Below are 132,236 nucleotides of genomic sequence, written 5' to 3' on the forward strand. Positions count from 1 at the left end.
CCTGCACAGCTGTCAATAGGAATTCTGCAGGTGTCAAAAATATTTCAGGCGTGGAAGTGACTGTCTGAACATCCTTCTACATCGCTCCCCCTGCCAAATTGGCATAAATTGCTTTGGGGCCTGTGGCTTACACTCCCCGCGAACGAGTCTGTGTGTGAGAAATTAATTTTCATTATTGGATTTTGCGACTTAGACATCATTATCGTGTTCTTATCGATACACATGCCAGCAGAATTTTCCTCCCCTCGATGTGGCGCCTAATCGCTCAGAAAGCGTTGAAATTTCCACTGAAAAATGACAAAATGGCAATCGATTTTTGCCCTATGCTTCAGGCATTTGTCAATTCTGCTTTGGATTCGCAATTCCAACTGACGGGCATTCGCCTGAACACCGCACATAAGTCAAGGATTTCTCATATGGATATTAGCGAATTATTGGGAACTGCACGTAAGCCGGATTAAAGATTGCCTTTATTCACAATGACAGTTTTAAATGTGATCTCTGGTAAGTGATTATAAGTATAGTCAGGTAACCAAAGGCCAGAAATATATTTTGAATACTTAGGTACCCAATAAAGGTGTTCGACTATACCTGTTTTTCCATGAACCAACTCTTGCCGAATTTAAAAAGTAAAAACATTGTAGAACTAGTCGTATATTTGCTTATTTTTCCAATTATGTTCTCCAAATAAACACTTCTGGTGTGCAGTCATTCCATACCCCAGCTCTCTTGTGCTGGGAAACTAATGCCTATTGTTATCCCGGGCTGGTGAGTGTGCTATCACACATTTCAATTACGAGTCGACTCAAAGAGTTTTCCGAATATGGCAGAGCAGGTCCAGTTTTCCGGGCATTGTGCTCGCAAGATAATGAAGAAGAAGCCCCATCTGCTGGCTCTTCTGTGTGCTGGCAAACAATTTTGTGGAAGCCACAGAACTAACCAAGCAAATAATTTGCGAAAATTCAATTTTCCCCTGAATATGAATATGAAAATGAATCTGCAGATATGAGGGGGGTCTCAATCGACCCTGGCCGAACTAAACAAATTACAAATAATTTGCTGAAATTTAATATGATTTTCAGTTTGCGTTGTCGATTCCGTTTTCCGGTTTGCCGTTTGCGCTTCATTGCCAGCTTAATTGCAAAGTTTCTCCGCTCCAAAGTCGGGTTCTCCTGTGGGCGGGGCACCCAGGCAACCAAAACGAATCCAAATCGAATCACGTCCACTTCAACGAAAAATGTCAGCTCGAGAGCATTCATATCTTTGGAGCACTTCGACCCTCGAGGTGGGCCGCAGAAACTTTTCAAAATCAACGCCGCTCACCTTTCGCAAAACGTGGGCCGACTTGGAAATAAGTGGGGCGGTGGGCGTGGTCGGTCCGGGGGAGCGGTACCTGGAAATCGAAAGCAACGGCAGCCGGAGCTCAAAGCCAGCAAACATTCCGTTTAATGAGACCAATAAAAGGTTTGGTCCTTTGACTCGACCTGCTTGCCAGCGAAATCAAAAGTTTTTGCAAATTGCATTTCGTAATGGCAGCGAGGCCTAAATCTTTTATGAGCCTCCCCCTTTTTGGTCCTGAGTGGGGACTCGGCCGACACGAATAAAATAGAGCCAAATGAAAGCGAAATTGAAAACTTACGCACGTGTCGCAGGACGTCGAGCCCTTCTGGGCACTAATTGTTCACATGGGAGGACTTCAAGAATGCGAAAAGGGTTCCGTCTCAAACGGAATGGCCAAGCGATTGCAGATGGTGGTGAAATCGAAGGATAGGGTCAGGGACCTAATTGGAATTTCCTATATGAGGAAGCATTCGCTGGGTACTTAGGATGTTTATAAATGCTTTTAGGCTGGCATATTTTACTCATTCCAGCAGTTGAGAATACATTTTTATTGAAATGTATAAATCTAAGGGTTCCTAGATCCCATAATAATCGTACTTTTAATAAAGTCAAAGAAATTCTTCAGATTTTATTGTACTTCGGCAGCAATAATGATATTCTAGGGCCTTGGTAAATTTTAAAGTCCTAAAAGACTGTATACAAAATAGTTAAGCTTAAGATTATGATTGTGTATATCGCTGTGGTGATTAAAGTAAGTTAGTCAAATATTTGAATTATCTGAACCAAAATACTTTACGTACTAGTAGGCAATGGAATTAAATCTACTGATGGTATATTAACATTATTGCTATATGCTTTTTAATGATGTGACTTTATAATTATGCAAAGCCTTGAAATCTTCGCATGCTTAAAACAAGTTTCCTACCAACAAAATGCAATTTGCTTAAGCCGTGGTCATAGTTTCACCTTAGTAATAACGTCCCACAATTTAATTAATTTCTGTGTTTAAAGACATTTCCCTGCTGACCTTAATCGTGAACCCCAATTAATTATCTTGCAATCATTCAAAATTTAACCCATTAGCAAACTGCGACCATTAGCACAAATGCTAAGCACGAGTTGGAATTTTTTACAGCCAGCGAATCTCAGCTGAATTTATGACCAACACTCGCCACCGTAAAATGCAAATGAAAATGAAAATTAATTGCTTAGCGAGCGTCTCCTCCAGACAATTAATGAGTCATCAGCTGAAGGACGAAGATATGGAGTCAGAATCGAAGGCAGGATGGGCAATCGGGTCTCCTTGGCCAACATGCAACAGTGGAAAGTAATCCACTTAAACTCGAATTTGTCAAAAGCATAAAGTTACAATGGGAGCTACAAGAAAAGCGCAAGGAGAACAAAAAAATGGGGAAAGGCAAAGGAAAAAGTGTATTGACAAACGACAAACAAGCAAATACAACTAGCAAAAGGGGGAAATACAAATGATCGCTCATAAAAAGTGACACTTTTTGGCGCTCCGCAGACCGAACAGGCGGAAAATTGGGTGGAAAACTCCGCCTGCTCGCCACTTTCCACTTTCCACTTGCCACTCCACTTTCATCGCATCCGTCACTGCGATTCCGTCCTTCCGCGTTCGCTTAGATTGGAAATTTTTACAATCAAAGAGGAGCCGCGGGCCGTGTCCGCGTGTATATATAGCCACCGATATAGATGTGCCATATCAAATCACTCAAAGTGCTGCAGAGACAGCGCCAGACACATTCGAGTTTATTGCCAAATGGTTATCATATTGTTTATAGATTTCGCCCACCCCTCGCTTTTTTCTCCCCCTCGCCAGGTGACAGTGATTGATCAATATGAGCCGCAGTTACCTAACCCAACTTGGATTGTCAACTCTTGCCGGGCTGTCCGGTACTCCGGCGAAGGAGAACCATCTGTTGGGGGAGTTTCCGCTCCTGCGATTAATCATTTGGGGTGCGAAAAACTTCGCCCCTGCCCCGGGAAAATTAAAAACTTGAGCTTCATGTATTTGCCATTTAACTGCTGCACACAGTCGGCAGACGAGGCACACAAATTAAAATACATTTAGGCAGCTGTGGCCATCGCCAGTCCGCCCTCAGTTTACGCAGTGCAAACTTATATTTTATGACTTTGATTTGCGTGCCCCAAAAAGTAGGCAACGCAGAAATGTAAATATCCAGACGTTTGGCAGTGCTGCCAACTTTCATCTAAAATATATCAGAATATGTCAAAGAAAATAAATCTAACCAAAACACTACTCTATATTTGTAGTTTTTATTTTTTAACATTTTAATATTTGCAAGAAATTTTATAATTATTTAACTGACTTAGGAAGCAAAATACAATGTATTTGATTTTAGAAGATTGCATGTTATGTCTTACACTTTTCAACGGAAAGCAGCTTATATCCGATAACATTTTGGCAACACTGGTTAGGGGTGTAAAACTTTTTCCGGTTGGAAAAAACAGAAAACTGAAACATTGAGTTCTGTGCGCAATTCACAATTTGGCAACGTGTTGAATTTGTGTGGAGAATGTATTCTGGAAATTTCCCTCTTTTTGGCATTCCATATAGAAAACATGTGCCACATTCAAGTTTTCATATCTCAAATGTCAATTGTATTTTAATAACATACAAATACACGCATAAGTCACACACATGCACACATGCAAATCAGTCACGCATTGAATTGTCAAACACGAAGTTGAAATTTTTCACAGATGTTCCAAATTAGAATTTTATTTTTTATGTATTACTATGAAATGGAAACTTTTTTGAAGGTTTTAAAACTTTAAGTAGTATAAGCTTATGCTAAAAACAATTTTTTAAAAATAGGGAAGCTGTATTTAAAATATTTTCGCTTGTTTCGATATAAAGTTTTAGCAACACTCATCCAGTCATAAAAAGTGTCAGATTAAACTGAGTTATACACATTCAACATAGCACGGGTTGAAAATTATTCGCTCGAAGCTGTCAAATGGAAATATTAGAGGAAGGTTACAAAGAGAGCAATTACCAGGACTTAGAACGCCTCTAAAATATTTTTTCAATGTAACATATTTTTATCATTTTCTACACATTTCCTTTGGAGCCTGGATCCCCATTTTTTGTGCGACGGAGGACAGCCCCAAACAATTTGGTGTAATTTAATTAAATGGGCACAGGAGCAGGCCAAAAAGCAGCGGGACAGGCAGGACCTCTCAAGTCGGTCTAGACTCCGGATCCTGGACTGAGGACTGTGGACTATGGACTATGGACTCATTCCTGATGGCTTGAACATTGGACTACAGGGGCCTATGTATCTAGATGAAATGCCACGTTTATGGCGGGGGAATTTCATGAATTCATTTCTAACCCATAGAGATGTTATCAATAAATATCCTATTTTTGTATACGACAATTGTATTTAATGAAGATTAATTTATAATTTAAATTAACTACGTACTGCACAAGTAACCGTTAAGATGTTTTCAGCAGTCTAGTAAGTTGTTCAGAATACGATACGCGCATAAACCCCTTGGAGGTCGAGCAGCCCAGGCAATTCACAGTGCATTGTTCGCCGGCTGATGGAGAATAAAGGGGAGAATTGGGAGGATGCTCCGAATGACAAAAGCTAATGCCTAGCAACCTTTCAACAAAGGCAACATCGGCAGCAACAGCAACAGCCACTATTAGTAGGCAGTCAGGCTCGAACGAAAATAATAAAAAGCTATGACGATGCTGACGACAATGACGATGCCGTTGATAGGCGACCGCAGGTGCTGCAGGTGGGGAATAAGTGAAAGAGAAAGCCATAGAGGACACCTGCTGATTAAGATCACAAATTGAAAATCATGCCCAGGCCGAGTCTGGACCTGCACTCTGGCATTTTAGCATTTCAGCATTTCCCCCTGGCCACACGGCAGGCGGGGAAATGGACTAGAAGTTTCTGACATTTTCATTAGTTGCTCGAAGGCAATTTCCATCAATTGCACAATTGCGGTAAGGCAGGGAGTTAAGCGAATGGCCGAAGAATACGAGTAAAAAAAATTAAGATTTAATAGTCATTTTCCTATTGAGGAAAATAGTAGGTAAATATATAAAATTATGTTTTGCAGTTCCAATAAAAAGTTAAAAACATTCCTTAAAAATGTTGAAATGGTTTTCGGTAAAAAGATAACCTTTGGCCTTCTTAACAGTTTTAAAGATTTTCGAGTCCCATGATATTTCATTGTAAAATGTTGAAAGCAACAATCGATAAGTGTTTTTAATATGTTGGAAAACACCAGGGTGTTCAAAAGAACCAGGACGTGTGTTTTTCCTTTCGCCACCATCCGTCAATCCTCGGGCTTTGTGAAGTCAGACAAAGACAGAAATTGGCAACAGCTGTCAGCCAAACAAACAGGCAGTTTGTCGAGGAAGGGGAGAGGTTTGTCCAGGCGTTAATGAAATTGAAATCAGTCGAAGGACCAGAAGTCAACGGCAGAGTGACCACAGCAACCAGCTTCTGCCCCCAATCACCGACTCTAATGCCCTCAAAATTCGTTGGAAATTTGCAGTTTACTTCAAAGCCGCAAATTGAGTTTCCTCGAAAAACAAATTGAGTTTTTAACTAAGAAATATTTTCGTTAAATGTTCTTCGGCAAAGTTTCTGTCACTCGGCAAAGGCGGAAACTGGAGAGGACCCTGGCTTTTCACATATGTCAGCAAGTTTGTGTGGCTGGCAAACTTTGCAGCTGACAACTTTCCTAATTGTCTGATTGAATTGATGATTTAATAACTAAAATTTAATTTCAGCGAACGGAAGGGAAGCGCAACGAAACGATGACAAGTTGCCAGGAAAGTTTTCGGGCTTTGGTTTTCATTTACTGCGGATTTGTGTTGAGTTGTGCGATTCCGGCAGGACTTTTTCGAGGAGGCGCCTTCAGCTGTCGGAAATCGCAAAACAAAAGTAAAAATCAATTGGGGCTCCCCCTTCCGCCTCCTTGCCCTTTGCAGGCCATTAAGCCTGGGAAAACCCGAACCGGTAACAAAAATAAAGGGCGACAACATCGATGTGGACAATGCCACAATGCGATTGCGGTCAGGGCTCAGCTGTGGCCCTGTCTTTCTCCGCTTTCCCCGCTTTCACCGCTTTCCCGCTCCACCAGCGGGTTTTCCGCCTTTTCCGACTTTCCTCTTTGGCCGTCCACAGGGCCGCAATCGTGTCCGGCTTGCAGTGGAAACTAAAACACAAAAGCTCCGGCCGGCTCAGGTCCTGCACTTAACAGGCAAAAACCGAGCCGAAAATCCCAAAGAAAAACAGTAACAAGTGAAAGGGATAAGCCAGGGAGGGAGTCGAACAGGTGCTACCCTGTTAATTGCATTACACTCCAAAAATAAGTTCGGAAATTGTTTGGGGAATGCAACCTTTATTATACCCTTAGAAAGGGTAGCTATTGGGATGAAACTTTTCCAACAGTCTTATTTCTATTGCAGGTAGGATCGGACAACTAAATCCTATAGCTGCCATAGGAATGAACAAAAAACAATTTTTTTTTAAATTTAAAACATTATAACTTTGGAGTTTTTTGACATATTGAAATCGGTCGACTTTATTATCTAACTGCCATAGGAAAGATGGGATAATTAATGGCAAAATAATACAAAGACTTTTATATTTGTTTTCGGTAAGCACATACGGTAGTAAATTGAAATGGTACATTATCGTAAGATTTATATAATTGGTTTTTAGATTTCTAAGAAATCGAAAGCTCTGTACATACCGCGAGAACAGCATGTAAGGGTATAGAAAATTCGGCTTGTCGAATCTAGCTTCCTTTCTTGTTTTATATAAATCCTTCAGCTTAAAAATAATCATTAAATATTAAAATTTACAATATGATAACAGGTTTTATTAAATTGGTATAATATAATTGTTTAAACTGATTATTTAAACTCTTGTTCCTTAATATTAATCAAATCGAGTTCAAGAAACAGTGGACTCTATTGTAGTTTTGACTAAGTCCAATATAAGCAATAGAATCTGTTAAGTGAACCAAATTAACAATGAGCCGAAGAAGACATTAGTAAAATGATATTTAGACTGCTGGAATATATTTCCGACTCTCGTCCTGTCCAACTCACCCTAGGACCTATAAAAAATCATTGATGGCCATGCAACTACAGGACAAGTTCCTTGTGGCCAGGTCGAGGTGGGTTTTTGGCTGGCCCTGCCAGCTCGCCTCAGTGCAGAAATCTCAAAAGAAATCAGATTGTGGCCAGAAACTTCAAAACGAAGTTTAGGCAGCTAATTAATTAAGTTCCTGCACTTGGGAGTTCCGACGTGCGACGAGCCACAGAAATAAATCCACCCGCAGACCGAGTTCGATTTTAAAGTGCAATTTCAGTGGGGAAATTGGGGGAAATTGCTTTAACCCCGACGCGTCGGCGGCTGATTAACACGGCATAGCCAATGTTAACAAATTGCATTATTCGAGGAACAATCGAGACATTCCGCACAGCCCCCACTGCCGGCACTTTTTTCTGAGTGTTTTAAACGATACGGAAAGTCGCCGTGCAGACAGGGTAAATATGTGCACAGTGGGTGGAATAAGTGCTCGGCCAGCGATGCCGCTATCGACAACATGCAAACATATATGTGCACATGCATGTGTTTATATGGACGCATGTGTGACTCCGCACGCTTCAGGTGTTAATGATATAATTTTATTTCGTGTACAAGTAAATTTCATTACCCTTGATAATGGGCCCATATAAAGAGAGTGTCCTCAAGCGATGCAGGGTAAGGGGTCAGTGAGTGTCGCGTAATGATAGCGCCGATGTCGAGAGCCCCGGGATTATACAGATTGTTCGTTTGCCCTGACAAAACTGACACCGAACTGCATTTAAATTCGCAGAAATTAATTTGTCTCACACCAATAGACAATCATTTCAAAATGTGAAAGGAATGGTGTGAAATTCCCTCAGTTTTTTCTGATTTGAGTTTAGCTTTAAACCTAAAAAAATTAATTAAAGAAACATGGCTTATTAAGAGTCCTGCAAATAATTAAAAAAATTATTCTTTTGCACACAACAATCCAGCCAATTATTTAATTCCAAATTAATAACAATCAATTACGCCAAGAATTTTGATTCAATATATATAGGTATATATGTAGCTTCGGACTGTTTGTGATGCAGAAAAAATCAAAATTAGTGGGGATAATTACGAATATCCTGCGCATTTATCAAAATAGCTGTATTTATTTATTTAATTTGGCTGCGAATTTATGCCCTGCAATTGCAGATGCCAGAGATGCTTTTCTTGATTCGCATTCATTCGCTTATTGAAATATTATAGACAAAGGACAAAGGGTATGCAAAATATGTTGTTCGGCCCGTGGACAGAGGCGTAGAGGGGCTGCCGGGGGGTTCATAGGGCCCCGTATCAACAACAACTCCGAAATCGGGCTGATAAATATTAATGCTGTGCAAAGTGCGCACTGAGCCCTTGTGGGCAAAGGACTTTGGTGTCCTGTCCTCCGTCCCCAGTCCCCAGTCCCCAGTCCCCGGCCTCCATTCTCGGCATCGACTGGCAGAATCCTGGCGGCATTAATATTCATTTCCATGGCTACAATAACAGAGGGCGCGGCCACAGGAGGCGCCTGCCATAAAGACAACAACAACAGTGGCAGGACACGGCAGCCCGCTCCTCCTTCTGGGGAATGCCAGTGTGTGTCAAAGGAATTGTTGAGGCAGGACCCAATTCACAGGAGTCGGAGTCGTGGTCGTCGTCGAGCTCGTGGTGGGGACATCCAGGAAGAGACACATTGTGAATGTTCGGCGCCTGCTCTTTGACATTCATTTAATTGACTCCTCTTTCGGTTTTGCATTTCAAATGAGGCGAGAATTCAATTTTTGTTTTTGAAATTAATTAAATTTCTGCAGCCAGCTCTCTTGCCCAGCCGCAACACAACAAATTTAAATATAAATTTAATAAGGCCGCCAAGCAGTGCCCCTCCTCCAAGCAACTGATTCCCAACTGCCGCTGGCATTTTCATCATTTTATTTTATTGTTATTATCGCTTTGGCAAGGCTCCCACAAAAATACAAAAGCCGAGAGAGTAAATTGTGACTATAGAGCAGGGAGAATTTTAAATACCCTTTATAACAACATAGTTTATAACATTTGTTTTCCATTAAATTTAGGCGATAATACTTCCTATTATCCATATTTATTATATTTTTAAATACCCTTTATAACAACATAGTTTATAACATTTGTTTTCCATTAAATTTAGGCGTTAATAGTTCCTATTATCCATATTTACTATATTTAAATTTTACGTATTTCAAATGTGAGGCATTCTCTTAAAACCCGACCACCTAGATCTGAATGTAGATGCCTTATTTTTTCTAATTTGTATGTGTTAGTGTACGTTAAACCACACACAAAATGTGCTATTTAAGGGTTATGGCATGTATGGTTGCCACCATCTAATTAGCAAAAGTTTAGAGGCCGAACACCTTGGAGAAACTTTAACTTTCATTTTTAAGAACAATTTAAAGAACAGCAAATTAAGAAATTTGTAAAATTAATGTTTTTTTATACATACCTTTAATAAAACGGTTTTTAATATTTAACAAATTTTGCCGCATCGATTCTTAAAAAAAAAATGCAATTATTTCATTACCTAACAAAAGTGTGAAAGGAATTTTGGAACAGCCAAATTTGTAAGAGTTACACATACAAGTCCAGATCGGAAACGAAGTTATAACCTCAGAAAATCCATTAAAAAATGTATAACTGGATCAAGTTGCCAGATCGACCTACTTTATTTTCAGTTTTACTCGTCAAATATCATTAATTTTAAAACAAAAATTAAATTTTTTATTTTTTATTAATTTAACTTTTGGAAATTAAAGTTTTATGTTAATTATCTTTATTTTATTATCTCAAAAAACGTTTTTATTTTACATATTTATCATTTTTGTATTGAAAGACATCGAACTTAACGCAACAAGACCTTTTATTTCTTCGGTAGATGCATGTCACGCAGATTCTAGAGCATAACGATAAATCCTGCCTAGAGCCGACATTTTTTAATATTTTCTAAAAGTGTAAATGGAATTATGTTTGGATTACACAGTGCCCCATGCAAAACTTAACAGTAGTGTGGACTTCAAAACCTGAAAGTACTTAACGCAGCAAGTCAAAGCCCACTTGTCATTTCTAAAGATAAGGCATTTCGAATTTCAGAAACAGGTTCTCAATTTTATTTGAGTCAAAAACCTGGAGATCGACAATATATGAATAGTTAGTTTTAGATCAATGAAAATGAAACGGTCAACTCAAAAATGCAATGGAAATATAGGAGTTGGTATTTAAATACATTATATAAAATATGGTATATTTTCGAAACGATGTTTCGCATTTTTAATCTTTACGTCTATAATATAATGTATTAACAAAGCGCCATACTGTAAGTCTGATGCCTAAAAATTCATTTTAGTATACAAAAAAAGGCTGATTTTCATAGGATGTTTTAAATTTTGTTCCGAATAACGCCGTTAGCGTGAGGACAGATCTGTTCGGAAAAAGGACAATACGGCAGCACTGGTTCCTTTGTTCACGGTACAAAAACATATAAAAGTTATTTATTTTTAAAGAAAATTTGAATTTGTTGTGTGCTGCAGTCAATGTTGCTGTTATTTTCGGCTTAGAAGGTATTAATTTTTAAATCCTGTTTAAAAAACTTTATTCTCGATACAGGTCCTTAGTAATTCGAGCCACACTTTCTGTTGGCAAGAGTATGCAAAGGCAAAAAGCCAAGAAGAATGCTCGCCTTCGGCCCGCGTCCTTCACACTTTGTCAATGAGAGTTGGGTGTGAAAAATGAAATTATAAGCAGAACGACGGGCCGGGGCAGCAACTCCTTTGCCAGGACGACTCCTGGCATCGCCGTCGTCATCGGCATCATGACAGTTGAGAATACATCTTAGGCGCATTTTAATTTCATGCTTTGCTTGGCTCGTTGTCTCCCCGGCTTTCCCTTTTCCCCGATTTTCCCCGATTTTCCTCGATTTCCCAGCTTCCCCAGCTGCGGATCCTGCCTCTCTTTTTGATTGTTGCTGCGTAATGACATTTAATGTCCATAGACCATAATTGACAGGGTGGGGGAGGAGAACGGGGGGACTGGCAGCGGATCTTCATGCGCGACTGCACAGCAGTTAAATTCCGGCCGAATGTCTTCCCTTTGTATATCCATCTCTATATGTTTTGTAGGCCGACATTTGGCAGCCGCTTTTGGCCATTTGTTCTGCCATTGAAAGGGCCAAAATGATGGGCGGGAAGGGATGGGCGGGATGGGCAGGATGGCCATAATTTGTGGCCCAGAGTGCAGTTGAAAGCTTTCACGGTTCGAATTTAATTGTGCGACAACGTTATGAGCACGAAGGTGAAACTGGATGATTCTAACGAAATAATGAAAGATTTCCCCAGTCCCAGGGGGCCATTATATCAAAGGCCGAATGGCGAGTGATTCCAGATGGCATGCCCTTAATGGTTCCATTGTGGGATAATAATAAGTGTAATGAAACGGCTTCTACAATTATTTCAAGAAGACAAATAACGATTAATGCAGAGAATAATAAAATATAACTGCGTACTAAGAAAATAATAGAGATAATTTTGTTTGACTTATAAATCTATAAATATTTTCGTATGTCTTTCGTAACTTGAATTTTAATATTTATGGCATTGTAAATGATGATTAGTTAATGTACTGCATTACAAAATATTTTCATACCATTTAAATTTTCTGCGTATTATATTAAAATATTTAAATTAGTTAAAAGCAGAATTAGTAAGCTTAAATTCAGAATGCGAAATGAATTCAATCATGCTTTTAGAAAAAAAAATCCAGTGAATAAATATAAATCCCTGCTTTTGCACTCAGCATGGTGGTTTTCATTTAATTATAACTGCGGGTAATTTAGCATTCCATAATTGCGTATTAATTTAATATATTTCAATGGATATCTATTTTATTTAGCCCACATACTGCGTTTTGTGCAAAAGCTGTCCAACAGTTTTGAAATGCAGCTGGCAAAAGGCTTTTATGCACTTGACTTGGCTTGACTGACTGGCGGACTGACAGCCCGGGCAAAAGTTCATTAAATTAATTAATGGAAAGTTCTCGAAAATGCATTTTCCGTGAGTATCATGTGGCCGATGGTATAAGCCATATTCGAAGCTCCTCTCTGAGTGCAGTCAAAGGCAGTGGCAGGCCAAATCTTAAGGCTTAGCCACCGCCCTCGCCCCTCGTCCTCCACTCGCCGCCACTTGAGCCAGCTCACTTTAAGTTACCTCCAGGGGCTCCCACTCCTGCCAAATCCAATCCAAACCGACTTGCCACCAACATGCGTATCCTTCGCGCTGCAGTCGAACAATGAGCCACCGCAGGGCTGCACCACATCCCCATCCGCATCCCGACCACTTCCATCTCCACCCACTCCTAATCCAACTCCCTTTCAGCAACAACAATAGGGGCTCCTTCAACAGCTGCCAGGCAAGCTCAGGCACTCCTCCAACCGAATCCCAACGTCCAATCTCCCACCATCGAAACCCAACTGAACAGAAACTCCGAACTGAGCCGCGTGATGCATTTGATCTGAAACCAGCAAAATGGCAGAGTGCGCGGGGTGCAGGGCTATCCTGGTTATCCTCGGGGCCAAGGAGCTCGTTTCAGGACTGCGAAGTACTTGAACTCCCGAAGTTCGGCTCGCTTCACTGGTTCGCCCTGTTTAACTTGCTTTTTTGCTTCATTTGTGGTCTTACCAAGCCATTTCCTAAGACGGTCGACCAGAAATATAGTTTTATTTGTATACATATTGTACACATTTTATGGCAATTCATTAGCAAGTATATTTCAAAAATATCTCGTCGAACTAAAAAGTAGGTCTCGGATTTGTTGGTAATTAAATCCACATTTTTTGTTGTCTTTACTGTTAAAAAAAAGTTACTTTCTAGCAATTTTCTGAAAAACAATTAAAATATATTTTTGAAAAATTGTTAATCTTTGTTTGGACAAACTTTTTGAATCATAACCATTCTTTTAGAAGCCCAAGGAAAAAAGATTTATGGTTAATGAATGAATTAACAAATTTATTGTATAATTCAAACGGAATTTAAAAGACAAAAAAATCGTGTATTTTAATATGTTTTAAATCTTTATAAATAAATTTTTAAGTCCTAAGAATATTAAAACATAAAATAAAATATGTGTTTTATTTTAAGTGTAGTTTTAATTTTATGCAAGAATTTTGTACGTTACTTTATAAAACGGGCTAGGTAATCCAATTCAGAAGATAACATTTTCCAAAAACCCCATTTTTGAACTTGGCCTAGGTTTTGAATCCTCACCATCCCTGATGCAGCCGAGGAAATTAATTACGAGCCACGCGCTGGGGCACACAATGCATTCTCAATTGCAGGAGTAGTACTATAGTTTCTCGCACCTGTCAGAGCCCTCTTTTCTTGCGGTTGTTGTTTTCCAGGCAAATATTAATTTTCGCACCCGTGGCTTTCGCCGTGTTTGGCATTGTTCCTGGCCTGACAGCCAGCCGATGCCACAATGCGCAATTGTTGATGGCTGTGACAAGAGCCCTAAAGCAAAAACAACCCAAAGAAGCAACCCCTTCGAGATGGAGCCCGAATTTCGTAATCAAATCAGGCTGCATTTAAATGCACGTTGAGCTCATTTAAATCTACTCGAGGCGTTCGCATTCACAGCCCATGCACAGGCCCTTACTCGTTCCCATTCCCATTCCCATGACCTATCACCTCAGTTCACCTCCTCCAAAGCGAAAGCATTATTCTGGCATTGTTCCATTTGAACTTGAAACGGATGGAGAGGGAATGAAATCGGAGATAGTTTTGTGTCTTTCAAAATGTGTGCATAAATGGAGGTGGACTAGGAGTAATATAATATTATTTCTGTATTTTTTGTGACCGCAGTACAATTAGAAAGTAATACAAAGGGTTAAAACATTACAAAATACAATCCTAAGAATATAATTTTTTAATTTTTAAAGGTCACAGACATGGAGAAGACATGGTGGGGTCAGGATATTACATGGTTAAGTTGTTAAAGAATTCCTTTACGTCAGTTAAAGATCGTGAGTCACGCTACCATCGCCAGCTGGCGTTATTTTCTGTTGATTTTCCGGACGTGCGGTAACCACCAATAGGAGCTCAACAGCTACATCCTGCGTCCTGCGTCCTGAGGTCCTTAGTCCTCAGTCCAAACCGGACTCGGCATAATCTCGCACGTAATTTGTATGTATGCGACAGAAATGTCCGTTGCACCTGTCGCCCATTCCCCACACCTCCCCCCTGATCCTGCCCCCTCCCATTTTCCATTTTCCGGGTCTGTCTGCCCCAAGCAAAACTATTGTCTGGCCAAGTTGTTGACAGGCACGTTGACGTCATTGTTTCGTAATTTGTATCCTTAGCTGGCGCATTAGAGCTTACTTTATGTGCCCTGTAACCCTCGGAGAAGTTGCCAAGAATTGAGAGATTTTGGCCCCAATTTTTGTTTCTTTTGTTTGCGTCTGTTTTACGACTGGCTGCGTTTAAGCAGCGATAATTGATTAAGATGCCCTCCACACACTGCGTATGAGTTATATTTGCTGCAGGTACCTGACTATTCCTTTGATGAGGGGATCATTCACATGTTAATGCTTGAATTAAAAATGTGCCACATCATATTTAATAGATTTCCCTGACAAATGGCAAAATGCCTGAATTTGTCCGCCATTTACATACATGCTCAAAGTTGCTCAAAAGCTAAGCGGCTTATGCCAGCCAGGGAGCATAAAAAGCGGGCTCAGTCAGGCAGACAGTCTGGCCGAGGGCTAAGTGCCGGGGAAACAGGACCAGGACATAGGAGCCTGGATCCCGAGCCCCGAACCCCAGCCCTGGACCACTTTCATCACATTCGTATCGATGGGAGACGCTAAAAAAATGCATCTCGTGTTCATTTGTGGCGGAAATAACTTTTTGAAGCTGTGGAGCCGCATTTTACCTGGCTGCCAACTCTTTTGCCCTTGCTCGGCTTACACTGAAAAAAAGAGCATTTGGCCGGCGAAAAAAGTGAGTGCTCTGAGTGGCAGAGAAGTAAAGTCCATTACTATTAAAAAAGTTTTTTTAGAGCGACCATGGAAACTTTGTTTGTGGGGCCTAAGCACAAAGATGACATCAAAGTTGGGCGAGCTTAATGTAATGGCAAGTGCGGGGGGCTGGGGCTCAAGTGGGGGGAGGGGGTCTGAAAGTTGCCTCACATGTTTAGCCGCTGTCGAAAGTTAACTCCGGCCCGCTTCCTTGGACGGCCTTTGGCAACTTTGTTGCACAATCGAGTACAAAATTCACTCGACTGGATTAAAAGATTACCGGGGAGATTATGAATCCTGTGGGCGGGGAAAAAAGCCGAGGTGGAAAAGCCGAACCCTTCAGTTTTAGAGGACGGGTAGCGGCAAGTTTTCCTTTGAAAGGAAAATCTCCAATATTGCCGGAAAATCCCCACCCTTGTGCCACTTGCAGATACCCAATTCAATTTCAATTTTACCCTTAACCCTCGCCTTCCGAAAACTCCGCGAATTTCCGACCCTAATTTAACGCGTTGACAATTTTTAATTTTTATTTAAAAACTTTTACCTGGCCAACCCTCAATTCAAATCAAATTTTTTCAGCTTCTCACCTCGCCAAAGTCTGGCCGAAAAAAGTTGTTTTGCTCATTAGAAATTCCAAAAGGTTTTCCCTCTTCCAGCCACCGCAACAAACAGCAAACTTTGTGCATTAATTTCATTGCTCGGACAGAGGCTCACGCTGGGAAAACCTCGGATGACAAACCCTCCAAAGAGTTTTCCGAGGAAAAAAGTTTTCGATTAAGTTGTGCGCCTTACATTTTTTGCCAAATTTCTTTGTAAGCTGTCAGAGATTTTCAGCTTGTAAAATGTGTGTCCAGCTCTTTTTTGCCGACCAAATGAAGTGCGCAGATTGTTTACTTAGGTCACAAGGCATAAAAGGATTACCAGGGGACAGTTGACGGTTGAAGGGTTGCGTTGCTAATGCTATAAAAAGTGTCTGCAGATAAAACTGCCTACCTTTCAAAGATGACTGAACAAAATAAATTAAATAGTAGGCTTGGTTAAAATAGCTAACAAATTATTTTAAAAATTATTTGATGATTTTGTTCATTTTATTTATCTTTTAGTTTTAGTTACAATTATGTTTACATTATGGTCCAAAATCTTATTCTCATCCCAAAGTGTGGCATATTCTGGTGTGCAACAGATATATCAAAATTAATTAAGATTTATGCTTTTAGAAACTGTCTTAAAATTTCCTCTTAAATTAAATTAATTAAATTTACTCTTACGACACAAAAGTCCATTACAATTTTGAGCAACAAATTTATTCTCCATTTTCGTATCATATTATTTAATAAATCCTATTCAAGAAAGGGCAATCACATACTCCTTGAAGCGAATGCTGAGAACCTAAGCTCATTTTTTATAAGAATGTTATTCCTTAAGTACTACAAGTACACATTAAAAATGTGTATTCGAAAGCATACCGCCCTAATCTAGATTATCGTAGGTAGGTAATTCATATGTAGGAATTATGTTGGTATATTTATATTTTGTACATTACATGAAGTGCTGTTTGACACATATTTATATGTGTATGGTTTAATCATTATTTATATTTATTTATATTATATTTGTACCTAAATTACACTTTGTGTTTGATCATGTGTTAAGTATATTAATTTCTTACCTAAAACTTAAATCCAAACTTGTGGTATTCCTTTGAGATTGCAGCTAAGGTCATATTGAGTGGCCTTGCATGACTGAGTGACCTGTGTCCTGGGCCTCTATTTTCGATTGAACCCCTGCGTAATCTCCCCTCCTGGTCCTGCTGTCATTTCATGGCCATTGACATGGCCGACTCCCATCCTTGACCCCCGACTCTGACCACTTGCGAGGGCTCTTGGCCAGAAGCGCTTGTGACAGCCACTCGAATGGGAAGAGCGGGAAAAAACGCACTGTACAGTCGGCTTAGGAACCACTCCTTTGGCCCCAATCCTCCACTCCACCGACAGCTCTCCGAGGACTCGTCCATCCCCGGGATTAGCCAGGCAAAGTAAATTTCAAAGCCGGCATAAGTTGAGTTTTGTCACGCGCCATCCGAAAAAATTCCCAAAACAGAATGGAATCGAATCGAATGGCAAGCGAAAGCAATGAAATGGAAACCGTGTGTGCGAAAGGCGTATTATGTTTTCAATAAAGGTATATGTGGCTGGCACTACAACCACTTTCTCCGGTCCTCCTGCCCCTCCTGTCATGCAAATCTCCTGCCTGGAAATTTTAACACTTGAGCGACTCTGATCCGTCGTCCCAAGAAAAGCTCCTGGAGCAAACATGAAATATGCCACAATTTTTTGCTGCCGGCCACAGGAATGTTTGTTAATGCCCCCGCCCTAACCCTCGCCCACCCAACTTTCACCGAAATAGAGAAAGAAACTGCCGGGCCCCAAGGCAAATAAATAACGCAACCCGCTTTCGCAACATTTCAGCAAATAATCGCATAAAGCATTTCGGACTGCCCAGCTGCTGGATCGCATATAATGTGTGGTCGTAAGGGGTATTTCTGGATATGCGGGCGGGATGGAGGACTCCGCCATTGTTTGCTAAGCGATTTGGTTTCGGGTCGCTTTTGTTGCCGGCATTAACTGCGGTTTCCCGCCCAAAGTGGCGAAGGACTCAGCACTCCTTTGAAGTGAACGGACACAGGCTTATGTTTTGTAGAGAAAAAAAGCATAGCTTCAGTCCATAGAATTGATGTACAATTTTTAAACTAATGAATTAAGCAAGGGCTGTTGGCCAGGAACTGCGAATACAAGAATATTAATTTTAGGCAAGTATCCAAAATACAGAGTACCCACCAGTCAAATTAAAAACAGGAGAGGACGCTATAGACAACGGTCTTAACTATCAGATACCCGTTACTGAGTTAAGGGTTATTATTAGAGTTATTATTAGCTTATAACTTTTTAATGGATGGTCCAATTTTAACAAGCACGTATATGGATATTTATAATCAAAACAAAACCCCATTTACAGTTTTACAAAATCTTCTATAATATAGGCGCAACTCAGGTTTTTTGAGTCATGGAAATTTGCCGCACTGCGCAAGATCCTCTAGAATCTTCATGCGTTATTCCCAGCTTTCATAGTTTATACGGACGGACGGATAGACGGACATGGGTAGTTCAACTCGGATAGTGATCGTGATCAAGAAAATACATACTGTATCGGGTCGGAAACCCTTCCTTCTACCTGTTAAATACTTTACGACGGGTATACACATTTTCGTACAGGGGACACTATTTCTTCAAATGTACTAAGACTTTGAAAAGGCTATCTCATACTCTTGTACAAAATGAAAATGTTTCTAGTTTCTTGTAATAAACTTTGTTTGCGTTTTCTGCAGCCTCCATTTAGTTTATAATCGATTAGACAAACTGAGCGCACAGGAGCTTTTCCCGGCTGGCCTCAAGGGGCTTTCCCCGCCCCAACTCATTTTCACTCCTGTAAGTGTGGAGGAACTCAACACGTAAAAGTCCAATTAATTCCGCTTAGCTAAATAAATCGTTTCAACGCAAAACACAAACTGATCATAAAACTTAATAACCAAAGGCACTCGAAGACAAATACTGGCACGCACACATGAGCTCTGGGATAATTGGCCATGTATGCGTTGTGTAAACAGTTTTTTGGGCTATTTGCTTATCGGCTGAATTGCAAGTTGGTGCGGAAAACTTTTTGTGCTGATTAATAAGAAAGTCTTTGCAGGGAACGGGGGTTATGAGGCTTGTAGCCAGAGAAATTGAGACATTAGCCAGCTGGGCACGCGATTCCGATTCCGATTCGCATCTTTGGGCACATCGCAAACGCATAAATCCAATTGAAAGTGCTTAGCTTTGATTTTCGCTCTCGAGCCCACTGCCGGACCCACTCCCCTGTGCATACATAGTATATATCTGATATGGACTGGACTGGCTTACCCCCAGCTAGCCGAGGGATATATGGTATGGGAGCTCGGATCGGTGCGTACGTGTTAGTTTTTATGCACGGCTTTTTCAACACTTGGACACTTGAGTGTCGAGCGCTACGTGCCGCAATTCCCATCGACAGAGTTATCAGGACATGTCCATATATTGATAAATGCTCAAAGTGAAACATACACTGGAAGAAATAAAGGTTTAAGATGACTTATGGTACTTGAAATAATTCCAAGCCCCAATAAATTAGGCAGTCAGTGATTATCTTTGAAAAAATGTAATTTAACACATAAACAACTTTGACGTTTCCAAAAATTAAATAAATCTAAATCAAATAAATTTAAACACTTTTAATATTTTCTATTGAAATTTGTTATAAAAACTTAGTTGGGTTTCTGGTAACTAAGTGTTTACATAAAGTTTTAACCATTGATTTTTAAAGTATCACAACTAATTCGCATGTTCTTTAAAACTCGAATACTTGCTTTATCATTTATAATATACTATCGTATTAGAAAAAGTAAAAGTTGCATTTCTTAAAAATATATTTAGTTTTATTGAACTTTAATTATTTAGTTCATGAAATAACTAGTTCGGAGTTTTGCAAAGGCTTAATCATTTTAGGATGTTATCATCGTTTTTCCTAATCTGTAAAAATAAATAGCTTGCTGCTTTTTCGCAAATATTCTCGCACTGTAAGACTCTAACTAACCCATGCCCAAAACCCCCTCCCCCTTCGAATAGAACAAATATTTAGCCGTATGCCTGCCGGCGGTGGAAATTAAGTCACGTCGCGGCAATCGCGCACAGCAGTTGAAAGTTTTTCCAAGCCGCCGACAGAGAGAGCGAGCGGGATGGGCGATAGTCGGAGTGAGCGGGACGGGAAGCTTTGAGTTCGGAGCTTGAATGAGGGTTATTTGGCTGCGCGGAAAATGGTTTTGGCAATCTTGAAAGCGAAGCGAATATTGAAATGCCATTTCCAATGCAAATGCAGAATGGCAAAATTAATGATGTTCATTTCCTGCAGCCAGGAAAGAGCCCCTCCCCACCGCCCTCCCCACCCCTGCAAACCCCTTCAACCGACGGCTTACAGGAGAATTATGATTGTGAAACAATAGACTTTTCGCCATGGTCTGGAGGCCGAATCGTTGGCTGCAGGCGGTGTGCAACAAGATTTTCGCATTAAGCTGAAACATTGAAACGCCCTCGCCCAACTCCCGCAACCAGACCCCCTTTGCCGCCGCCCATGGAAGGCCATTACCATTTTCGGTTAGCTGCAGTTTTGCGTTGCAGCTGACGGCGTCGTTTTTGTTTCTTTTGTTCCCCTATGCTTGGCAATTTTGTATGCACTTTTTACCACCACCCGGGAAAACGCAACCACCCAAAGCCACCCACCCAGCACCACCCCCTCAGTCCCCTCATCCCCCTCATCCAGTCACCAGTTCTTTCCGCTGTTGTTTACATTGTCACAGTTGCCGCTTTTCTTCGCATTCGAAGTTTGGTCTGCTCTGAGCCGAGTTGCTGGCCGGGCTTAATGTTTTTGCATTTTATTCGCATCCCCCATCTGCCCCACCCCCACCCTGTATTTGCCTTTTCAATTCCCCAGCAGTAAAAGACATTCGTCGCATTTGCTTAATTGCCTGAGAAGGAACCTTTGGAAGGCCCTAAATGGAGTTCTTATCAGGCGAAGCGATTGCAACATTGTTAAAGGAGTTTCGCATGTTTTTCTAACAATTAGATAAGGTATTTATTATGAAACTAAAGTTAATATGAACCAAAAGCAAATCTATCTAACATTGAAACAGATGGTACCCTTTATAAATTTAGAACAGGAAGGAATTATTCTTTGTAAAGTTGCAAGAAACCATAGCCACATACCTGGTTCTATGCTTTTCGAATCTTTACTAAAAATGTTAAAACTGAGTCAGTAAATAAGGTCATAAGTCTGTTGCGAGTTATCGCAACTCATAAAATAACAATTATGCTGTGACCTCGATAACTTACTCTGTTGCAACCTTGCCTATCCCATTTAATACTTTACTGTCTGTCAGCTGAACATAACTCATTATAATTGGTAGCACCAATGAGCTTTATAAAGCCTCCGATCCGCAGTTGAGCCAAGCAGTTGTCTAAAAGAAGCCATGGAAATCGTAGTCCTAGCAGCGATTCTTCTCATGTCTCAGGGGATCCAAAGCCAGGAGAACGTCTCCTGGGATCAACTAAGAAAGCTTAACGATGTCGTCACGGATCGTTTAAAGGAAAGTCTTCAGAAAGCCAGGCTTGCAGAGTGTTCTTCGACTCTCATGATGCTTCAGCAAGCAGTTGAGCTACCGATATCCCAACTGGCCAATAAAATTGAGTCACTTAATATCTTTAATCGATCTCGGCGTGATGAAGATTTCGTCGGCTCGACTGGCTCTCCAGCGAGTCTAAATGGAACTCTATCCAAGGAAGAACCTGGCCTTCGACAGGGAAACCCAGCAGGCAAGGACAAGAACTTCGAAAAGAGAGTCTTGAATCTGCTCCGGAAGCTTGGTATCTACGATAACTTTACTACGCGCGTTTTTAATGCGATTTTTAGCGATGAAAAGCAGTTGAAAAAACTCAAAAAGAAGCTCGACGAACTGGGAAAGCAGGAAAAATCCGCGGACCAAGACGACTTATGGAGTTTTGTTCACGAACTTTTTTGAACCGGAACTTTATTGAACTTATAATATTTCAGATATAAATAAATTTAAGGGTTTTGATGTATTGTGCACATTTTAAAAAATACAAATTAATTACTTGTGAATGTGGCTAAGGGTCGCCTTAAAATTTAAATTGGTTCAAAAGCAACACAATTACAATTATTATTTATGTCTTATGCCATCCATACAGTTAAATTTAAGGGCTAACAGAGGGTTTATAATAGAGTTGTTGCAGCAAAAAACCTCGCTTAAGATAAAAGCTACGCAACTAATCATTCTCGAATATAGTCATCGTAGTCAACATAGCCATAGCCAGATTCCTGATGCTTACCTCCTTTGTCCTTGGATTTATTATTCTAAAAAATATAAATTACAGTAACCCTTAACTGTATACGAGCTACTTACAATAATGTCGTCGACTTTTTTCTTGAGATGGGCATGCAGGACTGTAAAAACCTTATTAATTTTTTTGAACACCACCACGACGATATTTTGACCCTTTTCCCAAATCTTATGCCGCAGCTGAGCCATCCACAACTCGTAGGTAGGATGATGGCCCACTGAGTTTACCATCTCGTTTAGCCTTGATATGGGGTGGCTGAGGGCATCAATGCCAAGGTCAGCCCACATTTTAATGTGTGATTTCCATTTCACAGATGCAATTTTGTCGTACAACTTCTTCCGAAAGGCTTCGATTATTGCATCATCGGGAATTTCCCTGTCCCTCACTGTGATGGCCATTCTATTGTCTCGGTCAGTGTGAGGTTTTCGCAATACGCCCATGACGATTGCTATTAAAAACAGAATCACTTTTTTTTACCGAAAAACAACTTTGTGAACTCACTGTAACCAAACAAGGTCACAAGCATCAAGGCAAACAACTTCATCTTGCTTGAAGGACTTTTAAATGCAATTGATTTCTGGTGTCGGTCTATTATCTATATAACTAATTAAAGTATACCTTATTAATTTGACAAGGTATATTCACGGAATAATCTTGTTAGTGACACATAGCAGAGTGGAACTTTACAAAGTGACGAAGTTTCAGTCAGAATAAAATACGTAATACATATCACACTATTTCGTATGTCCATCGCTTGCAAAAAAGTATTTTTCCTGAAGGTGTAATCTCAGTCTGCTCTGAAATTATGCAATTAAATAGTGAACCATTTTGGACGCAAACTTTGCCTGAGCTTCGTCGCTCAAACTCCCACCTCTTTTTCCACTATATTTTTTTCCAGAAAACTCACTCAACACTCACTTAGCAGCATGAATAAAATTAAACTCACGGCGCAAGTTTTATTTTTGGCAGCAACAAAAAAACTGGCAAAAAATAGAAGAAACGAAAAAAGGCGAAACACACGAAACTTATAGCAAGTTTGGAATATTTCAAATACTGAATGAATTTTGCACATATTTCAAACCTGATTCTTTTTTCCCTGCTCCCTGCTGCACGTTGGAAAAGTTTGCGTGGCGAGGCAAGTTTTCCCCGTTTAGTTGTTGTTGGTGTTGATGTTTCACTTCTCAATTCTACTTTTAATTTCTGGCAAAGAGCAGCGGCTGCAAGGAAAAGAACGAAGTATAAAATACTTTGATGGCGAAGTTGCTTATGGCGCTACTTTTTAAGAGAGCGGCCGAGGGGAGTGTGTGTCAAAATTAATTAATTTCATGATTTATGCACGAAAACTTCCCAGGGCAGAAAACACTGCACTGCGGGTTAGGTGGTGCTAATGCTGCCCCATTGACCGCTGGCACTCTACCAACAAAAAAGACCCACACCCAATAAAAAACTTAAAACTAAACCGAAATAGAGCAGCTCCTTGCTAAAACTAAACAGGTCACGTCGCCGACCACCGAAATGTTCCCCCAGCCAGCGAACCTCTCCAAAACTTTGCCACCTCCTTCGGTCAAAAGTTCGAGTCCCCAAAAAACTGGACTAGCCAGCAGTTGTTACCAGCACTTTGAGAAAAAATGATTACCAGAGATAAATGTTTTTACTATCATTTAAAGTTCTTTATTGATTAGATAACAAGTAAAATATATTTATATATATATTTTTTAATTTTCTTGCATTTGATAATAAGAAATGTTTTTAAATAAAACAATACCCCTATTAACTGTTGAGTTGACTCAATTCTGGCCCTCATAAATAGGTCATAAGTAATTTCTCCAAGTGTGCAGCTTATGCTCTTGCACTTCTGGCTTCTATTGTAGGTGTGAACATTTATTTCAACACCATTCCTCTGATTAGAGCTCCTTCGGCCGCCTCACTCCCTCTTCTATCTTGATTGGCAAAGTTGAGTTTTGGGTTTTCATTTCCATTTGGCTTTCCCCGCTACCCCTCTGCCTTGCTGTGGAAATCCTTTCGGCTGCTTATCGTTTTTGCATTCATTTGTTTTCAATTGTAATTAATCTTGGCCAGAAAAGTTTCCTCTGACATTTTGTGGCTCCCAGGGCGCTCCTTGACTTCGGCCCTAGTTTGCCTGGCTTTTGTATTGTCCTGACAAACTTGTCCGTGTTGTTCTTGCTTTTTTGGGCTGGGTGGCGATGGCAACAACGTGTTACTGTCACAATTAAAATAAACTTTCTTCACTAATTGAAAAGTGTCAAGTATAATTTCTTTAAAGCGTCCCAAAAAATTAAGTTTTCGTTGGGGAATGGCTTCCCTTTTTATCTTAGTAATTTGAGATATGGGACAAACTTACTAATGATAATTGTTAATTGTTTTTTTGGTCGGATTGCTTGATAAAATTATGTTACAAATAATATAGAACGAGCAGCTTTAAAGAGTAACATGGCAAGATACCATTTACAATTTAAATTATTTAGAAAATATGTTTATATTAACTATGCCTTTGCAAATAACTTAAAAGTTAGCCTTTAGTCACCAAAATCCAGCAAACCACAAGATTTAAATATATTTTTCCACAAGGACATGCAATAGAAAGTTCAATATTTTATAGACCCACCTCCAGGCTGCTCAATCAAGCATTATAAAATACATTAGTTCTGGATTTTACGCAATCTTTGCTCGCGGCACATGAGCGATTTTCATAATCCTTGGATTAGAAGTAGGGCAGGGGAGTTTAAAAGTATTTTGCATTGCATTAATTGAAATTTTTGCCACATCAAAGGGCATGAAAAAGCCGCAAAAACAGGGAAGCCCGAACCACCCGTCCCAAAGCCAAAGATACTTTCCCGCAAAGCTGCAACCGCACGAGAACTAATTACACTAAAGTGTCAAGCAGGAGAGAGTGAGCCGAACTGCAGGAAAAGTGTGCAAAGTAAAGCAAAGTTTGCTGTCGAAGGCAGCCAGCCATAAGTAATGCCGAACTTTGATATAATAATTTATAAGAATATTTGCAAATTCCAATAGCGGCAGGCAAATACTTTCGCCCGAGATGCCCGAAAGTATGCAATGGCAAATGCACTCGCAGCTGCTCGACACTGGGCGGCCAAAGTATGCAGCCATGGCGATAACACAGATCCACTGGGGGTGGGCTCAAGGAGGAATATGAAACTTTACCCGGCGAGCAAACTTAATCCGAGGCCCCAGAGCCCAAAGTCAGACAAACAAACAAATGCCGTGGGCCGGGAGTCGAAGTTGGGGGAGCTCTGGATCCCGAATCTTAAGCTGCCATTCATCAGTTCAGCTTCGACTGGCCAAGTATTTAAGCCATTTGCTCTAATGAATGCGGTCGCGCATTTTTAAACGCCCGCAGAACTATCCAAGGGGTAAATGGTGGTCGTATTGGTGGTGGCTCACAAAGTTTGCCAAAGGAAAGTTTCCACTTATTCGAAACACGTGCAAAATTATGCTTGCTGTTTTCGGATTTGCGTACCCTGTATAGCGTTTTGGCTGAGTCTCTTAGAAAATATTTTCTTCAAATATAATTTTAAATTATTTAAGAAGGGATTTCGGAACAGTGGAGGAAGTAACAAGCTGCATTAACAATTTGGCTTAAATAAATTGTATAGACCTCGACAATATGTAGTTAAAAGTCAAAACAATATCTCAATATATCAATATACCTTATATATATTTGTAAGGTATAAACGAGGTATTTTCGTTGTCGTAACTTTTCCGTATTCCTTGGATGCATAAGTTTTTGGTTTCCCCGCTGATAATTATTTGACCAGAAATGCAGAGAAGGGCCAAAAGCTTGCAGAAAACTTAAGTGTCTTGAAGATGGCCAACTGCTATTTTCCCTTTCCCTGTTCTCCACAATTTTCAGACTCTTATATTCTCCGGGCTCTACTTCCATAATTTCAACTGAATGTTAAAACGCAATAACAAGCGGATTATGGAACTTGCAACCATTGACATTTAAAGCCAAGTGAATGCCTTGAATAATTCGCTATTTTCATTTAATTTTAGCCTTTTTCGGACCCCTAACAATGCCACTGGCTGCGCGATAAAATAAGATCTTTTGTTCTGATTTATGGGAACGGGAAGAAAGAATGAACTTGACAATGTTGTGAGATGAATGATCGATGAATGACATGAGGGAAATCTACCAGGGATGTATGGGAAACTTTTCACGTGGGAGGAAAATCACACGATAACATATTAACAAGTGTTGTTATTCACTATCAGGGCCGGATTTAAAGGGAACTTCTCGGTTTGGAGGGGACACTTGTTGATGTAGTTAATGAATTGAATGAATAAAAATGAATGAAGTTTTGCATGGAAATAATATAATTTAGGGGAAGAAATATCCATATCATCCTGCCAAAAATAATGCATTTTTTAAGCTTTGCTTAAAACTACAAATTTATAAATTTCTTGCTAGCTTTTTAAGTAATGTATTAAAAAATATCTACGACACATTGAATTATAATATTTAAATAATATTTTTCTCAGCTTCTTCGTAAACGCCCACATAATTCACTTTGGCACTTGACACAGTTTTAAAAACGTAAAAAAAGCGAAGTAAAATTTTTAAGATTTTTATGTAAGCTACAACAATTTCTTTGATATACAAGTATTGGCAGCGATCATCTGTGGTCGTTTAATTTATAGAGTGCAACCCAAATGGGTCATATCCACACCCATTAATCCCCCGAGCAATATTCAAATTGTTCGAGCAGCGCAGCCAAATTAGATTGCCACCCACTTGAGTGTCTACTTATAGAGCCTGTCAAACTAACGGCCAAACTAATCCGCCTGACAACATGTCACGGGAAAATAAAAATAATAGAGGAAAATCACCTATATGGCGGGGAAACACCGATCTGGCATTGTTGGACCATCGGCAGAAATTAGGAAGAGTCGTAAATAAAAGACAAACAGATGCTTCATTCCATGGTTGCGCTTGGTTCTGCTCGGACAGCTCGTAAAAGCTGCAAATCGATCGGAGATTGCTGGGGCTGCGATCCGAAGAGATGCGACTTTTCACTCTGTTTTTCCGATGACGCCCACGACTTTCTCCTCTCTCTCTGTCCGGTGGACTTTTGCTGACAGTTTTCCGCGGAATCTTGAGAAATTAAACAGAGCAGCAAGTGCAGCGAGAGAGGAGCGACAAATTAATTTGTGTTTTGATTTAAATTATGGTCAACAGGACCGGTCCCCGAACGCCGCCGACTGCCCCCGGCAAACTCAATTAAATTCTAAATAAATACAACATGCATAATTTTTATTTCGCGAAATATTATTTATACCTTTAATTTATATTCCGGAATAAATAACGACGGGTCCGCTGGGCGGCTCCATGGACTGTCAAGTCGATCGGCGTGGATCGCCCGGCAGTGCCATCTTGAACGTTCCGCCAGCCCCACGCGAGAAAATCGCGCGCATCGTCGTCGCCGGTTCGTCGCCGCCCACTCGCATTTTCACTTTTACACGCCCGAAAAGAAAAACACACGGCTATAAAGTGCAATATATATAAAATAATATTTTTGTGGCCCAGTGCAGTTTTTTGGAAATCATGTCACTTGCAGTGCCAGCTCAAAAGTGCACGAAATTCTAGCCATAAAGTGTAAAGAAGTGATCTCAAAAGTTCATAACATAATAAAAATAATGTAGTTCTAGCCTTAAATATTTTATTGCATTAAAAATAAAACAGGGAAAAAAGAATTATAAAATTAAAAAATGAAAATACAAGGTTTCAAGGTAAAATAAAATTCTTATCTATAAATGCTGTTCATAAATAATACAAAAGTATAGAAAGAATGTGAAACTGCGTATTAAAAATTAAATTACTTCTTGTTAGTAAATAAAAAATAGCTAAAACAACCCAAAGGTGTATTTAAAAAAATAACAAAGTGATTTTAAAATACCCTAAACAATTATTTTAGTTAAAGTATTGAAAGAATCAAATTTCAAATAAAATCTCACATAAAAAAGTCATCCAACGAAGTACATCCTGCGCCAAAATCAATAACACCAAAGAAAAATCGAAAAAAATAAATTTAAATTGTATTAAAGCTCAAAACTAAAACTGTTAAAGTGCGTTTCAAATGTCATACAAACCAGTGAGTTCTTAGAGTGTTGCTAATTTGCCTCGCTTATTGGTTGTTCATTGTATCTGCAGCGTGTTTCGTGTGCGTATCTGTATCTTCATCTGTGAATTGTGCTTCTGCGAGTGCGTTCTTTCTGCGGCATCCAAGAGAGATTTGACCTCGCACTTCACCCATCAAGTGAATTCATTTGTCGTTCAACTCACGCGATCAACGGTCTCCTCCGCGTCATCGGTCGTGTGTCTCCTGGCATCTTGGATCTTCGCAAACACAATCACCCGGCCAATTTGTCACACAAAAGAAATCGTTCTAGTCTACGGAAGTTCCCCCACATGACTAGAGCCAATTGAAGTAAGTAGTTTACTACAGGGAAAGCTTGTAGAAATTCCAGCTGATCGTTTGGGAATAGGTCTTTGGGATACTTTGTCGGTCGCATTCAATATTTATTATCCCCCGAATGCCCAACATGTGGGCCACATTGCAACAAAAATAGCCGGCATTGAAATGAGTTCGGCAAAAACACACAAAAAATCGGAAAATAGATCGCGGAAAATAGAAGAAACACAGAAAGCAAAGAGAGCTTTCCAAAAATAAGCGATAGAAAATTATTAATTGGTTTTTGGACAAACTCTCGGGCTGTGTTGTGTTCGACAGCTCCGTTCCATTAATATCGCTATATATAGGCCAGTGGTCCATAAATCTTGCGCATCAAGTGCAAATAAAATGAAATGGACTTAAATTATGGTTCACAATTCGCTTGTTTATAGTTCGATGGCGGTGACAATTTTTATTTGTTTAGAGGTGGGCTTGGCTGAATTTTTGTCGATCCCAAAATCAGCTGATGTCCATCACGGTATCCAATTAGCAGACCCAAACACACTCACACAATCCACCAGCAGCTGACCCCAAAAACTAAAGCAATTTGTCAGGGTTTCGGGATTGGTTTGGGTTTGGTTGGGAGTACCCATTTGCCGGATTCGTATACGGTTTTGTCATTACGGTCAATAATTACCGCAAGCATGTCAACCGAAATTATTGCCCAGATAGATTTTCCAACCCCGTTTGCCACACTCCGGTTTAAGTGTCCGGCCATGTGTTGCAGTCAAACCGCAAGGACTCTCCTCCAGGACCTGCCTTTCCCCAGGGCTGCCCGCTCTGCCGGAAATAATTACTCAGCTTGCTTTTCTTTCGAGTGGGCGACGGCCATGTTGGGGGGGGGGTGGATTTCCCCACATTTAATTTATATTATTTGTGCTTCCTTTTGTCTGCCCTGGCCGACGTCCCTGGCCTCCACCTGCGTTCACCTGGCTTTATTAGTAGTCCACTGTCTGTCGGTCGGCCGGTCGGTTGGCCCGTCGGTCTGCCGACCCCCCCACAGCCTGCCCAGGACTACGACCATGTCCTGGCTTCTGCCGTTGTCGTTACTCAACCACTAAACTGTGTTTTGGCTTTTGTTGCATTTTCAACCGCATTCCTGTGGTTTCTTCAACTTCGATTTTCCAGTTGAGTTTCTAATAATATTATTGGAATTGAAGGGTTCTCGCAGCGAATACTTGGGGTGAATGCTGGCTGCCGGAGGAAGGTGTTGCGTTTAATATTTCGACTCAATGTTTTTCTGTTACCGAAACGCTCCGGTGTAAATTATTAAATAACATTTTCCGCTTAACCAGCACTCTGGCCCGCAGACAGACCAAAGTCTGTCCGTCGAATCGTGGCTATAACCATTGGTCAAATTCGATTCAATATTGATCGCTATTCGGGGCAACCGAAACAGAAGGGGCGGCCATTGAGGGCACAAAAAATCGAATTGCAAGAAGAAAAAGGGTTACTAGTTGCCATACATGGACACTCCGAGAAAATAAATAATAATAATGTAAGAGTTACATTTACAAATCCTTATTGATTTATACAGCTTGGCTTTATATACGACCTTTTTTGTTATAGAGAAATTTTAGAGTACAAATAAGGGATTTTGTTTTTTGTCAAAAAGAAAACCATATTGTGGGATATTTTACTGTGTTATATTTGCACACAAATCTTTAATGGGATTTTTCCGAATTATTCTTAGTGCCTAAAAATAAATCTTTTCATTTAAACCTATCAACCCTTTTGAGGATCATTATATCTATTGATTAGTTTTCTTGTTTATTCTCTCTGTGTAAACGGGGGGCAACGAATGGGGCAGAAGTAACTATCCATATACAGAAACACAAGCATATATCTTGGATTTCAATGGCTGACTTTTTATGGCGGCCATTTACTTGCACCCACTGTACCTGTGGGTGGCTAGAAGCAGACGTGACCCACTGTGTCTGTCGCAACCCGTGAGTTGTGGGTAGATTTGGAGGTGCCGTGGGGGTAGAGGGGCACCTGGCATCGGAGGAAGTGCGGAGTAATTGCTCGAGATAAGAATCTCAGATTAGATAAATCGGTAAACAGTTAGGTACAGACGCTAGCTCCCGATAAGCAGCAGATTGGTATCAGAACATTTTGGTATACTGCGTTAATTTATATTTGGCCAAAAGTCGCTGTGGTGGGGGTTATATATAGCCTGAATGCAGTGTGTATATCTTTTTTATATAACTACTCTAATGGGTGGGCTTTAATGGGTTTACTATCTTTACACGGGAGTTTGTGTTTGTTTTAATATAATGATTCACTAATCTCTTTAAATACTATTTCACACTGTTGGTAAATTCGTAAAAAATTCGGCAAGCAATTCTTGTCGGCTGATAGTTAGCTGAAGTTTGTGAATGAAGGTCTAGAAAAAACATCTATAAAATTACCTTAATTACGCGAAAGGTATTGATTAATATTAATTGAATGTGCTTATATCAGAATATCCACATAAATGGGCAGCACATGATTGGTCAGCCCAGGAATAGAGCCAAGTTATAACTCAAGCCATGAATAGATAATTGAATTTTCGATTTTTCCGTTTTCGATTCCGGTCGAGGCAGGTCGAAACGAATTGTCCACCTCCCAAACCCCATAATTATATCCTTGGGGAGGGGGCGGAAAGGGATAGCAACAGAGAGTGATCGAAAGAGATAGAAGTAGACAGAGGCCGTATGTAAAGTGACACACATTTACCACTAAATAGTCGCTTATTATAATTTGATGGCACAATGACAAACAAACCCACAAAACCCAGGTTCCTTCGCCGACACGTATCGGTTATTTACCGGTCCTACATAGGATATATATGGTATGGTATATAGACGACCGGACCGGCGAGAGAGTCCATGTTATGGCCACGGCTGAGAACGGCTGTCCGGTCGCACGACCCCACAAGTCACCCACTCGAAACTCATCGATACTTTGGCTTTGGCTTTGGCTACGTGGCAAGCTCATTGGTTCTCCCACGCCGGTGGCACTGGTATTTCGTATTTCGTATATCGTATTTGTGTAATGGCCCTGCAGACAGACACTCCGACTGATGGACGGACCGACCCGGACCGAGGGATATATCCGTACATATAAATTCAGAGCGGCCACTCGCATGAGTTTAGTTTATATTTATGAGCATTATAGTGCGGATATATGGAGCGCGAAGTCGAGAGTTGGAAAGTAATTGCAGTGACGGCATAGACTCCTTTATGACATTTTCCCGGACTGCAATTCGAATTGGGTTTCGTCATGAGTTTTGGATAGGGAGTTTCTCCGAATGTTTGCTGCACCAAGCCCGCTCTGACGGATGACACTTCCCCTTTCCCAGTCGATGCACTCCGTGGGCTCGATAAGATAGTCAATTAAAGAGCTCGACAACCTGTGCTTGGAAACCCAAACAAAGCCCAAAACATTTCGACTCGACGGTAGCGGGAGAACTCCTCTCCGGCCGGAGCAAATGTTTGGCCAGAGAAAACTCTGGAGCGTGAGAGCTGGCAAAGTGAAATTTACCTGACGGCAATCAGCGAGCAATTATGCGATAAGCCCTTATCAGACAGCAGATAACGCTTTTTTGAGCGTTTTGTGGCCGAGAGTTATGAAATCGGAACTGGAATTTTGGCTCCGTTAGTTGTTCTCCATTGGCGCCTACGTGCGGTCGTCTCCTTCGTCGATTTCGATCAGTGCAGTTCGCGAGTGCTTTTCGAGTGATTTCCTGATTGACTTACCCGATATCTGTAGATAAACGCACTTGATATCTGCCCTAGATAAGGGAATTGTGGCATAAGGTGTGTGAAAAACCGAAATAGAACAGTAATGCAGTTCTATCTGCAGGATAACTGACAAATATTGGTCCTTAAATGTGAGTATGGGTTTCTCATATAAGTTAGATAAATCAAAAGCAGTTCGCTTACATTTTTTTTTATTGTTTGAGGTATTTACCAATAATTTATTATTATTAAGTAAATGCGCACTGGAATAATTCTTTTACTAACAAAAACTGCTTCACATTGTATGGGCTAAGCTTTTAATCTCAAAAGTGCTACCCAGCTCTACTCTACAAGTTATAACCACCTATCTTCACCTGTCTCTCCGCAAATTTCTCGGGATTAGTCATACTTCTGCTGAAACTAAGACACTATCTGCAGTTTGTCTGCAACTATAGATAAAGACCTGTTCATCACCGGATCCCAGTAACTCCAGTTACTTGGATATGCGTATGAATGTGTACCATATTGTCCCCAAAAAACAGGGAAAAAAGCAAAGCCACAATAAAGCAAACGTATAAAACTCGAGATAAGATAAGAAAACTCGCTCAACAAGTGAATGGGAAACAGAGCGAGCGGGTCGGAATGTGAATCGGACATATGGGGATGTGCGAACGAGACATGTGTTGCTACTCCCTCTGCGAGATATATAGTGCATGTAGCGACTATAGCTACAGTTCACAGTGCAGCCCTGGACAAGTGACATCTTTACGAAATGTCAACTGTCAGAATGGAAAGACGCTGACAGAGAAAACACCGAGAATCGGGGTCACAGTGGCCCTGGGACCAAGAACACGACCAAGACTCCGTTGCCCACATTTGCATACAATGGGCAAAGTTTGATTATCTCTCGGTTCCGGTGGGTTGATGGGTTGGTGGGTGCTTTGGGTGGCCGTTGCCTGGTGCGTTTCCCCAGCTCAAAGGCAGCTGGGCAAAATATTGTCACTAAAGTTAATTAAAAAACAGCCAGGGGCCCAACTTGTATTCACATACAGCCCCACACACGGGCGGATTGGAATCTGGTTTAATAAAAATGCCAAAGGGTGCCAGGGGTTGGGGGTCGAGGGGTTGAGGGGCTGAGGTTGAGGCACTGGGGGTTGAGCCCTGCCTTTGGGGGTAGCTCTCTGTCAACGCTGCGTGGGCAAACAAAGGCAAATAAATAGAAAAGAGATACTCAATAATCAATAGATAAATAAAATTACAAGGTGACAGCAGCAGCGATGAGGATGGCACAGCTGGCTGCCGTCCCCCACCGATCTCCGCCCATATCTATATCCCTGGGCTCTATGTGCGTTAAAGCTGCTGGAGCCGATGTGGCAGTACGAAAAGCAACAGCGGCCATAACTGCTCATAATGCAGCAGCCAGGGGTAATCAGGTGGAGGGTTTGCTCGAAAGGTAGATGCTCTATTGCTAGATATACACTTTTTCCAGATTTTAAAATATTGGTATGTTGTAATAAGTAAAAAGTATTAAAATTTATAAAAATCTAAATTTTAAAATTAATTTTTGTGTGGTTCTGAGGGCACTGTCTAGTAAAATAGTTAGGGGCTTTGTTAGATTGCTGCTGACTTAGATGAATTAAATTATCAATGCGTATCATAACATTTACTTGGTTTATGTAGTGTTTCATGGCATTAAATGATATTTGGCCAAAGATAAATCTGATAAGGGGCTTGAAAGGATCAATCTTATTTTCATAGATTTTTGAGGGTTTAGAAAATCTACTGGGCTCTTGATAATATAGCCAAAATATCCCTTAAATACCTCGCATACCCTCACTCTAACGACGTTGGCGTCGAGGTTGTTGTCGTCGACATCGTTTGATGGCGCTAGGATAAGCGCGTGGCAAGTGGCAAGGATCCGCAGAAGCCAGGAGGTGGGCGGTAGGGGGCGTGGCCGGGGCAGTGGCAGGAGCAGGGGCAGGAGCACGCCGCTGGCGAACCGATGACTGCCTTCCCAACACGCTTGCCTCAGCTCGGGGGGAAATTCAGGGGATGCAACAAGCGCCTCATGGCACGACAACGATGCGGATGCGGATGATGGCGACGACGACAGTTGCCACAGCCCGGCCAAGAGGAGCGGACGGAGCCAAAAATAAAACAGAGCACTGGAGCGCGCTGCGAAAACAAATAAGCGGAGAAAGTTAAGGAAAAGCGCGAAAATATGCAAGCGTCGAAATTTATTAAAAAATAATAGAAAAACCGGCGAATTTCGTGGCGATTATCTGGAAAACGGGAGAATTTTGGGCCAAAGTGAGGGTGGATTCAAAGTGTGTGCCTTAAGTGAACCTTAAATTTAGACAAATGGATCTTGAAACATGAACCGTCGCACGTAAATATTTTAAGGACAGTTATCAAAGTACGTGAGTCAATTTAAAAGGCGAAACTAGTAGATGTAAAGTCTTAGAATAACCTTTATATCAATAGAAAACATGTTCTACAACTAATTTAAAATATTAAGTACCTACAACATTCAAACATTACAAAGAAGTCAAACAAACTTTTTCCAAAAATAAGCTAGTAGATGTACAAATTGTATTTAATAAGTATTTATGAAATATTTTAAAAGCTTAAAGTGCCTAAAATTCAGCCTTTAATGCGGCTGTTCAGGCGCTAAGACAATAAGGCTAGCCGTAATCGCCTTGCGCGTACACCATGTGTATATGCTTTCCTCCGAACCACCCACCATTCAGTCCACATATACCTACATCTATCTATATCTACTGAAATCGGTGTATGTGCAGGCGCGTTAATTAAGGCGCCCATGCCTGTGGCCAGTCAAGTGCGACAACAAATAATTTGATTTCAATTTAACTAATTAGCTGGAGCCTTCAACATTATGCGGCCAACTGAGCTCTCGCTCTTCACTATGTGAGCACTCGAAATGCTTATCTGTTTAGCGGCAGATGCCAACATCTACACGGAGAAAAAATGTGTGCATAAGTATGAAATGGATATTTCTATAACACTTGAAATTCAATCTCCCTAACTATCTTCTTTCGAATTTGTGAGTAAAATCCAATTTTTCATTCCTTAAGGATGTTAAGCTTGGAGCTCAGAAATTAAAAGCTTACTGATCTTCAAAGATCTTCTTATATCTTGAAGATTCGTTATTTCTAATTGAAATTCTTCACACTAAAATCAGATTAAACTTTATTTAATTAAGTTACTTTAGTTTAAGTGAAAACAATTTATATTGATTGCCTCAAATTTTAACTTTATTTTTCCCAGTGCACTTGCATTAGTGTGTATCTATATGCCGAGTGTGTGTAGTGGTGTACTCCGTGTGCGAGTCAAAGCGGACCCTTGAATGCAGACAGTCGAGTGGCCCAAGTACTGCGGTCAGTCTGTCAGTCAATATGCTTCCATTCAAATGCGCTTAGCTATGCAGTTAGGCTCCATGGGCGGTGGGATTAGCTAAAGTGGGCGTGGTTTGGGGGCGAAGCGGAGGATCTGGCAGCCATTTTGACTGCGGTTTATCCTATAGGATACTTAAAACATTAATAAATATTTGCGTGGGCTGTTCATTTTTAAAACCCGATGGGAAATACATGGAATTAAGTGTACATTTTAATTAAATATTTTAAGTACGTCTTATTACTAAACTAGATAATACCATGACACTTAGTTTATTTTCTTTCTCGGCTTTTATCTTTTTCACTTATCTTTTAACCGCTTACCACTCTCAATAGTACAACATTAATACATGTATTTTAACCAGCAAACACTTTGTTCTCCATTTAATTACAGCTGCAACTCAAGCTCAACCCTTTTTAAAAGCTACACAACAGAGCAAAACGCAGTGGCTAATTGTAAAGCGAAAAAACTGTGATAAAGAAAGGATAAACAAAGGGGTACAAAACTAAACACAGAAAGAGGACCCTCCTGCCAGCAGCAAAATAATATACAATTTTAATAAAACTAAAACCCGAAGCAAATTAAAAAGCAAGCGACGCCAAATGCGGCACTAAAAGTAATTAGCGACAGGAGCTGCAGGAGTTGGCAATAAAAGCAAAGCAAAGGTGTAATAAATGATGTTGCAATCCTTGAGTCTGCACGCGGATAAACTGAGCGGCAATCCTCCAGCAACAGCAACAGCAACACCAACAGCAACAGCAACAGCGGCAGCAGCAACATCAGAGGCAACTTGCGACTCGACAGCAACTGCAGCAACAACAATGCTTACAACGGCACCTGTTGCCCATGTTGCTAATGGCAGCAACAGCAATTCGAGTGGCGAGTGCAGCAGCAACAGCCATAGTCTTTACAGCAATAACAATTTAAATACCGGCAACAATAGCCAGCAGCAGCAGCAACAGCAACATCAGCAGGTACTGCCGGTCAAGTACGACTATTTAGAGAATCTAACGAGCTCGGGAGCAACTTCAGGTGCCATCGCAGCGACAACAACTTTTACGGGGGCTGCAAAAAGTTTCCATCCCTATTTGCGGCCCACCGGCAACAACAGCAATATCGCAGCATTATCTACAACAACGGCACCGGCAGCAACAGCGGCAAAAATGTCGACAACATTGTTTGAAACACTCTTGCACAACCAAATAAATTCCAGCCCAACGGCACTGCCGGCAGCAACGGCAATCGCAGCAACAGCAATCGCAGCAATATCTGCAGCAGCAGCAGCAGCAACACCAGGCACCGCAGCAACCGCAGCAGCAGCAGCAGCAGCACCGTCAACCCAGCTGAATTCCAGCATTAATTCCAGAACTTCATTAGGCGACCAGGGCGGTGCGATTGTTGTTGCCCCCGCACCACCCGTTGTTGCCCCACCGCCCAGCAGCGGCCCAAATCGGTGAGTGCTTTCCCCGTGTTCGAATCCGAATTCTTGCCCCCGGTTTTTTTGCATCATTGCTGGCTAATGACTGCTAATTACACTCAAATGATTTGCCGCTGCAGCCGGTAATTTTCCACGGAAAATCGAGGAAATGCAGATAGCTGCTTCCATTTTCAGTGCGCTCTACGAAGTATGCAATGGTTTATTTGCAGAAATCTCGTATATTAAATTTATTTAAAAGGGACTTTGACAGAGTTGAATGTGTCACACACCTATATTTCTCTACGTTCAAAAAGGTTGCAAGAACATATCTTAAATAAATGTATCTACGATTCGCTAGGAATAAAAGCCAAGTTTTTAGGGTTGCAGAATACTTGATGAAAAAGTTTTCCTAACCTCCTCTTTATTAACTATATCAATCTTGATCCATCATCACAGTTTTGAAACTTATTTGAAGTATATGAAAATAAGAACATATTTACTGTATTTCATAATATTCAATTTTCTTTTAACGTTTTCCCCGGAAAAGAGCCTGACTCGCTTCGTCCCCACATCTTCGCTGCTTATCACTTTGCATATTACCTTGCCGTTATGGAGCATTTCAATTTCCTATAGCTTCCCAGGACGTCACCTGCCACCCCCAGACAACTTTGGCTATCACATTTCAAATGGTTATTTCTCGGACGTGCGCCACATTTTCTATTTGAGAGCTTCCTTCGCCCGGAAATTATAAAAAGTTCCCACCGAATGTTGAATCCGTTGGCGGCCCACTTGCCAGCCTTATTTAATTAAAATAAGTGACAATGTGCATTGGCCAGTGGGCTGGGTGGGCGGTATATTGGGTGGATTGATAGGGGGTGGAAGGTCGCGGCCGCCATCAAGTAGCTAATGGTAATTGCCATTGCATTAATGTTATTAATTGGCAGGAGCCATCAAGGCGACAATTTTCACATAGCCCAAGTCATCAGCGGTAATGGCGAATGATTATTGACAGGACATTGTAATTATAATATCATAGCATCTTCGTAATGATCACATTAAGAAATCGTTGGAAACTAGACTCTTCTGTGCAGAACTCAACTACCATCCATCCGGCTTTCTCTGCTGTCGTGCTCGGCCATTAAATAATAAAGCAGGAATTATTAAATTTATGTTGGGTCATTTTTATACGGCCTGTGTCCAACGCAGGGGCTGCTGCCCTATCCATCCCCAACTTCTTGTAAATATGTATTTTCTGCTTCCTCTATCTCTGAGCTGTTTGTTTTTGTTGTGACAGGCGCGGCATAACAAACTGCCATCATAAATTAAGTGCCACGTCATGGCCATATTGCCGCAGTGCACAGTGGTTGAGAATAGAGTTATAAAGGTGACGAGAGTAAAGTCTGGTCAAAGGACCTTCATAAGTATCAATTAGGGGTTCGATGTAGCTTTAAAGAGTTTTACAGCACATTTTACATAGCTTGTAATCAGAGTTTGGTTTTACAAAGCCTCGGTAGTCTTAGCCAAATTAAAAATGCTATAGTTATAGTCACGCAAATCTCGCTAATACTAGATTCCAAATTTAAGACCAAAATATTTAAAAAAATAAATTAACTGGAATTATGTATAGTATATTTAGGGACTGCAAATACTCATTGCTTGTGAGCTTTATTTAATAACACACTTTGTACTCCTGTTTACTCCTAACAGCCAAATTGAAAATGTGTTAACAAAACAGCTAAATCGAAAAATGAAATGCAAAAAAATCGTAGAAGGCCATACAAAAAATATAAAAAATAATCAAAGGTGTCTGAAAGTATGCAACAATTTGTTTTGCACTAAGAAATACAACGTATTTATTCAGAGTCGAGACTATCCTTTCTTCATTGTAAGAATTGATTCTAACCCCTAGAGATTTATATGGCACTCCCAATGATTATTTCGGTCCCTGATCTGTTAACATGTAAATTCTAAATTAGTTTTAAGCCACACCATTTCTAATTCAAGATAGTAAAGTTAAAATATATGTCTGACTCACTGTTCGGAGACATTTTATGCCCCTCGACGAGGCTTCAAGCTGTTGATTCGCGCATTGAGCTGCGATACCAACATCGTCATCAGCATCATCATCAAGCTCATTGGCGGCGGAGCTGGAAAACACCTGCTGTCCTGGCCCAAATCCCCATTTCCCCATTTCCCTGGGCTCTCCTCCCACGCCCTTCTCACTTTCCGACGCGCTTCAGCTCCCACCGCAGGCGATTTTCTCATTAAGCCTGGTCGCATTTAAATGAAACTGAATTATTAATGCAGAGGAGCAGCCCCGAGAGACTGCGAGGAGAACTTCGCAGAGAATCCGGGAGAATGGGGGCAGAAAGATAGTTACTGGGAGCTGGCACTGGGGGTGCGCTCACCTGACTCCCAGATGGATTCGCGCCCGGCTGAAATAATTGCCTACCCGACTCCAGGGGCAACACACCTGTCGCTGCTCATTTTTTATTTTATTTGGTTTTGTATTTAGATTTTATTTTTCAAATTTATGCTAACACACTCGAGAAATTGGCTGATACGTAAATGCCTCCCGTTTGGAGATTTATGCTTTAGGCAAAAGAATCGCGATGGATTACCTTGGCACCCCTGCCTTGCTAGGTCTTTCCAGGTTCCGGATTCGAAGCCCCCATCTTGGCTTATTCACCTGCAGGCAGGCCTGAATTTATCACCTTGACATAGACAATTTGGCTCGTCCTCGTTTCGGCTCTAATAGATTAATTTCGTTTTGTCATTCGATGGCCCGCGGCTGCCGCACCGCTTTTCAGGGGCTTTTCACTGAGTGTCGCGGGGTTTTCATCTGGGGGACGGAGGCAGTTCATAACTGGCTGAGGGAGGAAGGGTAGATGGATGGCGGCTGCAAGCGCTGGAATTACTTACGCAGGAAATTGGAAAATGAAGAAATTTAAAAGTAAATTGGAAGTAATTTCCTAAATGGCATCGTTTCAGATGACTCCGTGCGATAGCTTGAGTTAATAATGTACCGAAACAGGGGAGAAGTTTGTCTCTCCCTGCCAAGATACATGGCCACTTCAATTGTCAGCCTGAAAGTATGCAATGCTGAAATTGTTTTCCATTAAATATTTGGATTTTAAATGATAATGGTCGAAAACGAACTAGAAGAAACTTTGTTCAAGATTTGTTATTCATAAAAGACCCTACAAGCACGATTTAAAAGTATTTAAAGATTCTTTAAAGAATCACAGGTAATACTTTATAACATCTACGTAAATGCTTTCTTTTTATCTCTCGTATACATAACTCTTTATTCCTTTCAAAAAAACCCTGTAAGGCTTTTTACAAATAAACAAACAAACAGTCTTAAAGATTTAATGATACATGTTTTCTCTTTATCCGAATATCTCTGTATTTGTTTATTAAAAACCCTTTAGAGATTTTTACCGACACACAAACAAAAAGTATTAAAGATTCTTTAAAGAACCATAGTTACTTATTTAATTTGACCTCATAAATGTTTTTTCTTTATCTCTCTTATATCTCTGTATTGGTTTTTTAAGACCCTTTAAGGCATTTCACGAACAAAATTTTGTTTTGTTTTAGCCCATTGGGAATTTATTTATTACATATACCATTTATGCTTAGTTTAACATTCAATGGTTATAATCCTATTTATGACAGTTTTTCCATTATTTAAGTTTGAAATGCGTTTTCACAATAATTATACCAGTTTCAGAATATTAAAATCAATGAAATTAAATAATAGAACAAACACTTTACTAGAACGTTAAATACATAATTTGTGCAGTTTGACTTTGTAAAATAAGGGAACTATCTCAATCACATCCGGAATATACATCTAAGTACCCCGCTGTCTGTCCGCTACCCAACTAACTGGCTCAGCCAATTAAGTGCTGAAATTTATTGGCCCAACTGCTTGACAACTTCTGCTTACGGCGAATCAGCTCCGTAACCGAGACCCCCGAGCAAATTGACAGCCAACCAAAAGTCAATTTCGTACACCATCAAGAGCACCCAATAAACCCCCATTAGGAGCAACAACATCGGCTGGGAAAAGGGAAAACTTTTTCGGCAGCACACAAAAACCAGCTGAAAGTGACCTCAAAGTGGAGCGTTCAATGCGTTGCCAGTCACTCAAAGACCCACGTCCCCCAAAAAGATCCCCTGGAAAACCCAAACCCCCTTCCTCGAATCCAGAGTCGGAGACTGGTCAGCCACAAAACAAAAGTAACTGCGTTTACAACTTTTTAGATTAGATTAGTTTGCTAATAACAATTAGTATTTGTATTTTATGCTGTTAGCCAACTTGGTATCGCATCAGACAAGGATGGCGATTACAAATGGTCCGGCTTGTTGTTATCCCCCTCCCCTTTTTATGGTCATTAGCAAATGGAGTTAGCAACCGGAGGGACGGCAAAACAATATGTTGTCCATGAAAGTTCAATGAAAAAGTTGGGAACTTCCACTTGAGATTTGCAATCGCTTTATTTGCGAGTGATGGAAATACATTTTTTAATTGAGAAATAGAAGCAGTTAGCATCTCTCGTCAGGCTCAATGCTAAATTAATTGATTTTAAAACTTTTTGTTTACGGATTAAAGTGATTTATTCCACACAGGACAGAAAAATAACAATGTCAAATATTGCTACAAACATTTATAAGATTACGTATTGTTACACTTCAGAAATGTAGGTATTTTCCAAAGCAACATTTTCAATAAAATACTGTTCAAAATTGTGGGCCTACGCCGGCCTTTAAATGGGAAAGTCGCTGGATGTGGTGGTCTTTGGGTCGGCAAACATCGAATACATAACGTAAGTCTCCCCCAAGACAGTAAGATCAGTGGTTAGCCACATAAACCCCTCAGATATGTCGCGGAATTGCCGAAACCCGGAGAACTGGTCGCCGGAACCTACATGGAGACCTGTTTCGGCGGCAAGGGGGCCAATCAGTGTGTGGCAGCTGCCAAGCTGGGGGGCTCCACCGCCCTGGTGGCCAAACTGGGAAAGGACGAGTCCGGCGACGACTACCTGAGGCACCTGCAGCAGCACGAGGTGGATGTGCAGCACGTCGAGCAGGTGAAGAACAATACCACGGGCATGAGCGAGATCGCGGTGTCCGACGAGGGGGAGCACTACAAGATCAACGTGGCGGGGGCCAATGCCCTTCTCACCGGGAAGGATGTGAGCCGCGCCAAGAAGACCTTCCAGGCGGCCAAGGTGCTCCTCTGCCAACTGGAAGCGGACATGAATGCCACAATGTGTGCGCTGCGGCAGTTCAAGGGAGTTTCCATACTGCACATGTCGCCCTTGAGAAAGGACATTCCCGGCGCTATGGTCGTTTTGCCCAGTATTTTAGTGGTCAACCAGGAGGCGGCAGCTCGTCTAACCGAGGTGGAGGAGGTCAAAACCCTCGAACAGGCCCGAGAGGCAGCCGACAATCTCATAGAGCAGGGAGCCAAGTGCGTGATCATCACCATGGGCGACCAGGGAGCGGTCTTTATGTCCAAGAAGAACAGAGATATGTGCACTCATGTGCCCGCCTCCGATGTGCCACACCTGGCCGATTCCTCGGGGGCGGGAGATGCCTTTCTGGGCAGCTTGGCCTATCACATTGCTCGGTTTCCCAAGCTGACCACAGAGCATCACATCAGTGCGGCCAACTCCTGTGCCGCTTATTCCTTGGGTCGCCGAGGCACCCAGCCCAGTTTTCCGGGCAGGGAAAGCGCCAAAAATGATCTGTGCTATATGACGCCCACTTTCAATGTCATCCCTCCTCCCAATCCGGAAACTGAGAAAGAACCAGAGGAAGATGCCGCCGCCGCAGCAACAGTACCTCCAGTACCTCCACCTGAAGAGCCCCCAGAACTAGTGGCTGAAGAAGCACCGCCACCACCACCTCCGCCTCCCGAAGAACCCGTAGCAGAAGCAGCCCCACCACCACCACCTCCTCCGCCTCCCGAGGAACCTGTTGCGGAAGCAGCACCACCACCTCCTCCACCTGAAGAACCTCCAAAGGCTGTGGAGACCGCCGAAGAGCCTCAAAAAGCAGAGGAGACTTCTAAGGAACCCGCCAAGCCCGTGGAGACGGCAAATGAGCCCCCTTCCAACAAAACATGAACAATATTTTAAGTCTCAAGAAATGTCCTTTAAAAATATGAAATAATTTTTTAGGGAGCCAAAGCGATTGTTTTAGTTATTTACTTTTATTACTTACTTTTATTAATTCGATTCTCTTAATTCTTGGTGGCCTTATAGACAAATCGAAGTCTATTTTCTACCTTAAACTTAAGGTTATGGTTGGCTTTTACCCAAGATTGAAGATGTGAGCTGAACACACACAAGATTTGCATAGATATAGGCTTATGGCATAAATTAATGCTTAATCGTTAAGCTATGAGTACCTTAAAAATCATGATGAAAATATATATGGTATATTTTTATGTAAGTTATGTTGTTTCACTTTTACATTGCGATTCCGTGAAAATAAGAATGGGTTTGAGTTTAAAACAAAGAATGATAGATGGAGTTCGACCAGGATTGCAAATGTCTATGGTCTAGTTTGAATAGGTGTTCTTAATTTGTAACAACTTGGTTCTTGATTTTGCATAAAGTCGTACATAACGCACTCAATTTTATAAGATTTAAAAAAGTACTATAACCTCGAATATTTTTTCTTCTTTGCAGCAACCAAAGTCCCATGGGTGTAGGCTGCGTCAAAATGGAACTTATGGAATCAAGCAGTCCGGACTTGATCAAGGATCAGCCGGATGCCGACAATATCAAGATGTTCGTGGGCCAAATACCAAAGACCTGGGACGAGACCAGGCTCCGGCAAATGTTCGAGCAGTTCGGACCCGTGCACACACTGAATGTGCTCCGGGACAAGGTCACATCGATTAGCAGAGGTGAGTCCCTCAAGATGGAAGCCCTAGCTCCGGGGCATACAAATGGGGGCATTATTTGGGGAGGGATCAATGAAATTTTACAATGTCCATCAATTTTGGGTCCCCGGGCTGTGCCGATAAACATCAAGTAATATGATTATGCTGATGGCGAACCCATCAACATTAAAACCTGCCCCCAGCACAGGTGCTGAGGGCAGGAATGCGGCGTTGGCCAAAGTTTCAGCCAGGGTAATTGGCCATAATTGTGCGTGTATAAACGGGAAAAACTTCCGCACACTCACAAACTGGCAGGATGCAGGACATGAGCATGTTGCTCTGGTTAATTTTTGGCTGTATTAGAATAATATGCGCATTTGCTTGCAAACTTTCCTCGAAAGCGAAAGGTAAATTCCATTATGCATATTTATGGTCTAGAGGGGTTGATCCTGGCCAAAAGTGTGCATATGGGTGGATTAATCCTCAGAGCAAGGTGTTCGAGCACGGCTAACTCGATGATATCCACCGAGGGAGGCGTGTGGCTTATATGGCTGCCAGGCGGAGGAGGATTATAATTTAATCTTCGTAATGGAGCAGTGGATAGTTTAGATGGGTCAGAAGAGCCGGGTTGTGTACTAACTTTCTGGAAGTTCCGTAAGTAATCCGATAAAAGTATAAAGAAGACTTTTGTTAGCCGAACAAATATTTAGGAAAGGTTTAACGTTTAATAAACAATAGAATTCGAGGTGACTACAGTTAAATATATATCGGAATTAAATATACGTTCAAATGAACAAGTAATAATATTCGAAGGAAGAGGAAAAATATGTAGGAATATTTGGGCTTTTGGTAAAAGCAACACGGATTGAACCCGACCACTTGCAAAGAAAAGTCGTAGTAGTTAAAATGCATAAGCCTAGGATAATACTCTTCAAAAAAACTTTTTTTAAATAAAATAGTATTTTTATTTTCCCTTGACCTTCCGCATTCTGTAGTCTTCATAATTTTTTGTCCATGTCCCATTCGCTCCGCATGGCTTGCATGAAGCGCTCGTCTCGTGTCCAAAATTCTGCATGTCGATATAGGTCTATATCTATTTAGCTTTAAGCCTCGATCAACCAGTCGCGGATGCATGATAAAATAGCTAAAACTATAGTTATCGAAATAAGAGCTTAACTTTGTAATGGTCCCCAGTAAATAATATCTAATGCATCCGATAAATTTATATATATATTACAGTATATATATAATGTTCGTTCTGTACCATATGTTCTGTGCTACTGTCTATCGACTCGTTTGATTTGTATTCGATTTGTATTGTTTCATTTTCGTTTGCAGGGTGCTGTTTTGTCACCTACTATACAAGAAAGGCCGCCCTGCGCGCCCAGGATGCGTTGCACAATATCAAGACCTTGGATGGGGTAAGTACCTCCCGACACCCTACACCCTACACCACCCACTCACACACAAACCAATAAATACACCCCCTATACCATATATGTAGCTTTGAGTTCTGCCCGTTTTCCTGTTCTCTGTGTCCATGTATGTGTGCATTTCTTTTCGTATTTGCGTATGTATGTGTGCGCGTGTGTGTGCCTCTTCTTCGTAGCTCACATACACATACGTATACCCAGTACAGTCACTGTTTGTGCGCCCTTTTGAATAATACAGCTTGAGAAAGTCAACCGCTTGCTACCCGATCGATCGATGACATACTTTCAGCGCATGGTTTTTGGAGGAGCGGAGGAATCGGAATTGGGGGGATCCAGAAACATTGGAGGACTATTGGTGTATGGCCAACACAAAATGTAATCATCAGTCAATTAGTGGATTCAATTATTGAGGACAATCTCATTGTTAACGTATTAAATGAAGCGTTCCACGCACAAGCAAACACACTAAGATTGCAGGGCGGATTGGATCACCAGGGGCATATATGGGGAGGGGGGACCTCACGGAGTGGATGTGAACCTGCACAGTGGTTCAACAAGCAGAAGAAAGTATTCCTTCTCGATATAAGCAAAGTATCAGCGATTTCACAAAAAACTATTATTTATAAAATCTATCAAACTTGCTTATCACATAATTTAGCTTTGGAAATGTGCATTCTGAGTAAAGAGTACAAAAGTGTTTATCTTAATGGGATTATATTGAACATGTTGAATTTTAATGCTAGTTATATAAATTATCTATTTAACCAATTTGAAAATATATACTGGGATGCCATAGAAATCATTAAATCTCAGTTATGGGTGTCTAAAAGTATGCAACAATATATTTTATTCTCACAATACAATGAGTTCATTCCATTTGTCACTGCATACTTTTAGAAACCTAAAATTATATTTAAAAGTGACTTTAAGACCTAGCGATTTCTGTGGCACCTCTAGTATGTATATATAGAACGTATTAGCAGAAATAAATATTTTGACCCGATAATAAAAGTAAAATTCGTAGCCTTAAATGATTTATCTCAGATAAATATATAAAAATTTAAACGACCTGACTTATTTGAAACATGTTCGTATAATTCGAAACCACAGTTAGCACTCGCTCCATCATTTACATATTCAAATCGTTAATGGAAAATCCATATAGGAACGTTCGGCTAGCACTAAAACAAAGACCCCAACTCACACATTCAGGCCCTGAATTTAGGAGGGGGTCGAGAAGGACCTGGCCAAATGGCGCCACGTGTGTAATTGTCAAAATAATGACCACATGTGTGTGTGTGTAAGGTGGATCTTTGTTTGTATAAGTAAGTGCCTGGCTGTCCAGCTATGCGTGCATGTGTGGGTATGTGCCCGAGTGGGTGTGAGTGTGTCTGATCCTTTAATGCATTTGGCAGGCTGCCCTCAACGGAAAGGACATCGATGTGGACATGGACGTGGACGTGGAGGTCCTCGTCAGCTCCGAAGCTACTTAATTTACCTGAAATAATCGATAGGTAAACAGACGTTAAAATGTCCACATTTCCACACACACAAGCACAGGGGAAAGCTCAGCTTGTCAACGGCCACAATAAATATTTTGCTTTGAACTGCCCACTTTTCTCTGCCCCTTCTCCTTTTTGCTATATATATATGTGAGAGTGTTAAGTGTCCTGGCCAAGGGTTGTCCTTTTACTCGCTCTTCCATTTTTTACTGACACGTGTGAAAAGATACAGTTGAAAGTCGGGCCAAGAAAAAGCGGAGACAGTATTTTACGGCGTTTTATTGAGAGCCTGAAAGTATGCTAACAATATTATAAGGGGAAATTTAAAATATGTGCAAGTTTGATCAGCCATTTTAACTTAATTTAAAAAGCTATTATATTATGAACTCAGTGAAACCATTTAAATCGAATGTTTTTTTGTCGGGACTATTGTAATTCTTCACAATAGAAACCATTTATTATTATAAACCCAAGCTATTTTTCAGTGTTCCAGCCCTTTATTTGCGTAATCTGTTCTCGTTTTTTTACAAAAGCCAAAAAACTAGCCACAATGTTTTGACAGCTAATTGACAATCAGAGTAGGACTAAAAAGTAACTTGCTGCAAATCGCATTATAGCCTCTACGCTATTAAATTGAAAAGGGTTTTCCAGCCAGGATCTGGCCAACACAAACAGACACATACATCCACACTAGCTCGATTCTGCGAGACGGACAGTTAAATGAAATGCCAGAAAAGAGCAATTCAGATTGAGGCAGACGGCCATTTTACTCATTCAACTGTCAATTTTGAATAATAGAGCAGCAGAATGGCGCAACAATAAGAGTGGAAAGGGTTTCTGAGGGGGCAGTCGGTGGCTGGACGAGGACCAAGGACCAAGTACCAAGTACCAGAGGCGGTGACATTTTCTCGTAATTTGTGCAGAAACCTTCTGGCTTCCCCCTTCCGTTCGGTTCGGTTTTATTTGGTTGGAAACGAGATGTGGGGAGGCCTCAACCCGTAAGCATTTCATTTCAATTTGCTGAACATCATTCAGTCATTCAGTCACTTTGTCCGGACTTTGGCCCACACGCCCCTCCCCTCCCCCTTTCGTACTGCCAATGGGAAAAGTTTCCTGCAATTGAAGCTCCGTTTTCTAATATCGTTGTAAGTATTATTATTATCATTTCCGCTGCTCGAACCGTTTGAATGAAAAGTTAATTGAAATCAAAGTAATGGCCACTGCCTGACAGGACCTGGTTTCAAGGACCCGGGACCTTATCAGTTCGCACGACGAATGTAAAATAAATGGGAAATTTGTTAAAAGCATCTCGCATTGAATTGCATTTCTCAAGTGCTAATGGCCACGTTAATGAAATGGGCTCTCTGGTTCTTTTTGTTTCGCCCACTCCTTTTATCCGGCTTCCTTTTCCGAGCTATTTCATTAGCGCTTTTCATTTGCATTGGGCCAAAATCAAATCAAATGAGATCGAACAACACTTCAATAAACTAATGAAATCATTGTTGATCTAACAAGAGTTCGGGTCAGTTTTTGGTTAAGTCCATTGATGGTAGAGTGAATAAGGCGAAAGTTGAAACTTCTCTACAAAATGGTTTCAAGCTGAATGCAAATAACGATTTCAATGATAGTTGAAAATAGGGATTTAAATAACAGGAAACCATTTAAGTCTCTTGTTTTTGGAATATTTAATATTTCTGAGAAATATTGCTTTTACAGACATATTAGGAAATGGTTCCGCCTTGAATCAAACCTTTAAAGTTAAAAAGCACTCGGTAGAGAAAGTGACGTGCATTCCATTCACATATCCCAAAAATATTACCCATTTTTTTTAACGATTTTCCATTTTTTCTCTTTCTTTGACAGATGCACCATCCCATTCAGATGAAGCCGGCGGATAGTGAGAACAGAAATGGTAAGTCCCTCTTTAGACGTCCCTTTGGGGTATATTTGTCCTTTCTCCGACCCTGTCCCACTCCCCTGTCTCTCTCTACGTCAGTTGATTGCTAGTTCCCGCTTTTTTTATCAGTGTATATCAGCCTTTTGGGCTTAATCACAAGCAAGGATAAGGGGATGTAGTGTCTGTATCTGATTACACAAAACAACACATGAAAAAGAATTCGAACAGAGAATACGGCAATGGAAATGAATAATGCTCAAACTGACAGGACGGGTCGAAAAAAGCTGGAGGGAGAAGGCTAACTGGCTACAATCGTGTATTAGTTGGATTGTGTGAGACCAATAAATCGATTAGGATATGTGCTGAAAAGAAAAGGGAAAAAGCATGGAAGTCATTCGTTGAAAAATTCCAGCAAAAAGTTGATGCCCCAACCAGGGAGCGATGAAATATTACTCTTAGGAAAAAGGTAGCTTATGCGTGGCACTTGTTCAGAAAATTCGTTGAGCTGTGCGGCATTTATTTTTTTTTAGTTTCTAAAATTCTTTTAAGCTTTCTTAAAAAACTAAAATTATGCTGAAAATGTATATTTAAAAACCAATTATATGAATGTTCTCTCAAGAAAGGGATCTTTTCACATCAAAATTTAAATTCAAAATCAATTATTTTTCTCTAGAAGTTCTGTTCTTCTAAATTTCATAAAAGTTCGCTTCTACACATTTCAGAACGCAATTCAAATCGGAAAATCGTTATGTCGTCTTTGGCCTATCGCACAAATTGGACGGCGATTGGCCCTTATGTCCTTCTTGTGTCTCCTTCTGGCACTCCGCTTATGCGCTGCATTTCCGCTTCCGTTTTAGAACGAGAGTGTGTGTGTGAGGGCAGCAGTGCGTGCTTGTGACTTCGGAATTTCTTGTTGTTTTCGGCATTGCTCGAGTGCAACGGAAATGTTTAGGGCACCGCTCGCATTCACCTCGATGTCCATCGATTGTGTTTTCCCTTTGATTTTTCCTATTTTCCCCTCTTGCATAATTGCCTTCCTTCGCTTTCGATAGCGTACAAGTGGCTCAAGGGCCAACTACCTCGCAGATAGCACTGTTCTGCCTCATCCCCACCTTATCCACCATATCTCACCGTATATCCCAATGATCCGAAAGCCATTTGGGCGTATTCTTGCCGCTGCTTTTGTTTCTCCTCTATTGCGTCCGATTGCGTCAAGTGTGTACGCGTGACAAAAATAAATCACAAAATTAAAAATACGTAACACGGAAATTTTATGCTAAATTAACGAAAATCGGCACCCATCTGAGCGAGAATCTCTCTCAGTTTCTCTTGGTTTTGACTTAGCTCTCGGTTTCTCCGTTTAATAAACGAAATATTAACAAAAAGCGTCACTAAAATTAAGATTAACGGTCAAGTGTGCGAATGCAACAAAAAATTGGCCAACATTTAATTTGGCGGGCAGTGTTCGGTACACCAAAAATGTTCAAAATGCACTCAAAATCTATTTTGCCTTAGATTGACAGGAAGTTAGTTGTGAATGAGAACATAGAAGGCTTCTGATCTAATAAGTTAAAGATAAATACTCATTGTAGGATAAAGACGGTTTAGGCACTTACAAAAACTGAAAACATCTTTTAAAGTTAATCTAAATAAATATCGTTAAAGCCTAAATAAAAAATATATGTTTAACCTTTATCTCCAATAAATATATTAAATGTAATTTTCAAGAACATATCCAAAAGATTTTTTATTTGCCAAAGCCAAATACAACCCAGTAGGGCAAGACATATTACCTGCTTTCTATAGTGTATTAGCCAAAAACAAATGCCAAACATTTTCAAATGCCACACAAATTTTGCGAAATGCAACAAGTGCAAGATTCGCCTAGTACACACAAGTATTCCCTCTCTCTCTCACTATCTTCTCCCTATCTCTTTCACTCAGTATATCCCTCACTCTCTCTAGAACCGTGCGTGTTGTGCGAAATGTTTTGGCGACACTTGACAAAATGCCAGAAATTCTAAATACTTTTAGCTGCCGTTTGTCGTCGTCTGTGTAGCTGTCCGCCTTTTTAGCCTGCCCTTTTGGCTTGGCTTAGTTGCCGAGTTGTTCAGGATGCCTTATTTTGTTGCTGGTGCTGCCGGCATCTTGTGGCCATCGATTGTCCCCCTCCCTTTTAGACTTTTTGGCCAACTAGCCACATGCAAAATCATCCCAAACTAATGAGATGCAAGTAGATACTCGCAGGCACCATTTTATTTATGAACACACTTTTATTGCTATGCCTCTTGGCTTCCGAATTAATGGGCTCAATAATTTGCGGATTGTCAGACGTCGACAACGAAGAATCAATTTTCATTTCACCACTAGAATGGGATGTCGAGAAAATACAAAGACATTGAGACAATTCAATAAAGTTATAATTATAATTAATTCAAAACTCAATACATATATTAATAATAATAAATTATAATAATTATAATAAATAAATGATATATTATATCATGAAGATCGATGGACTTATACAAGGGCGAATATTTTTTTTGTTTTCATAAACGTAGTAAATTTTGTGTCAACGCCATAATTAAAGCTAAATTAATGAAGTAGGCCCGGTATAAAAAAACGTTATTAATCTTTTCTGACACTTTAGCGTTCGTAAGATTCTTCAGTGTGTAAATTAATGTTTCTGTGGCGGTATCTTCAGATCTGAGAATGCATTTTCATGTTTGCAGTTTCAGCCCACAGATGTGTGTGACCCGATATCCGCGAGATACTGAGAAACTCAACTGCCGGTCGCATTAGCACACTTTTCGATTCAATTATTAAGCGTTCTGCGGGCCTGGCTGCGAAAACAAAGCGCTTTTCTATGTTCACTGAGTTTTCTGGCCCCGAACAGCTCTTCAATTGATTTTCGAGCTCCCCGCCTGACGTGATCGCTCGTTTAGCCAGATACAAAGATACAGATACATCTGCAAGATACACAGATATACGGCCAGTAATTTTGTAGCTCTGATGTTAATTGCCCGCGTCTCGAAACCTTTTAGGTCGTCGCGATCTTGTCAAGTGAGCACACAACTTTGACTTGGCATTAAATGTGTTAGAAGAGGCGGTTGCTGTTGCTTTTGCTGGTAAATCTCGGGATGGGTTTGCACATGAGGCGTGAAAGAGGGCGGGGCTGGGGGAAAGCGGGTGGTGCCAACTCGTTTGGGAAGACGTGTGAAAGAGGTTTGAGCAAAATGTGCAATGATTTATGTAATGTCATTTTAGCTAAAGCTGCTGTAAATCGTTAAACTTATATGCGGTATTTATGAATTAACTATGTATTGTTCACTTGACAACTAATGAAAGCCAAATGAGCTAAAGAGAAATACTACACCCAGAAATAAAATTAAAAGACCAAGCCCACCCGTGATCAAAAAGTGCGTGAGCTCGTTTGTGAGTAATTCATAAGAGCTCGTTAAAAAATGCAACTAAAATTTTAGGTTTGATTTTCAGACGTAAATAAAATGTGTTGAACATAATTTAAGAATAAAAATGTGTTCATTACTTGATGTCGTCGCTGAACTGCACCAAATAAGAACTCCCACATGTCTCCCAAATTTTTGTATTACAGCTTACTATTCCCCACATTATTTCTGGGTTGCAATATACGGTTTAACAGATGGTCCCCTATGGCATACTAGGTGCACTTGTTTTTATGACCGACTTTCAACACTTCAAAACAGAGATCGTTCAAAACTATAAAGATATTAAAAACGTTCAAATAGCAGAAAATTATCGAAGCAAAATCCATTGTGGTTGAAATCTTCTTTTTATGTTATATTTTCAAATGCCGAACTTCATATAAAAATACAATTTTTCAAAAAGTTGTATCTATCTAAAAACTTTAAGCTGTTGATAAATACGCATTGAAAATTCTGAAATTATTTATATACATTTTTTCAGGTATTTTAAATGTACATAACTGATTATATTTGTAAATATAAAAACTTACAAATTATTAAAAAAAACTTTGAAAATGTGATTGGTTTAAACTTTTTATCACCATTTGAACAGAAATGGGTTAATACAACATCATACCCAATGATCATACCCATTTAGAAAATTCTTGGCGTCGAATCTATAAATATATACTTTCTACCTATATTGATTTTACCACTTTATAATATGGTGCTTATCCCGAAGTATCCCATAAAACGCAGTTAGTTAACTTAGAAAAACCGCGTATCCGCTCCGCGACACGAGTAGGAAAACCGCTGAGTCAACCCGGCGCTGATCCGAAAGAGAGGGCACTACGTCCGAAGAGAGAGGCAGGGAGAGAGGGAAGCGCCAGAGCGGGAGAGAGCTACTCATATGTACCGAAAACTGTCAACTGACGATGACTCCCCAGCAAACATAAATAAACAAACAGCCAAAGGCAACGAGCGTGGCTAATTGGCTTTCATGTGAGCGAGCCACAAGTGTCCGCAACAGCTGTTTAGAGAGAGAGCCAGGGAGGTGGATAGAGAGAGACGGAGAGAGAGCCGGCAAGAGCGGCGTTGCCAGCGGCAAAAGTATCTGAATCTCAAAGTGCAGCGCAATTGATCGCGGGGCAAAGTGAAGTGCCCGCGGGCTTTTCAGTCGATCGGTGATCGTCGATCGGGAACCATTATTCGTTATTCGCCAGTCAATAGTCGCGCTCAGCTATCCGAAAGATACGTGCCGTAGTTTGTCATTTATTTGCGGCACGATCTCCCTATCTTCGTATCTTGGCCGCACTTTGTGGTTGGTCAACTGTAAATGAAATTCTTTAAATTAAATCTACGCCAGCCGCAAGACTTAATTGAAAAACGAAACGCTCGTCCAGTGTATCTCGAAGATATTGATAAACTATTGGCACAGCCAATTGATTGAATCGATCCCCGTATGACTCGATATATAGTACGTTTATACGTGTGGATTGTACTTAATCATCGTTGATTTGGTAATTGAGAAAACGATTTCAAAATTGACAACTGTGCGGTGCGCTAACAAATTGTTAATTTACTCAAAACGAGCAACTATAAAGTGCTATAAAGAATCTTAAATAACTAAACATGTGGAAAGAATTTCATAGAATTTTTTTATTTTTTTAAAGTAATGAAATCTTTTTTTCTATATTATAGTAGAATGCTTTTAACGCTACAATTTTAATTAAACACTGCTTCTAAATGGCTAGCCTATAGATGTCTTAAAAAGATATTCAGTAGTTATTAAAATTATGAAACATTTCATGACAAAATTAAAAAAAGGGAAATCAAAACGTTCCATTTAGGTATATAGACAGAAACTTTCACTTAACGCAGCATTTTTAGAGGCTGTTAAAAAACCAAATTTAAATCCAAAATAAACACAAGTTTCTAAAAAATGTATTATAAGCATTGAAAGAATGTTTGCAAATGTCTTCAAAATGTCACATTCCTTTTGTATTTCTTTGGTCCAATTAGAGAATTTCCATTTACCCATAATTCAAAGTTTAGCCACATTAAGTTAATAGCCTTGCTAAATCTACCGAAAATATCGGGCAGCATACCTCGGACATATTTCAATTTCGATTTCTTGGGGGTGCCCGAAATAAATGCCATTAAAACATTAATTTCCTATGCCAGAACGGCAAAAGCGGTCGCAGCTCATTCGATTGGATTTGTCATCCCGTTTGGCAATTGCCAAAAAGTAAACACGGCAGAAATGACAACAGAAAAACGATGAAATCGAAAACGAAAACAATATGCAAGGCACTTCCCAAACGAATAATTAAGTGCAAAAGGAGCAAAAAACCAGCTAAATAATTTATAATCTCGGCTGCAGTTTGAGTCATTCTGCGCCGGCTTCTCCCAGATTCTCTTCATAGTTTCTCGGCTTCTCTCTGGCGAACCGGCTGCGGTCTTAACCAGTTTTAATTTCATTTCATTTCCATTATTATTATTTTTGCGCAAAGAAATTAGCCTTTTCTCGTGCTTCTGTTTATATAAGCCAAGTCAGCTGTTTGGTGTTTTGTTTGCAGTTTGTTTTGCTTAGGCCATCTCGTATCTGTATCTCTACAAGGGGGCCATAGATTCTAGGCGCAGATTGCGTGCCGTTTGCGATCGAGTGGTATGTGAAGAATGCCTGCCACTCAAATTGGAGAAATTTCGCTGGTTGCGTGTTGAAAGTGCGTTGCATTCTGTGTTGCAATTGCAGTTGCAATCGCAATTGCATTTGCAGCTGCAGTTTGTCATGTGTGGCACAAGACATTTCTTACGCTTGACGAGCGGTAATTGAAATATGTGAAGATTGCTAGATTTGTGAGCCAAAATGGCAAACCGCATGAAGAAAGATGCATGGGAAAGCCGGGAAAGATGACAAATGGCCGGGGAAATCTCTCCACATGGAGTTGGTTTATTCATACTGGGGATACTTAGGCAATGGAGCTTAAAGATTGATATAGCGCTGGTTTATTTCGGGGAATCGTTCGGAGAAGCGCTCGTTAATATGCAATTTTCATGCAAAACCTGTTAGCTATTTTAAATCATCTTGATTTTATTTTCGTACCCTAGATACTTATTAAGCCATTAAGTCATCTCTAACACCGCAAAATAAGTACTTCACAAATTAATAACACTAATTCGAAAGCTTTTAAATCACTTTCCAAGGTCGATATTAGATAATTGAGCTATAATATTCAAGACACTTTTGGATAAGGATTTTTAAACGAGTAAGTTATAAGTAAAAGTAATTACAGAAGTTTCTACTTCAATAAATGAACAGTATCTCCTGAAGTGAACCTAGACTCCAGCTCAAGATGAATTCTTTATTCCCCAGTTGTAATGTTTGCATTCATTCATTATTGCTAAGTTCCTCGTCCAAACATTTATCATATTTCTTAAGCAATCCATATTGCACAAATCTCTCTGCAGCATAAATTGCAATACCTTGGCAATTGTCATTGTTTGAGTTAGAATTATGCATATTTCCATGGACCTTTGTGGCGGCGAGCACAATGGACCGTCTAGTTCTTCTCGGACCTCCAATTAGGTGTAGACAATGATGGGAAAAAGTGCTGTCAAGAACGACATTGTGCAGTGTTCAAAGTGCTTGGAGACAACAATTAATTGAAGAAATCACGCACGCCCATGGGGCCGAAGGGGCTATAAATTCTATGGAAATAGGGTCTGGGGAGGGGCGGGGCCCCCAGAACAAAGCAGAGGCGCAAAGTGAATGACAACCAATTCCATGATGACTTCTGATGGACAAATACGGCTAACGGGCTCTATGACCCAAAAGAATGGAGGAACACTGTGACATGTTTTGCATACTAACAGATACCAGTTTTATTATGTATGCCCTGCAGTTGTTGCCGCCTTTATGGGATTCTTTCACTCCAATTGTGGACGTCAGGGCAGGGTCCTCTCGTTTTTGCCCTCCCTTCAATCAGGGAATTTTAATTATTATTTTCAATTATCGAAAATGGCTGTGCGTCTGTTCTTTTCAAGTGTTTTTGCATTGTATCTCTGCAGCACTAGCTGTATCTGTATCTGTATTCGTATCCATATCTCTGTCTGTAATTAGGGGGCGTATTGTTTTATAATTCCACCGCCCTACACCCCATATTCCAGCACTTGTTTGCGGCATATGGTTTGCCTTTGTTTTCCGTTTGATATTAATTAAATTTTGAATTTCATTCAGAGATAAGAACGAAAAGGCAGTCTGGTCTGGTAGTTCTTAAAGCTGCATTCGCCCACAAAATTACCCTTCAGGAGTCAGCTGACAAAATTGTTTAAAATTGTCTGCTGAATTATGATCTAGCTACCAAAGCTTTTAGCTCTGAGCTGTTAACTGGTAAACAAATAACTGCGGTGAATGAGACGGACTGTAGCTGACTGCTGAAATGCGAAACGAAAGTAAACATAATGGGCAAGACGGCACCCGAAAGTTGGGGCCTCTCTCAGGTAGAAGTTCCGATTCAGGAATATGAGTAATTATGGAAATATATAAGCAATATGTCTGAAACGTGTAACAGATGCAATGGCGGATTTCACAGGAAAATAGAAAACTCAGAAAACCTAAACGAAAATGATATTTCTGATAGATTTATCTGTATGTACATATGTGTCAAAAATGTACCACCAAAGTATTTACCTTGAAAATTGGGATCGGTATTATAAGTAAAACAAGTAAAGTAAAAAGTTAAACAATAAAATAAAAATGTTGTTGCCTGAAACAAATATACATTTATTAAATGATATTGCTTTTTTATGATACCAGTTATATATATTAAATACATTTTAGATATCTTTCCAACAGGAGTATTTGACATTTTCTTATTGAGAAACTTATCTGCCAGTTTTTTTCGAGCATGCATTCCCAAGTTCTGCCGATTGCCTCAAATTGCACTTTAAAACTCATTTAATCTATAGAATTTACGCGTTTTCCCAAGCACATTTCCCCCAGCACGCTTTTCTTATTGCCATTTTGACACAAGCCCGAAAGGCAATGGCATTAATGATAATATTTTTTGTATTCGAACTGTTTGCCGCTGTTGCTGTTGCTTTTGCTTTGACGTCGCCATGCGGCTCATCGTGAACTGAGTACACAATGGCTAAAGTACATACCAGATACAACTACAACTACAAAAATCAAGTAAAATAAACCGCAGAACGAAGCGCAAAAACGGCAGCGAAAAAATAAGCGTCGCCAGCAGTTTGTCACTCAATCGCCCAGACATCAGTCGCGTTTTCGGATCGACTGCGAAAAAAACCCTGCGCCGAAAAATAAATAGCAGAAGCAAATCGCTGAAATTCTCGACGAGTATCTAACAGATACTCTCAAGTCGGAGACGTGTCGCCGTAATCGGAGAGAAAAAGAGCGATTTGTGGCCAAACGGAAATTACAATTGCCGCGCACGCGCGTGTCAAAGTTGAAGTTCAAGACGTGCGATCAATTCCAGGTATCTTTCGGATCGAGATACTCTACGATTTACAATTTGCAGTCTGTCAGTGAAAAATCGTTAGGAATACGCAAATTAAGCGCAGTTTTGAGTGTGTAAATAAGACTTTGAAATGCACATAGCATTTGCATAATTAGTGGACGATAAGAACTTTGCTTGGCTCAGTCGAAAGTACAGTGAGCACTGCTTAGGGGTTATGACATTTATGAAATGGGTTAAGGTGAAACTTTGGCTAAGTCCAGAAACAGATTATAATATCATGCTGTTTCAGACTTTGCAACTTATTAAAATCTAATTTTATTAAGTGTTTCCATTATTAAAGCCCATGTAGCCATCAACCACTATCAGTATATATCGTGAACTTGTTGCCTAACTCTATTTACCTGTGAAAAGCAAGCTCAGTAATCGAAAATAATTGAATTCACACTGAATACAGAACAACTGATGGGCTTTTGCACAAAATTGGGTGGAGAGATGGGTGGTGGTGGGGGTAAGACCGAGTAAGCTGGCAAATTTAACAGACAAAAAAGCGATTTCCGATCCAATTGGCGTTCCGGTCGAGTGACTCGAGTGTGTGAGCTTGGAGCTGGGTGTGTCTGGCCATAAATAGCCTCGGATGAAGGCTGTCGATGAGCTCTGCCCCTTGAGCACCCTTCGTCACCTTGCCGCGCCACGCTCTCACCTACAAGGTCAACCTTTAGACCCAAACTCATCATCCATCTAGCCGATTAAAATATATTAACTCCATAACAAACAGAAAGCCGAAAAACGCTTACAAAACCTCGAATACAAAATTCCACTAATTGCAATCCGATTTTCCTTCACGTAATACATTTTGAAACGAAAATGAATCATTGGACTCGGAAAAACTGTCCCTCAGAAAATAATCACTGAAAGCGAAGTCAACAAACGGAAATTGTCACTTGTCAAATTTTCTTTCGGCTTTCATTTTTGAGGAGCCTTACACGAGGCGAACGCCACAGAAAAGAAAACCTGAGTGCAGGCTGTATTAAATACAAAATGTCAACGGCTCGTCAAGACCTCAAGAAGCCAAATAGGTTTTTCGGGAATCTTGAAAATATTTTAAAATTTACACATGCAAAATTGGAAACGCAGAGTTTAAGCAAGAGCGAAATGTCAATTTCAATATTACTAAAATTTGTATGAAACTGTACTATGTATATAGAGCTACTTTAAAAAATGATTATTAGATAATAATTACATTTTCTTGGCGATTTCAATTGGTTACTGTACATACTCCAATTTAGAAAAGTAGACTGCACTCAATTATTCTATTTGATTGATTTGACTTAAATTCTCTCAATGATTATTGTGAGTTACAAGTTCTAAAATATTAAAAGCCTTTTATAGAAATTACATAATTTGTGCTGAAATAAATGCTTCCGCCTTGAATGAGTCTTACTCCGAACCTCAAACTCAATTTTGATATTCCTCGAAGCCGAAACCTCCACATTAGATTTGATCATGCTTCGAATGGCCCGCTTATAATGGAAAAGCGTAACTTTCCGCTCTGAATATTTTCATTTAGCTGCAATAATAACAACAACCACAAAGGAAAAATCAGCCAACAACAAGCCACATGAGGTGCTGTGGCAGAAGCAAAGTTCAGAGTGTAAATGCGAAGTTTATGTGATAATTGCGAGCGAGTTTGTTGCCAAGTAAATTGCACCTCGAAGCGCATGGGACAGCCAGATAATAACACAAAGTATACGCAAAAGTGGGTTAGAAAATTTTAAAATTCAAAAACTCCAAGCCGACTAATCAGCTCACTTGGAATAAAATTACTCCACAATTTAAAATCGTCTGGTGTGCAGCGAAGCGTTAACAAAATGATTACGAAAATGTCACAGAGGAACACGTGTACATATAGTAATAGCCATTCGGGCCACGAATCAATTGGTTTCGCATATGTCGCAACCATCAACAGAAAACTGTTCCACTTCGAGCCACCTGCAAAATGGAAACTCTCGTCAATATTTGCACTTTCTTCTGAGTTACATTCCAAGAAGAGAGAAGAGGCCGAGCGGCGGGGAAACTTGTCTATTTACGCATATTTATGTCTATATGCTGGCCATGTACAAACAAGAAGCCATCAGCTTCGACATCAGCCGCAGCATCATCTTCTTTAGGCAGTCTGTCAATAGACAGAAACGTCAATTTCAGTTGGGTCAGAAGAAATTGAAAATAGACAGTCGAGGCAGGTGGCGAGGGGAAATGTGGGGCGGGGAAAACTACAAATTAGAAAATAGGAGCACTCCCAGGAATTATTCACATTTCACAGAACTGTAAAGCCGCAAAATCAAATCAAACCAATGTTCAACAAAATGGAATTCGAATTGAACCAATTTCAACACTTTTTTAACGCATGTGTTTAAACAATTTTTATTCTGTTAGCAATTTTTGTATTTAATCTTGTATTGTAAAAGCAATAAACGTAACTAGTTTGAAAGGAAAATAATAATAATTTCCTTTTAGTTCGAGTTTTGTAAGATAATCTAGGACAACCGAAGCATTTGCTTTTATGCACTTAAGCTATAAAATTGTTTGAAAGCCAAGTTATTGAATAAATAATAAAACATGGTACCAGAGGTGAAATGTTACTAAGTTTCTAAAAATTTTGTTTTTCCCAACCTGACATTTGAATGTTAATTGTTGAGCAGAATAACTAAATTCAACCAATATTTGATCTATTTGATACCTTCTGGGCGAACTTCCCAAGGAAAGAAACCGAAACTTCAGTGTCAAACAAATGTCGTTGTCGTATCTGGATAAATAAGCTTGAAATTTCACAATCATATTGTTCGTATATGTTTAGGTGTCGACCAGTTGTCGGTTTGTTTAGTTTTTCAGCTTGAAACTCCCCACATGAGTCTCCAGTTACCTATTTACCCTGAGTTCCCTTCTCATTTATTGTATCAACACAGACATCCGTCTCTTTAAACTCTGCTCGGGCTGATTAGAGCTTCACACAGGTGCTATATATACAGATAGGTAGAAAGCCCAGCAGATGGGAGTGGCTTAGAGCTAAGTTGCGACAATTGTGCATATTTTGACACAGAGAGAAATACCCGAGAAACGTGCATACGCAAGGCAAATACTAGTTTTACGTTTTTAAGAGCTTTCCACAGTTTAATTACATTTTAAAAAGTTGATTTTATGGAACAAAGTAAATATTAAAATATGCCATAATGCTTTTACACAAAATGATACCACTCAGAGAGCCATATGAACGGCCATAAAAATTGTTTAAGCGAAAGCTGGATGGATTAAAATTTTTTGTTTATTTACTTTGGATTTTTCAATGATTTTAATATCGATGGTGAGGCTCCTTAACGGACATTAAATGCAAAATCAAACAACTGCGCTGTGTGATCGCCATAATAATCGTAACAATAAAAACAAATATGGTCCATCTGTATGGCCAACCCGTACGGGCGGGTCATGTCCGTCCCATTAGCGCTCGGTGCGTTGATGGGGGATGTGCAACAAATTGAAAGTAAATAACACAGAACGACAATAAAAAATACTGCGTTATTGCGAAAGCAAACTGCACTCGCCGGACAATATGGCAAATTAATTAGTTATACAAAAATGGTAGACCATAAAACGTTGTGCTAAAAAAGAGTGAAACGCGAGTGTGTGTGTTGCAAATAAAATTCAAATTATGCACAAGTGAATAATTGTGGCATTTTAATGGCAGCCCTTGCTAATACAGCTACAAATAAAATATTGCTTTTCGTTTTTAATTTAGCCCAGGAGGCCCATAAAAAAGCAAAGCAAAGTTTTAGCTAGACAAAAATATTTGAACCCTTCGACCATTTTTTTCGTGTGTGTGGTGGCGCCATCTAGCGGCCAATAAATAACATGAAAAACCCAAATATCATGGAATGCAGCAATTCCTTAAACAACAATGGCGGCAATATCAACGGAAACGGAAGTGGAAATGGAAATGGCGGAGCTAGCGAGCAGCGCCCCCTATCGGCCAAACTCCATGCAGCATCTCCACCGCCCGTTGGCAGCAACAACAACAACAACATGATCGTCCGCTACAACAGCAAACTGAGCTCGGGCAGCTCCTCCGCGGACTCATCGCCGCCACATCATCAGCAGCATTCTCCACCCCCGCTGCACCACCCCAGCCACCCAAGCCACCCACTCCACCCATCGGCCATGTCCACAAACATGGCCACAAATGGCCATCAGTTGTATCCGGCGATAACGGCAACGTATTGGCTACCGCCACCGAATCCGGCGCCATATTTAGTTCCAGGTAATTAGTGTTACTTGCACGGACCCCCGTTCTGCTAAGCCCGCGTACAGTGGGGTCTCCATAAGGTGGATCCTTTAAAAATCGTACACTTATTTAGGGCACACATTAACTTAATTGCTTTATCAGAAATGGTGCCCATTAGGCAAACATTACGCTTGAGCAGTTTAAATTTGCAATTTGAACAATTATTTAAGATGTAATTATTTTGTATCCAAATTTGATGGATTAGATATTAGAAAACAATAGGAAGCGCATTTAAAAATTTAATTATTTTCCAGAAAATACTATTGATGCCTAATATTGACAAATATTATTCCTAAGAAATCAGGAATAAAAGTTATACTATCCTAAAATAGTCTTTTGGGTTCATAGGAATTAGAATTCTCACATGTCTGATGGTATTACCCAACATATACAACTGCAATTTGTCTGTTTATATAATTAAAAACAAGCGATTTTTAATAAGAGGAACAGAATAGATATTTGTCGATGATATTTTTGTCGTATGTACCTGACAGCTTATTTAACAAGTCAATTGATTAAAATAAATAATTTATGAGACTGGCAAAGGTTATATTATGGACAACTCCATTAATATTTGTCACTTTTTGTAAGCAAATAATAAGTTGCGAATCTCCCCTCAACACGTCTATCTTAGTGACCGTTTACTGTGGCTTCTATTGTCTAAAACTCATTGCATTTCTACTCTTTGGCAGCGGAAGCGCGTCGCCTGCAAAAACGTTGCAAATTATATTTTCGTGTTTATTGTGAAGCTCGCGAGGATTACAAAGCCAAGCGGGTGGGCGGACTGCCCGCCAGGGGGCGCCAGCAGAGCAATATTCCGGAGAAAACAGGGGCGGCGGGAAAGGGGCGAGTGTTTCATGTTTCGATGCAAGTTTCGTGTTTTTTTCCTGCTCTTTTGTTGGATTGTCGTGTATTTTATTTCCTTTTCGCGCCAAGTGGCTAAACGTTAAACCAATGTGTGTGTGGTGGGGGAGGGGGTTTTGGGGATATGTGTATGTGGAGCTTGCATTTCGCTCCCTTTGTGTGCGTGCCTGTGTGTGAATGTGTTTGTGTAATTTCATTTGCAAACGCCACTTGCTGGGCGGCTAATTAAATTTTAGCTTTGTCAAGGGACTTTTGAACTCCCTTACAAGAGCGGATAAAAAAAAGGCTGGGAGGGGAGGGAAAATCCTGGGTGGATGCTACCATTGAATTCTCGGTTTGCCAGTGTTTTTTTCGGGCTTGGTTCGTGCAGAAAAATAAATAATATAAAGTGATAACATTAACTACACTTTTTATATCGAGCTCAAAAGAGTTTTTTAATGTTTAAACGAACATATAAAAACAACTCGTTAAAATTATATATATAATTATATATATTTTGTTTGAAAATATTAAATGTTTTCTGAATTATATAGGCAAGAAAGAAAAGGGTTTTAAAAAAACCTTAAGTTTGTTAGTTTGGAAAAAAGCAATTAGTAGTTACAATAAACAAAAAATAAAAATTCTAAAAATAATTGAGAGACGACTTTCTCAGATTAGTCTTTCCACGTGCTTTTTCACTCTTCTGTTTTCATATCTCACATCTCGAGCGGTTCAAGTTCGTCTATATATTGCATAACTCGACAACAATTTCGTGACTAGTTAATTAACACAACATTGCTAAAAATGTAATCAACTAGCAACTGAAGCTTTAATCATTTTGAAGTGGTCTAGGGCCTATGTTTTTAGCTTCTGCCACAGCGTTGTATATAATTTAGAATATTTTGCAAGGTCTGACAAGGAAAGTGACTTGGCTGTCTGATTTTGCGCTGCTCCTCTTCCTCTTGCCACTGGTTTCCTGTCTGGTGTCTGAGATGTGACAGTTTCTTGGGTTGCCTCGGGTCACACGACTTTTGGGCTCTTTGGGGTTCTCGGCTCTGTCGCTGGCATGCAAAAGCTACGTGACATGTGGATAGTTGCTGTTGCAGTTGTTGTTACCACAGCGAAACGTGTTACATTTATGTTAACGCATTTGCACACGTTAAAATAGAGGGAGAAGGCGAGAGAGTGTAGGGAGAAAATACATTTATAATGCCTTGCCACAAATTCTGAAACCAACAACCTTATGTAACACTCACACACATCCATCCAGCTGTTTCACTTCACTTTTGACTGACAGCCATTTTGACGTACACCCCCTTTTTCTGGGTACCGCCCCCAAAGTCACTTGATCTCGCCATAAAATTATTATTTTCCGTTCGACGCTGGCCTGCATCGAAATGCTTTCCAAATACATGCACTTTATTTATTTATAGTTTTTTTCCAACGTTTGTTCTTTATTTTTCCTTCGTGTCTGCTTATTTATCAACGCTTTGACTTTGACTGCTTTTGGCCACAGTCAAAGTCGGACGCAAAGTCGAAGTCAACAATTCATTTCGCATGTATCGCATAAATATGCAAGTCATGCGCCGAGTTAGACGGCAGACAATTGATGGGTTAACATTGGCATCGTGGGGTTTTTCTGGAGTTTGGAGTTACTAGGACGAAGAAGCAGAATTTCTGTCGGCAATTCCCCAAACGCTGAGGTAAAGTCTGGTTTCTTCTAGCTTCCAAAAGCTGTCAGAGAGATTAATGCAAATATGGGATATATGATGAGAACGAGGAAAGGGAATACAGAATATGAGCAGTTATTGTGGTTGAATATTCAGGGATTATCCGTATGCCTTTGGCATATAAATGGTACTGAAATGGGTCAGGTGAAATAGCATTATCTAAAGTAAATAAGATGGTCATGGGAAATGGGAACGTATGTTATAATAATAATTTACTAAAACAAATGAGAGCTAGCAATTGATCTCAAATATGTTAATTTTTGTACTTTTGAAACTAAAACAAGGAAGAACGCTATAGTCGAGTACCTCGACTATCAGATACCCGTTACTCAAAGGGAAATGGAGATATGCAAGCAGCAAAGCGAAATTAAAATGCGCCACCTAACGACGGTAGACAGATTTAAGCGTTATGGGCGTTAGAGTGGGCGTGGCATCAATCGATAGGTATCGACGAGACCAATACATTTCAGTTAACATTTTTTATCTAGCATGAAAATTGTGGGCGTCACAGGTTTTCGCGGTTTGTGGGCGTTTAAGTGGGCGTGGCAAACTTTTTTTTAGGTCAATCGATAGGTATTGGTGAGAACAATACATTTCAGTTAAAATTTTCTATCTAGCATCAAAACTGTAGGAGTTTCAGTTTTGGGCGGTTTGTGGGCGTTAGAGTGGGCGTGGCAGTCTACTGAAACAAACTTGCGCTGCGTAAGAAGCTCAGGAATCTGTACGCCAAATCTGAATAGCCTAACTCTCATAGTTTCCGAGATCTCAGCGTTCATCCGGACAGACAGACGGACAGACGGACAGAGGGACAGACGGACAGACGGACAGACGGACAGACGGACAGACGGACAGACGGTCAGACGGACAGACGGACAGACGGACAGACGGACATGGCTAGATCGACTCGGCTAGTGATCCTGATCAAGAATATATATACTTTATGGGGTCGGAAACGCTTCCTTCTGCCTGTTACATACTTTCCGACGAATCTAGTATACCCTTTTACTCTACGAGTAACGGGTATAATTATTGTTTTTAATAATAGCCGATGTGCTATGTGTGTATATTCTCGTTTAAAAGAAGACTTTAAGAATATTTTATTAGCTAAACATATTCATATGTTATCATGTTTATTTACGTTTAATATTTTGAAGAGCCGTGTTGGTTTGGTTATTGAAATAATAGCATCATAAGGAGCTAATAATATTTTCTCTTTGAACATTTTCGCCCTCTAACTACCTTCTTCTTCGAACAACTCAATTGGTATGCAGCTAATTTCCGGCGAACTCTTAGCCATTTGACAACTGGGCCGGCGAGGCCCAGTTCCGCCCCTTAAGCCCTTGGTAACCCCAGCTCCATTCGGGGAAATCAAACGTCGAGTGCCGGGAGACAAGTGACCAAAAAGTTGAACAACGAGCGAGTTCAACGAACACCGCAGAATGAGCAGCAGCCACAGTTTTGCATAGACAATACACGAGAGCAACAAATGCTGAATGCGTTACAGTTCAATAGCGATAGACAGGGGTGGGGCGGAGGGGGTTTCTAAGGGGTCTAAGGGGTTCGAGGGGTTCAATGGGTCGCTTGATCGACTGAATGTCCCATAAGAACGAAATGAAATTCTGTCGCGACAAATACACAACAATGCGGAATACGTAATCAATTGATTCGGATGTGGCAGGGGGGCAACTCAAACAGATACATACGTATCTGGGCTTCGTATCTGTGAGTCGTATCTGCATATATTTACATGTGCACCGAAACAAAGCGAGCTCGAAACAATCGAGCTCCAAACTTTGGATTGCTGGGAAGTGCCGATAAGCAAACTAGCTGGCAAATTCGCACTTATTGCCTATTTATCTGAGCAGTCGGGCTTGGAAGCATCTTAATGTATATATTTACACACACATTTATGTGTATGCATCTCAAGGTAGGTTATCCTTGGCCTGCAGCTGGGAAGTCCATCCGCCTGCAGCTTACGCATATGGAGGATGAATTCCGCTTCAGGAATTTTAAGCTAATTAGGACTGGAAGCCTAGAATGCGGCAGGAATGCTTTATAAGCCTGAGTTGGGAGAAATTGGTTATATGTGCAGAGGGCGATGAAGGCGTCTTGGAGAGGATGGTGAAGATACCATTTGCATTAGTGGTCAAGGAGGGTTAGAAAAGCCTTAGCTTGAATTTTTCGTTGCATATAATAAGATCAAGATGATTGTACATCTATATAAATACTTCCAAGCTCTGTGGTATACCTCTAAAAATTGGTTTACCCAAATCATTTTATGAATTCTAACAGTATTCCAATGCAGGTAAATGCAATTTTCTATATCATTATCAGAAGAGTACACTTATAATTGACGACATTATTGCTCATAAACACTCCCCCACTCAAAATTTCCCTCTAGGTAACAACCTAAAGCCATTCCATTGCTTCACCAAAGATCCCAAGCTGATTACTATGCAAAGCACATTTTGAGGCAAGTGAAAAAAGTATATAAAACAAAAAGCAGCCCAAGGAACGCGGGACAAGTTGAGGTATTTTACGAGTGTCGGGTGGAAGATTTGAGCAAGTTGTTGGAAAGATGCTGACTGACTGACTGGCAATCAAAATTACCTTTGACGTGACATCTCTCAGCCGCAAATATGCAGAAACACCTGGAGTTGGGGAGTGGAGAGAATCTACGAGATTAAATGTGCAGCAAGGCATGAGCTATAAAATGACATAAGATACGACGTCAAAATGTATCTTATGAATGTCTGAACGCCCCTCCCGCGCAGAATCCACGAAAACAAAAACGTTTATTGTCTCCGGAGCACGTGCGTCATAGAACCAGTTTGCCAGAGACCGAAACAGACCTGCCAAATAATGAGATAGCGAAAAACGTAATTTAATGTTGAATTCGAAATTTAAATTAATCATGGGGATGCAGTCAGGGAGGCTCAAGCTGTCAGTTATTCTGATATTTTGTCTTTGACCTGACCGAATTGCAATGCCAAACGTTGCCTTTCTGCGTTTAGCCAATGTTTTAGTTCTTGATTATGTTGTCAATTAGTAAGCCGATTCAAGATGTAGTGCTTTTAGAGGGAAAATCCAACGCCAAGTGCACATTTTGCTGATTGATATTGGTCAAGTGGTTTTTCATTAAGTCATTTCCATGTGCCACTTGAGACTGCAACTTCTTTGTAGTTCCATTTCAGCAATCTCCAAGTGGTGGCTCTTGCCAAGAATTTAAGAAAAATGTTGATACATAAAAAAATAATATAGAAGCAATAGGAAAAATTAGGAAAAATATGTTTATGGACTGGGTAGAACCCCCTTTCGCCATTGCACTTTCAGCTTTGTTCTGCTCTCAACGCTTGATCATCCGCTCCCCTTTCTCCATTTGCCCCAGGCATTTCTCATCTTCAGGGCAAGTTGCCAGTGAAGCACTTGAGAACATCATCAGGGGCCAGGGAAAGTTCGGGCGGCGGGAATCGGGATGGAAAACATTAGAATAGGAATAGCCGCTGGCAGCGGTAATTGAATGAAGAGCACAAAGGCAGCCAGAAGCGGTCATCGAATGGCTACAAAAATAAGAAAACAAAACAGCTACGAAAAATATTTGTAAAAAGGTCCCAGGTCTGGATAATGAAGCTCTGAAATACCCTAATCTCTGAGGAAATTAAAAAACTAGGGCGCATCAAAAAACTAATTTAACTAAAAATACGTTTTAAAGAACGTTATGCCTTTAAGAAAATGTTATAAAAATATATGTGACCTTTTCAATTTCAGAGAAACTTTTTAAATATTGTAATCTTGATCTTTAGTATCTTAAACATTAAGAAATATTATAAATACTTATGGTTGTTTTTTAAATGGCTTTAATTAAGGTGTTTTGTCTTAGGTAACTGAATCTTTAAAAACTGAATTTTTCAGTAATTTCAAAAACGCTCTTAAAAAAGGGAATACCCTTTTAAAAGAGCAAAAAGAGCACGAAATATTGCTCGCATAACACACAAATGAACCCTTCAAGCGAATGGTAAAAATGAGCAACTCCCCCCGGCTGCCGTCCAAATCTCCTTTTGGCTGCTGGCAGTTTGCCTATTGCAACATCCCCCCTCTCCCCGCCCTGCTCCTGCCACATCATCTTCGGGGTACTTCCCCTTTTTTGCTGCTGCTGCAGCGGAAATTGTGGCGCTCGCGGGCCGGAAGTGTTGCCAACGTAATCGAAACGTGCCCGGGCTCCCAGCTCCTGTCAACGGAGTGGATCGTGGTCAGCGGGGTGGGTGGGCAGAAGGCGGGGAGTCCTCAGGGATTGGGACTCGTACCAGGCCAGGATGATTATAATTGTTTCGTTCATTTGTCGCTGCGGTTGGCACAGCGAATGGCATTAGCTTTTATGACGGTTAATTGTATTTTGCGGCCAGGAAAAGTGGTGTGGCTTAGTTGAGGGAAATACTATTGGCACTCGCTAAAGTGTTTACGATTAGGTACGGCAGTTCCCATGGGAATCTTAAAAACCTTAAATTTTGAATTTTTTTTTGCAACCTAAATTATATTTAGTTCCTTTAATTATCCAAACCGTTTTAGTTTATTTGTTAGTACTTCATTCTAATTTAAATGGCACAAAATAAGTTACTTAATATTTGACATTACCAACAGCCTCTTTCACCTTTAAAAACTCAGAAGTAGTTTTGAACTCTTATATCTTTTTCTAATTTAAATCGCATAAAATAAGTTATTAATTAGTTTCCATTGCCAAGTGCTTCCTTCACCTTAAAAACCTCTGAGATAGTTATGAACCCCCAAAACATATTAATGTAAAATAGCTAGCGATCTTCTTAGCAACTCGTCGCACATGCATTTCGGGGTCTTCCCTTCTTGCTATAAATTAATTACATGCACATAATTATTCCTTGCAAAACGTCACCGGGTGGCAAAACGTTGGCTCACGAAAGAAAAAAGCTTAGTTGAAAATTCCATTTTAATTTCCGTTTCCGCATCAACATTTTCCGCTTGTCAATTATTGCAAAATTATGCAAATATGGTGCGCAGAGCGCCAAAAGGGCGAGCGGGAAAGAAATGTCGAAAATTTGTGCGCATTAAATGCGTCGCCCACAGAGGTTTTCCCGAGTTTCCCTGCCCGTCTGGGGTCCTTCCTCTAGTCCTCTTGGAACCGCCAGGGAGCTTAATTGAATTAAAACATAAAAATTTCTGCACCGCAATAAGTTTGTCTGCCCCTTTGGGCCGGGCCATAAACTCTGCCGGCGGGGAGTATGAACAATTGGGGCGGACAGCCCCATATATGTAATTCCCATTTTAGTGCATTTTGATGGCCAGAAATGAGCATCATAATTTCAGCAGTTTACAACATTTTTTCTCGATTGGCGGGCTTTAAATTAATTATGAAGCCCGTCCAAAAGTATGCAATGTGAATTGGCGCGCCTTCCACGGCACACATGAATTTTCTGCAATAAATATTTATGCAGCTGAGACTGCGAGTTGGAAACGCCCAAACTACTTAACAACACAAACAGATACAAATATGTGAAAAGTTGGCTTCAACTCGTGCAGCACTTCAAAATTGCTGGTGGGATGTTGCTGTTGCTGCTGCTGCTGCTGTTGCACATGTGTGCATGCCATTTTCATTTATCAGCCTCGTGTGCGCTCAGCGCTTAATCTGTACAGTACACACACAGTAACAACAACAGCAGGAACTACAACTCTTGCCACTTACAGTAGGAAAAATAACAATTCTTTTAAAATCCTGCAAACAATTCGTAATACCGCATTTACATAAAAACGTTAGTTAAAATTTAAACATTTAATCAATCTGGACGGTAGATTTTGTCATTTATTTTCCATCCGCAAGTTATAGTTATATTATATTATAATATTCTTATCTAAACTTAAATATACTTGCCTATATTTTTAAAATTACGAACTAAACACATCCTCAAATTAAATAGGCTTTCTGCTATTAACCACTAAATTTCTGCCGAGTGTAGTGCGTTAAGAGTTGGTTTCCCATTGTTGTGTGCACAGTGTTGTTGGAGTGTTTATGTTATAATTGAAAACGTTAACTGTTTTTAGAGACGGCGGATCGGGAGCGGAACATCCTACTTCCCGAGTCCTTCACTTATCCCCTCCATGTTCGTGCACACGGCGGTTCTTGTCTTATGCAAAATTTTAATTGAAACCTGATAGACGAGGAGCTGAGACGAAGCCTAAGTAGCTTAAAATGTGATTAGATGCTGTCTGGGACAAGCTCTATTATAATGTGCCTTGATTAATTCAAGATTCAATTCAAGTTCTAGGATTAAACATGCTGAGGTGCAGCAAACCAAGTGTATTTCCTTTGAATAAACTATTAGAGGTAAAACCCATTAAATAGCCCAGGGATATTAAAGGTATAACATGTCCGACAGACGGAAACCATAAGCCAAATGAATAATAAAACAAATAATATTTTAGAATACCCAGCTTTAAAGTCATTTGGTGGCCATGGTGGTGGGTAAAGTCATAGCCATTAGCTAACTTGTTCACATCTGTTTTTACATATGTATTACTTTACAGCTCCTCCTTAGCCCCTGGCCAAAATGCTCTGAATAATGTTCCATTCCTCGAATTCGAATTCCACATCTCGTATTACCGAGTGTGATTTGAATGTGTGTTTCGTATAAATCTGGCTGGCGTGTTTAACATTTATCCTTTCGGCTCTGCCCCACTCCGCCTGTCCTCGTTTTAATGTTCTTCACATTAGTAGCAAATTCAGCTTCATCCATACTGCGATATATGCAAATCTCGGATGACAACCCTCGGGTGGAATTTTACCCACTTTCGGTGGGTTCGGTAAAAGTTTTATGCGCTTCATTCGTTTGCACGGATGCCGTTGTTCTGGTTAATGCGTTTGACTTTTGTTTGGGGTTTACTCTACATAAATAAGAGTGACTTTGGGGAGATCAGCTAGGAATTAAGTCATTTTTATTGTAAGAAAAAACACAAACTGGTTTCGGTTCTCCCTCATTTGACTGCTGAAATGATTAATCCAATTTAAGCCAATGGGTTTTATACTAATTGTTATTAATTTATTTGGTCTTCAGTGTTAATACAGACATTAAATTCTTTATAATCATAAAACTGTTATTTATTTAGTGCTATTACTCTCCAAGTTTGTATTAAAGAGCATCTAGATGCTTTAACCCCACAGCCTTTTTAACCACTATCTTAGCACGCTTAAGTGCGTATCATGACTACATATTCGCTTGCATACATTTGCAGTGGTATGACTCCAGAAAGTATGCCAGGGATTTTGGGATCGAGCAGCTAGCTTGTAAACATTTGCACAAGTCGCTTAATTTGTTTATGCCAAACAAACAGAACTGGGGAAATAATTAAGAGCTGTCGAAGGATTTTTCCAAGAGCGAGCAATTTAATTGCGATGCAAATTGAATGCAATCTAATGCATGGCTGACTCCACAGAAAAACTCTAATAAGATAAAAGATACCAAATTCGTGTGTGGAAGAAGTAAATTATGCACATGACAAACTTTGCCCGGGGCCGACAAATTTTTGGGGCCAAAACCCGACTTGACACAAAAGTTGATGTCTCAAGTGTGAAGTGAAATATATGAGGACCCAGTAGATATGGTGGCCCCCCTGCCCCACACATAAGTGCAGTTTCCGCTTTTGACTGTGCATATAAATCTTAAGACAGTTAACGACATCATATGGCAGAGTTGGCTTCCAAGGATGAACTTACAATGCATATGCCACAGGCGGAAGTGCCCCTCATCCTGAAAAATCCCCCAGGGGGTGCAACTTTGCTGCATAATTGTGAGGCGGAAGGCACGAAGAAGGACGGCCAAAACGAAACGAAACGAAAATGTTCGCCCAGCCAGTTGAGGAAACCAATTTGTGGTAATTGTCGTGAAATTGCAATTTCTGCAACTGTAATGGCCCACAGGAATGACAGGGAGATGCACCGAAAGTGTGGGCCAAAAGGAAAAGGGAGGCAGGCCGTGACTTCACTTAAGCGGGATTCCTGCCATTTGGCGACACTTCCAGGACCTGGTTGCTTGGCCGCCGCCGAAAAAGGTGAAAATGATAAACTGCCTAAAGCCGAATTAATGCGGAGATTGCACCGGCAGTGGCAGATCCAATGGAAATGAGCCATAACTTGGCAGAAATGAGGAGATTCCCTATTAAAATTCCACAGAAATCACCATGGTTCAAGCCATCATTTGCACTGGTGTCTAAAAGTATGCAACAAAGTATATTAGGTTCGCCATTCCGATAGATGCCTTCATAAGGACTACTTTTCACCTCTTCAGTGCTTTAAAAAACCCTATTAGTTTCTTTGGCACCCCTTGATATATATTTTTTAACAGTATAAAAAGCCAAATTTAAAACTCCCTGCCATTGCCAAGCAATTTAACGCACATCAGTTGCGAGAATAAAAGCAAATTCTTGAGGGCTTTATTTTTCGCTGCCCTGGACTTTCCCCAACACGCTTTTATCAGCGCTGAAAAAATCACGTGCGCATAAAACTTTCCAATCAGCGATGCCAAATACAAAAGAGGTCCTTAACAAGCTCTCCCTGCTCGAGAGGGGAAAAGAGGACTCAGGTGCCTGCAATAAGTTTAAACCTCCTTTTGTCATAGCCCTTCTCCTTCGTGCCACTCGTATCTTCGCTGGCAAAGTTTCAACTTAAAATGGCAAATCCATACAATAAATATATAAAATGTTACTTCTTGTGTCACACCTGAACTAACCTCAAATAAATTTTGCACATGTGCCGGACAGAGACCAAAAGTGGGCGGGGATGCATGCAGGGGCATGGCAAACAAAACCTGGCGAAGAACTACTATAACTTCGTATGTATTTAGCACACAGGAATGCCTCGCACCCTGTTTCGAAAAAACTTTTATCCCCACCCACAGATAAGACCCATTTCCCCCGTCCCCTTGGGCAGGTTGAGTGCGTTCTGAGTGCCTTGGCCGGGGGTCTCCGTGGATCACCATCCCCTCCTGGTGCCAACTCCAGGCGAAAGCAACAATTTCCAATCACTTCCCTTGCAGCGACACAATTTTCTATATTTATACTTTACGACACCCCTGCCCGAAGGGGGATTCCAAGTGGGTTGTGCAAGAACTCGCTTCGTCCTCAAATAAAATATGATTACCCAGAAACCCTCGAAACAACCTGCCATTTAAAGGTTGTCAGACAAATTGGTGACTGCTTTTTAACATTCTTTTTAATTTCGAGGAAATAAACTAAAACTAATTTGCCAATAATTAATACGAAAGGAGAGATAAATCTTTTAATTATGAACTCTTAATGCTTAGATTAGTTGGCGTATTTTATTAAACATCAATTAAATCTAATGCGACATTTTAATCAAAAGTTGTAACATATCTCTTTACTAACGCAACCGCAAAACAATATATTTGAAAAGTTAGTTCCAAATGTTTTAGAAATTATAATAGTCTGAAACATTTAACTCGGCAAACTGCAATTTCAAGCAACCTTCTTCCTGAGCTACGGTATCAAAAAGTGGTTTGAACGCATGCTTAGTTTGTTTTTAAGAGAATGCCTGAATCCCCTAGTCCCCAGTTCTTATATGTATAGTATGTGTTGTCTCTGGGAAACTTTAAGCCAAGATAGGGCAGTTGGAGGAAAGTGGAGTGTATGCTCGAAAGTGTTGCAGAATGAAAAGTTCCTCTTTCTTCGCAGTTCGCCAGTTCTTGTTGCATTGATTCGATTTGTTGCGATTGCGTTTTTAGTCTTTTGCATGTGCGCTCCCAAAAACTTCAAAGCACACCCCCTCTTCACATGGGGACCCAGATAAAGCATAACAATTGCCATGCACAAAAACTTTTCCTTACAAATGTTCTCGTTTCGATGAGGGGAGACATCTCAAATCTGCAGGAAGACCAAAGGCGAGGGCGATTTATTGGAGCAGTTTAAAGTTGCTTTGCCCCTACAGGTCCCAGCTGCTTACAAAGTTGTTCTCTGATTAATTGCAAGTCCCTCGTATCGAAGCCCCCAAAAGAAATAGCCCAAAATATCACTCATACGCCGTGTGGCTTACGATTTGGGTTAAATACCCGCTGACCGATCGTTAAATGGAGCCAACACGCACACTCATTAACAAATTTAAGCGTCAGCTAAGAGTGCATAAAAGAAAATCCATCAAACATGTGTTTTCCGGCTATAGGTTAAAACAAAGTCAGTGCTGACAGCCTCATATCAACTCATAAAATTAATTTGACTCTCATGAAATTAAATCTATGGGATATAATAATTAAGTGGCCGCACCCGCCAATGAAATATATTGGCGACGAAATTTCTTCTTAAATTTTTTTAATTCAACTCATACTTTTTCAACATTTATTTGACTTTAAAATTTGGCTTGAAAAGAGCTGTGCTTCCATTCATGTCACCTTGGCTACCCATAAGCTTTAAAGCCGTTAAGCCACACAGACATGGTATCGTTTCGCGTTTTTTAATGCTATTTTTATGGTGACCATTTCGTTTGCAACTCTCGTCAGTCAGCCAGTCAGTCCTTTAGTCAATCAGTCAGCAGCCTCAGTTGGGGCAACATTTTTACAGCCCTGAATGAAGTACCGTGCAGGCCATAATAATAGTTCCCGCTGCATTGGCAACTCATTAAGTTGGGGCCTTTAAGCCAAATGTTTGCAGTTGTACGACCTCTTGACCCGCTCCCGCCCAACCACAATGGTTATTTACGTTTATTTTACCACACTACTTCAGCCCGTATTTATTTTATGTTTATTTCTGTAAGCATTCGCTGAAAACATTCTTTCATTTTGCATTTTCCGCTGATGTATTTGCAGAGCGTAAACTTTTCGTTGGCATGCTGAACAAAAAGTACACGGAGGCCGATGTGAGGCAGCTTTTCACGGGCCACGGAACCATCGAGGAGTGCACGGTGCTCCGGGATCAGGCCGGCCAGAGCAAGGGCTGCGCCTTCGTCACATTCGCCACCAAGCAGAACGCCATTGGAGCCATCAAGGTGAGTTTGAAACTTTGTTGGGCCTTTGAAACTAAATACATTTTAAAATGCATAGTGTATGCTGCTAAAAAAGCGACTAATACTTTTGAAACCACTTAAAAAGCTGCCTATAAGTATGCTATGTATAATGAAACTGCATTGGTTATCGGTCGGAATTTCGGTTTCATCATACATTTTTGCCTACTTTTAGGCGCGTATAAAATGTTCTTAGAACTTTCCTCGTAACTGTTGCATTCAACTTATTTCTAGTCACAACTTATTAGGCCATACATATGAATATTTCAAACTATACCAAACACACAGTAAGTGAAACACATTAATAGTGTGTTTTTTTAAAATGTTAATCTCTCTATATTTTCCCAAGTCTTATATACTTTTACAAGTGGGTGCAAACAATAGTTAACACCTTGGCATTCCGATAAAGTTTTGAATTCCACCCAATCCGATTATGTCGTCAAAAAAAGATCATCGTGTGGCAAAACGATCACCTTAAAGTCAGCCATCCGCTTTAAGCGCATTATTGTCTCTTGGTCCTGTGGCGAGTGTGGGAAAAACTGTCGCAATGATTAATTGCAGCGGCGGCAAGAGTCGCGCATACAAAACACGTTTCGCCCTGGCACACACACCAAGGCAGAGTCAGCCACACATGCACGCCTACACACACACATAGACCACCTTCATTCCACAATGGCGGCGGCAACAACAAAAACCGCATGCAACTGCAAACAGGAAGCTGGAACGCAAGCAAGACGCCGCCTCTGGCAGCGGAAGAAGTCAACGGTAATCCTGGCAACCAAGTAACCCCATCCTCCGCCCGCCACGCCCACTTTTGAGCAAACACACACTCACACACACTCGCACACTAACAGAGACTAATGCAAGTTTTGTGCCGGAAACAGGCAAAATTACAAACTTCCGACAGCCAAACACAAACACATGCAAGGAGTGGGCAGAACAGAGAGGGAGAGGACGGGAGAGCGGGGCAGTCCGAGCATGCTGTCTCTCTTCTGTGTATATTGCACATAATTTGTCGCCTTTTGCAAGATGAATGTTGTTGTGGGCGGGCGGCCATTATAAAGCCATACATGCATACTGCAGCACACAGAAACACAGATACAGAACACACTCACAAACAACAAGAAAGAACGGTGTGAACAGGCTACGGAGTTCTTGAGTTAGTTTACTTTGCCCTAATTACACTTTATAGGCGGGAATACCTCTACAACACTAATTTGAGTCATTTTCCTAATAATTTCAATATACCTATTTAACTAAATCAATTTTACGACCAGGTTTTCGGTTATCAATGTTAAAGAACCAAATCTGCATAGAATAACCACTTGGTTTATATTGATTTAATATAAAATTCCCATGACCTAAGCCAGTGAAACTACAACCTATTGATTTCAACATGAAAACTGTGTACACATTTAGTTATTTTTTATATAAAGAGCTCAAGTTCCTTGAGTTAGTTTACCTTTCCATATAGGCTGAAATACCTCTCGAAAACTAAACCAAATCATTTTCCTAATAATTTCAGTATACTATTTTAAATAAATCAATATTTCGCCTAGGTTTTGGGTTATAAATCTAAAAGGAACCAAATCTCTACAGATTCTCCCCTTGGTTTATATTTATTATAAATTTATTATAACACTATATTCATTATAAAAGTTCCATGACTTTAACAAGAAAGTGTTCTACAAATTCATTTTTTTATTGAGAATTAATGTAGTTTTAGAAAATAACACTCCAGAGCTTTGTACTAAATCAAACTCAGTCCCTTAAAAAGTATAATAGGCCCCTAACACATTACCCCAAATCGAGTGCTTACTGTACCATTATCTGTGTGTGTGCCAGCGATTTTAATGCATTTGAAGTCAAATAACGGGATGCTAGGCACGCACACGCCAGCAATGAGCTGGGGCCACGAGGTCCAGGGATCCCAGAGATATTAAACTGGAAATGGTATGGGATGGGTCCAAATGATTTGGAGGCAGTGAAGCAAGGGTTGCAAAGTCATGGCAGTCTATTGACGCCTGAAAGTATGCAGCGCCATCAAATGCAATCGAAAAACGAAGCCCCAAGCCAAAGACGCTCGAGCTGAAGCTGCTGGCAAAGTGCATTTAATATTAATGTGCCATGTTTATAGCCCAGCAATTTGTTCTCGGCTTCTGCTCCCCCATTAAGTCTCTTTTTCTTTACACTAGAGCCCGAATGAGGGCAAAAAATGCGGGGAGGAGTGGCGGGTGGGTGGCCAAATGATGATAGCATTTTTCAACGCATGCAGATTTTATTTTTCGCATTCGTCTCGCTAATTTGTCAAGTGGTTGGCGCTGCGTCCAGGCCAAGTTGGGAATGTGGTCGAGTCCCCAGTGCTCACTGTTGCCCAACGGGTCATTTAACCCGTTTTTTGCCGCCCCGCGGGAAGTGAGATGTCGGGCCAAGCTGTGAAAAATGACTGAGGATTAGTAGGTGACTTGGGAATGCTCCAAGTAAAATAGTAAAAACTAAAGTGCTCTTAACTGTCAAGGAGTGGTGTAGAGAAATATATAAAAAGATATTGATTGCATAATGTAAATTAAACTATAAAGCAATGAATTTGAACTAATTAAACAAATATGTAGGACTTTCTTTAAAACTACTACTACTATTTAACAGATAAATATCCCAAATAGTTTCCAAATCAGGAAGACTGAGATCGAAGCAAAATTCTGAATCCCCCTGAAAGCATCCCCAATATATCCTTACCATACGCTTCCTCTTTGCACAGCCACAAAAACTTCTGTACAGACACCATCCGCAAATTCGCGGCTTTTAGAGGTCGAAAACAGTTTTGATAAGTTTTATGGCAACGGGAAGGCGGCTTACAGCATCAGAATAATGACGCGCACTTAAGCCGCCTCCGCATGTCCACCCGACCAACAAACCACCGAACCACCCACTTTAACCCACTTTAACCCACGTTAACCGACCACCCCCAGATAGTTCCCCCGCCCAGCTATTTGTCCGCTTAGGCGACTTAATTTACACCTTTCTGCTAAGCCCGAAAACAAACAAAAACGGGGTCGAGAATCGAGGAGGCTGGCAACTCTGGGCGCATCACGAAAACCAGGCCAAACATTTAGCAAAGGCATTTAGGCTGCGGTCCGATGAGGGGCTCACGGGCATCAGAGGGGTTTGGCAAGCCACTTTACTTATTTTCCGGTTTATGTAGACTTTATCATTGAAACTCAGCCGGGGCTATGGCGACCCGGGCCGAAACTTCCGCTCAATTGTGGCGGCGGTGGCAACTCTGGCCTGCATCCTATCCTGCCCGCCTGTATCGTGGCAGCCACCAGAAGTGCTCTTTAATTACATTGACTATAATTCTTGCGGCTCTGGCGCGACTTTTATGGCCGGCGCATTGTTTTGCCCCTCCCCATCCCCGCCACTGCGGGCCCCCTTTTCAACCATGGCGACACCCATGCTGCTCTCGGCTACAAAGTAATTAGGGAAATTTCCGAGTTTTTAAACAGGTCGCCATGGCTGCACAGTTGAAACACAGTTTTCCGCGGAGTGAGGCGACTGGGATGCAACGCATTTTTTGGTTTGAGTTTAAGAAAAGTATTTCAACTTTTCCTTGGAAAAGGAAGTATCGAAGAGATGGATTTTGATTTAAAACTATAATAAAAAGTAATTAATTTAAACGTGAATGCCAAGTCAAGAAGTAAATCAAATGTCATAGGTGGGAAACTGAGTTCTAACTATGCATGAGTAATAAAGTACTTATATTACATTTAAAATGTTTTTAAATAAAATAAAAAAGCCATCAGAAGTATCTAAAAGGAAAAGCTGTAGATTAAACCTAACGACGTACGCTGCGTATGAGTAATTTCAAAAAATACTGATGTTATTTCAACGATTCAGTAAAAACAACAAATTATGTTCTTCTCTTTTCCCCAATAAGCTGTATATTAATAAACAAAATATGAATACAATATATTGCAAATTTGGTTTACCTTATAATTGTTTAAATTTTCTCAACTTTTCAGTCCCTGCACCAAAGTCAGACCATGGAGGGTTGTTCGGCTCCGCTGGTCGTGAAGTTCGCAGACACGCAGAAGGAAAAAGACCAAAAGAAGATGCAGCAGATTCACGCCTTCTGCGGCATCAGCACGCCGAGCGGAGCGTCTGCAGGAGCGGCCACGCCCGCCATCACTGCGGCCACGGCGCTAATAGCCGCTCCGCCCTCGGCAGGACGCCCCAATCCGTCGATGGCGGCCGCCTTGGCCGCAGTGCCTCAGGTGCAGCAGGCTGGAACTGCTGCCACGGCACAGACGGCCCTCGTTCCACTGGGCTCCTCCGCCCTCAGTGCGTCCTTGGCGCCCAATCTGCTCGCCAGTAACGCCCACCAGGGGGCGGCAGCGGCGGCCGCCTATTTGGGGACGGACCCCGCGACGGCGGCCCATCTGCAGCTCTACCAACAGTTTCACGGATACGGACTGAGTCCGGCGCACTATCTGCCAGGTGAGTGGGCTCCGCGGAATAAGTTCCAGCCTAGGTTTATCTGTCAGGCCTCGCCCCCTAGTCACCCTTCGATTTTCCCCCACCCAAGCCCCCTTAAAACCAAACCAATTTGATCAGTTTAGTCACAGACACAGATTGAATCCACAGCGTTGCATCTTCCTTTCTATATCTCGCTCTATATCTCTTCATTCTATCTGTCCTCGTTTCCTGCACACATCTGCCCGTTGTTTATCCGTGTGTCTTACTCTTTGTTTACCCCAATTTTCCAATCGCGCACTCTATATGTGTTTCTCTTGCAACCCAACGGATACGTGTTTTAAAATATTTTAGTTATACGTACACTTAACATTCTTGTTGTTTTCTTTCATTTCGATTTTTGATCAATTTCAAAAGCAGTTACTCAATGTGTGTCTTTTAAGCATATATTAACTTAAACTAGATTTTCAGGCTGCCTAACAAAAATTGAATGAGCTGTTGATCATTAATGAAATTGGTTTTCTATGTGTGTATAATGTATCGTAACAAGGATAAAAAATGTAACTTAATATTTTGAAAAGGGTTTTTTCTAGAAAGAGATTAAAGATATTAGCAAAGCGCTTAAATAACTATTTCTTTCCATCTGAAAAAGTTCCTAACTACTATATTAAAAAAACACATTTTAACTATTTCCAAAAAAGTATTTTTAATAATATATGAAGGTTAGATTAATTACCTTAAGTGTTGGAAAGCATAATAAGCCTAATAAAGCAACACGGATTTAAAACCGGATACAATTTACAAGATGAACGACATCTATAGTCTCTCAGCTTAACTCGCTCCAGCCATTTGTTGTGACAGTTTACAGAAAAGTTCAAATCACTCCCCTTTTTCGTGTAACTTCATTTATAACCTGAAGATTTGTGCCAGGCAAAAAAAAAAAAGGAAGGCTGGCAAAGGATAACCCAGCGACAACTGTCAAATAATTAATTTCAATTTAAGCAACAAAATTTGCATAAATGCAGGCGAAAGAGATGGATGGCAAAGTAAGCCGGAAAAGTTGGGGATAAGAAAGGAAGCGCGGCCCGGCTCTTCAGTCGCCTGATGAATAAAACAAAAACATTGTAATAGGATTAAAAGGTGGACAACGACAATGACGAGATGACACGATGATGGGGATGATGGCCCAGACGGGCTCCCAGATTTCTGGCCGACACTCACACAGTCGAAGGGGCGACATGGTAAACGTGTTGCATATGCAACGCCGCTTCATTAGAATGACCGACGTGCCACGCCCACCCGCCCCTGGCCAGTCTCGACGGGAACGTGGACATTTTGCGCATAACAAATCAAGCTCGAGAGCTTGAACAAACAGCAAAAGCCAGTGGCGAGGGGAAAAAACGAAATAAAAGGGGAATCAGAATCACAGACAACCAAATGTTGAGCGGCGCGTGATGTAATCGCACAAAGCGCAAAAAATCTGCCACTGAAATTGTGATTTCGAGGTAGATGAGATTCTCTAACAAAAACAGGACTGTGTTGTCATGTATAGAAAGGGTTTTTATATTCGAAAAAACGATTAAAATAAATTCATCTCTTTACCAGGTCCATAAAACGATTTAAAATAGATTCCATTAACTAAGTACAATTTTTAACTCAGTAACTAAACATTAACAAGTATAGGTTTACTTCCTCAAATTATTTTTCAATCCATATTGGTCCCAAAAATTATAACTAGCTAGGCCAGTCAAAATCCATCCTAAAGCTGACACATCCCACCAAGAAACAGGATATGCGAAAGGGCATCGGTCTGGGGAAAAGTGACGACCACCGACTGACGGCAGTAACTGTAAACGGACAGTGAGGGCCACTGTTGGGCAGTTAGGGGAACTTAGAGCGACGACGTATGCCACTTGAATAACAAATGACGTTTTTAAATGCCAGATCCAGGAGGTAGACGTTGACCGAGGGGTCAGAACGACTCAACGACTCCGAACTGTGATGGCCAGCAAATGTATGGTACGTGTCCTCTGCGCTCCTTCGTTTCCTTTATTTTTTCTACGTTTAAGTGCGGAATGAAACCGTTAAGTGGATGCGGCAGACCTGTAAACGTTTGCTGATTTGACCAATTTTGGAAAGCCAGAAAGCACAGTAAAGCATTATTTAATTGTGGCTTTCTAAGGATATACAAGGGAGTTAATAGAGAAGTTAAAGTTTTGAAAAGGAATAAATATAAAATTGCAGAAACTAAGAACATAAGTTGTAATTTTCAACTAGAGATATATACTTACTTGATAGTAAGAACCAAGCGAAATCAGCAAAGGAATATCCAAAACGAAGCGTCTTTGTCTACCGTTTTCCCTGCTTTTCTTCGGCCATTTTCCGACTTGAAATTTTTATAAGTCTTGCCAAAGGCCCCAAGGGCAAACGGCACCATCAAAGGTGGCCGAAAAGAAGGCCCCATACATATAGGGTGTATGGCTGCCCCAATAGCCGGAGGCCCGGCAAGTAAACAAATGCAATTCCAATGTGGCAACAGCAACGAACCTGAAGTTGTCCGCAGGTGAGAACACTTAAAGTTTTATTATGCCCACAAAGGGGGCTCCGGAGGATGGCCAAACTATACACAAGCACACATAGAATATAAAACCATCTACAGGCAGCTCATTCAAAGCGGGGAAGCAATTTGAAAAATATTCTTTAAATATGCTAGACAATGCCCGGCTCCTTATGTGAATGTCTGAGCTCATACCTCTCCCTCGCACACATACCACACCTGCCTGCTCGCTCTCTCTCCCTCCCTTTCTGTCTCTGTGTGTTCTTAGGATTCTTGTTTTGTGTAGAACAGCTTTCAATCTTTGCCAGCGCCGCCAAGTATGCAATATATAAGAATAACCTCAGCCGGAAATGGGAAACGGAGAATTTTTCATTTCCTGTTTCCTTCCCCCAGCGTTCTTAGATTTTTAATTACATTACGCAATTAATTTACATGATTTGATATAGCTTATGTCTAACTGCATTCGATTGATCTGATTTTATGTCTATGCATTTGTATGTTTAATTTTGTCAACTTTTTATTTATACCTACGTATTTTTTGCATCCCCGTTTTCTTAATTTTAATTTTTATTTTCTTTACATCTTAAGTTTTTATGTTTTGATTTTTCCTTTTTATTATTCTGTTGCAACTTTTAGCTCAATTTTTATTTTTTTAACCATTATTATTTAATAGATGGATTTTATTTCATTATTTAAAAAAAGAGTAATGTTTTTTAATTTTTATAATTTGGTACCTAAATTAATATTTTTACCGATTAGGGCTGTTTTTATTTTTAGTTTAATTTACTTTACTTCATTTTATGTATCCCATTTTCATTTTGTTTTTGTTTTTTCCCTCCCCCTTTGTTTATTTTCATGTTTCGTTGTTTTTCAAATTTTTATTTGTTTTGATTTGTATGTATTTAAATGAAATTTTTCAAACCGAAACATAAACCAAAAAATTAAATCGAAATTAATTTTTTATAATTTTTTTGTATATGTAAATAATCCAATTGGGTGTGTGTTTTCTTCTATGTTTTTTATATATAAATATTCGTTGAACATTATTTGGTATGTCTATGATTGACTCTGTGGTCATGTACAAAAAAAACAAACAATCAATCAACTCAATCAACCAACTCAACCAAAACCTTAAACCATAAACCAACCAACTCAAACTGTACAAAACAAAACAAAAAAAATAACTATGGAAAATCAGGACTAAATTTCCACCACCCACCGGAAAACAGTGCCCACCACAGCCAGCACAGTCCCACCGTCGGCGCCGCATCAGCAGCATCTCTATCGGCTGCAGCAGCAGCATCAGCAGCATCTCACCCACTTGGCGGCGCACCACCCGCACCCGCACCACCCCCCGGCGGGCTCCATTCCGCCGGGCATGCTGCTGGCGCTGGACTGCTCGCCGCTCCATCCCTGTCTATGCAGAATCTGGTAACCCTACTAGCCACGCCCTCCGCCCACCACCAGCTGACCCTCCACCACAGCAGCGGCCACAGCAGCAGCTCCGCCAGCGGCCTCCACAACCACCAGCGACTGGCCTACTCCGCCGCCCCACCACCCCCGGCGACCACCTACAACGTGTCGCAGCTGATCGGTCACACGGCCACGCCCACCCAGCAAGGGGGCGGCGGCCAGACGCTGACCTTGAATTCGCTGTGTAAGTAGATCATGAAAAAGAATCTCTTCTCAGTAGAGAAATATGATTTAACTCAAAGTTTTACATTCTTATGTCAAGAAAATATTTGAAATTTTAGAACTCACTCGACTTTAACTATCCAAAAATAGATTTACCTATTTGAACCAGTAACAACAAATTAAAATATAGATTTAAACAAATGCATTATCAACTTTGTTTACTACTTTGTTTAAATAATTAACGTCCATTGGAATAATTGTTTTTAATTGTTTTTATTAAATTTTTAATGTTAAAATCATAGATAGATAGATTCCCAGTTCCAGGGATTAAAATGAGTGTGAATATATATCAATATGTATGTGTGTATTTGGGTATTTGGGTGTGGGTAGTTGTGTTCCACTTTTGTATATGTATTTTGTACTTCTGTTTGTGTTCCTTTGTTTCGTTCTGTATTGTAATCAAAGCTGAGTTTTACCTCTGGCACTTAATAACACTAACTCTTAACAATATAATCCTAACTAACATAACACCTTTGCCAACAGCATGAGCCTACTACATCGCCCTGCCAAGCCCTATCCCATTTAATCTACAGTACTAATGCTAAGCAAAACTCTTCAATAGGTTGTTATGGAGAAGGTAATCTTTAAAATTTAGTGGAGGTATGGGTACTCCGAAGTCATATAAGTGAAATATTCAACATACTTTATTATATTATTTATAAATGATTCTGCCATATTTTGACGAAATATACAATACAGGTTTTTTATTTCTAGTCACCTAAACAATTTCGGTGAAATATATATATTTCCTATTATTGAACTCTTCAACTTCCCAGCAGTTGATTAAAATTTGCTGCTGGCATAACCGAGTTGCATCTCTGTGTGAACATTTCTAATTTCACATAGTCGTTTTACTTTTTGATGTTTTTATTTTCACATTCTGCCCATCTCTGTCAAAAAAAAATACACTTTTTTGAACAAACAAACCGAAGTTAAATTGATAAAAACAGGAAAATGGTAGCGAACGGGGAAAAAGAATCAAATCCGTGTTACTGACAACAATAAATAAATGGCATTCCATACAATACGTTCTTGATTGCATTGGAAGAAAAAAGAAATTTTAATAAAACAACATGAAAGCGGAAAATATGGTAAAAATATGAAAGGGAAAATTTGAAGCGTCAAGAAGATATTGGATGGAATAGGAGTTAGCCTAAAAGTACTTCGAGCACGGTCTTTGTATATTAAATACCACATGCAAAGGAATTTTTAGATGTGGCGACTGCGAAGCTTATTCGAAATTCGATATAAGAAAATATCTGAGCAATAGGATTTCATTCAAAATTGTTACGTGAGAGAAAGGGAACGTTTAGGTCCTGTTTGGTCCGGATAGAACTTTACAGAAATTAGAGGAATAGCCCACTGTTTAAATTTACAAATGCAAAATTTGCTCTACATAACAATAAAAGTCCTTAAATTATTCGAGTAAAACCAAATAAATCATCCAAAGTTGGGAAAATTTGCAAACATTTTTCCATATCCCCGATTACAATTAGCTTTTCAATTAGTAACTTTTATGGATTCCGCGAGCATTAAAATTAAATTTGTTCTAAAACTTACACATGCAAAATGGTAAGCACTAAATTTCGGCAATATACTTTTCGGCGCATACAAAAAATGCCCGCACAAATGCAATAAAAGAAAATTAAAAACTAAAAGAAAGTAATAAATTTATAGCAGATTATGCAAAAAGAACAACAATTTTGGGCAATGCACAAAGCGAACTGCAGGGCGCCAGGAAAATGTTGGGTTCAGGGCTGGCAGGCTCAATTAAAAAACTGGCGCCACGCGGGAAACCCGAACAACAAAGGCTAACAAATTTTTTCGTGATATACAAACAAAGGGAAAAAATCAAAATAAAATGTAATAATGAAAGGACGAGAGCCACAAAAAAGTCATAAAAGGGCGCATAAAATGGATGAGCACAAAGTGTGAAGAGGAAGACTAAAAATAATCATAAATAAAGGGGCGAATCTCATATGCGTTAACTCAACTTGGGTTCGTTTATTGTTCAGATATGGGGTTCGTGTTTGTTTGAATATAAGTATGTTTCTCTGCGTGTATCTCTGTGTCCCATTGTGTGTATGTATGTGTGTACTTGTCCTTGTCCCTTCTTGTGAGTGTTTGTTCTTGGTAATTTGTTCAATGGAAAATACAAATTTAAAATAGAGTTTATCAATACTTTACATTATTTTAATTTGGCTAAAATGTATCTTTAGTCAATAATTTTAAATAACACCTCCAACATTTTAGGGCCTCAAAATGCTGCTGACCCCTATTCATCCTCCCTGAGTGGACTGACAAATGGAGCCGCCTACGGAACCGCATCCCAACCCCTGACTGCCAGCGCCCTTCAAGCGGCCGCTGCGGGCGTGGCTGGCAAACAGATTGAGGGTAAGCTAAAATTAATTTTAAAAATTATTTGTTTTGTATATTTTTAAACTAAATAATAAAAAAAATATCGAAAACCTTACATTGACGATGACTATAAGTCAAACAAGGAAGAACGCTATAGTCGAGTACCTCGACTATCAGATACCCGTTACTCAGCTATATGGAGATATGCAAGCAGCAAAGCGAGATTAAAATGCGCCACCTACCGGCGGTATACAGATTTAAGCGTTATGGGCGTTAGAGTGGGCGTGGCAAATTTTTTTTTGGATCAATCGATAGGTATCGACGAGACCAATACATTTCAGTTAAAATTTTTTATCTAGCATGAAAATTGTGGGCGTCACAGGTTTTCGCGGTTTGTGGGCGTTAAAGTGGGCGTGGCAAACTTTTTTTTGGGTCAATCGATAGGTATTGATGAGAACAATACATTTCAGTTAAAATTTTTATTCTAGCATCAAAACTGTAAGAGCCACAGTTTTGGGCGGTTTGTGGGCGTTAGAGTGGGCGTGGCACTGTGCTGAAACAAACTTGCGCTGCGCAGGAATCTCAGGAATCTGCGTGCCTAATCCCAGTATTGTAACTCTCATAGTTTCCGAGATCTCAGCGTTCATACGGACAGACGGACAGACGGACAGACGGACAGACGGACAGACGGACAGACGGACATGGCTAGATCGACTCGGCTAGTGATCCTGATCAAGAATATATATACTTTGTGGGGTCGGAAACGCTTCCTTCTGCCTGTTACATACTTTCCGACGAATCTAGTATACCCTTTTACTCTACGAGTAACGGGTATAACAACAAATCGTTGTACAGTTTAAGAAACTTTCCAAGACTAACGTTATTGCAAAATACTAAAGTTCAAAAGTCAGTATCTTTTTGTATTGTTTTCGACTTATTAGATAGGATATTTAAAATCTGTTTATTTAATCAAGCATTAATATTTATTGCCTTATATTGTTTTGTCTATATATTTTCCAAAAATAAATAATTATAAAAATAAAACATCGCATTCCTTATATTAACGATGACTATAAGTCAAACAACACATCTTTTAACAACTAACGAAACTTTCCAAGACTTGTTATATTACAAAATAATATAATGCGAAAGTCAGTATTTTTTATTGATTTCGTCTGATTTAGTTAAGATATTAAAAATGTGTTTTGCTTAATGAAGCATTAAATATTTACTGTCTATAACTAAAGTAAATATTGTCCAACATTATTAACGAGCACGTTACAACTTACTTACTTAATATCACATGTTGTATAAAACAAAGAATAGATTTTATATTATAATGTATTATTGGCAATATCTTAGACCTTTAAGTATTAATATCCAAATAAATAAAACATGGCTCCCATTAAATATTTTGTCATTTCCCCAATTAGGTCCCGATGGCAGCAATCTGTTCATTTATCACCTACCTCAGGAGTTCATTGACACAGATCTCGCGTCGACATTTCTGCCCTTCGGCAACGTCCTTTCGGCCAAGGTGTTCATCGATAAGCAGACCAACCTGTCGAAGTGCTTCGGCTTTGTGTCCTACGACAACCCACATTCGGCCAACGCGGCCATCCAGGCGATGCATGGCTTTCAGATCGGCACCAAGCGGCTGAAGGTCCAACTGAAACGTTCCAAGGATGCGGCGAAGCCGTACTAGGCAGCTAAAGGGGCTGGTATGGCCTAAATGGGCGTGGCCAAGGCACCCGGCAACCAACAATTCACAATCAATGGATGAAACTAGTTTAAACAATTGTGCCTTTTAAGCAACGTTCTGAAACCAAAGGACCAATTACAAAAATGTATCTGATAAGTGAACACAAAACTAAAGATAAATAGAAAGCTTACAAATAAAGTTCTCGAGTGCACAAAAAACTAAACGCAAAAATCAACCCTACCAAAGAAGTAGCTTAAAAGTTGCATCCTTCTTGTAATCACATTTGCTGAAAACCATCAACCATTTTCATGAAATCTATCTAACTATTCAACGTGGTCGGCAAACACATCCTACAAACAAAATAAAACCAAAACAGAATACAGAAATTGTAAGCTGCGCTGCAGCGCCAAAGTATTTTTCAAAGCCAAATAGTTAAGCAAATATAATGAAAACAAAAACCAATACAGAAGAGGAAATCTAATTTTTGCACTATCAAACGATACAACTTAGAAAATTAATATCTAGGTAAAAGTTAAGGAAATAAGTATATAAATACAATACAGTAGGGCAAAAACAAACGAAAAACATTCGAAATTCCGTTCGTAGGGAGAAACATTCAAAGGGAAAGCTAAGAATAAAATAACTAATACATAACAAAACTGTTGAAATCCCAGGTGAAAAACAATGAACTTATTTATCTAGCTAAAATAAAATAAAGCTGATTAAATATCAGAAATTGTTTCAATTTTGGTTTGGCTTCTAACTTCAAACCGAGTATCTATTCATTAATTTAAACTATGTGCATAAGAAGCAAGCATAAAGCAATTCAAAATGTTGTCCAATTTGTACTTAAATTGCACTTGATGTTAGAGGGCGATACTAAATTAAATAAAAGTCAGTAAAATTAAAATATAAACCATTTAGCCTGTAATTGAATTAATGTTTTATCGAAAGGTTTAAAAAAATGAAGCAAATCAAGTGGTTTCAAAGATTTACAAATATTATAATAAACATTTAAACATTTAAATCAAGTTGTTTTTGTAGTTCTGGGAAGGGTTTTAGATGGAAGTAATTTTGAAGTCGATAGCAACACGATTCCTAAAACGATATTTTTTATATAAAACCCATTAAAATTAAGCATCACCAAATATTAATTTGCGGTGCACGTAAAGTAACTATAAATCGGCTTTAAGTAAAAAGGTAGGTACAATTGTTTTGCAGTTTAAATATTCTAAAAACTTTTTTGGTAACAATTCACTTTTGTTTAAAACTTATACTGAAACCCTTAAAACCCTAAAACTTATTTTTATAGAATAATATTTCTGCCTAGAAAACGTTTGCAATGTGGTAAATACTCGACCTCAGGGAAAAATATCAAAAAAGACCAAATTGTAAAAGAATGAGTTCCCTTTGAAGGCCTGCAGGACGTTCGGAAGGGAATTGGTATCTGGCTTAAAATGCAGCATTCGGCTGAGCCTCTGAAATCGCCTTAAAGAAAGTCACTATGCATCCCGCAGCTAGTTCCGTCCTCCCAGGAACCCGAGATGTGTTCGTTGAGAGGGATCACATTTGCGCTATTGTACATGCATTCTTTATGCGCCAACTGACAACTCAACTGGCGCTGATAGCTGCGGACCAGGAGGCAGGCCAGGATGTGGGAGTGCCAGTGGGGCGAGAATCCAACAACGACTGCCATAAATCAAAAGCATCCTGCGCTGGCTGGGAGTCCTTGCACTCCATTCCTTCCCCTGCTGCAATTCAAATGTTGGCGTTAACGCATGAAATATGCATATGCTTGGAATCGCCGAATGTGCAGCTGTTGTCTGGATCTTCTTTTTTCACCGTGCTACCTGAGAACAGAACTGCCAGCTAAGGATTAAATAAAACTAGCTAGAACTACCATTAAAATAATATGAAAGACTGGACGTACATTTTCAATAAAGAAATATTTTGTATTATTTTCTTAATAAGAATAAACAGCTCCCAATCAAAGGTTATTATTTTTTTTAATGCATTTTGGACTTAAATCGCCGAATCGAAATAAAACAAAATTTATAAAAACATTTCAATATTAGCTAAGTCAAGCTTTACTTGGAAATGCATTGTTGGACAATAATAAATATTTTTTAAGAGAGTTTTCGACTTTCCACTACCAAAAGCAGCCAGGTTCGGTTAGAGAAATTAGAGCTAGCTGCCCTGTACCTGAACATTGGTCCAAGTAAGCATTCTTTAAACTTCAAGATACGTGCCTGTCGTTGGGGTCAGCTCACAACATTATTCAGTCTGCGCTAGAACGTGAAACTTGAAACATTAATTTTTTCAACGTTAAAAACTTGCAAGCAAATAAAAACTTACATTGAAAATGGCCCAGCAGGGCCAGGGAGGAAGGCCCGGGGGAGGACCGCCAGGACCTCCTCCGCCCCGTCCACCGAAAACGCCCCCGAGTACATCGCCGCGTGGAACTCCAGTGGTTGTCACTCCAGGCGATGTGACTCCTGCTCGAGGGCCTCCGCCCCCACCGGCCACAAAACGCGTCTCTATAGGTATGGGAACGGATAAGCCGGCTTCCAGCAGGGCTGCCCGTACGGCCCCACCTTCGACAGCAGATTCTCCGACAAGAGACCCCGCCCCATCGTCATCGCCTAGGACAAGTGTTCGCGATCCTGGCCCATCGTCATCCCCTGAAAAACCGGTAAAGGAAACTCCTCGACCCAGTCTTCAGGGTTCCGGTGCGGCGACATCTGCCAAGACAACTGTTCGCGATGCAGGTCCTTCGTCATCTCCTCGGGTAAGTTTCCCAGATTCTGGTGCAGCGACCCTTCGCCGAGGTAGTACTCAGGATCCCGGAACAAGGCGATCGAGCGTTGATGCTGCTACTCGGATAACTTTTCAGGAATCTGCCAAGGCTGGACCATCGGCAGCTGCCAAAGCTGGACCATCGGCAGCTGCCAAGGCTGGACCATCCGCTGTGGCCAAGGCCGCCAAGCCAGCAGCCTCCGAACCCGAGCCAGCAAAGCCTTCTCTGAGGGATAGACTGAACATATTTAAGAGGAAGAAGAACAACGAGAGCCCGGAAACGTCGTCGCCAGCAACCCGTGAGCAAAGGGCTCCTTCAATATCGGGGCCCTCGGGACTACAAAACAGGGCCAAAACCAACCGCATCCTCTACACCACCGATGAAGAGGTGCGCGAAGCCCTCATCGAGTTTTCCGTCTTTATCATTTTTCTGATCCTAACATCATTAGGTAAGTAGAACCTGTAGTCCCAAAAGTTTTTAGGAATAACTTTCGAACTGAATTAAAGGACATGTAGATATTTCTATCACCCCAGTAAATTTAAGACATCATGCGAACGATTTACGTTTGTTGACGTTCTTTTTTTCCCACTTCATAGGGAAAACTTCTTTAGGTCCTTTCTAATATTATCCCGAATTCATCCACAGTCGTTTTGTCTGTCCGTCACTCATATATGTTCTACTTCAACGACACGATGAAGAAACTCTTTACGACACGAGAATTGGTTGTGGCACCTTCGGTCACCGTTTGTTTTGAAAAGCTGATAACTGTGCCGGATTGGTGGGACTACCTGATATATAACTTTCTGATAACACTCCACGGCGATATGACTTTTTTGGACGGCCAACCAACGGTTAATAGTACGGGAAAGGGGCCACCAACGAAAACACCGGACGAGGAATCGCCAGAGGAGTTCCCAGAAGAATCGCCAGAAGAGTTGTCAGAGGAATCGCCTGAGGTAGGCAGGTTGCAAGAGGGTTTCCGATATCGAGGGAGTCCGAACGAAGATTGGGAGGCGCGCAGCAGAGTTATACGGCAGGCCGTCGAGGACGGCAGTGAAAGGGTCGACAGCCAAGCAGAACAAGGCCCCGCATTCAGCAATACGACTTCACATCATTTGGAGGTATGTTAAACAATGGATTTGGGGTTGCATATAAGGATAAGGTTTGGTAGTACTCTAATAGCTTTGTAGCTGTGAGCACTAAGCTAAGTTATTAATCATTTCGGTCTTGAACCATGTGATTACAAAATATTCTCTTTCCAGGGACGCGTCTTCTTATACGAGAACCTACTCTTGGGTCCGCCTCGTCTTCGGCAGATTCGTGTGCGGAAGGAGAGCTGCTACGTGAACGACGCCTTTATCCGGTACTTCAACACCTGCTATGCGGCTTATTCCTCCGGAGCGGAGGAGCGCAAGGCGATGTACAAGGGCTCGCCATACCGGACCATGAACGATCTTGATTCTACGCCCATCTGGACAGTACTTGCTTTTTACCGCACCGGCGGGTATACGGTGAACTTGGATTACGACAAAGACAGAAACCTGAAGACTATCAGCGATCTGAAGGACATTCACTGGCTAGACAGAGGCTCGCGACTCTGTCTGGTGGAGTTTAATTTGTTTAACGAAAACACGGACATTTTTCAAAGTGTCAAGTGGGTTGAGAGTTTTACTCTATCCGAATTTTACTCTATAATAATTTATCCTTAGGTTAATAGCCGAAATTCCACCAACGGGTGGTGTTATACCACAGGCCCACTTGCAAACGGTAAAGATGTATTCTTTCTTCACGGATCGCAGCATGGTTATGACTGTAATATATATCTTCTGGTATATTATGATTATTTACTACACTATTTATGAAATCACTGAAATGCGCAAATCAGGAGTCAAAATTTACTTCTTTTCCATGTTAAACATTCTTGATTGTGTTATATTGCTGGTAATCAAATCTTATTTGTTTAAGGAAAACATTTTGTTAGAACTTAACATTTTTCAGGGTTGTTACCTTGCTTTAGTGTACAATATCTGGCACACTTTTAAAGTAATATCCGTCACATCCAAAGCCCAAGTCGAATTGACCTATCAAAGTCTGGATGTTCTTTGCTTCTGGAACATTATTTATGTGGATATGATGGCCATCTTGGCCTTTCTCGTGTGGATAAAAATATTTAAGTTCATCAGTTTCAACAAAACACTCGTCCAGTTTACTACGACACTGAAAAGGGTTTGTCATTTTACAAAAGGCATAGACATTATTTCTGATGTGTAAATCTTCCACTTTAGTGCTCTAAGGACTTGGCCGGCTTTAGTTTAATGTTTGGCATCGTCTTTCTGGCCTATGCCCAGTTGGGCCTTCTTTTGTTTGGCACTAAGCACCCGGACTTCCGTAATTTCATAACCTCCATTTTGACCATGATAAGGATGATTCTGGGAGATTTCCAGTACAATCTCATTGAGCAAGCAAATCGAGTCCTGGGTCCCATTTATTTCCTCACCTATATCCTGCTGGTGTTTTTCATTTTGTTGGTAAGTTTTTCGGGATGTGTTCTATAATGTTTTTTTAAACGTTTTAATACATTTATTATTTAGAACATGTTCCTGGCCATTATTATGGAGACCTATAACACGGTGAAAGGTGAAATCACCCAAGGGCGCAGTCACTTGGGCTCCTACATCTATAGGAAACTGGCGGGTATGCTCTACTGGATCACCCACTGTGGGCGAAAGAGGCGACCTCAACCCCAGAGAACCGACGAGGACGACAAGGAGGCGGAACAGGATGCTAACGCCGCCCAGGAAGAGCCCCAGGAGATGAGAAAGAACATGACACCTGCAGAGTAATTCAGTTTGCATTCCTGTATTATTTTAAAACTTTTCTAATAACTTTTTTTAGACAACGATACTTTCAGGATATTCCACCAGGAGAAAACCATGATATGGTTCGGTAAGAACTCGGAATTTATGTATCAAGAGCCTTGTTAACTATTTCCCATTTAGCCTGAATAATCGTGTCGGTTTGCTGGAGGAAATTCTGGAGAGGTTAATCACCAATATGGATGATATTCTAAAACGCGTGGAGAAAGAGCGCCATACGAAAAAGAAATAGGGGATCTGTATATTTCAAGTAACTGATTTCATTCACATTGTGGTTCTGTTGTTAAATTTTATTTGAGTTCTTATTCTGTTAAAATTTACATAGCTCCAGTTGATAAAATAAAATCTATTAGACAAGCATCACTGTGGACGGCAGTACACGTAGTGCCGAAGCGCGCAAGAGAGCGTGCAAAGACAACTACTATATTTAGCCGCAGAATTGAAAATCTGCCATTATGGTTCGATCGTAACGAGTGATACACCAATCGAAAGGTATTGCAAAAACTAAGAAGATTGATACCAAGACTTTCGAAAAATAGATTTGTTTGGGAGAAAAAGCGGTGAAAGTGTAAAAGTAAAAATTTAGAAAATTGGAGCTGCTGGATTCGGTGGGGATAAAAGCCGCCGGCTGTTTAGCTAGTTTTATTCTTACTGAGAATAACCACCTATTCAACATCAAGTCCTCCAGATCAGTCTTACCCATATGTCATTCCTAAATCAAACTTTATTTGTTGTCCTGTTATAAGTAAAAGCTCACTTCTTTTAGAATTGCAAAGGGTCAAACCAGTCTACTCTTCGGTTCCTGACGGAGTCCCTGGATGTGTGCTTAGGTATTGCGCTGAGACTTTGTGTAGACCATTGCACAAACTGTTTACTTTGTCTTTAGAAACATCCGATTTCCCACACAGATGGAAGGAATCGTTTGTTATCCCGCTTCATAAAAAAGGGAGTAAATTGAACGCATGTAATTACAGAGGTATTTCAAAGCTATCAGCTATACCGAAGCTCTTTGAGAACATTATTACGCCTCATTTACAACACAGTTGTAGGTCCCTTATTTCCTCTTGTCAACACGGATTTATAAAACGTAGGTCAACGACAACCAACCTTTTGGAGTTTACTTCATTTGTTATAGGAGGTTTTAGAAAGAATCGTCAGACTGATGTGGTCTACACTGATTTTAGTAAGGCGTTTGATTCTGTAAGTCACCCGATTTTAGTCCGGAAATTGGACCTTTTAGGGTTTTCAGGTGATCTTCTTAGGTGGATTTTAAGTTATTTGAATGATAGGACTCAAAGGGTTATTTTTAAAAACTCTTTGTCATCCCTAATCCGAGTTACGTGCGGTGTACCACAAGGAAGTCATCTTGGTCCGCTCCTGTTTACATTATTTATAAATGACCTTCCATTAGTCTTAACGAAGTCACGGGTTCTTATGTACGCAGATGACGTTAAGTTGTGCCTGCAATATAATGACCCCGCACAAAGTTTAGCTTTACAATCGGATCTAAATGCATTTCAAACATGGTGCCTGGATAATGAATTGAATTTAAATGGTTCTAAGTGTAAACTAATGACCTTTTTTCGTGTCAGCCCCCACTACTCAACGTATACTTTGAGTGGTTGTGCGTTAGATAGGATAACGCATGCTGACGACCGTGGAGTCTACATAAATCCTAGACTTAAATTTTCCGATCACATTACTACTATGGTAAATAAAGCCAGGGGCGTGCTTGCATTTATCAAAAGATGGTCGAAGGAATTCGATAATCCCTATGTCACAAAGACCTTGTTTATTTCATTAGTCCGACCAATTCTTGAGTACTGCGCTCCTGTTTGGAGTCCCCAATATGGGGTGCATATAGACCGGATTGAGTCTGTGCAAAAAAACTTCTTAATATTTGCCTTACGGAGACTTAACTGGGATACAAGCCTAATACTACCATTCTACTCTAGTAGACTACTTCTAATTAACTTACCATCGTTAGCTAACCGTAGAACTATGCTTGGTATTACGTTTATTAGAAATCTTATTTATGGTGATGTGGAGAGTCCCGAGTTACTGGGTCGCCTATATTTTAATGTGCCAAATAGATTCACTAGAAACCCTTTTCCTTTAGTATTAAATCACTGTATGTTTAATTATGCAATTCATGAACCTTTTAGAGTACTTTGCAATGATTATTTTAGACTATATCAAATAATATCTACTGCCGACTCACTTCCTATCTTCAAATCAATAATACTATCCTACCTAGTAACTTATTAGTTTTACTTGATGTATTTTGTCTATTCGTATATTGACCTGTATTTTTAATTGTCTATTGTTACATTGTCTTTTTCTTTGTCCGCGATTATGTTTACTCGCCCAAAACGGTGATGGGCTCCGCGCGTAACAAGCTTTGCTTGGTGTCGTAGGGCCACTTGTTTGTACTGACCATAGTGCATCAACGTCCAAAGAATACGCGTCGAATGACACCTCATTTGTTGAAATCCGATGTTCCGTTTAAAAGTAATTCAAAAAACAAGATTTTCTTCTTCCCAAAATGAAAATGTTTGTCCCTTTGTGGGTTTGTATGCATCCCATCTTAGATTTAGGGTTTTGGAAACCCTATGGGTGTATAAAGTAGCTTGAAATAGAAAACGTTTGTTCTACGACTTTTGGAAAAACCCTCTAGTTTAGCGGAAAATCAAAAAAAAAAAAGATTTAAAATGCTTTTAGTATCTAAACAACTAATGCTACAGAAACGTGTTATATATCTCTGAAAAGATAATCATTTGCTACATACTCTTCATATAGTAAAATTGTCTGAATATAATAAATTAGAGTTATGATAAAAAGTTATTTTTTAAAATCACTTTTTGACTATTTTTTCATATAGCCCTTGAGATTCCTCAACTTTTGACATATAACACTTTTTACCCCAAAAATTACCGTTTGGAAGATATTAAGCGATAAGAAGTGCAACTCGTTTCAGCTCCGTATACGTAATATTTCATACTTATTGGAATTAACAAGAAAAAAACCAATTTGATGAAAGATATTCTTATTCGATTTTTTTTAACGGAAAATCTGTTATTGTTATTGAAATAGGAATCTTGATCTATTTGTTCTACCACTTTGTAAAAACCCGCTAGTTCGGCGGGAAATGTAAGAAACGACAGATTTCTCTTGGAATCTGAAACTATACAGCCCTTGAGATTCCAAACTTGTGCTATTAAAATAGGTAATTGAAGCGATAAAACTTGTTATTAAAAAGTTTAATATTCATATTATGTTTCATTCTTATTAGAATGTGAATGTAAACAGCCCATTCCTTTTTGGAATAAAGTGAAACATGAAAGTTTATTATAGTCTTTATTTTTTAGAGTTCTATATTTATTTACTTAAAACTAATGAAAGAAAAACTTTTCTTACAATTCTTAGAACATTTTAGTAGCTAAGTAACAATTATGTGTCCTAGGATAAAAAAAAACTATTTCTGGAAAATAAAGGAACCATTTCAGAAATAAGCAAATACTTCTCAAATGATTACTTTGTACTTTCAGAACATCCGGCAAATATTATGGACTTATTATGTTTTAGTATCCAAGCAAAAGGTGTATACAAATGCACATATGTATATATATTACTTTTGCAGGTATTGGGACATATAACTAAATTAAGGTGGCGTTCAGCTCAGATTAGGTGTGTTTGGTTTTTCAATAGCCAAGCCATATGGGGACGACTCCTAGTCATGGTATTGGGGTACTTAAACTCTTGTGCAAAAAAAATTCTGATATCAAACAAAAATACCTCTTAACGAGGAAAATAGTAGTAACGAAATCGCCTTTAACAAAAATTGGTGATATCAACATTTGTGACGAAAAATTATAATACGTTCGATAAAATAAATAAACTATATTAAACAACAACTATCAATCCTCAGAACCAACTGCAGATGCCTGTTTAACAGAGCAAATGCGGGAAATGAGGACACTAATTGGTTGAACTACAAGTATGAACTAGCCTATTATAAAAAGGCCATTAGAAGAGCAAAACGAACGGCATGGCAGACCTTCTGCTCTGACATAGAAAAAACAACTGATGCCGTAAGGCTCAGGAAAATACTCTCCAAGACAGCCGCGCCTTTGGGCTATCTTCAAAAAGCAAATGGATCATGGTCAGACTCCAGTAAAGAGTCCTTGGACCTGCTCCTAGGCGCTCACTTCCCGGGGAGCCAACAAGCAGGTCATCCTCCTGAAAGAGGAGCAGAAGAGGGAATCGCATTAGATCCACTCCTATCAGACCGCAACATGAAATGGTCCATTCATAGTTTCAAACCATAAAAATCGTCGGGACCGGACGGGATAACACCGGCTCACATCCAACAAGCAGGACAAATAGCCATAAACTGGTTGAAAAAATCTTCCAATCCATCCTGGCGGTAGGAGAACTACCAACAGCATGGCAAGAAACAAAGGTGGTTTTCATTCCCAAGGCAGGGAAGGCCACTCACACCACAGCAAAGGATTTTAGGCCAATAAGCCTAACATCATTCCTGCTTAAGAGCTTTGAAAGAATGATATGCCTACACATAAGGGCCACCGTAGACCCGACGCAAATATCAGAAGCACAACACGCTTACACTAAAGGTAAGTCAACCGAATCGGCGCTACACTTGGTGGTAAACAGCATCGAGAAATCACTCAACATCAAGGAATACACACTGATCGCCTTCCTGGATATAGAGGGAGCCTTCAATAACGTGCTTCCCCCCGCTATAACAGAATCTCTCACAGAACTAGGAGTTAAGCCGCCAATGGTGAGGCTAAACCATAAATTGCTGATAAGCAGAATGGTCACAGCCACACTAGGGACCTCAACCCAGACTAGACTAGTGAACAGAGGCACCCCGCAAGGAGGTGTACTATCACCCCTCTTGTGGAATATCGCAGTAAATAAACTGCTGCGGATTCTGGAGGGAGGAGGTTGTAAGGTCGTGGCATGCGCAGACGGCGTCGCCATCATCTTTAATGGAAAATATCCACAAACACTTTGCGATCTTATGACCGCTAAACTTAAAATACTATCGGAATGGACGATAGCGAACGGACTCGGGGCAAATCCCTCGAAAACAGAACTTGTTCTATTTACGAGTAGGTACAAAATTCCACAACTTAACCCACCCATTTTAAACAATTGTAATCTCTCCTTTAGCGATCACGCCAGGTACTTGGGGTTAGTACTAGATAAACGCCTCAAATGGGGCTTAAACAACCAAGAGAGAACCAAAAAAGCGACCATTGCACCTTACTCCTGTAAAAAAGCAATCGGGCTAAGATGGGGCATGTCCCCAAGAATAGTTAACTGGATATACACAGCGGTAGTCAAGCCAATCCTACTGTACGGAGTGGCTCTGTGGTGGACCGCCTTACACAAACAATGCAACTGACTCCTCTAAACAAAGTACAGCGAATGGCGGCTTTGTGTATTAGTGGAGCCCTTCGAACCACCCCGAATGAAGCGCTGAATGCGATCTTGAACCTCCCTAGCCTGGACTTAGCAGGCATGGAAAGGGCCAAATCGGCAGCTATTCGACTGAGGGACACAGGGCAGTGGAAAGCCCAATTTTTTGGCCATGCTAAAATTCTCCAGCATGATAAATCGATTCCGAAGATCACGGATCTATGCAAATCCATTGAATGCAGTCACACACCCTTTGAGGCCCTGATTCCTGATAGAGAGGAATGGGAACAGGGCCGACCGGGCACGACGGAGGCAATCTGTTTCTATACAGATGGCTCCAAATTAGAAGGACACGTTGGCGGAGGTGAATACTCCGAACAATTAGATATCAGAAAGTCATTCAGGCTCCCGGACCACTGTAGCGTCTTTCAGGCGGAGGTCCACGCTATAAAAGAAGCACTAACCTGTTTAGGGAACTTTAGCCTCCAGAGAGGACACCTAAACATATATAGTGACAGCCAAGCGGCTATTAAATCGATCTACTCGACAAACACCAACTCCGTACAATAGCAGACTGTCGCAGATCTCTCCACGAGATGGCAAATCAGTTTACTATCAGCCTAATATGGGTTCCGGGTCACCGGGACATCGTAGGCAACTGCACAGCGGACGAATTAGCCAGGCAGGGCACCACCAAGCCTCTCCTCCCAGGAGAGGAGAATGTCGGTATGCCCATGGCTACTTGCAAGCTAAACATAAAACTCTACTTCAACACACTAGCCAACACCCATTGGCAAAACGCACCACAGTGTCGCATCTCTCACCAGACATGGCCTGTGATAAACAACAAAAAAACCTCGGAGTTACTCAAACTCAGCCGCACAGAGTGTGGCATGTTGATTCGAGCTCTTACAGGCCACTGGCTTGTTGGCGCACATGCCGGCAGGCTAAAAGCCCCGCAAAATGATTTCTGCAGTAGCTGTAGGGAGGAAGAAGTGGAAACGGTAGAACACCTTCTCTGCTTCTGCCCAGCCCTATGCAGATTATCGGAGATTAATCTCAAAAACATAAGTGCCTTTATTAAATCTTCCGGGTGGAAGACATGCTGATCAGCTTAACACAGGCTGAAACTACTAGAAACGGGACCCTAGAGAAGGAAAAACGAGATCATGCGGTATCACAATGTACCCATTGAGGTCTAAGTGTGTCGGACTATAGTCCGACAACCGCCCTAACCTAACATAACCTAACCTAACCTCTAGGCTACTCAGGTCTGTGAAAAATTCGGATAGAAAGCCTAAACAGATTTGACACTTATTACTACGATTCGATAATTAGGACTGGACGATACAACCCTACCAACACTAGACCCAAATCGATAATCGACAATTGAAGTAGTTGGCCGAGAATTATAACTTGGGAATCATAACAGTGGAACTTTTCCCAAAAACCCAGTAGGTGAGGTTTAAGGGAACCCCTAGACGCTCTCATCTCGGCGCCGGTGGTAGCTGAGTGAGTAAAGGGGTTACTTGTCAGCAATAACACCATATCACCACCACAGCTTGACACACAAACAGACAACTAAGGATACATATAGGTACACTCTTGAATTGAACGCAATAAATAAAGTAGAATTAAGCAAAATGTGAGCCGAAAAAAAAGAAAAAGAAAAAGAAAAAAAATATTAGGGAAAATTAAGCTAGATTTTTTTGGCTCAAAAATGTCACCTTTGAAGTACTATATTTTTTGTATAGAATGTTTTTGTGGAATTGGTTTGGCATTCAGCACGGGTGGTAAAATCTGTTTCTAAATCGGAGGAAATGAAGTGAAGGAAAAAAAAGCCCAGGCAAGATCAGAAATATCTTGAAATCCTATTGTAGTTTAATACATGCTTTCAACTAGCTTAAACCACCCCCATGCGTTTTTGAGTTGGTCTGAGGACACAGAAATAGAGAAATATATAATAATCTGAAAATTTTTTTGTACATATGACGAGTGCTTTAATATTACAAAAAAGATAATCATGACAAAATCAAAAACCAAAGAAAAGGAAAAAAAAAATTTGAGCTGAGGTTTGAACCCCCATACTATGGAGCGGGAGTTAAATGTTCTAACCTCTAGGCTACTCAGGACTGTGAAAAATTCGAATAGAAAGCCTAAACAGATTTGACACTTATTACTACGATTCGATAATTAGGACTGGACGATACAACCTTACCAACACTAGACCCATATCGATAATCGACAATCGAAGTAGTTGGCCGAGAATTATAACTTGGGAATCATAACAGAGTGGAACTTTTCCCAAAAACGCAGTAGGTGAGGTTTAAGGGAACCCCTAGACGCTCTCATCTCGGCGCCGGTGGTAGCTGAGTGAGTAAAGGGGTTACTTGTCAGCAATAACACCATATCACCACCGGCCCGAGTTCGAATCCCGGTAAGTTCTAAGCAGCTTGACACACAAACAGACAACTAAGGATACATATAGGTACACTCTTGAATTGAACGCAATAAATAAAGTAGAATTAAGCAAAATGTGAGCCGAAAAAAAAGAAAAAGAAAAAAAATGTTAAGGAAAATTAAGCTAGATTTTTTTGGCTCAAAAATGTCACCTTTGAAGTACTATATTTTTTATATAGAATGTTTTTGTGGAATTGGTTTGGCATTCAGCACGGATGGTAAAATCTGTTTCTAAATCGGAGGAAATGAAGTGAAGGAAAAAAAAGCCCAGGCAAGATCAGAAATATCTTGAAATCCTATTGTAGTTCAATCCATGCTTTCAACTAGCTTAAACCACCCCCCATGCGTTTTTGAGTTGGTCTAAGGACACAGAAATAGAGAAATATATAATAATCTGAAAATGTTAGTACATATGACGAGTGCTCTAATATTACAAAAAAGATAATTAATAGTAATTAATTAATATTATAAATAAAAAATATTTATAACTATTAACTTAAAATAATTTTTTAAAATAATTTTAAAGTTTTATTTTGGCTTAAAAATTTGTTATTTATTTCATTTATATGTAAATTTTTGTGTGAATTTATATTTATTTTAAAATCAAATATAAAAATTTATTCGCAGTAATTAATATTATTGATTAAAGAAATAGAAATATTAAAAAGTATTGACCAAATTGGTGCCAGCAGTCGCGGTTATACCAATAATACAAATACATTTTTTTAGTATTAATTAAATTGTTTAAATTAAAATAAAATTAAATATATTAAGTGAAATTTTATATTTAAATTATTTTGTAAATTAATAATTGAAGTTAAAAAATTTTAACAAAAAACTAGGGATAGATACCCTATTATTTAAAATTTAAATTAATTGCTAAAGTAGTAATAGTTATGTTCTTGAAACTTAAAAAATTTGACGGTATTTTAGTCTATCCAGAGGAACCTGTTTTGTAATCGATAATCCACGATGGACCTTACTTAAGTTTGTAATCAGTTTATATGCCGTCGTTATCAGAATATTTTATAAGAATAATAACATTCAATAATTTTAATAAAAATTTATATCAGATCAAGGTGTAGCTTATATTTAAGTAATAATAATAAAATTATTTAAACGGATAAAATAATGAAACAATTTTTGAAGGTGGATTTGGTAGTAAAATTATTTAGATTAATAATTTGATTTAAGCTCTAAAATATGTACACATCGCCCGTCGCTCTTATTATTGAGGTAAGATAAGTCGTAACATAGTAGATGTACTGGAAAGTGTATCTAGAATGACAATTTAAAGCTTATACAGTAAAGCATTTCCTTTACATTGAAAAGTTTTTTGTGCAAATCAATATAAATTGATTAGTTTTTATTTATTAATTTTTATTTTATTTAGTAAATGATAGTAAAGTTTACAAAACTAATACTAACATAGGAAATGTAGTGCTAGCTACGAGGCCTTCGACTTTTTTGTTATTTTTAATAAAAGTATTAGAAATAACTATACATTTTAAAGTTGTAGTATTGTTTAAAGAAAAAATAATTTTAATAATAGTTTGTTAGTATTGTAAAAGAAAATTGAAAAATTTTGAAAAAATTTTATTATAAAAGAAAATTTAATTATTGTACCTTGTGTTTCAGCGTTTATTAAATAAAAAATAAATATTTATTTTTCTCGATTTTAAAAGAGTTAATATAACATATAAGTTAATGTGACAAAATTATTTAAAATATTATATTAGAAATAAAATGTTATTCGTTTTTAAAGGTATCTAGTTTTTTAAGAAATAAATTTAATTTAGAAATTATAAATTTATTTAATTAATTTTATTAGTCAAATAATTTATAATTTTAACATTTTATGGGATAAGCTATAAAATAAACTTTTAAAAATAATAAATAAATTTAATAAATATATGCTTAGAATTAGCAATTATTAAAAAATGTGTTATAATTTATTTTATAAATTAAATTATTTATTAAATTTTAATTATTTATTAAAATATTAATTTTAATAGTTAAAATTAAGCAATAATGATAGAATTAGTATATTATATTGTTTTAATAAATTTTTATAAGAAGTTTAAGTAAAGAATTTGGCAAAAATAATGTTCGCCTGTTTAACAAAAACATGTCGTTTTTGAATTATATATAAAGTCTTACCTGCCCACTGAAAATTTTTTAACGGCCGCAGTATTTTGACTGTGCAAAGGTAGCATAATCGTTATTCTTTTAATTGAAGGCTGGAATGAATGGTTGGACGAAATTTATTTATTTATTTATTTACCAAATTAAGCTAAGCATACAATGACTAACTTAATTGCAAAATACCGAGCACTGGCTGCGGGGGCCTTCGACTCTGGTTGTGATACATTTGATCTATGTATTTATTATGGTTTTATTTATATATATATATACATTTGTTTTTCATAATTTTACTTAACTTTTATATTGAGAGCTTTGCTTTTTTAATGAATTCGTGCATTTTTTTGATGTTTTCTGCGGATGGGCATTCTAAGGTTTGTGTAGGTAGCTGGGGCCCAAAGAAGTATGACCTGAGGCTAGCCAGACCAGGACAGTCATTTAGTAGGTGGTCAATGGTCGGAAGTCCACCGCAGAGACTACAAATTGGATTATTTTGGCCTTTTAATAGGTGCTCGTGTGTTTGTTGAGTGTGTCCTATTCGGAGCCGGATAAAAGTGCTGCACTGGGGTCTACCGGTCGCAGCTGGGAGATGTATTTTGCTGCATGTAGGATTAAAACTCCTGTACCTATGGTTGAAACTATTCCATTCCAACATCTTTTGGGTTTCCAAGTGGTAATATGTAAGGTTGTGTATATCGTTGCTATTAATGGGAGTAAAGATGAAGGTTGGGGAGCGGCCCATATTGTGGGCAGCCAGGTCTGCGTCTTCGTTTCCTCGTATGCCCTGATGGCTAGGGACCCAGAAGAAAGTAATTTTTGTGGCATACTGTTTGCCTATCCTTTGTATCACCTGTATTGTGGGGTCGCGATACTCGGGGTTATTTATTGCTAGCAGAGAAGAGAGGCTGTCTGTGCAGACAACAAATTTTCCCTTGTGATCGATTGCAAAGCGGCAGGCTAATAATATAGCAGTGGCTTCTGCAATGAATATTGAATTGTAAAGGGGAAGGCCTCCCCCCGCTATGATGGAGTTGTTAGCGTCTACAACCGCGAATGACGTTAATTCCGATGTTTTGGATCCGTCGGTATACAGCCAATGTTTTCCCCCGAGGCGCTCTTTTTCGCTTTGAAATCGGGAGCGATATACTGAGCTAGGAGTGTGACACTTGCTTGAGATACGCAGGTTGGTGTTTATAATCGGTTGTTTCCGAGACCAGGGTGGAAATGGCCCGGGCGGCTTGAAGCGGTTGGGTGGGGGTAGATCCAATTCTTTGCTGAAGTTGGCGCATATTCGGAGAGTAGAAAGGCATTTATACTTCCTACTTTCTTTGAAAGTGCTCTTGAAGTCGTCAGCCAGTAACCGATTTGGGGTGGTGTACAATTTTGGAATAAGCCGGGTGGTTGTTTCTTTTATCCTTGTGGGGATGCTAGGTAGTCCTGATTCAGCAAGAATGCACTTTATAGGTGACGTAGGAAACGCGTAGATTGATCTGCGTACAGCTCCATGGTATGGTGGTTGAATTTTCTTGATATGTGTGGCTGCGCACCAGCCGAAGATCGGGAGACCGTAGTCTCTTTTGGAGAGCATTAATGATCTGGTTATGTTTATAAGAGTATTAATATGTACATGAGAATACTTAGAGCTAAGAAATTTAATTATATTTAGGCGAGATTCTAGCTGTTTTCGTAATAATAAGCAGTGTGTTTTAAATGTAAACCTAGAGTCGAAGGTAATCCCTAAAATTTTCAAATTCTCCGTATATCTTATACTTTTGTTCCTGAATACAATTTCGGGAAAGTTACAATTGTGCTTACGACATATATGTAGGACCTGGCATTTTTCAATGGAGAGTGAAGCCCCGGATGAAGTACCCCATTGCTCCAGCTCTTCCAAAACTTCAGAGAAAGTTTCCTTGACAGAATCGAGATCTTTTTTTTTGGTAAAAATAAAGGCATCGTCCGCATACAGCGAGATGGATATATCTTTATGTCTGTTAAAGATGGAGGTGATTTGCTCAAAGGCAACCATAAAGAGCAACACCGATAAAGGGGAACCCTGAGGTATACCGTTGTGGAGCTTGTGTAGTTTAGAGGTTGAGTTGTTAACTCGGACCCTAAAAGTTCTATTGATCATAAAGGCTTTGATAAGGTTATAAAGCCTTGGACCAACACCCCAGAGTTCAAGTTGGTGTAACACTGAATGTAACCCTACGCGGTCGAAAGCCTTTTCAAAATCCGTAGCCAGAACGGATACGTGATTTTTTGTAGAAAGGGCCTTCGACGTGAAGTGTTGGAATCTCAGCAGAGCGTCCATGGTAGAGTGGCTCCTTTTGAATGCCACTTGGTAGTGAGAGATTCGGTTTTTTTGGGTAATAAACCACATGAGTCTACGAGCTATCATTTTTTCTATTATTTTCCCAATGCAGGAGAGGAGCGAGATGGGACGGAAACTGTTTGTGCTGTGGTCAGATTTCTTTGGCTTCGGGATAGGGATTACTGTGGCTGATTTCCAGACGTGTGGGTAGGAACCAGTGACAAGAGTGAGGTTGAAGATTTCAAGTACCTTTTCCTTAAGAGTGGGGGGAATATTTTTCAGCACTGCATACGATATTCTGTCGTACCCAGGACATTTCCCTTTGGAAGTTCGAATGGCAAGTTCCATTTCCAAGAGACTGAATTTTTGCTCAAGTTGCTTCGCAGCATTGCATATAGAGTTTGGTTGGTATATGCTGTTTACGTAGCTTTGTTTTTGATCGACGTAATTCCGAGAGAAATTACAGTCTGCAGAGTAATTTGACCAGGTATTACCAAATTCCTCAGCTATTTGACACTCACTGGTAACAAACCCAGCTACGGTTTTTAGGCACTTTATTGGGGTGGGAGGCACTCCCGCTAGGCGCTTTACATCGGACCATATCTTTTTTGAGCTGGACAGGGGCGAGATTCGTGAGGTAAATTTTTCCAGGCAGGATCGCTTAGCAGTCAGGACAGCCCTTTTGAACCGAGAATTGGCTTTCTTGTAATTCAAGAGGTTTGAAGTGGTCAAGTTGGACTTGAATGTGTAGAACAAAGCTTGTTTTTCATTTCTAAGCTCCTGAAGGGTGCTATTCCACCAGGGGACTTTGGCTTTGTGCCGTATACACTTGGTTTGCGGAATACAGCGATTGGCCGCGGCTCGGATGCATTTAGTTACTTGAGCGACTTGGTGGTTAATGGAGTTTGGTTTCCACTGTAGAGGAAAGTTGGCACATTCCCTCTCGAATAGTTTCCAGTTTGCTAGATCGGTTTTATATTTTGGCAAAGGAGGGGAACTGTCTGGACTGGGGTTCAGACACAGAACAATTTGAATGGGAAGGTGATCACTGCCATGTGGAGAATTGAAAACTGACCATTCCGAAATATGTGCCAGTCGTGGAGAAATGAAAGATACGTCTACATGTGTGAGTGTATTATGGGTAGAAATGTGGGTTGCTGAGCCATCGTTTAAGGTGATCATATTGGAATCGACTATGGCCCGCTCTAAGGCTTTGCCACGCCCATTGGATACAGGCGAACCCCATAGTGGGCTCCATGCATTAAAGTCACCTAACATTAGAAGGGGACCCGTGAACTGATTTCTTATATTTAAAATGTCGCTGCTGGTGAATGCCTAAGAAGGAGGGATGTATATATTTATAATAGTAATTTGCCTATCAAGACTGAGTTGAAGGGCCGCGCTAAGAATATTTGTATTTATTACTTTGTAGGTGTGAGGAATATGCTGCTTTATGAGCACACCAATACCTTGCTTGCTTGTGGTATTTTGTGAAAGGTTGTGAAAATAGCCAACATAGGCTTTTGGGCTGATGAAGTTTTGGAAGTTATGGGGCAAGTGGGTTTCTTGCAGGCACAAAACATCGGGGGAGAGGTCGTTTAGGATTAGTGTAAGTTCATTGTAGTTGTTGAAAATACCATTTATGTTCCATTGAAGAATTTTGACAGGCATAGAGGATAAAAAGATTATGTTTTACGTTTACGTTTTAAAAGTCTTGATCCATAGAAGAATCAGACTCGCTAACTATGTTTTTTGTTTGGGATTCAGAATGATCTGAATCTAAGGGATATTTAGGGGAACTTAATTGATCTGTTTCATTTAGAAAGTCTCGCACTTCTTTGTTGAGAGCTCGAGACTGCTTGATCAAATCATACGATTTTCGGGTGGAGGTTGTGGGAGGAGACGGGGAGGTGCGGGAAGGAATTGAAGGTCTGGGGGAAGGGGAGGAGGAGGGAGAGGGGGAGGTTGCCGGAACGGCAGAAATTTCTTGCGCTTTGGATGCTGCTGCGGTTGTCGGGTTGCTGATGGTCTGCTTGTTTTGTTGGAGCGTTGCTGTTGTTGTTGGTGTTGTCGATGGTTGTTGTGGAGCGACGACGGTCGCGAAGGTGGCCGAAGTTATTTTTGGCGATAAGGTTTGTTGTTGCTGCTTATGGATGATTTTGGCTTCGCGCATGCTGCATTTCTTTGAAGTTTTGATTCGGAGTATTTCTTTTTGCTGTTGATATGACGGGCAGACGGGTGAAGAGGCAGGGTGTTTATCAGCGCAGTTTGCGCACTCAGTTCTGGTGCATGTTGTAGGTGCGTGAGGGGGGAGGTTACAGGTACAGCACATGGCAGTGTTTTTACAGAATTTTGCCGTATGTCCAAGTTTTTGGCAGTTTTTGCACCTCATTGGATTGGGTATATATTCCCTAACCTTGACTGTGTGCCAACAAATGTCCAGTTTGCTCGGTAGGTTGTATAAATCAAAGGTTACCAAGATCACGCTAGTTGGCTTGATGACCCCTTCATTTGTCCGGGTGAATTTAAATACGTCATGGACGTTCTGGGATTTCAGTTCGGCCTTTATCTCAGCTTCGGGAATGTTGTTTAAGTAAGGCGCATAGATGGTCCCCTTAACAAAGTTTAGTGCTTCGTGGTACTTAGCTTCAATTTCGCAAATACCGTGTAGACGATCGGTTTTAAGAAATTTTTCGGCTACATCTTTGGTTTTAACCAGAATCAGCAGATTCCCGTCTCTGAGGGTGGAAATTGAGATGATCTCTTTGCTGATGATGTTAAGTGCTCGATGAACAGCAAAACAGGAAAATTCGGAGATGGTTTTTGATGAGTTTTTTGCGGTTATGATGATGAACTTCGGGTTCTTTTGCACAGATTCTGGGAGTTCTGGGAATTCCTCGGAAAACTTTTGGTATGATCGTTTTTTCTTTTTAGTTTTTGGGCTTTCACTGAGGACAGCAAAGCGGTTTTCCCCCAGATTGGGGGGCCCGGGGGGCATGGTCACTATTTGCTTGCTGTTAGGTGGAGTTCGGGTGTTCGTTGGAGATAAGAAAAAAGTGGATCGTAACTCGCACGAATAGAACTGCCGGGAGAAAAGTTACAGACGTCCGCACTCTATGAGAGGTAGTCGATGACTGGGTTGGACGAAATATTAACTGTTTCATTTGAATTTTTATTAGAACTTTATTTTTTAGTCAAAAAGCTAAAATTTATTTAAAAGACGAGAAGACCCTATAAATCTTTCTATTTTATTTATTTTAATTATAAAGATTAACTTAATTTAATTTTAATAAATTAAAATATTTTATTGGGGTTATATTAAAATTTAAAAAACTTTTAATTTTTAAAAACATTAATTTATGAATAATTGATCCATTAATAATGACTAAAAGATTAAGTTACTTTAGGAATAAAAGCGTATTTTTTTTGGAGAGTTCATATCGATAAAAAGATTGCGACCTCGATGTTGGATTAAGATATAATTATACCCGTTACTCGTAGAGTAGAAGGGTATACTAGAAAGTATGTAACAGGCAGAAGGAAGCGTTTCCGACCCCATAAAGTATATATATTCTTGATCAGGATCACTAGCCGAGTCGATCTAGCCATGTCCGTCTGTCCGTCTGTCTGTCCGTCCGGATTAACGCTGAGAGCGGAAACTATGAGAGCTAGGCTATTGAGATTTGACGTGCAGATTCCTGAGCTTCTTACGCAGCGCAAGTTTGTTTCAGTAGACTGCCACGCCCACTCTAACGCCCACAAACCGCCCAAAACTGTGGCTCCTACAGTTTTAATGCTAGAATAAAAATTTTAACTGACATGTAATGTTCTCATCAATACCTATCGATTGACCGAAAAAGGGTGCCACGCCCACGTTAACGCCTACAAACCGCGAAAACCTGTGACGAACACATTTTCATGGTAGATAAAAAATTTGAACTGAAATGTATTGGTCTCGTCAATACCTATCGATTGATCCAAAAAAAATTGCCACGCCACTCTAACGCCCATAACGCTTAAATCTGTCTACCGCCGGTAGGTGGCGCATTTTAATCTCGCTTTGCTGCTTGCATTTCTCTATTTCCCTTTGGTCCCTTTAGCTGAGTAACGGGTATCTGATAGTAGAGGTACTCGACTATAGCGTTCTTCCTTGTTATACCCGTTACTCGTAGAGTAAAAGGGTATACTAGATTCGTCGGAAAGTATGTAACAGGCCGAAGGAAGCGTTTCCGACCCCATAAAGTATATATATTCTTGATCAGGATCACTAGCCGAGTCGGTCTGTCCGTCTGTCCGTCTGTCTGTCCGGATGAACGCTGAGATCTCGGAAACTATGAGGGCTAGGCTATTGAGATTTGGCGTAAAGATTCCTGAGCTTCTTACGCAGCGCAAATTTGTTTCAGTAGACTGCCACGCCCACTCTAACGCCCACAAACCGCCCGAAACTGTAACTTCTACAGTTTTGATGCTAGATAGAAAATTTTAACTGAAATGTATTGTTCTCATCAATACCTATCGATTGACCTAAAAAAAAATTTGCCACGCCCACTTAAACGCCCACAAACCGCGAAAACCTGTGACGCCCACAGTTTGCATGCTAGATAAAAAATTTTAACTGAAATGTATTGGTGTCGTCAATACCTATCGATTGATCCAAAAATAAATTTGCCACGCCCACTCTAACGCCCATAACGCTTAAATCTGTCTACCGCCGGTAGGTGGCGCATTTTAATCTCGCTTTGCTGCTTGCATATCTCCATTTCCCTTTGAGTAACGGGTATCTGATAGTCGAGGTACTCGACTATAGCGTTCTTCCTTGTTTTTGTATAGAATGTTTTTGTGGAATTGGTTTGGCATTCAGCACGGGTGGTAAAATTGGTTTCCAAATCGGAGGAAATGAAGCGAAGGAAAAAAACCCAGGCAAGATCAGAAATATCTTGAAATCCTATTGTTGTTCAATCAAACAAAAACACTTCTTAACGAGGTAAAAAGTAGTGGCGAAAGCGCCTTTAACAAAAATTTCTGATATCAATAATTGTGACAAAAATTGATATTACATTCGATAAAATAAATAAACTATACTAAATTTATGATTTCGGCCCGCAACAGTAAATATTTATTTACCTACACGTACTTTTTCTGTTGTACCGTGCCGAATACATAAATTTAATATAGTTTATTTATTTTATCGAATGTAATATCATTTTTCGTCACAATTGTTGATATCAGAAATTTTTTTAAAGGCGCTTTCGCCACTACTTTTTACCTCGTTTAGAGGTGTTTTTTGTTTGATTAAAACTCAGCTGGAATTTCTAACATTTTATAATGGAGCACACACATTACCTGGCAAACAATCAAATACCCGAAAATTAATTAACTTCAACTCCGCCAACACGAAACTAAAGCAAACCGACAAAACCACAAGAACCGAGCGCTAATCTCTGCCAAATCCGTGCCTGCTTTGTACCCTTAACCCTCTGTTCCCCACATCCCTCCCACTGCACACCCCCATCCATTTCTACATTTGGCAACAAAGGCATAAGGAAATTAAAAATACAAGCGGATGAAGTAGCCATGAAAAAAGGGGCGAGGCACGAGTTTAACTATGTATTCAGTTTTAAACGAACAAGATAAATACCTTTGAATACAAATGCGAGAGATCCTGCTATTTATATAGATGTCTATTCGTAATATGAACTACAAACTGTTGTACAAAGTCAATTAATATTAATTAATAAAATTATAGTTGCATATATCCTGTTCGATTATATTTTTTGGTTGATTTTATTACAGTTCTACATTAGAAAAAGGGTCTTAGAATGGAGGTAGTAATTATAGTGTTGCATAGTAATTATAGTGTTTTATGTGGACAAACAGTGATTAAAAGCAACTGTAAATAATTTTTTTCCGTTTTAAGAATTAAAAACCATTAGACATATATGAAAATAGACGCTTTTCTGGCACTTAAAACTAATGAAAAGTAGTTTAACTTTTCTGATTTCCCACAAAAAACAAAACCACCTTTTATAATAAAGACAAATTGAAATTTCGGAATCAACCAAAGCTTGGCTTAAGTGATTTAAAACAACGAAGAAGGCAGATTTATTCCATTTTGTTTACAGCTCAAATTTAATAAACGAGCATACGATACAGGCACATAAAGCTCAATTTATACAGACAGCCACATTTATATGCCTCGCATTGTTTCGCTTTTGTAAATACAAATTGAAAAGTTGCAATCATTGCACCGGCCAAAGCAAATACACAAAGGCTGTCCATAAAAATGGGGAAGAGAAAATAAACCATTCAACAGACAGGTGAGGAGAATCACTTGAATGGGCCAAAAAGCCCTCCCATCCAGACCAGAAGAATCACGGATTGAGAGCACAGGAGCCATAATTACTGATATGCTTTTTACTCACACCACGATGAGCTCAAAAACAGTTTAAATCCTTTATTTGCAAAATGGCCCTGATGATGATGGGGATGGCAACTCAGAATTTAATGTTCAAATATGTCGGCCACTTATGTATTCAACGTGTTCAAAGTCCATCAGCAAGCAAATTTAGCAGTAAATCATTAAAAAATTTAGTAGTAACAGATTTATTATAAAATTAAAAGCAGTAAATGAGTTTACTTATTAAGTTTTCACTGTAGTAAAACAAAGAACAGTTTAAAAAAAACTGAAACACGTGATTTATAAACAATCGCAATGTTTGTAAAAATTGCACACAGACCTGATTGAATTTTAAGTGTATGCCCTATTTTTATGAGTCCTCTACTCTCATTTACTTTCACATATAATAACCACTATCAATTTGTTTAGTTAAGATTTTGTTAAAAGCAAAGATTATTCCATGAAATGAATTAAACAGTTACTTTCCGTAGTCGCTTTTCTACTGGCAGACTATAATTCGTCAATTAATAAGCTCTTATGGTCCATGGATTTATTTGACAAAAGAATAACAGGCAATTAAGTTAACCATAAGTTGACCACAATTAATTACCCTGATGCAAAGTATGGAAAAAATAATTAACTAGTAGTTTTTTTAAATACAGAGAACTAATGAGGCATATAATGCCTATCAAGCATTTTATGCCCATATTCAATTTAAATCTGTTGAATCTCTATAAATAAGCCTGAAAATATGCTGCATTTTTGTTAAGGCTTTAAAAGCTCTCGTTGGTTAATCAATTCATTTATTCAGAGTAAATCAAGGCGCAATCAAGATGGACAATATTCCAGAGTTGTTTGGAATATTATTTGTTAAGTGTGTTCGTTTGCGCTTTTTAAGCAATTGAATGAAGCGGCTTATTGATAATTACTCACTTTTATTTCAAGTAGTAGAATAAATATTACTATCAAAAATCCTTTATAAATATTTATATATTTCGTAAGAATAATGAAACCTTGTAAATAAATATCGCACTTATTTTATTTTACTATTTTATTGATAGTCGAAATAATTTTACTTATTGTTATTAGAATACTTAAATCTTTCATTTGATGTATTTTAGCAATAAATAATTTTGGATGCACTTAATACTCTTTTCTGTCGAAATAAATACGATAAATTAGAATTAAAGAGAATGCCGATTTCTTTGGATCTCTCAGAGATGTCCTCGATGAATTCTTACATACTAGGACTTAATATTAAAGACAATGCCAAGACTAGAGATGGAAACACTGTCCTCATTTCGAAGGCTCTCCCACGGAAAGCTTTTCAAACATGGGCATAGTTCTTACTACAGATGGGTCCACAATGAATTCTGCGTCCGGATTATGCTGAAAATTAGGATCTGCTGCAGCAATGTCGTTGACAGCTATATCGTTGGAAAGGTCAACAGGCACAAAGTTCTCCTCGATATCGATCTCGTTGTTCAGATCGTTATCGAATTCGTTATCTTGACCCTCATCCTGATCCTGATCCTGGTCAAATTCAGCCCACTCATCGTTGAAAGTTTCGCTCATTACGACAGGAGTTGTAGCCTCGCCATCTTCGTCATCAGAGGATTCCAATTCTTCACGCTCCCTCTTCTCCTTTTTTTCCAAATACTCTTTGTCCTCGTGAGCCAGCTCCAAATCTTCTTCATGATTAATCTCTTTTTGCACGGATGCCATCATTTCCTTCAGCTGATCCATCGTCTTTTTTTGTTCTTCCGAGAGAGTCTCCGCTATATCCTCGCTGATACCAGAAGCTTCGAATTCTGAGTCTGCGGGTGAGCTGGTGTCAAGTCTTGTTGTATAACTTGTGGTTGTTGGTGTTGTGGACTGTGCATCGATTTTGTGAGTTTAGTGGTGTAAATGTGCAAAATGTGGGCATGTGTGCGAAATAAATTAAATAAAAGATCGAAATTAATGTTTGATTGCTTATAAGGGCCAATCTTTTGTGTTAAATATTGGTTAACGTTAGACAGCTACATGCGGTTTTTGGAATAAAAAAAAATTTATTTTATTATTAAAAGGCAATCGGAACTCATTTTGTTTCTCTTTATATAAAGTGAAAAACATGGAAACAAATTTAGAATTCGAAAAAAGGTGATATATATTCTGCAATGTACCCTAGCATTCTATAACTTTCAGCTAAGTGGTTTTTTATAAAAATTATTTCATTTTTTAATCAGCTTTCCTTTTTAGTATGTATCAGTCTGTCTGGATACCAACGTTTTTCTATGAAGAACCGTTTGGACTATTCTCTTCATAACAGAAGAGTTGTAAGAACCAGACATTTTCACTAATTATTTATACAATTTTATCACTGCGTTCAAAAATGAATGTCCATTGTTATATTTTTAGTGTTTTTTTAAAACTCACAATAGTCACACCAGTTTCTTGGTTGCCTTCCAATCTTTAACTGAGCTGCTGACAAGTCAAGCTTAAACTTTTATAAGAGACTCTATGGTCAACAAGCTTGAGGGAAAAAGAGAGGCAGACTGACAGAAGCTTACCCTACAACGAGTGTTAGAGAGAGACAAAAGATATACCTTATCAGACTGTATTCTCTGTTTCTTAGATATTTCTCTCTCAGTAATGTCTTCATTCATTATTTCTGTTTGTTATTCATTGCTCGACTTGTGATTCACCTTCCTTTGATGATAAATCAGCATTCAGATCAGTCCCTCTCACTCACTCTTGTCTTGTGACGTCATATACACAATTCTTCCGCTGTAGATCTGTTTAATTTTGCTACTTTTTCTAAGAAATTTATATTAAAAATGCCTGCAACTTTTTACACATTTGTTTATTTTTAACCTGCGGGATCAGTTAAAATCTTATTTTGAGATGAGAAACGAAGGCAGTGCCATTATAACTTTATGCAGATTAACTGCGACTTAGTCACCTCAGTTTCTTTTAAATTTCTCGGGAATTCTAATTGATTGAAAAATTTTTTCTGTGGTTTGTTGCAATAAAAAAGATATGGTGATTTACTAACAGTTGAAATTCTTAAAGCAATCAAATGTAGCTGGTTCTCACAGAAATATATTTAAAAATTCTTGTCAACATTTTTAAAGTACTTTTTCTTAACAAAAAAATATAAACAATAAAATAAACGGACATGGCTAGACTGATTTGACGGTTGATGTTGATGATAAGTATTCTATTTAATTATATTGTTGTACTCCTATGACGAAAACTTAAGCGCCTTCAATTTTTTTTTAAGAGGGCATCCGGACTTACATTCCGTATATTTGAAAAACGTAATTGCTGAAAAGTTATCACAGCCTCCTAAATACACAACTGTGAATTATGTGCACTTCAACTTTTCAGTACTAAATATATAAAAACCCTCAGTCGTTTCTGTGTTTGTGATTATGGCACATGCTTTTTGCAAAAGCTTCAATCGCCAAATTGTTTAACAGGCTTCAACAATTTTTCAATATTTCAATGCAGCTGGAAAGGAGTTATTGCCATTCCCCTACCCCCTCTCACAAACTCCCTTCCGTGTGTATTAATATTTATAACCATGAATATTAAATTCAAATAAACGCATGAGAAGCCAGGCCTCCCCTCTCCCCCTCCACCTACACCCTACACAAACCACAACTTTCAATATCCGCGCGAGATGAAAAATAAAGTTGAACACACAAAAAATTAAAATGAAAATATAAAAACAAATCGAATGCAATTCGCAACTTGTGCGAATAGTTTTTATTTTTCATTCCTCTTGCTTCCGTTGCGGGCACGAAAATGTCACCGCTGGCATTATTTAAATTTAAAATTGCGTATTTAAACGTTGACATGTCACTTACAACTTTAAAGTTGTTAATAATTGCGCTTTACGCCGCATTGCAATTTTTTTACGGTCATTTATTAATTTCTCGCTGATTTATGCCGACTCGCAGAAGGCAACAAAAAATTTATCCAACCGGCACTCGTCGATTTCGCCACAATAAATTCTCATAAATGCAGCCCTCTCCGCCCACCTGCCACGCCCACCGCGAAATGGTGGGCCACCGCCCAAGACAAGGATTTATGCGAGCGGAGCGCATGACTTTTAATAAAAATTAATTTTTATTATGGCCTAAAAGTAATTAATGGACTTGCAGCAAAAGCGTCAAGAAAAATGGTCGCATATGATGCATGCACCGCCAAAGAAACGGCAACGTGTGTGACCAATTGCCGAGGGGTGGGAAAAGTTGTGGGAGGCGAAAATGTACATATTTTACAAAGCCCTTTATGGAAAGTGCACACGAAGAGTCCCGAAAATGTTTAATTACTTAAAGTGGAAAATCATCCATGGTTTATAGTAAAAGTGTAAATCAGTATTCTTTTTTCAACCCCTATGAGGAAAAAAGATTTGAGCATCTAAAGTGGATCCAAAAATTACTAGCTCAAATCCTTTTTGATTAAAATCAAGCCCGTCAGTTATTCAGTGAACATCAAAATATCCCATCTTTTCCATTTAAATGATTAATCTCTTTTAAAAATAAAAAATAGCCATAAGCTGTACAAAAATCACAGCTAAGTCCCCTACCTATCGTGCATTAACTTTGACATGATTCAACTCATAACTCTATCTGTCAGTTACACGATCCAGGTAAATTTTTCCCTCTCATCACATTACAATTTTTTCTTATCTACACATTTGCATAATATTTTGTTACATCTCTTTTTACGAGCTGTGGCCACAAACTATAATTTGTTTGCATTATTAATTTAGACGCAATGCTGTCGAAAAAAAGGATACAACTACTCACAAATCCAATGAACCAATATGCATATTATATGAGTGCAGAAATTAAATAGGAGGAAAAAACCGTCTAATTGTACAATTAAACATTTTGTCGGGTTAATAAAATATTTACGATTGCGGTTTGAACAGATTATTGGCCTGACAAATTAGCAAAGCTTAATTATAGAGCGAACGGAACTAAAAAATTGATTAAAATAAAAATAAACAGCATAGAAACTAGCAAACGAAAGCTTTAAATAAACAGAAGTAAATAAAAACGATAAGCACACCACAACCAAACCAAATCACCAATAAGGTTTTATTCCAGTTGCATTATTCGATGTTATAAATTTTAGTAGACTAAAGTAAACGCAGGCAATTTATATAGTATTTACAATAGGTATTGCTTAGTTTTATGGAAAACTTTATTTAAAAAAGAATAGAAATATGTATATAGATATATTACAAGTTTATAGAAAGATCTCAATATACAATTCGCTTTTTTATTGGTTAGTAGAGCGCTTGCGAAGCATTTCCAGGTTAAATGTTCTTCAAAGAAAGTGTTTCTTTGTCGTAAATAAGTTTATACCTTGGGCTCATCGATGTCGCGCACCTCGTTGTCCTGCGGCTGCTTCTCCAAAGGCTCGCGGCGATCGTCCTCGTCCTCCTCGTCGTCGAACTCCCCGACCTTGGTGGACGGGGCGGAGGTGCTGGGAGCCTCCGCCGGCTTGAAGTCGCCCCCACTGGTGTGCACCCCCTGGGCCACCTCCTCGCCACTCTCCAGAGGACGCACGTTCACCAAACGAACCTTGAAAACGCTGTTGCTGTCCCCGTAAACCGTCTCGTTGATCTCGACCTTGTGACCATCGACGACCTGGAAAATGGATTGGCTATAACTTACATTCAAAATAATTAAATATATGATGTAATTATTAAGTGGAAACTAGTCAATATACTCAGTTAGTAGTAAAATTAATATTGTAAAACCACTGAATTTTTACACACTTCTTGTGGGGCTCTGTGCGTTTTTAAGTCCGTTTTAATTTTCGGTTGTCCCTTATCCACTTACCTTAACAGTGGAAGTGGTATTGGCATTCTTGGGATCCAGTGGAATCAGAGGTCGCAGTCCAAACGAAAAGCCAGAGCCGCTGTCATCGCCGGAATCATCAGAGTCACCTTTCAGGGTAGCTCCATCCTCACCGGATTCGCTGCCAACCACGGGCCAAAGACGGGTGCGCAGACGACGGAACAGATCTGTGAAAGGTATATATATTATATATAATTATAGTATTACTTAAAAAATAAAGTTTTCTGACTATCCATCACAAAAAAAAAATGTACTCAAGCCTTACATAGTGTGGTCTTAGTTGGATATCTATCCTGACTATAAAAAGATTTAAAGACTGGTCTTTTTCCATACAACATTTTCAAGAGAGTTTAAATTGTAAAATTATATGTAGGACCAAACTCTTATAAATAAATTAAAACCAGAAAATATAAAAAGGCGCTCAAAGGATTTCATGGGAAAACGGCAGGTGTCCTTGGTCTAGACTGGTCCATGATATTGCTTTCCTTGAGAAGGGAAAGACATTCCGTTGTCGTCTCTGTCTCATGCTAATGTATTTTTCAGTTTGAAAATCCCTAATCCGTAAACGCACTAAAAAGCGTTTTCTGTGTCGCCGGCGTCTCTGTCATTTTCTTGTCTGCACTTTTGTAATCCTCAACCCCTGACTGCAGCCCCTTCTATTTCGCCTATATGTCTATCTTCGCCTTAGTTCTTTGGCCTTTCCTAGTCGATTTTTTGCGTTCTCTTCAACCTTGTCATAAATTCTTGACCGCATTGTTTGCACGACTTTGTTTTGGCCCGGTTGCTGATTGCCGTTTGTCGACAAATTCATTTGTGGGCTGCATTTTAATGCGTTTAAATAGCTGGGTAAAATATGTAGTTTGCCGGTCGGAAAAAGTTTTCCACATCGTTTACGGTTGAAAAATGTTTAAAAATCTTTGAATTCTTTATATTAATAGGAATTATGTGATGGTCCTTAAAGAGTATTTATTGTTTGGTTTAATACGTGCATCTCTATAAGAAGCCACGGCGGGTATATCGAAAATAATTCGCTGACAAGAAACTTCGCAGGCCACCGCAACGTTCAACTTTCTATTTGTCTATATGCCATTTTCTACGCTTCGTTATCGTTGACCCCATACAATCTACGAGTACAAACCCCAACCTAAAAAATAAAAAAACAAAGAATATAACAACTTTTATGCATATACAATGCCCCGGGCTTTCGGAAGTTTTTATCCTACCCCTCGAACTCGAACGTATTAGGATAAGATTTATGAAGTTTCAGCTTCATCGTCGTCATCTGCGACGTCTTACGGTCTTAGTTAAGCAGAAATTGGCAAGAAGAGGCGCAAAACTTTTCACTTTTAATGGTCAACAGACTGGTTTGACCTACTCCACGCCACTCTCTTTGGCCCACCATAAATATAGAAATAAATGCAAGGGAATAAATAAACTTTGTCTGGCAACAAGAACTTGACATAATATTTTGATAAATTGTTTTTCATTTCACTTCCATGGAACGGGGGTGGGCCGAAATAGAGATGGAAAAGTTTAAAAGTCCCCGAAGGACAGTTGGCTAATTGGCCTGACCCAGGGGATGTGCTTTTAAGCCATGGCATTGCACCAAATAATAAAATATAAATTCGAGGACTTTAATGCTCTATATGCTGATGGTAAAACGCTGGAGATATGGAAGTCTAAACGATCTAAACATTTTGTTTGTCTCCTAATAAGGACCGGCTTTTTTAGGCATTTCATTAAATAAATCTGAGTTATATAAAAAATACTTTTAAATATTTATATTTCTTGTCCCGCTGCAAACACTGCCTGAACACCGCAATACACCGCTGGTTTACTCTAATATTGAGTATACGTAATATGTCAACCGTTCGATCATCGTTAAGCAGAATAATAATGACGCATTAAATGCATTCGAGACATGTAATTGCGTTGCATGCAGTTTTTGAGGCCACATTAAAAATTGTTTAATTAAAATATCATTATAAATGCTCAAGCCGATTAAGCAGCACATCACGCATACGCCGCATGTGTCGCGCGGCACTCACCATCGAAGGAGTCGAAGAAGCCCAGATTGAAGCTCGAAGGATTCGGCTGGAGGAAGGGATATCCGGAGCCTGTATCGATGACGCCGCGGAAGTTATGGAAATCCGACTCTGGCTGAGGGCGCGATGGCACTTTAATCACCTCCGCATCGTCCTGCGGGTCATTGCGAGCTGAAAGAAAGGAGAAAAGGTTGTTTCAGTAGGAATTAAACGCTGTTAGTCATCATTAAGAGCCAAATTGGCTGGCGAAAATGGGATTGAATTAGCCAAATCAGCGGGAAACGACCCCTTTTTCCTGCCTCATTAACGCTGATTACGCAATCTTTGCTCTGCATAATTTTTCTTTCTCCCTTTTGGTCGCAGGATTATGATAATGCAAGACCTCCCTTGACCTCTGCCTGACTTCTGACATTTGATAAATTCCAAGGCAAATTTAAGGAAGCACAAAACTTTGATTTAAAAACCAATTCTCGCTACTTCATAAACTGGGACAAGGTTTATCTGAGAGCCCCTAAATAACGAGTCCTTCGGCGGGATTCAGCATAGAGGGAGTTCAGTCAGGTTGCAGGCGTAGATAAATTCTGCCCTACTCCTTTCCCGCCGTCGCTCAATCTTTTTCTCCCTCAATCCTTAGTCCTGGCATGTTGCACTTCATAAATCTCAGCAGCTGACACTGACAGCGACAACAGGCAAAACAACGCAACACAGCCATCATACAACAAGTGGCCAAAGGGGCACAGATCGGGGAGGAGAAAAAAAGGCGACCAGGGTTACCCAGTATTACGATGGCCTTGCATAATACAGGATCCTGACAATATAATTTTAACTAAATAATTAACTGTAATAATTGTATGTAATGTATATAAAATAAACTTTAGTTTGAATAGCAGTCTAAAAAGTTTAGTACAGCTTATAGCTCATTAAACACATCAGCAAAGAATGTTAATTTCTAAATACATGAAGCCAAGTTTCATCTTCTTAAGGGTCGTTTTCTTAATGACATGTTAGGGTTCCAGAAAAACTAATTTTGTTTGATCAATGTTATGTTATTTTAACATACGAGTATTCCATTCTACATAAAACGAAAAAGCTTCATCAAATGTAACCCAACTGATATCGAGAAACTACAATTCTCCGATTTTATACCAACGACAATAGTTAATCTCAATTCGATATTATTTTAAAGAAGATGTCTAGCAAGCTCTGCATTTACCTTGAACTTGAACCTGTGAATTACCTTGGCGACACAACCTTCTTCTGGAAACCAGTATACCCTTTGATGTCGGACCTTTTCAACACAACTAACAACGTTAAAAATAAGTCAAGCAGGGTTGACTCCTCTCCTCGACTCATCTCTTCTCCGGGCAACTCTGTTCGCCTCCAGTCGGAATGAAATGTGAAATATGAAAAGCTTTATGTGCTGCGTAAAATTGCTTACGCAAAAGGCGAATGTATGTGACCCCAGGGGTCATGGGGACCACGAGATACGATATGATGTCTGATTCAGGGTGCACAAAACAAATGCACTTTTGCGGGTCCCTTTTTACGTTCGCTTTTTAAGCCGATTTATGAGAAATATACACGACGCCCGCAATATGTTTGGGTTTTTGTGAAAAAATGTCACTGCCACCCCTGCCACTGAGGCACCCCTTAAGTCCCGCAGAGCTCAAACGTAAAGTGGAGCAATTGAAGAAACAAAAACAAAGACCCCGAATATGGGCCAGAGGCGCCCGGTGACAAGGGGTAGATTGGCAGACGTGAATGTCATTTACAAGTGCAAATATTTACCTTTGGTGGGGCATATGAAAGTGGGCTACCTGCTGGCAAATATGCACCATGGATATATTTATTCGCATACACAAATGTACAGCAAACGTATCCAAAGTTATCGAATATGAGCTTAAGGTACTGTTTAAAAACACGCAATAAATAAAAATGTTCAAAAATATGTCAGATGGTCACACTGTTTTCGATTACCAAATCGTTTAATTAATTAAATTATTATTTAGGCACGTTGTAACTAAATAGTTTTTCCTTCATTTTGCATTACAAGTGTATTACAATTTTTTAATTATATTTCATACATGTTTATACTAAATGTTCCAAGTAACCATTGACATTACCTTTAATATTAATTATTTCGAAGTTGTCACATTTTTACTGTAAGTCAAATAACTGGTAAAAACTCTTAAAGCTAAAAATGCCACTGTTAAAAACACAATGTCCAACTTTTTTAAAGACTATTAGCATAATGAAAAATACAAAAGATAACCCCATCGTTCACTCCACCAACCCAACCACTCATTCATTTTTTAAGGCTATTAATCATGCGAAACGTGGAGAGCACAGGAAATATGAAAACATCTAACATGGCAGTTTCATTAATTTTCCAATAATTAAGCCCAGACAAGGGACTACGGCTTTTCTCCCGACTTTTCGCATTACAGCCGCTCTGCCTCTGCTGAATTATGGAATTAATAAAGCCAGTTGGCAGATTTTTGGGAAGCCAAAAGGGACTGCGGAATTTTCTGCAATGCGCTGCGCTTTTGTTCTAAACACAACGAACATTTTTGTTGCTAATTATGTAAGGTTAACAAGCGACTGGGCGTGCCACTCATATATATTTTTTTGGGGCTTCCACTTTTGTTGCTTTCCTGGGAGGCCAAAATAAAATCCCTGGCAATCGCTTGGCCTGCGTTTTATGGCGCTAATTGGCCAAGGGGCAGCAGTGGGAGTGCCTGGCTGGCTGCGTCAATTAATTAACATAATTGTACAATTTTGCATAATTTAGTGAGCAGCAATGATGGTTTTGTGCACCGGACTTCTTTGCCTTGGCTCTGGGAATATCCCGGGCTCTGTGGCGGAAGTTGGTTTCCTTAGAAGGTGTTTCGTTGCCAGAAATAATATCTGAGATTGGTGATTTTCCATTTCAATTGTGTACGGAATTTAAAAAAATTAGTGGCAAACTCACAGAATTATCAAACATACAATATTTTTAAGCTAAACTGCTTCTCTTAAGTCTAAAAACCAAAGAATTTTGACATGGAAGTTCAAGTAACCACCCATAATTTTATCTTTACCGTTTGTCCAAATTACTGTTTTTCGAAAAATGTATTCCTTGAATTTGTAATTAAACACACACAAAGCAAAAATATATCTAAGCATTCAATAGAAAAGACAATTTTCAAAATTATTTAATTGATTTAATAACATTTTACCTTTCTGCCTGACCGAGAATTAGAGGGAAATATGATATACACATATGTACACATCTATTTGAGTTGGAATAGGAATAAATGCGGAAAGATAATTGCCAACTGCCATGACTATTTCTTCGTTGGCTTTGGAAAATTGCCGGAAAATATCAAATGCTCTTCGCATTTTCCCACTCGGAGCGCCCAAAATGGTAATTAAACTGCTGGCCAAATGCATTGGGTTGGCCGGGATTCCATTGCGTTTTGGTATCCAGGGGATGAGGCTCTACTGGCCATCAAATTTATATTGCGGCTGTCCGGGGCAACATAGATGAGTGGCCCCAATATGGTTTTGGCCAACATACAAAATTGCAATTCGCTTTTTGGCCATCATCGATGCATGCGTTTTCAATTACTTGGACGTTCAAATTGTTGATGAAATATGTGTAATACTCGCTCGTTTATTGCCGAGACAAGTTTACCACTTTTTCACTATTCATTTTCCATTTTCCGGTCGCCCCATTCAAAATTGCAAATTTAATTCTCAAAAAATTGATTTGCCGCTGCTGCGGTAAAACTTTTCTAATTATTATAGAAATGGTGGCGAACAAAATATGAAAAAATGATGTTGAAAATAAATACAACTTTTCAACTTTCACTGCAGGGCATTCTCATTAAGGTCTGCCTCCCTGATCAGCCTCTCGACCATCTATCAATTATTTTACCATTTTGGCGCTCACAAATCAATTAAACTTTTCCAGCGAATTTTTGCCTCGACTTTGTTGCTCGTTTTGCAGTTGCATGCAATTAATGAATTTTTAATAGCCGCACTTCGGTTAATGTAAAAAGTTTTTCCCCTAATGCCTCAGGGGAAGACGGAAGGAAGGGGCTTAGGCCACTTGTAGTAATTATGATTTTAGTTGCAAAAAGTTAGTTTACTATGTAAATCTTCGGAGAATCTCCTTTTTATGCCAGCCTTCGAGCCATTACTAAAAGCGAAAAGGTAAAAGAAAGAGGCTTAAAGTGCGTTAAGCCTTTGCCCAAGTAAAGTAATAGCACAATTAATGAAGTATATTCGTTTTTTCTCACTCCGTTTTAATCCTCTTGACTCAGTTCTGTTCCAACGCATTCCCTGCTGCAAGTGCTTTCGCTTTTAAATTCATATATCCAGCCCTAATCCATTAGCCTAATACCCTCACAAATTAGATTCGATCTGGAGGCACTGGATCTGCAAGGGGGACCATCATCGCCATTAGAACGCAGCAGAGCCAAACCCAATCCCAAACCGAACCCAAGCCCAAAGAAAGGCATTTCAATCACATACAAACATTTGTGCTCCCTCCGGCCGGAGTGTGTGGAAGGGACGTCGGGATTCCGCCTCCTGGCAAACTCGATTGTATGCAATTTGGGTTAAAATGATTTCAAATCAGTTGAAAACCACTGGCCAGAGACAGTCGACAGTCGAAAGAGGCCTGTCGAAGCCAAGGCAGTGGTAGTGGCCCAAAGGGGCGGCACATGTGGCCGGGGTGGGCGTGGTGGTCCGGGCCCAAGTGCAGACTTGTGTCACGTTCAAGAACTCTAAACAGGGGAAAATTAGTTTGATGCCCCACACAGACGCATATCTACGACACTTGAGGGTCCGAAGAGGGGGTTCAGGGGGCAAATGTCAACAGCAGTCGAGGCGAAAGTGAAATCAAAGCCAGCTCTTGAGCTGGCCACCCACTGTCCACCTCCCACCGCCACCCACCGACAGCCCCAATCGAGTGAAAGTGCAGACTGAAGCTTAGTTGCTGTCATTCTCCAAGTGAAATGCCATTCAATTGACCTGCGTGATTGTGTGTGCTGCTGTTTTGCTAGCAAGCATTCAAAGCACACTAAAAAATATTTTCATTAAAGAATCATCATAGAAATATAATCAACATTATTACAAGATATAAAATATCATTTTAAAAGTCTAAACGAATAAAAATAAAATTTTCTTACTTATTATTCCCATAGGAATCTGTACATTATAATACTTTATCAAAAGGTATTATCAAATTTCCTTTAAAAAGTGTATTGTAAAATGTAAATATGAGAACTTAAAGTTTATCTATTGTCTTATTACATTTTCAGATTCCCAGTCTCCCAAGTAATCCTCATTATTTTTCCTTACTTTAATAGTTCCTAAATTTGTTCCAGTGCGAATCGCACGCACATGTTATCATCTCCTTCCAATCACAGTTCTGTTCGGCAAAAAAAGTTTAACAAATGATGGACGTGCAGAACCCCTTCGCAAAGTGCACATATCGCTCCGGCTCGAGCTTTGGAAAAACGAAAACGAAATTAGTTTAACGTCTGAACCCCTAGCTAACCGACCCAAGTCCCCACCCCGGTAAACCCCTTTTTAGGGGCGGCTGTCTGTCTGCTGCTATCAATTCTAATTACAAATGTCAACAATGATTTTTCGGCCATCCCCTTGATGGGCGAGATGTGCGATGACGTTAGCTTTGAGAATGGGGGCCTGACACCCGATCCCGACTAAACCGAAGGGGCTGTGCGGGGGGAGGTGCCACTGGGTGCCTTGATTAATGTGACACGTTGCAACAACAGCTGGGGCCACACAGGGGTCTCGTTTCACGGTTGTCTCCGTTCTATTGCCCACTCTTTGGGGTCGAGTACACTCAAATATCATTTTTAAGAATTAAAAAAATCAAATCTTTAATTCATTAACACAAAAAAAGGTTAATTAGTAGATACATAAAATATATGAATGTTATAGCATACTTAGAAAATTTTTTATAGTTGTGGTAAGATTAGCGATCCAAGCTGAGTAGTTACATCTTTGAAATTGCATTGGAAAAATTATAAAAAAATATATAAAATATAACCCGTATATTTCATAATTATTTTTTAATTCCTTATTTTTATTAGCTTTTATAAATTTTTTAATGAAGTATGAAACTTAAAGAATTAAGTTTCTGCAATAACTTTTTAGTTGGCGCTTTTCGTACAGTCCGCTAAAAACAGGTTAAGTGATTTGTTGGTAATTAACAGAAGTGCCAAAATCATATTTAAAAAAAATTTAGCTAAGACTTTTTTTCCAGTGCATGATTCAAAGTGTGGCGGATGCGCTGCCTATTAGAGGATGCGGTGGAGTTCTAGTTATCTGCATGGTTATTTCCCTCTGTCTACAATTGATTGGCAGTCGCGCTGAGTGGCGACTCCATATGAGGCTGTGATAAGTTGGGGACGGCCTGAAGAATGGGTTGTAACAGATTCGAGTTATATGGCTGTGTGGAGGCTTCAGTGGGCCTGCTGGCCAATGGAGGAATGGCTGGACTGGGATGTTAATGACTTGAGCGGAGATAACAAATTCGATTTAGTGGAAGGCTCAATGTGGAATTACGAAACAAATTGTCGAGATTACATTTAGGATTTTTAAAGCTAGACAGTCGAACAAGAAAGTATAGTAAAAACAGTTTAACTGTGACTCAACTTTCACTGTATCGAAGTCTCTATACATAAGTCATAATATTAGTCATATTATTGAGAATATTACTATAAATATTCATAAAACATAATTAATAAACGTATTATATAACTCAAATTTTTCTTTGGTGCCAAATTGTGGTTTGGGTTAGTTCATATGGAATATATATATTAATAAATTTAATTTAATATAGCAACATAAAATAACCGACATTTAAAAAGCATTACAAATTCCTTAATATTTCTTTCCTCACCTTTTTCTGGCGCACAATAACACTTCATTAACCAAACAAACAAATAACTTCATGAATGAATCTTTCAACAACCCCATTTCTTGTGCTCCATAATAAGGTTGCAATAAAACCAAGATTTGCATGACAAGCCAACTTTACGTGCCCACAGATGGCAATAAGGAAGTCGGGAAAGAACCGCTAACCAAAACAAAGCGAAATAAATATAAAATCAAATTTAATTCAATTAATTTTGGGTCGCTAGGTCAGGCTGTAAGGCCCCTGCCCCAATTCCTGGCCCACCTCCAACTTATCCTACAAGTCAAGTCAGGTGCTGCGTTCATTTTTCATTTCTCTCTCCACTTCATTTGCATTTTGGCAAAACAAAAACAAAACGCGAGTTGGGCCTAAACCAAACGGAAGGAAAAAACTTTGGTTGTGACTATGAAGGGAGGCACTGAGAGAAAAATGTATATTTAGCTAGGCATTTTAAAAATGTTTTATTTTGGGGAGCAGTAATCAATGTGTTAAAAATTATTTTAAGATACATTTGAGTCTGAAAGTCCAAAACACACCATTGGGAATATACATATTCAAAAATATTAAGCATTTACTTTTGGTTAAAATATTTGAATATATTTTTCTTAAATATTCTAAATGTATTTCATCACTGGCGAATCCAGAATTTCGTTGTGCCGAGGATATAAAACAAATAATTGAGTATAAATTAAACAATTTGGAATATATACATATTGCACGGGTGGGGGTCCATTTCTTATATCCACCAGTGGATCCGCGCATGATATTTCACTGATAAATTCATTTGATAGTATTATTTTTTAAGTGCTTCTTATGTAACATACATTTAAAATGAAATTTGCAAAGAGGAGGTTTTTTAAATAAACACAATTTCAGAACTTAAATTTTGAAATATGCGTATAAGATACGAGCTAAGAAACTAGACTATCAGGTTTTTTCTTTCCGTGTGGTCTTTCTCTCTCGCTCCCTCCCCAAGGGACTCTATCCCCATTGCCAAATGTGACAATCGTGTCACGTACTCAATGTTCTGGAAGATTGAACGTTACGTTTGTCGCGTTTAAAATGAGTTTTTTCATCTGAATTTGATTTTGATTGTTTGGTCCCGGACACGAAGCGCTCCGCCCCTTTCCCACACCCCCGGAAATTGTTGCTGTCATATCGTCGCCACATGCAACAAATTATTCTGCAAAGCAGCAAAAATGAAATGGCCAAAAAGTAAAATTGTTTAATTTTAGGCTTTCCCCGGCCATTGTCTGCCTCAGCCTTCATTACTTCTGTTGGATCAAGAATCATTTTTGCCGCCGTGTACGTGCAGAAAATTTGTAAAGAATGAAAAAGCGTTCGGATTTGATTTCTGGGCTTGATTTGTAAATGGTTTTGTCTCGGTGGCGGGGGAACGGGGAGCGGGGAGGGGAGTGTGGCAGGTGCTGCAATTGTTAATGATTTGTGTGTCTGAGTCTGGCCTGAATGAGTATGGGCCTCGTTCTGGAAGCTTTCACTTTAAATTCGGCTTCAAATTGCAATCGATGGAGCAGAACACTGGTCAACCAAATAAATGTAATCCATTTCTATTTTGAGCACAAATTTAGTTTACAATATCAATAGGGAATATGATAAAACAAAGTAAGTGCTGTGATGAAAATGTTTAAATTATTTCAGAAATAAATAGATGTAGAAAAGTAGTTGTATGTAGAATTACCTACATTTTCAGAAGGCTTATCAATTAAATCATGATTTTCTAAAATACTTTTGAAGGATTAAATCAATAGTAGACGTCCTCAATTATTCCCAAAAGATGTCAATGACTTAAGCAGCTTAGTGTTACGGGTTCTGAGAATTCGAAGAAGGATTCCAATTAAGATTTGATATGCTCAAATAAATCCCAAAACCTCTCCACACGCGCCGCAATTTTGGCAACCATCCAGATGATTCCTCGGCTTCTTGGGCTTTGGATATGCCAGATATGCAAAATTTCATAAATGGCACAGCCAGCTGGGCTTGTGGGTGAGGCCCTGAACATGATTTACGATTACTAAACTACTTAATGTTAATCAATTGTGCAACAGACTCATGACGATGATGGGCACAATTTGTTGGACAGATAATTGCAGCAGACACTTTGTGCAGTCATTGCAAATGTTGCATGGTGACAATGCAGCATGCAAATGCAAATCAATTCAAAAGGAAAGCCGGGATAAGGAGGAAATGGGCGGCGTAATGGGAGTTGAATTTCGCATATTTTTGGTCGGCTGCAAAAACCGCAAATTGCTATTAACGAAAATCTAATCATAACCGGAAATTAATTTGACAGGAATCTCATTAAATTTACAGCCATACCAGAAGGACATATGGCAGCAGCTGCTGACGGGTTCGGGAATCCGAACCCATTCCCAATTTCAACCCACAGCCCCCCCTGCCAGACCCACTCAATCCTAATTCGCCATCCGCAAATCCCCTTTTGCCAAATCGTTTAAAGCTGCATTGCGTTGACATTGCAACTGCCAGCTGAGTATTTGAGTAATGTACGGGATTTCATTATAATATACAATTATTTCTGTGCGTTTTGATGTTCACACGATGGGTTAGGTCGTGAACTGTCAAATTTTAGTTGGTTTACAGGTTGTTTTAAAATTTTTTAATAAATATAAATAGGTCATGGGACTTAGAAAGACTGTAATTAGGCCTATTAGGATTTTTTTTTATTATTTTTTTTTACAGATCATTCTTATTTCTTTTCTAATTCCATCATTTTTGTAATAATTGGACAAGAGTAAATAAAATCACGATAGTATCTTTTAAATAAAAGTTTTGATTCCAGTTCCACAGATAATATAAATTTATAGGTTACAAGAAATGCATGTATTGCATATAATTGATACATGATAATTTATATATTAAATCTTTTATATACATTAGCACTATTTAGCACTTTTACACTCAAGGGAATGATAGGAATTAAGGCTCTATAAGCCGGAATTGAGGGAAACTGAATCGGAATCAAACTGAAACTGAATCAAAATTCCTCAATTTGATAATGATAAACCCCGGTTAATTACTGAGACACCATTCCGCATAACCATCTTCGTGCGATTGTTCCCTGTTAATTCCCCCGGTTTGTGCTGACTATGAGCAACTGCCTCTGCCGTCGACTGCCTTCTGTAATTTATTTCTGATTTTGGGTTTGCGCCATGCGTGGCTGAGCATTAGAGGCGCTTGCACATTTTGCCAGCACATAAATTAACATAAAGAGGCGGCGAGCTGAGAGGTGAGAGGGGGTCGGGGTCGGGGGTCGGGGTCGAGTGTCGGAGGGCGGGGCAGAGTGGGGTTCCCCCGGGGAGGCCTTGCAGCGATTACGTGACATTGAACCAGAGCCAAAGTGGCTGATTCTGATGGGCGGACTGCGTTGCAGTAGTTCTCAATCACAGACGACGAGAGTTTGAGTCACCACCTAATTGGACAGGGGCGGCGGGCAGGGGGCCGGGGGCAACTTAATCCCTTCGTGACATCTGACAATTGCAATTCAGCCGGAGATCTATTGAGAGTCCAGAGTCTAGAGAGTCCGCTGGTCTATTGTCTCACGGGGTATTGTTGGCATTTCATTGTTGATTAGGCAAATACTATGCAACAAAAAAGTGCTTAGCTAAGCTTTTAGTTTATTTTTACAGCTGCCGATGACTCATGGATCGTTAGGTGTGGTTTCATTAAAGGCATCTAGATATTCCACAGATGCGAACAAACAGCGAAAATTAAAATAAAAGTAGTGTGGCGTGGCAAGAACTTGTCAACAATTTTATAACCAAACATAATTTTAACCAATGTAAGCATATTTCTAGTTTGATCTACACTTTTATTAAAATGTATTTCCAAACTCATCCATTCTCACCTAGCGAAATAATTTGGAATACTACGTATTTTTTTCTATCCATTTATTAAGTAAGAATGTAAGCAGAATATAAAGTAATTAATTCTTTCGATTTATTCGGCTTCAAACAAATAAATTCTTTAAATAAATTCCTAATTTTCAATTTCTGCCTTTTTTAAATAGAAGATCC

General features: G+C 39.7%; 7 protein-coding genes across 17 annotated transcripts in view; 4 read left to right on the forward strand and 3 right to left on the reverse strand.

Annotated features, from left to right (window-relative positions):
• The first annotated feature begins 21,594 nt into the window (after positions 1-21,594).
• Positions 21,595-22,235, forward strand: LOC108019964 (uncharacterized). The gene has a single exon (XM_017088082.4). It carries the CDS (start codon positions 21,596-21,598, stop codon positions 22,142-22,144), a length of 549 nt encoding a protein of 182 aa, XP_016943571.3. The 5' UTR covers position 21,595; the 3' UTR covers positions 22,145-22,235.
• A 146-nt stretch (positions 22,236-22,381) lies between these two features.
• On the reverse strand, positions 22,382-23,063 carry LOC108014129 (uncharacterized). The gene is made up of 3 exons (XM_017080159.4): positions 22,986-23,063; positions 22,547-22,932; positions 22,382-22,497 (listed from the first exon to the last, which is right to left on the reverse strand). Exons 1-3 carry the CDS (start codon positions 23,026-23,028, stop codon positions 22,414-22,416), a joined length of 513 nt encoding a protein of 170 aa, XP_016935648.3. The 5' UTR covers positions 23,029-23,063; the 3' UTR covers positions 22,382-22,413.
• Positions 23,064-27,771: 4,708 nt separating this feature from the next.
• LOC108014137 (uncharacterized) lies at positions 27,772-27,971 on the reverse strand. Its single transcript, XM_065862843.2, has one exon. It carries the CDS (start codon positions 27,969-27,971, stop codon positions 27,861-27,863), a length of 111 nt encoding a protein of 36 aa, XP_065718915.1. The 3' UTR covers positions 27,772-27,860.
• Positions 27,972-32,375: 4,404 nt separating this feature from the next.
• bru2 (bruno 2) lies at positions 32,376-89,934 on the forward strand. Of its 8 annotated transcripts, XM_036812879.3 has the most exons (10): positions 32,376-32,849; positions 36,505-37,564; positions 44,236-44,456; positions 45,771-45,853; positions 49,231-49,279; positions 75,932-76,110; positions 80,145-80,619; positions 84,351-84,809; positions 87,101-87,241; positions 88,639-89,934. In XM_036812879.3, the coding sequence occupies exons 2-10, from the start codon at positions 36,786-36,788 to the stop codon at positions 88,908-88,910; spliced, it is 2,658 nt and encodes an 885-aa protein (XP_036668774.3). In that variant the 5' UTR covers positions 32,376-32,849; positions 36,505-36,785; the 3' UTR covers positions 88,911-89,934. The 8 variants fall into 8 exon arrangements, 6 of the variants coding, with proteins under 6 accessions (XP_036668774.3, XP_036668776.3, XP_036668781.3 ...); XR_010653429.2 differs by lacking the exon at positions 88,639-89,934 and having other exon boundaries at positions 84,382-84,809; XM_036812881.3 differs by lacking the exon at positions 84,351-84,809.
• LOC108014108 (ribokinase) lies at positions 42,203-43,725 on the forward strand. Its single transcript, XM_017080136.4, has 2 exons — positions 42,203-42,363; positions 42,417-43,725. The coding sequence occupies exons 1-2, from the start codon at positions 42,308-42,310 to the stop codon at positions 43,666-43,668; spliced, it is 1,308 nt and encodes a 435-aa protein (XP_016935625.3). The 5' UTR covers positions 42,203-42,307; the 3' UTR covers positions 43,669-43,725.
• A 1,234-nt stretch (positions 89,935-91,168) lies between the features above and the next one.
• Pkd2 (Polycystic kidney disease 2) lies at positions 91,169-94,962 on the forward strand. Its single transcript, XM_017071254.4, has 10 exons — positions 91,169-91,695; positions 91,801-92,152; positions 92,350-92,825; positions 92,967-93,358; positions 93,414-93,645; positions 93,703-93,930; positions 93,990-94,232; positions 94,296-94,543; positions 94,600-94,650; positions 94,704-94,962. Exons 1-10 carry the CDS (start codon positions 91,270-91,272, stop codon positions 94,810-94,812), a joined length of 2,757 nt encoding a protein of 918 aa, XP_016926743.2. The 5' UTR covers positions 91,169-91,269; the 3' UTR covers positions 94,813-94,962.
• Positions 94,963-114,362: 19,400 nt separating this feature from the next.
• The window catches only part of vir-1 (virus-induced RNA 1), a 23,041-nt gene continuing 5,167 nt past the window's right edge, over positions 114,363-132,236 (reverse strand). Inside the window, exons 2-5 of one of the 4 annotated variants that reach the window (XM_017086268.4) lie at positions 121,254-121,421; positions 119,188-119,372; positions 118,708-118,992; positions 114,363-115,216 (exon numbers count right to left, since the gene is read on the reverse strand). In XM_017086268.4, coding sequence (XP_016941757.3) covers positions 114,638-115,216; positions 118,708-118,992; positions 119,188-119,372; positions 121,254-121,421 — 1,217 coding nt within the window. In that variant the 3' untranslated portion in view covers positions 114,363-114,637. Of the gene's footprint in view, positions 115,217-115,759; positions 115,887-118,525; positions 118,993-119,187; positions 119,373-121,253; positions 121,422-132,236 lie in introns of those variants that run through there. The other 3 variants (XM_017086264.4, XM_017086267.4, XM_017086266.4) reach the window with 3 other exon arrangements.

Source organism: Drosophila suzukii, chromosome 2L, assembly GCF_043229965.1.
Source record: "Drosophila suzukii chromosome 2L, CBGP_Dsuzu_IsoJpt1.0, whole genome shotgun sequence".
NCBI lineage: Eukaryota > Metazoa > Arthropoda > Insecta > Diptera > Drosophilidae > Drosophila > Drosophila suzukii.

What these genes read in the sequence shown, in the direction of transcription:
- LOC108019964 (XM_017088082.4), top strand. Translation starts at nt 21,596, where the DNA reads ATGGAAATCGTAGTCCTAGCAGCGATTCTTCTCATGTCTCAGGGGATC.
- bru2 (XM_036812879.3), top strand. Translation starts at nt 36,786, where the DNA reads ATGATGTTGCAATCCTTGAGTCTGCACGCGGATAAACTGAGCGGCAAT. An exon ending in ATATCAAGACCTTGGATGGG is followed by an intron (nt 45,854 to 49,230) that starts GTAAGTACCTCC and finishes TTTCTTTGACAG; the next exon opens with ATGCACCATCCCATTCAGAT. An exon ending in GCTGACCTTGAATTCGCTGT is followed by an intron (nt 84,810 to 87,100) that starts GTAAGTAGATCA and finishes CCAACATTTTAG; the next exon opens with GGCCTCAAAATGCTGCTGAC.
- LOC108014108 (XM_017080136.4), top strand. Translation starts at nt 42,308, where the DNA reads ATGGGAAAGTCGCTGGATGTGGTGGTCTTTGGGTCGGCAAACATCGAA. An exon ending in GCAAACATCGAATACATAAC is followed by an intron (nt 42,364 to 42,416) that starts GTAAGTCTCCCC and finishes TAAACCCCTCAG; the next exon opens with ATATGTCGCGGAATTGCCGA.
- Pkd2 (XM_017071254.4), top strand. Translation starts at nt 91,270, where the DNA reads ATGGCCCAGCAGGGCCAGGGAGGAAGGCCCGGGGGAGGACCGCCAGGA. An exon ending in CGACTTCACATCATTTGGAG is followed by an intron (nt 92,826 to 92,966) that starts GTATGTTAAACA and finishes TTCTCTTTCCAG; the next exon opens with GGACGCGTCTTCTTATACGA. An exon ending in TTGATTGTGTTATATTGCTG is followed by an intron (nt 93,646 to 93,702) that starts GTAATCAAATCT and finishes AACATTTTTCAG; the next exon opens with GGTTGTTACCTTGCTTTAGT.
- LOC108014137 (XM_065862843.2), bottom strand. Translation starts at nt 27,971, where the DNA reads ATGCGAGTGGGCGGCGACGAACCGGCGACGACGATGCGCGCGATTTTC.
- LOC108014129 (XM_017080159.4), bottom strand. Translation starts at nt 23,028, where the DNA reads ATGAAGTTGTTTGCCTTGATGCTTGTGACCTTGTTTGGTTACA. An exon ending in TGTGACCTTGTTTGGTTACA is followed by an intron (nt 22,933 to 22,985) that starts GTGAGTTCACAA and finishes TGTTTTTAATAG; the next exon opens with CAATCGTCATGGGCGTATTG. An exon ending in AAAAAGTCGACGACATTATT is followed by an intron (nt 22,498 to 22,546) that starts GTAAGTAGCTCG and finishes TATATTTTTTAG; the next exon opens with AATAATAAATCCAAGGACAA.